This window comes from Paramisgurnus dabryanus, chromosome 4 (assembly GCF_030506205.2).
Source record: "Paramisgurnus dabryanus chromosome 4, PD_genome_1.1, whole genome shotgun sequence".
Lineage (NCBI taxonomy): Eukaryota > Metazoa > Chordata > Actinopteri > Cypriniformes > Cobitidae > Paramisgurnus > Paramisgurnus dabryanus.
In genome coordinates, this window is record NC_133340.1 from 34,109,717 (window position 1) to 34,253,895 (window position 144,179).

The 144,179-nt window shown below is 37.0% G+C and overlaps 4 protein-coding genes and 1 long non-coding RNA gene across 7 annotated transcripts; 3 read left to right on the top strand and 2 right to left on the bottom strand.

Annotated features, from left to right (window-relative positions):
• Positions 1-7,360: 7,360 nt before the first annotated feature.
• Positions 7,361-8,117, bottom strand: LOC135735567 (uncharacterized). Its single transcript, XR_010527653.1, has 3 exons — positions 8,041-8,117; positions 7,836-7,944; positions 7,361-7,620 (listed from the first exon to the last, which is right to left on the bottom strand). It is a non-coding gene; the product is annotated as an uncharacterized lncRNA (long non-coding RNA).
• A 15,947-nt stretch (positions 8,118-24,064) lies between these two features.
• grapb (GRB2 related adaptor protein b) lies at positions 24,065-41,689 on the top strand. Its single transcript, XM_065254312.1, has 5 exons — positions 24,065-24,378; positions 29,385-29,482; positions 30,844-30,963; positions 37,345-37,513; positions 39,340-41,689. The coding sequence occupies exons 1-5, from the start codon at positions 24,301-24,303 to the stop codon at positions 39,517-39,519; spliced, it is 645 nt and encodes a 214-aa protein (XP_065110384.1). The 5' UTR covers positions 24,065-24,300; the 3' UTR covers positions 39,520-41,689.
• Positions 41,690-43,240: 1,551 nt separating this feature from the next.
• Positions 43,241-91,119, bottom strand: slc5a10 (solute carrier family 5 member 10). Its single transcript, XM_065254303.1, has 15 exons — positions 89,797-91,119; positions 89,452-89,523; positions 87,528-87,632; positions 86,641-86,700; positions 86,345-86,449; positions 81,026-81,131; positions 79,034-79,114; positions 76,029-76,234; positions 71,650-71,785; positions 56,945-57,052; positions 56,681-56,831; positions 55,069-55,237; positions 49,045-49,260; positions 48,730-48,820; positions 43,241-45,831 (listed from the first exon to the last, which is right to left on the bottom strand). Exons 1-15 carry the CDS (start codon positions 89,905-89,907, stop codon positions 45,635-45,637), a joined length of 1,914 nt encoding a protein of 637 aa, XP_065110375.1. The 5' UTR covers positions 89,908-91,119; the 3' UTR covers positions 43,241-45,634.
• Positions 57,827-73,788, top strand: fam83gb (family with sequence similarity 83 member Gb). Of its 2 annotated transcripts, none has more exons than XM_065254300.2 (5): positions 57,827-58,990; positions 63,658-63,825; positions 63,910-64,034; positions 67,862-69,146; positions 71,997-73,788. In XM_065254300.2, exons 1-5 carry the CDS (start codon positions 58,532-58,534, stop codon positions 72,468-72,470), a joined length of 2,511 nt encoding a protein of 836 aa, XP_065110372.1. In that variant the 5' UTR covers positions 57,827-58,531; the 3' UTR covers positions 72,471-73,788. The 2 variants fall into 2 exon arrangements, with proteins under 2 accessions (XP_065110372.1, XP_065110373.1); XM_065254301.1 differs by lacking the exon at positions 71,997-73,788 and adding an exon at positions 71,612-71,749 and having other exon boundaries at positions 57,828-58,990.
• A 2,957-nt stretch (positions 91,120-94,076) lies between the features above and the next one.
• Positions 94,077-142,778, top strand: LOC135735770 (caskin-1). Of its 2 annotated transcripts, XM_065254298.2 has the most exons (22): positions 94,077-94,766; positions 115,499-115,550; positions 116,710-116,807; positions 117,347-117,492; positions 117,571-117,666; positions 118,026-118,147; positions 121,081-121,189; positions 121,546-121,654; positions 121,748-121,842; positions 123,778-123,892; positions 128,055-128,294; positions 130,988-131,089; positions 131,399-131,598; positions 131,705-131,786; positions 133,463-133,572; positions 134,037-134,147; positions 135,412-135,513; positions 135,635-135,773; positions 136,008-136,957; positions 137,172-137,799; positions 140,098-140,824; positions 142,643-142,778. In XM_065254298.2, the coding sequence occupies exons 1-22, from the start codon at positions 94,673-94,675 to the stop codon at positions 142,737-142,739; spliced, it is 4,524 nt and encodes a 1,507-aa protein (XP_065110370.1). In that variant the 5' UTR covers positions 94,077-94,672; the 3' UTR covers positions 142,740-142,778. The 2 variants fall into 2 exon arrangements, with proteins under 2 accessions (XP_065110370.1, XP_065110371.1); XM_065254299.2 differs by lacking the exon at positions 128,055-128,294 and having other exon boundaries at positions 94,084-94,766.
• The last annotated feature ends 1,401 nt before the right edge of the window (positions 142,779-144,179 follow it).

The following is a 144,179-nucleotide window of genomic DNA, read 5'->3' on the forward strand; positions in this document are numbered from 1 at the left end:
TCTAAAAAAATTCTGGGATAATTTAACTCAATGGCTGGGTTTGTCGCTTTTTGACCCACTGCTAGGTTAAAAATAATCTAGCATTTTTGGATTGTATACATAATAATATACTTAAACAATACAATTAAAACATAAAAATGTAAAAGGTGCAATGTGGGAGCTTTAGAAGGATCTCTTGACAGAAATGCAATGTAATAAACATAACTTTATTATCGGTGGTGTATAATAAGCTGTATTGTTTTTATGACCTCCACAAACAAAACTGCACAAAAGGATCGATTTAGAGACGTACAGTGTGCACAAGCTTTTAAATTTAGTCACAAACAAACCCAGGCACATAAAAAAAGATAATCAGATGCAAAACGTGCACTGCTTGTAAGTTTATTGATGTGGTTAAGAATATAAGTACTTGCATTCAAAACCTCATCTGCCAAAAGGACATTAACTGCAGGTGAGTTGCTAAGCAACCTTTGGCCTTGATGAGAGCAAATTGTAGTCACCGCTAAATGATCACAGAAACACACAAGCAAACGCACCCATGCTGAGGTATACAGTATGAGCTAAAACAAACGCTCCCTAGATGAATTAAGCGTTTGTTAACATTTATTTTATAACTACAAGATTAATATGAATGGAGAAAGTGGGCGCCGTAGGTAGAAGAATCTGATAAGTTGTTTTATGGCAAACACACAGTGCAGAATCAGCACTTCCTATTGTGTTAACAGAGAATTCAAAGGGGAGATGGACGCGAGAGATATATTATACTGTACACTTACTAATACACATGCAAAGATCTTCCCTAGTGTGTACATGCAGTTTCTTTTTATATTGGTAATATATTGCACATGTTTACACTCCTCTATGTGCAATTTAGTAAGGTGTTTGTTCAGATAGACAATGAGTACACACACGCAGATGCACACAAACATGGAGTGACAGGTCAATTACTCTCGAAGTGCTGAGCCAGCATCTAACAAATAATATTTTTATTAGGTGTTTTATATATCCATCTGCCTGTATAGGTAAAAAAAAGTGTCTTGATTCTCTTATATTTTCTTGATTCTCAAAGTAGTGTCCGGCAACCCAATCTCAGGGCATTTTGTGGTACTGCATATTTACGAAATATTTGATTTAGTTATTCATGTTCATGGACACAATATTCCTCTTTTTCATGTCATTAATCACGAATGTCTTTTTCGTTCGACTCAGCACAAATTTCTACATATTGCTTTCCTGTCCTCGAGCACGTTTTTATTGTTTGTGTCATTTTATATATATTGGTTTCTCTATTTTTTGCAATTTTTTTTACCATTGTCACTTGTTGGGGTTAGAATGACATACATTTTAGACATCCTAACCCCAATTTTAAACCCAAGCGTCAACAGTTTAAAAATTGGAAGAAAAATCTTTTAAAAACCAATACATAAAATGACATCCTAACCCAAACCCCAAATCTAACCCCAACCCGAAGCGACAATGGTTTAAAAATATATACAAAAATGCAAAAACCAATACACTGAAAAAAATGATTAATTCAATTTACTCAATTTTTAACGTAAGTGGTTGCAACCAATTTATTTAAGCTACATTTAAACAAAACAAAAAAGATAAAGATAAAATAAAAAATTATAATAAAAATAAATTAATTGCAACCACTTACCTTAAAAAATTGAGTAAATTGAATGAAAAAAATGTTCAGTGTACATAAAATGACACGAAAAAGAAAGTCGTGCCTGGGGACACAAAAAAACTATTAATAGTTTATAAAAGTTTGCGCCTAGTGACATGAAAAAGACATTCGTACTCAATAAAACAAAATAAATAAATAAATCTAATATTTCTTGACTATACCATGAAATCCCTCAAGGAAGGGTTGGGTCCGGGGACCCCTGGTGGTCCGCAATTTATAGGGCATATTTACCATTTACCAAGGGCCATCTAAAGACAATACACTTGATAAAAAGTAGCCTACTTTTTAATAGTTCCTAATACCATTTATGTATACATGTGGTACCATTATGTAGCCGGGAGGTACTAATATGCACTCTTGAAGTACAAAATTGTACCTTTTAAAAGGATGTTGGACGTTAAAGGGGACATTTCACAAAACTTTTTTAAGATGCCAAATAAATCGTTGATATCTCCAGAGTACATATGTGATGTTCAAGCTCAAAATACCATATAGATAATTTATTATAGCATGTTAAAATTGACACTTTGCAGGTGTGAGCAAAAATGTGCCGTTTTTAGGTGTCTCCTTTTAAATGCAAATGAGTTGATCCCTGCACTAAATGGCAGTGCCGTGGTTGGATAGTGCAGATTAAGTGGCGGTATTATCCCTTTCTGACATCACAAGGGGAGACAAATTTCAACGACCTATTTTTTCACATGCTTGCAGAGAATGGTTTACCAAAACTAAGTTACTGGGTTGATCTTTTCCACATTTTCTAGGTTGATAGAACATTGGGGACCCAATTATAGCACTTAAACATGGAAAGAGTCAGATTTTCATGATATGTCCCCTTTAAAGGTTCCTTATTGTACTATGCAGCCAAAATGTCAATCTACTACAGCATTGTGAAGCACCTTTATTTTAAGAGTGTAAAAATAGTCAATAAATTGATAAAAGTGAGTGCTTTATAACTTTCATAATTATAAGTGGGTCCTTTGAAATTTTCCTCTATTTGTAAGAGGTCCCTGTGGTCCCAAAAGGTTTGAGAACCCCTTTTTTAGATCAATACGTAGCGAAAATATTAGATTTTAACGGTAACACTTTACAAAAAGGTTGTATTTGTTAATACATTAGCTAATATGAATTAACAATAAACAATGCATCTACAGCATTTACAGTATTACCCTTAGTTCGTGTTCATTTCAATATTTACTAATACATTTTTTAAATCAAAAGTTGGATCTACTTTCAAAAATTCATAATAACATGTTTACAGTGTATAATAACCTGAATGTTAGTGTGCAGTTATTCCTTATCTTTTCCTAATTCAATTTACCCCATCCCTATAAAAACACACAGCATACCATCAATTTATTAGGAACAATTTATACCCACAATAAACTAGAACAGAATACTACAAAGGTCGTTTCCCAGACAGGGTTTATATAAAGACATGACTAGGCCTTAGTTGTATAGGACATTTAAGTAGTTTTTTCAAACATTCCTTACATACATCTGTGCCCTTTTCTAGCCCTGATTAATTTCTGATACCAGTTTGTAATTCTCTATCATTTCTCCTCATTGCAGTGCTGCCACCTAGAGCTCAACATTGTAAAACTAAATCAGATATTCATTCATTTTAATACAGAAGCATTCTAACAAGGCAATCATCACTATTGCTCATGCTTATCTTTAGGGCTATCTGTCATTTTAGACAGCACGCAAAAAAACTGTAGTGTCTTGTATGAGATTTTCAGACTCCAAACCCCTTGGGGCCCGAGCCGTATCCATGCAGCAGAATTAGACATGAGGGTGGGCTCTTTTGACTTATTTGGTGCTGTGTATGGACCCACAAAAGAACAAGATACGAAAAGCTTAGATGCAAAACCCTCTGCGTCTGACATGTTTTCTTTTACAATAAATGAGCATTTTTTATCAGACTCTTAATGGATTCTGCTAACATAGCACTATTTCTGAATTGCCTGAAACCAGTATTAGGCGGATTTGAAGGGAAAATTTTCAATGGACTATATTCAAACTGTATTCATGAAAAATATTATGTGCAGAGAGGATTTGGTTGATATCATTGTTATTTATGAAGGAGGTGGCGTTTGGTGACTTTTGCATATGAGCTCTTAAAATGCATCCTTCATATTTTAAATGCATTCTTGTTATATACAGTACACATAGATTGTATATAAAAGGGTGTGTATGAGTGTGACTTTTACCAGTCCAGATAGATTTGTCAAAAAGGGGAATTCATGCCAAGTTTGGTGCCAAATTGCAGCTTTTGACGTATTTGGTATCTCACTCGCATCCTGCAGCAAACCGACATTGACACAAACGTATTCTTTTTAAATTACGCATTAAAGCAACACTATGTAGTTTCCATGTAAAAATGACTCACAGCTCCCCCATGTGGTTGAAAAGCGCAACAGTGCCTGGTATCAGACACTCTTCTGCAGGCAGGGGGAGGGGCGGGGCTGTGTGCTCTACCCTCCACCGCCACTTTCAGAGTGTGCTTGTAGCAGCTAGGAGGCTGCTCAGGTTGCAGCAACAGTCCAATTTGTCCAGTTAAAAGTTGTTCTATCACTGAAATAATTTTAATGACATTATTTAAAGGTAAAAAAACTACATAGTGTTGCTTTAATATAAAGTCAGAATATATATGCATTTTAAGTATGTAAATCCAAATATAAAATTACAAATGGAAAAACTGACACCAAAACCACATGAATTCTGCTAACGCAAGCTTTTTACACAAGTAGCTTTAAAGTTGCACAGAAAAATATGAGTATGGTAAGATGATGACATTATCTACCATCCATCATTTATATTCATCGCACACAAACACACACTTGAGCAGTGCTGCTGGATGACAAAGGTCTTCATCTTGGTGGTTTATCTTCAAGCAGAAGCTGTGTAGGAGAACACCAAAACGTGAGGTGGGTGCAAGCCGCTAAAGAAGCGCAACGTCTGCAGAGCAATGTGCAAAAAAAACCCCAAATATATCAAATTGTGCATTCCTTACAAACAAAACAACTGACAGAGTTTGCTGGTTTAAACTGGTCTTTTATCCTGGCCAGCTGAAAAGTACCCAAAACTCCTTTAAAACTAAATCTATCCAACTGAGAAGTTGGCCAGGCTGTGAGACCTGCGAATCATCTCAGGAAGATTTAAGCTGTTTTTTTAGAAGGGCAATGAAGGATGCATTAACATATCTAGAAGATACACAACATGCACATTTTTAAGGCCTTTATTTAGCTGCTTCCCCTCTCTTTACCTTTTTTGGTAGGAATCTAAGTATTTACCCAGTTCCATGATGGAATTGTCAGATGGTTTTCCAAGAAGGGACACACTTGAGGGAGAAAGGTCAAAGGATGGTACTAAAATAAAGTTCATAAACAACTATAACTCAAAAACTCAATATTTCTTACAATACATGATTACATGACTTACTAGGTAAATGTGTGGATGTATGTGTGATTGCGAATTTGGAGGATTTTCAAAATTGAAAGCACTGGAAGCACAATAACAATGTGTTATTGTTGGTTTATTTGTTTGCACCTCAGTAGAGGGAAAATAAAAACAGGAGAGAAAGAGAACATCGCAGGTGCCCAGTGGAGGAGGAAGCTGACAAACACAAGACAGAATCTGTGGAAATATAACACATGATGAGACACAAGCTAAAGATGTTAATCATGAGATTATTACACAACACTATTGACAGAAAAAGAGCAAAAAAACTGACAGCATATGTCACAGAGCAAGAGAGTGTAACGCTATTGAATAGATGTAGTGAATTAAATTCCCCCTAGTAATCTAAAGCGTGAAATGCAATGCTTCGCATTTGGTGTGTATGCAGTATAAAGCTGCATTCAGACTAGCAGCAACTAGCAGTAGCAGATCTCATTGATTTCAATGGAAGCTTGGCGACTTCCGGCAACACGAGTGACAGGGACCGTTGGCGACTGGATGGGGCGTGTCCAGTCATGTGACAAAGTTGAGAAATGTTTAACTTTATGCAAATTATGAGCAACTTTCAGGAGCAACTACCAATGAGAACGAAGCAGTGGAGTTCGTTCATCCGTCTCTCATCAGTTACTGGAGTGGACTTACTCATTTGTTTATGACAACCTGATGTAGAAACGCCCTTTTTTGAAAGAGACAAGTGACACACAGCGACAAAATCGCTTATAATGTGAATGTACCTTAAGAATTAATTTGACTCCTAAGGGGGCTTGCACACTAAAGCGTTTAAAGTTCCCATGAAACTGAAATAGCGATTGTCTTATTTTCCCCGTGGTGACGTATATCCGAATGAAACGGCTTCGGATAAATTAAAAAAGGTAGGGTGGGATTTGAATTTGTTCATCGAAAACTGATTGGATCGTTAAACGTTGGGTTATGTTGCTATTTGCTACCCCGCCCACCTGCCATAACATATGACCGGAAGTAAAGAGAGATCGCTTTGAGGAGGGGAGGAGATTTGCGTTTTTGATGTAAGATTATGACGAACCATTCATTTTATTTAAATAATGAAGCTCACAAATAAGTAATTTGTAAAAAATACCCACATATTCCAAAACACATTTATGTTAAAAACTGTTTTTCATTTCAATTTCATTGCGACTTTAAACATGGCTGAAAACGTCAGGCAGACGTCAACTGTGAGCGCCTGTCAGTGTTTCTTCAGCTTAATGCTTTGGTTGCTATTTCTGTTTATCAGCCGTTGTATGATGCGTCATTTGGTTGTTAGTCCTTCGCCCTTTTTACTGTGATTGGACAGCTGAGGGAAAAGTGACATTGACGAGCTGAGCGCGCTTCATCCAAAGTTGATAATTTTTTAACTCTGGGCCGGTGCTCAGACAAAACCTGCCATCTGCTGCCATATCAGAAAAGCGTGGCGCTTTCATTGGAAACAATAATAATTTTTTATAATATTATATATTATAAAAATATAATATATAATAAATCACTCTGGCCACGGGTGAAAAATGCTTATTTAATTTAATTTAATTTAGTTTAGTTTAGTTTAGTTTAGTTTAGTTTAGTTTAGTTTAGTTTAGTTTAGTTTAGTTTAGTTTAGTTTAGTTTAGTTTAGTTTAGTTTAGTTTAGTTTTGTTTTGTTTTGTTTTGTTTTGTTTTATTTATGTCTTCTGAAGTGAAACAATATGTTTGTGAGAGAAAACAATTCATATTTTGAACTAATTTAGTGATTGCTATGTCATAGATCAGCGTGATAATTTACTTGATATCCAGAAAGCATGACTCTGGGCCGGATCTGCACTGGATCCACACCGGAGCTGCTGACATTGGCGCAGATCCGTCCGAGAGTCGTCTGCTATAATAATGAATCTTATTGGCTCTCCTGACTAGTTTTCAAGGTTTGTCATGTTGACTCCCATAATATAAAAAGATAACTTGAAAGCCATTTAATAAATTATTTGTTTGTGTTTAAATGAAGAAAGCAAGTCATATACATCTGGAATGGCATAAGGGTTAGTAAATTATGAGAAAATTTTCATATTTGTATTAAATATTTCTTTAATGTTAACACATTGCTGTACCAATGTCAGCTTGTAATTTTATACTTATAAAACAGATTCCTTTTTAAAGCAACACATGGATGAGCATGAGGAACAGCAGGCATTGAAGCAGAAACAGAAAACACTTTCTGATGCCTGCTGTCGTGTGTCGTGCCTGAAGATGACAACATATTGTAAAGCATGTCTATCACACTGACTTATATAAAACACATCCGTGTGGGAGTCTGACCTGCTTGACAAGCCTTATGACCTTGTTATTGTCTTGTGATTTAAGCTGTACTGCACAGATCAGCCCACAGATGGCACTAGAGAGCTGAATCAGGCTCACAGAGAGATCCGGTCCAAGACCCGTCAGAACTGGACCAACAACAGGTGGGAACCAGATGATCTAATGCAATACTGTCAATAAACAAAGTCAACAGATTATGCATGCCATTCCTTCATGATAAAATGTAACCAAGAGCTAGGTTTGACAATCCAGGCATGTTTGTGCAACACAGAGCTTGCATTACAATAAAATAGGATTAGGGTGTTTTTTTAGTCCGCTAATATTTTTAGCTCTTGACAGGTGGTGAAGAAATGAGAAAAGGTTAGTGGCAGGGTGAAGAAATCACCTGATGTTGCTTTGCAAGAAGATTTTGTTGTTGCTGATGTTCTGACTGCTCACGAGACAACACACAACCTCTACATACTCCTGCACAATGGACACCATCTCGCATTCAGCTACACAGACACACAAACACGACAAATACAGGTCAGCAATGGTGATGATGGTTTGATCAAATCTGACGGGTATGCCGAATAATCTGTGCATCTCACTTTGTGATGTGAACTCGGTGTCATGATCCTGTCAGCCTTGTATGTCTTTTAACTTGTTTTGTGTAACAGGGTCATGGCAGCCCTCGCTGGCTTGTGTTTTTGTGTGCCTCGTGCTCTCCTGTCCCCAGTCTAGCCCCGCCCCTGTGTCCCTGTTAATTATTTTTTATTAGTTTACGCCCTTAACCTGTGTGTCCTCGTTCCCTAGTTTAGTTTTTCCCCATTTAAAGCCATTGTTTTTGATGTCTTGCATCAGATCATTGTGTGTGTCATGTTTGACACCGGCATGGGTCCTGTCTTGTTTTGCCCCGTCTCATTATATGTTATCAGCTGTTTTCTTGTCTTGTTTACCCCCTCGAGGGTGTTTTGGTTATATAATAAAAGTATTTTTGGTTAAGAGCTGTTCTGTCCTTTCCACTCATGTCAGTCGTTAAATAAAGGAGCCAGTAGTGGAACATTATCAATGTTCTCCAGGTGTGGCCTCATGTTCTCAATACCTTTCGGAAGTTTGTCCTGAAAATGAGAATCAAATTGTTCATTCCTATTAAATGATAAGTGCGGAAATCATCTTCATGAACCTCACCTAATATGGCAATTTTGTAATATTGTAAAGATGTAATATTGGATTGGCGGTAGCGTTTTGGGATAAAATCTGCATTTTTGGCGGGTACATCTGCTAACCACACTGCAAAAAATGATTTTTCAAGAAAACAAATTCTTAGTATTTTTGTCCTGTTTTCAGTAAAAATATCTAAAAATTCTTAAATTAAGATGCTTTTTTTCTTTATGAGCAAAACGACCCAAGAAAATAAGTCTAGTTTTTAGACCAAAAATATCAAATTTAAGTGATTTTGTGCATAAAACAAGCAAAAAAATCTGCCAATGGGGTAGGCAAACAATTCTTTAATTTTTCTTGAATTTAGTGTTTAAGAAAAATGTTCGAGGTTTTTTTTGCTTACCCCATTGGCAGATTTTTTTTTTTTTGTTTGTTTGTTTTATGCACAAAATCACTTAAATTTGATATTTTTGACTTATTTTCTTCGGTTATGTTGCTCATTAAGAAAAAGCATCTTAATTTAAGAATTTTTTTTAAATTTTTACTTAAAACAATAAAAAAATACTAAGAAATTTTTTCTTGAAAATATTTTTTTGCAGTGTACCAAGAAAGTGACTTTAGGTTATAATAACATTAAAAATTCAAATCCATAATTTGATTTTCAAAGATTTATTATAAAAACTGATTGTTTTTTCCACAAAATGCAATAAATCCATGACAAGGTTTTTTTTCAAAATGCTATAAATCTATTGAATTAATATATAAATGTGCATTCCTCTTTGCCATGTTATATTCATTTAGTTGACTAGTGGTATACACCGATTAAACATTAATGACATTAATCAAAAACCCTTACTTTGTCATATTAAGAAAACTGTCATTGCTGCTGTCATCCTTGGGATGTCGTCGCTGAACTTTTTTTGACACCAATCAGCTGTAAAATGTTTTGGTCCTGCTCGATTTTCATTGACTTCGACTAAAATAATGGAAAGTTTTTCATAAGATCCGCTGGGGTCAATCTGTAAACATGACAGAAGCTTGATGCTGTCGGGAGAACAAGCAACTGGCAATTTTCCGTCTCCCGAGTGCCTGTCGCGTAAATGATTAGATGTTGATGGTTTACGTTTCTTTCCCGCCACAGAAAAACCACCACAGGTTTATGAATGCCATCAAAAGTATTTTGATTTTTGTTTTTGTTTGTTTGTTGATTACGAAGTACAAGGTGACGAAAACTGGGATTGATGTGTATTCAACATGGCACCATTTTTGTTTACAGTGCGTGAAATGGTGCGCTGTGATTGGTTAAGCGGATTTATTGCATTCTGCAGAAAAGGAGGAGTGGCGTTTATTGCGTTTTGGGAAAAAAGGGAGAAAATTATCAAAGTTATATTTACTGAATGCATATACTGTACTATGTAGGGTACGTGTAAAGTATGCAAAATGCATGCATGGATAACTTGGTACATTTGAAAAAAAGTCCAGTAAAGAGTACAGTACACTGTGACTAATAATATATCAAATATTGTAATACGATCAGGTTTACGGTCTATTTTGTGATATTGTATCGTCAATTTGCATTTAAAATACAAAATGATCTTGCAATTAAAACATGAGTACATGTGATATCGTAGTGATACTGTACAAAAATAGCATACTTTCGTTTGAAATGTTTTTCATTTTTTGAACATAGTCAAGTAACCTAATGGCCATTGTCACATACTTTCCATCTATGTAGATGCATGTGTGTGTGTGTGTGTGTGTGTGTGTGTGTGTGTGTGTGTGTATATGTGTATAAGCTCACTAGTGTGTGTGTGTGTGTGTGTGTGTGTGTGTGTGTGTGTGTGTGTGTGTGTGTGTGTGTGTGTGTGTGTGTGTGTGTGTGTGTGTGTGTGTGTGTGTGTGTGTGTGTGTGAGGGTATGTGTGTGTGGTGCACAAGCAGTGCGATGGCATGTGAGAAAAGGAGGCGCCTCATAGACACTTAAGGTGGAGATATCGCCCCTGGGTCTCTGAAGGAAGAGGGCAGGGTGTACGCAGCAACACCCATCATCTGTTCAAAAGCTTCTTTCCCTGAGGTGGAGGAGCCTATAGATAGATGATCACAGAGATTGGTTATGCATTTTCATCCAGTGCATTTAAGGTAAACATTTTATCAGGGTGTGGTTCCTATAATTTGAACATCCAACTTTGCACTGATAATGCAATGCTCTAGCAATTGAGCTTTAGAAACATTTTAATATTGTGGTTCTGCTTAGTCACTGCTGTAAAACATGCTGAAAACAGTAAGCACCAGCTGCAGGCCCAGAGGTCGCAGTGAGGGGGCGTGGCACTGCCAGCACGTGTCATCAAACTGCACCTTTGTATCATCACTCTGCGGCTGACCCATCGGCACACTCAGCATTTATGAATCAAGAGATTATTCGGTTATCATTCAAAACTAAAAGGTACATTTCTATATTTAATTGATTCGTTTTTGTAATTCTTGTCGGCCCAATCAAATAGTATATTTGCATCTGATTTGCATACATTAAAAAGGGTGTTCAAGTCGAGTGTATTGCATTGGGGGATACAATATTATACATAGTGTTGTGTACCACAAATTTGGGCTAATCCAGCAGGTCATGTATCATGCATAATAATAGCGTTTTGAGAAAATGGTACAGCACAGTTACCTGAATCGGGTCCTTAAAGCTAAACTCTTCCACCTCGTTTTTTCTCTTTATCTCTTTTTGTCTCTGTTTGACCATCTTTTGTGATTATGTGAATTTGCAAAAGAACAAAATATTTTCGGGCTTTGGACTGGGTCAAGAAATAAAACCCTGCTTATCAACACAACATAATACCTGCAACATAAACACACATAAACATACAAGTGAAGTTATTAAATGAAGGCACTACTTTCACATTTATGCTTTTGGCAGACGGTCTTATCTGAAGCATCTTAAAGGAATAGTCTACTCATTTTCAATATTAAAATATGTTATTACCTTAACTAAGAACTGTTGAATTATCCCTCTATCATCTGTGTGTGTGCACGTAAGCGCTGGAGCGCGCTGCGACGCTACGATAGCATTTAGCTTAGCCCCATTCATTCAATGCTGCCATTTAGAGATAAAGTTAGAAGTGACCAAACACATCAACGTTTTTCCTATTTAAGACGAGTAGCTATACGAGCAAGTTTGGTGGTACAAAATAAAACGTAGCGCTTTTCTAAGCGGATTTAAAAGAGGAACTATATTTTATGGCGTAATAGCACTTTTGGGAGTACTTCGACTCGCCTGAAAAATCCGCTCCCCTTCTCCCTCTCATAATGGGAGAGGGAGGGTGTTACTGCGCCAAGTCGAAGTACTTCCAAAAGTGCTATTACGCCATAAAATATAGTTCCTCTTTTAAATCCGCTTAGAAAAGCGCTATGTTTTATTTTGTACCACCAAACTTGCTCGTATAACTACTCGTCTTAAATAGGAAAAACGTTGATGTGTTTGGTCACTTCTAACTTTATCTCTAAATGGCAGCATTGAATGAATGGGGCTAAGCTAAATGCTATCGTAGCGTCGCAGCGCGCTCCAGCGCTTACGTGCACACACACAGATGATAGAGGGATGATTCAACAGTTCTTAGTTAAGGTAATAACATATTTTAATATTGAAAATGAGTAGACTATTCCTTTAAAGTAGGTATGATGGAAAAAAAACCAAAGCTCACAATTTATCACATTCAGACATTCCAATTTACAAATATACCTGTATGGTAAAAATCCGTTGAGGATTGAGAAAGTTATTATATTTTTAATATTAGAAATCAGGGAAAAGTTATATATCGATGTCCATGGAAGGTGTGTGACCGAAAATGCTGCTTATTCACATGTTTTTGCTTGTAACTTACTCAGATATTTGCATAAAATTTTAAGTAAATTTAAGTAAAATTTTAAGAAATTTTAAGATCTTAAGTAACAAGCCGGATGAAACCCAGAAGTTTGACCCAGAAATCAACGTGGTGTGCGCGCAATGTCCGCATTGCTACTTAAAGTATACATTTTATCAGTATGTGTGTGACCCCTAGGTATCGAACCCATGATCTTTGCATTGCGAACACAATGCGCTACCAGTTGAGCTAGAGGAACACTAACCCGTAATCCTATACTATCATACAGTACATTGCAAATAATCTAATATAAGTTATACAAATGCAGTACAATGGTATATGTGGCATTATATTTTTTAAAGTGCTATGCCATCACTGTAAGCCTATAAACACATTTTTGTATATTTGGTATGATTTTAATAATGTGATAGTTCACCCAAAAATGAAATTTGTGTCATCATCTGTCATTATTTTCTCATCCTTTCATTTTTGGGTGAACTATCCCTTTAAGATTCTATTAGTTCACAGGTATTCTCACATACTGATACTGTGACTAAGTGCATTCTGGTACACGCTCAAAGCTCTTCTTACAGTATTGCATTACTGTAAGACAGATAGATTAACATTCAGTCCCACAACAACCGCACCCGAGTGTGAGATGTTATCGGTGTAACACAGGAGTATGTAAGGGAGTTTGACAGCAGGTAGACCGTGACTCCTCTTTCGGTAATAAAGAAAAAAACCCAAAAGTATGAGGACACCAAAGCCACACTTAAAAAGCATTGCATTATCATTGTATACAAGCCGACTTAACAAGCCAATAATGTTCCTCTAGCTCAATTGGGTAAAGCAGTACTCTACTGTGCATGTGGATATCTTGGTTGTATTTTAAGGCATTTACTACGATAATACTGTGTTTTTTGACATGATGATATTATCACGCTCTACTTTGAAGAGCCATGTAGTGCCATTTTAAATATCATCCATAAATCAATATCTTTGCATTACTATCGGTTACCATCACTATACATTATCATACAGGGTCAGTATTAAAGGGACACTTAAAAATTAAGCACTCGATTTGACCATTTTGGAATCCATTCAGCCGATCTCCGGGTCTGGCGGTACCACTTTTAGCATAGCTTAGCATAATCCATTGAATCTGATTAGACCATTAGCATCGCACTCAAAAATGACCAAAGAGTTTCAATATTTTTCCTATTTAAAACTAGGACCGACGGACAATTAAAGTTGCGATTTTCTAAACTGATATGGCTAGGAACTATACTTTCATTCTGGCGTAATAATCAAGGACTTTGGTGCCATACCATGGCTGCAGCAGGCGCAATGATATTATGCACCGCCTGAAAATAGTCCCTTTTAATATCAGCGGACTATTTTCAGGCACTGCATAATAGCATTAATAAAATATCAGAATTCTTTGGTCATTTTTGAGTGCGATGCTAATGGTCTAATCGGATTCAATGGATTATGCTAAGCTATGCTAAAAGTGGTACCGCCAGACCCGGAGATCAGCTGAATGGATTCCAAAAACGGTAAAAATCAAATGTTTAACTCTAGGGGAGCTGGAAAATGAGCCTATTTTCAAAAGAAGTGTAGTGTCCTTTTAAAGATATCAAGGTTATTTTTCACCAAATGCTCTTTTCTTTTTTAAGGATACGTACAAATCACGTAAATCACTAAAATGTCTTTAAAGGCCCTGTATTTTGCAAAATCTACCTTTACAAGGTGTTTGGATATAAATGTGTTGAAAGTGTGTAAATGCAACAATCCTACAATGAATAAAACCCACCCCTCCTTTTGTAATCCCCATTAAACCAGAGCAGTTTCATTACACATGCTTTTTTGATTCTCTTGTTAATGTGACATCACACTGATAAAACCCCGCCCACGGCTACTGAATGACTGTTTAATTTTACCCAACAGCTTTTCTAAATTTGTTTGTTAGCACGTTGAAGCCCTAATGTAGCTATGATGCTATTGTCCCAGACTGTATTTACAGGAATCAGGATTTTTTTACGGAAAGCAATTGCTTATTTGTATTTAACTCTTTCGCCGCCATTGACGAGATATCTCGTCAATCAAGAGAAAACGCTTCCCTGCCAATGACGAGATTTTCCGTCTTTCCGCAATACCGCTATTATCCACCAGGTCCGCTTCCGCAACTTTTTAAACCCGGAAGTATTGCCCTATGGCAAGCGGCTGCATGTCCGTGTCTGTTTTAAAGATCGCTCTGAATGGGATCTCTATGAAAAGTCCGTCACAAAAATGGAATTATCTCTGCTTTTTGCTCAAAATGTGGTGTTTTTGCAGAAACCTACTCATATTCAAATGCTGATTACAAAAGAACCACTGAAGGTAGGATGAAACGTTTTTTTTTTTTTGAAAGCAGAGGGTCTGTTCTTTCATTTGGTATATTGTATGTTTATATATTTAAAGAAGAACATTTTCTGGAAGGCATTAAACTTTGGTGAAAATCATGAAAAACCCTGGCGCTGGCTGGCAACTTTTTAAAAAAACGCTGGCGGTGAAATTAAAGGTACACATATGAAAATAACGCTTTTTTTGTTCCCGACGAAATAGGGGCATTTGGACTGCTGTAACAAATGTGGGGTATTTTGAGTTTAAACTTTAGAGGCATACCTTAAACTTATATTACTCATTGTTAAAATAGGTTCAATATTGGCTCGTTCACTGGGTTTTCACAGACTGGATCACAAATTAGTCCAAAAATTAGTCTTACTTGGCGCAGGTCCTCTCTCAAGTAAACTCTGCATGGTGAAACTTTCATTATCGAGGACAGACGCGGGTCTCCGCTGAGAAAGTTCCAAAAAAATAAAGATCCATATACGTAACACAACAAATTTCTGTCAACCCTCTATAAATCCAGCTCTTGTGCATAACCTAAGGCTGTGGTTACAAAGTGCATATTAGAGTGTATATTGGTGTTCAAGTGCTTAGGATATAATTTGCCATTGTCTATGATGATGTAGCCATGCTATTACAAGATGATTTAGTGACAGAAGAGCTGCGATTCAAAATTTAGTACTTAACTGGATTACTGGTCTATGACATGATAGATAGCCAGAATTCACGAAGACTTCTATACAATGAGTACTTGTACATTACTGAAAGACAATAGCACTGTCAGCAACAGGAAAACCTGTTCTCTTTCACATTAGTGATAAACAAGAGCACAGTCATGAAAAATTGAATTAAAAATCTGTTTATTCTGTGCAACAATGACATTGCTTAACAATCAAAACAACCTGCTTAAAGGGATAGTTTGGCCAAAAATGATATTAAACCCATGATTTACTCACCCCCAAGCTGTCCGAGTTGCATATGTCCATCGTTTTTCAGACAAACACATTTTCGGATATTTTAGAAAATGTTTTAGATCTTTCAGTTGATAAATGTAATGTTACAGGGTTCACGACCTTCAAGTCCAAAAAAAGTGCCTCCATCCTTCACAAAATAAATCCAAACGGCTCCAGGATGATAAACAAAGGTCTTCTGAGGGTAATCCGTGCGGTGTTGTTGTAGAAATATCCATATTTAAAACTTTATTAACTAAAATAAATACCTTCCGGTAGCGCCGCCATCTTAGTCGAGTCCGCATTCAGGATGAGAGCTTATGCAGCCTACGGAGGCTACTCTGCTGCTGCTCTGTGCCCCCGCCCTCCGAATTTGTCATACGTCACTAAGAAAAGTGCGTACACTACGCTAATACTCTCTCCTGAATACAGAGGAGTCTAAGATGGAGCCGTATGGATTTATTTTGTGAAGGATGGACGCACTTTTTTTGGACTTGAAGGTCGTGGACTATGGGTGGACCCTGTAACATTACATTTAATCAACTGAAAGATCTAAAACATTTTCTAAAATATCCGAAAATGTGTTTGTCTGAAAAATGATGGACATATGCAACTCGGACAGCTTGGGGGTGAGTAAATCATGGGTTTAATATCATTTTTGACCGAACTATCGCTTTAAGACTACATATTTGTCTCCTTAGAGATTGAGACTCTCGTAATCTCACATCAGGTTTGTCTCTCTAAAAGTTTCAGAAAAATGTTAAAATGTTTTAAACTGTGTTCAGCAAGTCTTCCAACTAAAGGTCTGATATCTCAATTTGAATTAAATAATTTCTCATCAAGCCAGGGATTTTCAAACTTTTTTGTCATCCGAACCCGCTTAACCTAAATTATTTACTTGGAAAAAACAGTGACGGCAAAAATCTCGTGAAATCTTGCTGGATTGGCGCTGCTTTTACCCCCAAACCTAAACCCAACATTTCACGGCATTTAGGCCGTAGCTGTATCTAGCCAAATCTGTTGTTTTCATCCTAATCTTACCCTTAAACCTAAACCCAGCATCTCATGAGATTTAGGCCATATCCCAACTAGCCAAACTACTGAAGGTCTGGGAACATGCAAGGACCGCCCAAGAGGCCATTTAACTGAAATGAAAAGCTACCAATAACATTTTGCTTTATTCTACATCATGTTTAGGGGCGTGGAGATTTCGCCACAATAACAGACCGGTGTGCAACCATCATTCAGGAACGTTTTAAAATATCTTGCATACTTTAAAAAAACAGTGTTTATTCGATCTTGATAAAGTATACTGTCACCGATGTAAAAATACAGCTTTCGTCTTAGATCAGACGGCTTTGTGTTGTTTCCGAAGGGAACGCTAATGATTGTGACAATTTGTGACCGTGAAATCCCTGATCTAAGCTATGCCATTCACATTAATTTTGTATCTCTATTTTATTCCTATAAAACAATTTTACATCTGCAATATTTGTACTTAATTATATATTTAATGATGCGAAACTGAGTCTGATGTCATCTACGTTCACGTTACAAGTCTCAGAATCAGAATTTCAGAATTGGCCTCCATTCAATTCATGAATTGGAATTTGAATTGAATTGACTCCGCCCTACAGGAAGTTAAATTGGAATTGGAATGACAGTAAGTGGAATTAAATTCATGGCAATTAAAAGACATTCCACAGACACACAACAGAAATAATCTCACATACATTCAGTGTTAGGAAAGTTACCTTGGAAAATTGTTTGGCAACCATTTTAAATACTTGGTTAAAGTAAAGCATTCTGGGAAATGAAGTCATGTTCCATCATGTTCCATAAAATTACAATCACAAAAACAAATCTAACTTAATTATTTGTTATGTGACTAGAGTTTTGAACATGAATTGCTGGGGGAAAACATTTCCTGTTAATGTAATCTGTACAAGTAGTTCAAACTAATATATGTAATGCAATCATATATGACATATACTGTAAATCTTCATTTTTAACACTTCACTTACTGTATAATATGTATATGAATTTTTTTGAATTTCTAATTGTAATTCTAGATCCTGTGGTGATGGAGGGGAGGAGAGATGACTGAACACACCAATGTGAGACGGGACGACGTGTTCCTCTTCCTGTCCCCATCAATCAGAGACCAAAGTAAAATTAGCATGCATTAATAGGTGTTCTCGTTATCACTTTCAGAGGAAATCAATCTATCTGGTAAAATTGACATATAATAGAAACAAAATGATAAAGGTGGAATGTGTAAATTTTAGGAAGATCTACTGACAGAAATGCAATACATTATTTATAACTTTGTTTTCAGTGGTCTTTATCTACATACACTGTGGGTCCCCTTAAAGGCGCCGCCATGTTTCTACAGTAGCCCTAAACGGACAAACTGATAAAACGTGTTTTGTCACTACACTGTTTAGAAAACTATAAACACATGGTATTGGTAAAAACAACATTATCTGAGAACTTTTTTTCTCAAAATGTCACATCCATAACATTGAAACTGTTTAAATCTCATCCAAGCTAGTGTTCGAATTTGACATCTTTCAACGCGTCAGAGCATTTGTAAGGTCACTGGCGCCAAGCTGGCATTGATGCATGTCTCTTACCCAAGGTGTCGAGAAAAATACAAGAGACCAGACTTCCGTTTTGGTCTGTTTCTCTACAAAGCTGCTGAATAACTTTAGAAGAATAACAAAAAAAGTACTTTTACGGTTTTGATATGCCAAGTTGTTGCATTTAAAATTTTGTCGCTTGTCTGACACCGGTTCCTGTTCAGTTGAATTATAATAAAAGCATACTTCAAAACATCTCCTTTGTGTTTTACAGAAGAAAACAACATCTTTAAAAATACAACTACACTGATTTAGATTGTGACAGTATTTTTTGGCCAGGGCGTAAGGAGATGATGTCACCCTCCACCAGCAGACTGACAGGTAGATTAACCAGTTTGCCATCTTGAAAGGTCCACTGTCGTGAGATGGCGATAGAGGGCGGGGCAAACAGCTCCTCTGTTTCTCTTAGCCAATCAGAGGAAGGATGGTTCCATTGAAGCTGCAATCTCTAACATTTTTGTGTAAAACAAAAATCAGTTGAGTAAAACGCATAAAAATCTGTGATGAAAACCCACCTGCACTCGGTTTGCAAGATTATAATAAAGTTGGGACAGGTATGGGTACATTTCTAAGTTATGATTTTGAAAGTATGATTACATTCACATAAAATGTTAGTTGGACGCAATTTGACTTTACCCCTTGCAAAGAGAAGTACGTAAAGTAACCTGCAATTTTATGTTTCAAACAGAGATGGCGATAGAGAGACAACATTTACAGATTGCAGCTTTAGGTCTCCGAAGCTGTAAAAATGTAACCACTGCACTGATCAAATAAAAAAGTTCCCCTGGGCAAGAAGATAGATGTCTAGTAGCAAGATTAAACATGCCTGGTATTAACACAGTGTTGAAGTTTTTATAACCCTGTCACAATAGAACAAGAGAGGATAAACATATGAATGATGCAAGAGGAATGTGTTCTCTGTAGGGTGCATGTGAGTAACAAACCTTTAGAGTATTGAGTAAAATCTCCACTCTTTCTTCAGCCATTGCAGGGTTGTCATGGTAACCAGTCCTACCAGAAGCAGCAGCAAAATTGTGCATCCGCCAATCAAAGCTGTGCACTATGACAGCCATACAATAATACCCTACATTATCAACCAGACTTTATGCAAATAATAATTTTACAAAACATTCGATATTAAAGGTGCAATAAGCAAATTTCATATTATTATGTAACTTATAATATTTTTTCATACATGTATTAATTGAGTATTAAAAGACCCATTGAAGCGTCATGAAATACACAGCTTTGCTTGCTTATGTAATTTCATCTGAAACAGAACATTAGGGTGGGACATCCCATTTGAAAATAGTCAATAGCGTTTACTTTACCCCACAACCTAATCTGGGGTGCGTTTCCCAAACAACGACCAAGTAACTCGTTGCTGAACGACCATAGTACGATGCATCGTTGAAGAAACGAGCTACCTTGTCATGACTGTTTCCCGAAAGCATAGTAACTTTGTCGCACATTCGTCGTTTGAACCATGTTGGTTTAATAACATAGTTGATGATGTAACGTGGGAGGTGAAGTACTAATTAATCTGTGCAAATCAATTTAATGTCAGATTATTGCTGTAAATAACATATATTGCATTGGAAGACTGATTTAGTTATTGTGATTTAGTTATCTAATGTTTATTTTCAAGATATTTAATTCACGCGCAAGTTCCCTCTTACGTCACTTCTCCCAGGGATTCCCCAGGGTCTTAAAGCTCGTAGGGCTCTGCACATGCGCAGTTTTCAAATGCAGCGCTTTCATTCTGTTTACAAATTTAAAGACGTAAAATAAAATAGTAATATATTTCGAATGATGGATATAGACTGTACTACATGTTTATTGCTTATTTTGTTCAAAAGCATGATCAACATAATGATAATAACAAGGAACGATGCTTCTAACGACAGGTCAAGAGCTGTCGTTCCAGAGACACAAGTTAGCGATGCAGTTTGCGAATGTTCATTTGAACGATGGTTTCGGGAAACACCAAATCGTGGAACGATGTTAGTAACGATGGAACTTACGAAGTTCGTTGGCTAACAATGATTTTGGGAAACGCACCCCTGATGAGAAGCAGAATGATGTCATAAAAATAAATTACTGCTAAGTTTTGTACACTTATGATTTAGTCTGTTTTTGGAGCACACTAGTTTAGATATCTATAACATATTCATACTAACATATTCAAAGCCCAAAACTTCCATTTTGATTGATCTGTGCATTTACTTTGCGCTATAAAAAAGATTTGTTGGTTCAACTAAAAAAAGTAAGTTACCTGCCTGCCTTAAAATTTTAAGTTAATTCAATTTTAAAGCTGCCGTCGGCAACTCTGGAGGATTGAGCAATTTCCAAATGTTTACAATTTAAAATCTCGTAGATACCTCCTCATTTCAAATGCTGGTCCAATATTGATCCTTCTAGTTTTATTACGGCACGGTCACGTTCTATCTTTGTTTCCGTTTTTCATTGGTTGTGCTCTGGTTGTTAACCGAGGAGACAAATAAATATGAAGCTTAGATAGAGCTTCCACCGTTGACAGCCCTAATAGTCTGTAATGAGAAAGAGCACACATTAGAATAATATATTCACATGCCTTACACAAACTCTTAATAATGAGTCAACCCTTTTGGATCATTACATCATACATATAGCATAGTTTATGTATAACAACCATTTGACTAGGTACTTGCATTAAAACTATAGCAACCATAGGAAACCATGAATGGCTCATTTTTATTGTCAGATCAAAGTAACTATGGGGCCTATAAAACAAACCTTGGCATGCAGTTTGAAGAAGCCTTTAAGCACATAGATAATATAGTCCTTAATTTCATTTTTTAGAGAAACAAACTTTGTGATACACACTCTAAAAATGCAGTTTTTTTCAAGCCATTATTCTTATTGTATCTAACCATGACTGGAAACAACCCAGCATTTTCAGCTACCATAGCATTGATTTTAAATAAATTTCTGCACTCACCTGCTCATGGCTATGTTCCAAAACAACTCTCATTGTGCTCTCACTCATTTGCACCATGAGACATTCTTGCATCAGTCTTTCTGTGTTTACATAAGTAGTATGTGTATGTGGGATTTGATGCCACAACACATGTTGTCAAAGATGTCGCAATCAAATACAGACACACATGGCATATATGGTTTACGGAGGCCATATACGGGGGCCATTTAAATGAGAGCGTGTGTGATACTGAATGTACATATTGAATTTAAAAATTAATTTAATTACAAAAGAATTTATACACATATAGGGTTAATGTGAACAAGATCTATGATTTTTTTTCACAAAAGAGCACTCCCTTAATCTTTATACTTCCATTACTGTATATTTTTTAAATGCTACATGTATCAAGGGTTTAGATACACTTGTAGTATTACTAATTACTAGTTACCACAGTTTACAATAAAGGAAAACCACAGCGAGGGACATTGCTCTTTCAAAAGTCATTTTTTAGGGTCAGACACCATAAAAATGTGTATAAAGGTGCTAAAAAGGCACTTTTAAACTTTTTTTGCACATTTTCTGGCTTCTGACATCGCTAAATAAAGTTTTTTTTTAATGTTTTTTAAGGCAGTGACATGAATATAAAGTCAAAATTGCTGTAAGTAGCAGTTAAGTTAGTAATAAGACATGCAAAAGACACTCTAAGTCAAAATCCCTGACTAAAAAGCTGAATTTCCATGACCTATGTCCGGGAAGGTGTGAGCCTTGATAATATAGTGTACACGTAAGTTTAAAAATTTTGGCTTAAATGTGTGAAATAATTAAACAGTGCCAATTTAAATTGTAGTCAGAGGAAACTCGGAAATGGTATTCCTTCCTTCCTTAAAGAGTAACTAAACCCTAAACCAACTTTTTTTAGTTAATGATCTGTAAAAATGATGCTTTATTAGTGCTGTTCATTGATTTAAGTAACTTTTTTGACATTTGGATATAAAGTGTTTCAATACTACAATATATGGTGTAAAAACGTCTGAGTGCTGCCCTCTTTAGGTTGAACGGTGGCTACTGCAGTTGAATTTTCCTATTGGATGTTGGGTCCAAAAAATGACTCGTGACGTAAGCAGGTTCAAGCTCACCACGCCCTTGTTAAGATCTCACCACATACTTGATACGAGCTTAGTTCGTCCCCTAAATCTCCGTTGGAATCTTCCCACTTTTCTTGCATTTTTCAAATATTGCCAGTGGGCGGAGTCAGGCTCTGACCAGGGGTTTAGTTACTCTTTAAAGGGACATTCCAGCTCCCCTAGAGTTAAACATTTGATTCTAACCATTTTGGAATCCATTCAGCTAATTTCCGGATCTGGCGCTAGCACTTTTAGCATAGCTTAGCACAATCCATTGAATCTGATTAGACCATTAGCATCGGGCAAAAAATAACCAAAGAGTTTCAATATTTTTCCTATTTAAAACTTGACTCTTCTGTTGTTACATCGTGTACTAAGACCGATAGAAATAAAAAGTTGAGATTCTAGGCAGAAATGGTTAGGAACTATACTCTCATTCTGGCATAATAATCAAGGACTTTGCTGATGTAACATGGCTGCAGCATACTCAGGCCCTGTCCCAAATGGCACACTCCGGACTTGTGGTCCTCCTCAGAGTCCACACTTTGATGACATCACGTAGTCCAGACTTTAGGGACCCTTGATGCGAGTCCACGGGGGTGCACCGAAGTCGTATTTTGGGACAGACTCGAGCATCACACCGGAAATAGGTAGAGAAGTTGCCCGTCAGTGTGAACTCCTCCCTTCCATCGTCTGATTGGTCTGATTGCCCTTTCGCAAGGACTTCTGGGTCGGTAAAGTGCGCGAAGCCTGCTGCAGTGCAGGCTTCGCTGAAGACCGCATCAAGGGGGCAAAGGAGGCGCTGATGAGCACACTTCAAAGCGTAAAAATTACAGATGGGACACCCTACGGACTCGTAGACTAAGCGAGAACGCGCAATTTAAGGCCACGAGACCGAAGGTCCACATGAAGTGCGCCATTTGGGACAGGACCATAGTGATATTACGTATTGATAGGAAAAATATTTAAACACTTTGGTTACTTTTAGCGCGATGCTAATGGTCTAATCAGATTCAATGGATTGTGCTAAGCTATGCTAAAAGTGCTAGCGCCAGACCCGGTGATCAGCTGAATGGATTCCACAATGGTAAGAATCAAATGTTTAACTCTAGGGGAGCTTGAAAATGAAAATGAAACTTTCAAAAAAAGTGGAGTGTCCCTTTAAGTTAACAAGCGTATTACATTTTCATAAATGGAAACTTACATTTAAAGCAACAAACAAAAATACCTGATATTCCATGACTTGGACAAAAAAATATAAAATTCCCTGACTTTTAATGTCTGGAAAAGACCTTTAAAAATTCCATGATATTCCAGAAATTCCATGAACCCTGTATATGGACATGGGCATAGATACAAAGCGAAGGGTTAGTTATAAATACAAAGAGTAAACTGCAGTTAAACACATAAGCTTTTAGATCAAAAAGGTTTTTACTACCACCAGAAACATAGTCAAATAAATCCAGACATATGACTGGTCATTTATCTCTCTCTCTCTCTCTCTCTTTTTTTCTCTCTCTCTCCCATTCTCACTATGCACAGCTGTACTACAGCAGACACACTTATATTCTCATATTCAAAGTGTTTATGCTCTAGTTTGTCTGCGCTGAAGGCTTCTCGTTATCGCTCTTTAATTTATTCTCTTCATTCACCTTCCCCAATCTCCATGTTATATCATCTTTGATCATTTCCCTCATTCCATCCTTCTTCATCCTTCTATCTCTTCACACTTTCATATTTTCACTGGTTGTCTATTTGTTTTCTTTATTGGTTTTTACAATGGAGGCTGAAGCAGTTTATAACTACAGAGCGACAGAATGCGATGAGCTTAGTTTTCAGAAGGGGAACATCCTAAAGGTGAGTGTAAGCATGTATGTTTACACACGATAGTACAGTAATACTATAGGGATGCTTGATCAAACATTGTGTGTGTGCAGATACAGTGAGCCGAAATATGTGTCCTAAAACCGCTGTCTTTTATAGAAATACATTAAATTTCAGTTTCTCTATCATCAGGATACCCAGAGGAATTTTTTATTGCTCAGAGGTTTTATATTTTTAGCTCTGCACAGTTCTCTGGTAAATTTGATTAAAGCATCAATTTTGTCTCAGACATTTGTATGGAAAAAGAATCAAATGAGATCATTGTTAAAAAACATTAGGCGTACATTATCATTCAATTAATGTGGAAAGCATTGCATGCATAATCTGGTCGTAAAATGACTTTAAAATTAACAATGTTTTATTATCATTGAAAAAATGTTTGTATTATCATATAGTCCTGTTACAAATACTAGGGTTAAATTATGAATTATGTAAATTATAATTTTCCTACAAAATACCATAGTTATGCTACACCATTGTGACATTAGTAACAATGTTCATTTGGATAATGGTTCGACCAGTTAAATAGATTTGAAGGAAAATATCACAAAAAGAGATACAATAATGGGTGACATTTGAAATTTTAGCAGTGAAACAAATGTTATAAGGAAAACATGGCCTTGGTAATGTTTTTCTAAACAAAATGCTTTGAGGTTGTGGCTAGGTAGGATACAGCTACGATTAAAATCTCGCCGAAACGAGCATTGTTTTAATCCCAGTCCGACCCCCAAAACCTTACACGATTTTACCGTACCTGATCCTATATAACCAGAACCTTTTAAGGGGCTGTCGGTCAATCTGTTTGCCCGTTCGTATGGCTGTCCATATGGGAACGGAAAGCGGAGGGAGATTGTTTTTTAATTACTAGCTTGTCAGGGGAAAACGCTATATTCCAACGTTGATTTGCCAATTACAGTCATAGTACATTACATATACAAGGTAAGTGTAAATATGAGGTCAGTACTGGGTTGTATTGGTTTCTTTTCTTACCTGCTCCAAGGGGGGGGGCTGAGTGGGCCTGGCCCACCCTGGCCCCACACCACATTACAGTCTATCTTTTGGCCAAAAATCTGTAATGTTAACAGACATAATAATTATTAAAGGCACACCATGGAACTTTTTGGCCACTAGGGGGTGCTAGACATGTATTTTTCACGTCTAGCGCCCCTAGAAGGAAAGGAAAAGAAGACAACTCTTTAGGTCACAAAATGTGCCTTCCAGCATATCATGTGTCATATAATATAATTTCATGGGTTACATTTTTTCAAACACCAAAAGATCGCGTAGCTCATGTTTACAAGTAAGTCGTAACGGTGATAGCTTGGTTAAAGTTGATATTCAAAAATATTGCCTTAAAGGGGAATCAAACCCTGCTCACCCGTGTCCTAGGTCCATGACGCCACCACGGCGCCACAATGTCACATGATGTAAGTCTCTCTCTAAACTCTCCAAGTGGCCTCCAGTAAAATTCATGTAAAAAATTGTCCGGGCGCCAAACAGGACTTATATATGCAAGCAATATAAAATCACTTACTAGTATAAAAGCATGACGGCCAAGTCAGCATCAGTCAGAAACCCTCCCCAATATAATTGATCCTTGTCCTTCTTTTTATTCTGTCACTCTCCCCTTTTCTCTTTCTGGTCTCCTCCGACAAAACCTTGGGTTTCTTTTTCTAACACAGTCTCACCCCATGGCGTCAATATTTGACGACACTTGACCATGCGTCAATATGTTGACGCGGAGGGTATACCTTTCGCGTCATTTTTTGACGAACTGGGGACTTCAATACTATTACGTCCGTTGCATTCTCTTTCCTATTTTCTTACCATTTTCGCGTCGGTTTAGGGTTAGATTACGCAAAATTAAACAGTGTACGCGAAATTAAACAGTTGTCACCTGGCGTTGGGGTTAGAGTTAGGTACGCGAAATTAAACAGTTGTCACCTGGCGTTGGGGTTAGAGTTAGGTTTGGGTAGGGATGTCATTATGTAAATCTAACCCTAAACCGACGAGAAAATGGTAAGAAAATAGGAAAGAGAATGCAACGGACTTAATAGTATTGAAGTCCCCAGTTCGTCAAAAAATGACGCGAAAGGTATACCCTCCGCGTCAACATATTGACTAGGGATGTCCCGATCAGGTTTTTTTGCCCTCGAGTCTGAGTCCGAGTCATTTGATTTTGAGTATCTGCCGATACAGAGTCCCGATCCGATACTTCTATAATACATAAAAAAAAGAATAAAGAAGAGCGAAAAAACAGAACCAGGATGTTCCTTATGTCATGCCGCACGCATTGCTGTTTCTGTGTGGAGTCAAAAGAGTCTAACTCTGTGCCAGCGCATAACTACAGATGTGTTAAAAAATAATGAATATATAGTATATATGTTCAGGGGTTAAATTGGGGTTTGTTTTGTGGGGAGGCTCTGTTGGGAGGGAGGGTTCGAGGGGTAACATGTTTAATCCTGATGACAGCAAAGCACTGGGTGTGTTTCAATGACATTTTGTATCTCTGATAGGATTTTATAAGTTTCAGTTTTAAAGCTGTGCCACATGTTGACCCAAACTTTAAAACCTGAACTTTAAATTATGCAAATCTATGAGTCTGACACCCTATATGCATTTGGTGCACATGTCATTATGCACAATTGATCAAACTTTGAATGAAGTTATAAGACTTAACCTCCTTGACTCATTCTAGGCATAAGATAGGCTACCCCAAAAGACTCAATTAACAAGAAAAACAACATACTGATTCAGCAATATATCTTGTAAATTAGCCATAGAGATTCCCTAAGCTGCTCAGCAGTTAGTTATAAAATACCTATAGTTAGGTCGTGATTCATTTGTATAATCAAAATACATTATTTTATTAAACTATACAATCAGTTGTATCCAGTTATCTAGTGTAATGAGATGAGTGACATGGCTATACATACTTTAATACTTTGTTTCTAGACTTCTATTAGGTTTTTTCGACATGGGCACCATTCTTACCTCTCTTTCTCTCTCTCTCGCTCATCTCTACAGTAATGTCAAATGATCCTGCGCGAATGCGCGTTCTTGAGGTTCTGAGTGAGACGCGGAACTGCGTCTGAGCACATGTTGACAATAACGATCAACGCGTCTGTTTAAATGAGCGGTAAAAACGCGGTTTTGTCGTGGGTTCCTTGCACGCACGAGTGTGAAGCCTATGAATGAAAGCACGTCAATAGGCTTGTTCGACTTCATGCGGCGCCGCAACAATCGACAGCCTGGTGACGTCAAACTACCGCGAGAGTGATCCGCGAAATCATACGGAGGAGTTTGCTTTTAAATCGTCTCGCGGAACTTTGACGTCATGCAGCACCACAAGAACCAGCAGCCGGATGAAGTCGAACAAGCCTATTCTCTTCAGTTCACACGCATCAGCGCAGCGCGTACACTGGCGCGGAGCAGAGCGAGAACTTAATGGATTTTAAACCCTGCATATGTATCCGAGTCCTGATCGGGAGGTAACGTCCGATTCCGATCGAGTCTGAAACCACGTGATCGGGGCCGATTTCCGATCACGTGATCGGATCGGGACATCCCTAATATTGACGCATGGTCAAGTGTCGTCAAATATTGACGCCATGGGGTGAGACTGCTGCTTCGGCCATGTCAAAAACATCAGGAAAATAAATAGTTGCGCTCTCACGTCCGAATTTGAGGAAGTGGATGAAGTGACTTATGCCGTAAAGCAGATTTTTGTAGTTTTTTGTTTTGTGCTCTGGTAACTACCCGAAACCCGATACAGAGCCCTTCAGGCTATGGTAGACATGTCATTCAACCTATTTTAAGTTGATGTACCATCACAACAGGTCTTGAAATATATTTTCAAGACCCGTTGTGATGGTACATCAACTTAAAATAGGTTGACTCACGTGACTGTATTTTTCCTACAGTACGATAATGAAAGCACTTGAACACAACACATTTGTAAATACCAGTTTACAAATGGAAAATATCATCTTTTCTATAGCACGTGAAGGCAGCATGAGTCTGAGGAGGTTTTGAGAGGAAGGAGCGTGACTGAAGCTTCGTTCCAGGCAACCTGTAACCCGTAAGTCACGACTTCAAAACCACGACTCACGACTCTGGGAGTACATTGATCTAGTATGAGTTCAAAGGTGGGAAGTCATTGGTTTGACTGCCGTTCCAGTACACCTTCACGGGTAGAAGGTTGGAAAAACAAGGGTTACAGGTTGCCTGGAACGCACGCGTACTCCCAGTTCAGAGTCGTGAGTCGTGGTTTTGAAGTCGTGATTTACGGGCTCAAAAACCTGCCTGCGATGCATAAATGTTTTGCTAATGCTAACTCGTGAGCTAACATCTCTCCAACCTAAGTACAAACCTTTTATTGTTTTAATCATTTTTTAAAATTAGTTTTACCATTAGTACATTGTGCTGTCTGTTACTGATACACAAAATTTTGATTTAAAGTTGACTTTAAAATTGTTTAATATATTTAAATGCACTTAAACTACACCGCTTTAAAAAAACGATATACTTTCTAATGGTTACCATTATGTACCATCACCCATTAGTATTAAAATAGGGTGACCATACGTGCCATTCTTTCCAGACACTGGCAAGGATTTTGGGTGTGTCTTCCAGAAGTCGTATTTGTTGACCGCATACATCATTAAGGTTCTAACATTTCAGTTAAAAACATAAGACATACAATCTTTAGTTTCATGCTTACCTTTAAATGTAACGGTTGCTTTTCTGAAATAAAACCTGAAATAATAAACCTCGATGACCTTTGCGGTCGACAAATACGACCATGAAATCTTGGCCAGGATGGGTCCAGGAAGAATGGCACGTATGGTCACCCTAATTAAAACCATTATGATTTTTTTATGTAGTGTGTTTTAAGCTTTTTTCCAGTGTGATATGGTGAACTGTGATGTTTCTAGGTTTTTCCAACAGGGTGAGCATTGATCTTTTCTTTTCTTTAGGTGTTAAACATGGATGATGATCCAAACTGGTACTTAGCTGAGGTGCAGGGCAGACGAGGATATGTGCCCAAGAACTATATCAATGTAAGACCTCACGCGTAAGTATCACATACCTAAATGTGACCGTAACTTAGCGTTTTAATGTGCCTTGTCATCACCAGTCAATAACAAGGTCATATGTTTTGGACAAAAGATCTTCAAAATCACTTTTAAAGGGGACAAGAATTTTTTAAGATGTCAAATAAATCTTTGGTGTCCCCAGAGTACATATTTAAAGTTCTAGCCCCAAATACCATATAGATAATTCATATAACATGTTAAAATTTCCACTTTGTAGGTGTGAGCAAGAATGTGCTGTTTTTGGGCATGTCCTTTTAAATTCATATAAGAGCTGATCTCTGCACTAAATAGCAGTGCCGTGGTTGGATAGTGCAGATTAAGGGGCAGTATTATCCCCTTCTGACATCACAAGGGGAGCCAGATTTCAATTACCTATTTTTCTACATGCTTGCGGAGAATGGTTCACCAAACTAAGTTACTTGGCTGATCTTTTTCACATTTTCTAGGTTGATAGAAGCACTGGGGACCCAATTAAAGCCCTTAAACATGAAAAAAGTCAGATTTTCATAATATGTCCCCTTTAAGGAACGATTCCAAAATGCTCAGACTCACAATCCCGGCCTTTATCTATATGTTATACTATCATTTACAAGTAACACATGCTACACTCTAAAAAACTGCTAGGTTATTTTTAACCCATTGTTGGGTAAAAAAGAGTCGAGCCCAGCCCGTTGGGTTGTAATTGAACCTATGCTGGGTTGTTTCATATCAAAATGCTGGGCCAAATATGAACATTTACAACAGTGGGGCTTGTCCCTTTTTGACCCAACTCTGGGTTAAAAATAACCCTGCATTTTTTTGAGTGTACATTTGCCTTGTGAAATTAATCCGTGTCATCCTGTGTTTAACCGCACCATGACTCGTAAATTGCTGTGGGTTTGGCCTTCCGGTACGACTTGAAATGAGCTATGAAAGGAAATCTTTAAAATCCCTTATCACGCAGTTCTTCAAACGGAATGACTAAGACTCTCGCCAGACATTCAAGTTTAGTCAAAATCAAAACCCAGACCAAATCTCAGCAGACATGCTGTGTCTTGACCTCTTTCCTTTCACAATAAAATAAGACAATCTGTTGAATTATAAAAAACTTTATGTGAAAATTTAATGTGGAGAAAATAGGAAAATAATAAGTGCTGATTTGATGAAAATGTAAAACTATATGTAGTTCATGTTTTGTGTCTTGCAATATTATATATCTGAATGAAAATGAGAAACATAATGCATGTGCACCTGAACTCCATTCTGAACCATTTTGTCTATATAAAATGTGCAGCAGTAGACCCTTTTTATTTCATAAATCTACAATATAATGCCAAAGTGAATATCTTGTAATTCGCAGGTGGTTCGTGGGAGGAATTTCACGACTGGATGCGGAAAACCGTCTGAGACCTTTGGAGTGTGGAACGTTTCTTATCAGGGAGAGCGAAAGCACACCGGGAGAATTTTCTGTGTCTGTCAGGTCAGATACACCCCTTTAAAACGAAACCTACTTACAGTAGATTAAACAAGAGACCTAACAAATGTCTGTAAAATGCTTGTACTCGTATGTGTGTGGGTGTGTGCGTCAGTGTGGGTCCTTGTTACCCTATATCTGTTTCTTCATTAACACACTTTAATTGGAGTGGATGTGATGTAATCGCTTTGCTCCCAGCTCTCTGAAACCTATTTAAACAGTTCAGTACTAGATGTGCCAAGAAATTAAGAGGTTTCAGTAATACGTTCTTTGAAGCGTCTAATGGATGAAATGTTATCGTATGGGCTATGAGGTTTTGATTAAAATGTCCACTCACACAGATGTGCGATAGTAGGCGATTTATAGGTTGGTTTCACACCCAAAAATCCAATAATAATAGTATATTTGCGCAGCCACAATTATAATCCATTACTGCTTACGTGTCTATGGTTGCACTTTTTAAAGATATAATAACTGTAATTACAATTATGTATTAAATACATAACAACCGTAATCGTAAAGCAATTATAATATGAATAATACACATTATGACAGCTTAATATCATAATGATTTATATATACATGATTCATTGAAATTGTAAAGGTTTTTATTTTTCACAGACAGGGTCACATATTAGTGTTTATTTTCTCTTTATTCTGTAAAGAGAAATTCTAGAGATGGCTTACAATACAGGCTTGGATTGGTTTCATTGCACAGGGTTTACGTTTTAATTTCTCTCTCCTTCGATTTTTTTTCAGCCACTATCTTTCTGTCTCAGAAGAATTAGTCGTTTTAGGTCAGATCTCTGGTGGGCTAAAGTAATTTAAAAAATAAGATCATGTCCAAATTTTATCTGCATTGAGTTAGGATCTATGAATGAAAGGTGTTAGACAATTATGCAGAGATTATATACAAAAACGTGTCATAATGCACAAATAATGCCATGAGTCATGACTTTAAAGTATTCTTTAAAGTCCCCATGAAATCAAAACTGACAATATTAATTTTTTAATTAAATATTGCAGTGTTTATTAAAGGAGTAGTCCACTTTAAAGATGGGGTCTATTGACTTTTCATAGTAGGAAAAAAAATACCATGGTAAGTCAATGGGCCCCATCTTTAAAGTGGACTACTCCTTTAAATACAATTTATCCATGTAAGTCACTTATTTAAAAATCATGTGCCCTCATAAACTTTCATTAAAATGTACTTTCACTTGTGGTGATCTTTCTGTGATGATGTCAGCTAGACGGTTTGGGGCGGGAGCATCTGTTAACTCCGCCCCTCAAAGTGTCAGTATGCTGCAAGTTCCATTTTTATTTAAATTATTATTTCTGAATGAAATGCATACTTTTCTATATTCAGTCAATTTAAGTCACCCCTGCTATTTTCCCAGAGTGAAATTTACACAACAAGTAAACTCGATCGCAACTTCTGATTCACGGGGACTTTAACTCATTCCCCGCCAGCCTTTTTTTTAAAAGTTGCCCGCCAGCATATTTGTGATTTTCTCGAAATGCCTTCCAGGAAAGTTTTCTTCTTTAAATATATAAACATACAAATATATCAAATGAAAGAACAGGCCCTCTTCTTTCAAACAAACAAAACGGGAAAAAAACATTTCATGCTATCTTCATTTGTTCTCTTTTTATAACCTCTTAAATATGGATAGGTTTCTTCAAAAATACCACATTTTGAGCAAAAAGCTAAAATAATTGCAGGTTTATAAAGGAATTTTGTTCAGAACAATGGTCAAAACATACACAGAGTTTAAAATGTTGTTAAATTAGTTTTTGCTTCAGTTTTTTATAAATTGGGTAAGATCGCTACCTTGTGGATAATAGCGGAATTACAGATTACCATAAAAACTCGTCAGGAAAGCGTCATTGGCAGGAAAATGTTTTCTCTTAATTGACAAGATAACTAGTCAATGGCAAGAAAAAGAGTTAAATATTTAACAGTGCCAATTATTGTATAGAAATATTGCACAAGCACGCCAAAATGTAATTTTTTCACATTTGGTCGACATTTTTATCCAAAATGATTTACAGTGCATTGAATTTATATATCATTTTATCAGTATGTGTGTTTCCTGAGGAAACTCAAAATCCAAAAATTTATTTGATGATGTTGATATCAGGTCTTATGTTTAACCTGTCATGAAAGATAATCATTTATGACTTATCTATTCATGACCCATGAATGGTTGAGTTAAATATGGACAAACCCAGCAGTTGGGTTATAAATAAACCTATGGATTGTTTCAACTCATGGCTAGAATAGGTTTATTTATAACACAACAGTTGGGCTTGTCCATATTTACCTCAACCATGGGTTGAAAAACCCAGCATTTATTTGAGTGTACTTATGTTTTTGCGAATATTGCATGATGCTGCATATAAAGACTTAACATTTGTAATCAAATAAGAACACAATGTGATTGCTTTCCAAAATATGTGTCATCTAAGGAAACTGTAATGAAATGATTTATGATCAAGGAAAGAAATGCATAATTCCCATTGTAAGGTAGGCTATGTGACATATTTCAGTTATTTCAACATAAAAAATTGAGACAATTTGAATCCTATTCTATTTGGGCTGTCAGATTGAAGTTTAATACAAATTCAGTTGACAGTTGTGAGCGAATTTGAACTGGTATATTGTATTACGATCAATGACCCAGCCTGCTCTTCCTAAATCTGTCCTTTGTTTTGTAACAACAAACACAAAAATGGATCCACATACTTTAGGCAATTCCTCATTCTGTTAACATTGCAATGTTTCTGTCTGAACAAGAAAAGTGCGGTGCAGCAATGTGTGGGCCGCTGGATGTGTGAGTGTTTGTGTGTCATATTAAAAGCAGGTGTGGTAGGGCGGAGTCCTCAGGTGATTGAAGACATATGCCACAGGCGTTTTGTTTTTTATTTTTTTGTATAATGATTTACGTCAGTCTTTAATTTAATGATGAACAAATCTAGGCAACAAATCGATACTAAAATGTTAAAGGTGACTTTTTTCATGTTTAAGTGCTATAAATGGGTCCCAGTGCTTGTATAAACTTAGAATGTGAAAAAGATCAACCCAGTAACTTAGTTTTGGTAAACCGTTCTCTGCAAGCATGTGAAAAAATACAGTAGTTCATTGAAATCTGGCTCCCCTTGTGATGTCAGAAGGGGATCATACCGTCCCTTAATCTGCACAATCCAACCACAGCACTGCCATTTAGTGCAGACATTACCTCATTTGCATTTAAAAGGACCCCAAAACGGCACATTTCTGCTCACACATACAAAGTGGCAATTTTAACATGCAATTATCTATATGGTTTTATGAGCTAAACGTCACAAATACGTACTCTGGGGACACCAAAAGTTGTTATTTGTTAACATTAGTAAATGCATTAGCTAACATATACAGACAATAAGCAATACAGTTTAGCATTTGTTAATTTAAGTTAATGTCAATACAATTGTTTTGGTTCATTGTGCATTACCTAATGTTATCAGTTACAACGCTTGATAAATGTGTAGGTAAATGCCGAAATGAACATGGATTAACAAAGTTTAATAAATGCTGTTGAAATATCTTTCATTGTTAGTTCATGTTACCTAATGCATTAATTAATGTTAACAAGTACAACCTTATTGTAAAGTGTTACCACATCGTGACTTCAATGCCATATTGATTAAAATATGAATGACATGCATAGTTCATTTGTGGTTTTAAATAGTTTACTCGGGTAATATTAGTGTATTTTTGTATGTGAACGTTTCTGTGTTTGGTACCGGTCCATGTTATCCTCAGAAGTGGACAGTAACAAAGTACATTTACTTGAGTACTTAATTACACAAAATTTTAAGAGCTATTTTTTTCTGGAAACTTGCTGCTTTAACTTTACTTTATTTGAAAGAAAAATATTTTACTTTTTACTCCAGTAAAGTTAAAAGTCGTTAATACGTAGCTTAAATTGAAAGTCAGTGAATGATTTTTCTTCTCTAAAGCGTGATTGTTTTTTTTTTTAAGACAGCCGTTTTCTTGTATCCAAAGATATAGCCTAGGCCTACGATAGTTTTCTGACAGTGTCAGAAATTCAGCATGATCAAAGCACAGTGTGTTTGCTGCTTGGTATTTGTCGAGCTACGCGTCATCATCATACAGTCTACATTCATGTCATACCCAAGTTTAAAGGGGACATTTCATGAAAATCAGACTTTTTCCATGTTTAAAGAGATAGTTCACTTTAAAATGAAAATTCTGTCATCATTTACTCATCCTCATGTTGTTCTAAACCGGTATGAATTTTTTTATTCCGATGAACACAAAAGAAGATATTTTGAGAAATGATGGTAAACAGCAGATAGTGACCATTGACTTCCATAGTAGGAAAAAAATAATTTGAAAGTATTGTGATAAATGATATTTTGATAAATGATGGTAAAAACACCCAATACCCAATAAATTCCATAATTTTTTATTCCTACTATGGAAGTCAATGGTGAAATTGTGAAAATTGTGAAAGCTTATTGCTTTAATGTAAACTTTAAATTTCTAGTGAAAGTTTTTATAAGGGGGTTGTTCGCAGGAACGCAAACTTGTCGGCAAACTTCACTCTTTTGGTTCCAAAATGTAATTATTGTCTATATCATGTACAGAATGCTACCATTGTAAGCGTTATTTCTGCAGGATCAAATGTTAGATAGCATCATTTTCAATGAACAACTTTTACTGTCGTGACCTAAAGTGTATTCTGTTATTCTGTAAGTTGCTTCAGAGACATAAGTTATTTAAAGTATTACATACAACAATGCAACAGTAATAAAATACTATACATTTTTAGAATGAAAAGTTGTATATTTTAACATTAGTTAAAGGGATAGTTCGGCCAAAAACGATATTAAACCCATGATTTACTCACCCCCAAGCTGTCCGAGTTGCATATGTCCATCGTTTTTCAGACAAACACATTTTCGGATATTTTAGAAAATATTTTAGATCTTTCAGTTGATTAAATGTAATGTTACGGGGTCCACCAATAGTCCACGACCTTCAAGTCCAAAAAAAGTGCGTCCATCCTTCACAAATTAAATCCAAACGGCTCCAGGATGATAAACAAAGGTCTTCTGAGGGTAATCCGCCCGGTGTTGTTGTAGAAATATCCATATTTAAAACTTTATTAACGTAAATAACTACCTTCCGGTAGCGCCGCCATCTTAGACTCCTCTGTATTCAGGAGAGAGTATTAGCGTAGTGTACGCACTTTTCTTAGTGACGTATGACAAATTCGGAGGGCGGGGGCACAGAGCAGCAGCAGAGAAACCTCCGTAGGCTGCGTAAGCTCTCATCCTGAATGCGGACGTGACTAAGATGGCGGCGCTACCGGAAGGTATTTATTTTCGTTAATAAAGTTTTAAATATGGATATTTCTACAACAACACCGGGCGGATTACCCTCAGAAGACCTTTGTTTATCATGCTGGAGCCGTTTGGATTTAATTTGTGAAGGATGGACGCACTTTTTTTGGACTTGAAGGTCGTGGACCCCGTAACATTACATTTAATCAACTGAAAGATCTAAAAAATATTCTAAAATATCAGAAAATGTGTTTGTCTGAAAAACGATGGACATGCAACTCGGACAGCTTGGGGGTGAGTAAATCATGGGTTTTTGGCCAAACTATCCCTTTAATGCAAATTGAACTACGCGAACATCAACTAACAAAGATTAATAAATGCTGAAATTCAAGTTAGCTATGCATTAACAAATGTTAACAAACACAACTTTTTTTGTAAAGTAAATTTACTTAAGTACTACCGAAAACAAGACTTCTGCATTTTTACTCGAGTAAAAATCTGTCTTTAACACTTTTACTTGTAAAGGAGCCATATTTGAGCTGTATTATCTTTACTTTTACTCAAGTAATGGCGTTGTGTACTTTGTCCACTTCTCTGGGTTGCTATGTGTGATTGCATTATTATTGCTAAAGTGTTCAAGCAATGAAATTGTTTATATATTAAACTCTTTTAATTCTTCTGCAAACAACTGTTACTTGCCACAACAATTGCTTGATTATATTAAAACATAATGTGATGCTTTTAGTATCGATATCTTTTTCACAGCTCACAAGCATAGACTTGTTTATTGACTCAGACTTGCTGAGTGTTATCTGATAATTCAAAGTTATTAACACCGTGTTCGGGTGACTTGAGATCATTCTGGGAACTGACTGACTGTCAAACTATGATTAATCCGTCCAAACCTTTGATCACAACTTTCTAACGTTATAACATTCTTATCTTCAGATTCACTCAACTGGTAAGTCGTGCCAAGATCTGCACCCTTATCTTCACGGTAAACAACTCTCATACTTTCTTTTTCTTTATGACTAGTTATGGGGACCACGTGCAGCACTTCAAAGTGTTGAAAGATGGATTGGGTCAGTACTTTATATGGGATGAAGGATTTAGCTCCCTTAACCAACTGGTGGATTTCTACAAAATCAACAGTATTGCCAGGGAGAGGACTATCTTCCTGCAAGAGCCCAAGAACACACTTGCTGTAAGAAATACTTACATAACCACACAGTACTGTACATAACCGCATGGTAATTGTGATTTCATCTAGCAGAACGTGTTACTAGATTACAGATTTTGGGGTTAGGTTAGGGTTAAGGTCAAATTTAAAGCATCCTATGAGATTACACTCCAGGACTTTTTTTGAAAATATGCTCATTTTTCAGATCCCAGAGTTAAAAATTTGATGCTTACCATTTTGGAATCCATTCAGCTGATCTCCGGGTCTGGCGGAACCATTTTTAGCATAGCTTAGCATAATCCATTGAATCTGATTAGACCACTAGCATCGCGCTAAAAAATAACCAAAGAGTTTCAATATTTTTCCAATTTAAAACTCGACTCTACTGTAGTTACATCGTGTACTAAGACCGATGAAAAATTAAAAGTTGCGATTTTCTAGGCAGATTGGCAAAGAACTATACTTTCATTTTGGCGTAATAATCAAGGACTTTGCTGCTGTAACATGGCTGCAGCAGGTGTAGTGATATTATGGAGTGCCCGAAAATAGTCCCCTTGTTACTTTCAATAAAAGTGGATTATTTTTAGGCACTGCGAAATAAAATTGCGCTTGCTGCAGCCATGTTTCAGCAGCAAAGTCCTTGATCATTACGCCAGAATGAGAGTAGTTTTAAATCGGAAAAATGTCTCTGGTTATTTTTTAGCGTGATGTGGTTTAATCAGATTCAATGGATTATGCTAAGCTGTGGTAAAAGTGGTACCGCCAGACCCGGAGATCGGCTGAATGAATTCCAAAACGGTAAAAATTACATAATTAACTCTAGGGGAGCTGGAAAATGAGCATATTTAAAAAAAGTGGTGTCCCTTTAAAATCTCAATTATTTCTCCTAGTCATCAAAAAGATTAAATTGAGATGCAAGTTACCTGCCTCAGATATTTATCCCCAAAAAGACAAAATCTCACAAATAACTCCATTAAAGTTTCAATATAAATCTCTAAAATGTCTGAGCTCGGCAACCAAGAGTAGATATTATTGAAAATCTCAAACATTTCTTATCAAATATACCCTTTCAAAAAGTACCCCTTCGCACCTAAAGAGTTCATATGGGTACATATTGCCATAGATATGTATAAAGGCTAGATGTCTCGTCTGCGCTGCTTGCCAATTGAGTGAAACGTCCGCATTTTGGCGGCCATCTTACCACAGGGCGCTCGCTCACTCGTAGCATTGAGTTTTAATGATGCAGGTACTTTTAAATGACCATAACTTGCTTAATTTTTTACCGATTTTCAAACGGTTTGGTTTGTTATAAACGTCAAAAATGTACCTATGACACTGCATACCTATACTAAAAATAAATAAAAAACATGTTACAGTATCCAGAATTATAGCCACGTTAATAACGTTTGTAAAAAACCAAACCGTTTGAAAATCGGTAGAAACTTGAGCAAGTTATGGTCATTTAAAAGTACCTGCACCATTAAACTCAATGCTACGAGTGAGCGAGCGCCCTGTGGTAAGATGGCCGCCAGGTGATGCCGTTAGGGACTAGCCTTTATACATATCTATGCATATTGCTACCAGATGTATGAACTTTTTAAAGGGTACTGCACCAGTTACAGCTTGGGACCATTTTTGATTTACAGCTCCTAATGAATTTGAACAATATCTTTTTTTTAATTATCCTATGCAATTTTAGGACAAACTATAAGGAAACTTAAATCTCTGGAGCTATGATGGCGTTGATGGCATGTTAATGGTTTGGGTTATAATATAGTAATAGATTTAGGGACAGGGTTCATTTGGCACAAACAGAAAGCTGAAGTTCTTATCATGTGCTTCTGTCTCAGAGGCCACGTCATGCACAGGCACTCTTCGACTTCACACCTCATCATGCGACTCACCTGCGGTTTCTGCGAGGTGATGTCATCGACCTGCTTGACTGTTCAGATGCCCAGTGCTGGAGGGGGCGATGCCGCGGCAGAGTGGGTGTGTTCCCGCCGGAGTATGTGCAGCCGATTTACCACTGAGACTTCAGAGCGTGACCGACCAATGAGTCACTTTTGTTAATTACTATTAATTATGCATATTATATACATTATGCATCAGGTCTTGATTAAGGTGTGTGTGGTATGTTCCTGTAGCTCAATTGGTGCTGACAAAATGTGTACCACTGTAAGTCGCTTTGGATAAAAGCATCTGCCAAATGCATAAATGTATTTACATAAATGTACTTTTTGACTAATTATAAAGCAACGGTATTTTAAAATGACGGTGTGAGATTGAAAACATCTAGGTTCTAATTGTGATCCTGTCACCCAGCGCAAGAGTCATAATTTAACATCATCTCTTCAAAAACTGCCGTGCATCTCGTGTGCATGACCAAAACATCCTTAATGTCCTAAAAGGACTGTACTGCTTTACAGCGCCCGGCCTTTATTTCATTATGAGAGATGGGAAAAGTGCAATCTGGATATCCAAACCCTTTTTCATTTGTATTTAATGGCACTGTTTAATCACCCTCATGTCACTCCAAACCTGTTTAACTTCTTCCTTGGAACATGAAAGCAACATTTCTCAGGAATTGGACTGGTAACTGTTTTCCATCATATTAAGAAAACTGCTATAAACTAAAACAAAGCCTTTAAAACACAAAGTATTATTATTGTTAGCTCAAATTGTGCTCTCTTTTATAAGTCACTGTGGATAAAAGCATCTAAATGATTACATGTAAATCTAAGTACAAACTTGAGAATTTTGTGAAAGATAGAAACAGTCTGTAAATTTACTGCTGTGAATTAAGAAACAAAAAAAATGGTCAGGTTGACGATTAACCTGCTTTACAGTGCAAATTTATATTGCCGGTAAACATCTATGGCTTCTTATCTTATCTGGTATTTATCTTAATAATTTATTTGTTATTATATTGCTTGATGTGTACGATTAAACACAATAAGGAATTTAGTGATGCATGTCTTTTCTGTGGTTTATTGCGACATGTTAGTTAACATAAACATCTGTGTTTTGAACAATACAATTATTACGCAATAATATATCAAAATTCCTACACTTAAACCTGCTGACTCACCCATGAACTCAGAAAATATGCTATTACTGTTTAAGTTATTAAATAAGAGACAAGCGTGAACCTGTCCTTATAAACTGTAAACATTTCTTGTTGCACTTAAATTTTTAATCAAGTTTAATCAACTTGAAATAACTTAATTGTAACTTTCTTGACTAGTGAGAAGTTGCAATAAATTATAAAAATAAAGTTGAAATTACTTTAGCTAATTCGACTTTATTTTTTATAATTTATAGCAACTCCTCACTAAGTTGAAAAAGTGCATTTATGTTTTTTAAGCGTCTGTTTATAGTGATTATACACTATAGCTGTGTCCCAATTCGAAGGCTGCGACCTTTGAAGGACGTATTCTTGGGCAGCGGGACTGAAGGCCACTGTAGTAAAGCCGTCCCAATTGGACGGCTGCTTAAAATGAAGGCTGTGTCTGAAAGCTTAGGCAGCTGACTTGTTGCCTCGCTCCCTTATGTGCTTAATCAGCAGGTGACGCAAATTATAGATTCTCGGAAGGCTAGACGTCTCATTTCAGTTATTTTCGTGGACTTTACAGCCTTGGAATTTGGACACAGCTTGTAAAAAATGATGTGGTCATGAGTCATGACAGCATGTGCATGTAGACCTGATACAGTCTGGCTAAGAGTAACCCACTTCGAGCCAAAATAAACTTGAATTTGTTTACATGTGTTGGCGAGATGTGTGATATTCCATCATATAAGCAAAGTCAATAGTGATTACGAGGTGTTATTTTTGAGCCATGGTTAAACGTCTATTATATTTTCACTGAAAGCCCAAATTTTGCTTTGCTTTAGCCAGGGCGTCTGGGCTGTGTTTAGACAGCTTACTTTACCTCATCAAAATAAGTTTAGCAGTTTTAACATTGCTTATATGTTACAGCTGCTCATCAGAAGTCATTATTTAAAATTGTAGGTTAGAATGACTTAAACAGCGAATTTGATTATATTTAAACATTGTGGTCTGTAAGCAGGAAGACCACTGACGGATGATCTCATGTAAATTTATGTTGGATCCACCCATGTGAAAACATTTGTTCTCTATATTGTTTTTCTTTTTTTTGTTAAACGACTGTATGAGCAATAATATGCTATAAAACAAATTAAGTAATTACTTATAAACGTTCTCACTAATAAATTTGAGAATATCAAGCAATTTCCATGAAATGTCTGATGTGTGCTTAATGATGTTTTCCCTTTAAATTACACCTGATGCTTAGTTATTTATATATCTGAACAGGTAAAAGCTGTGCAATTGAAATGTGCAGGCATATTATGCAATTAAAAAAGACAGACAGAGCTAAACCTTTTAATAAATGTACAGCATGTGCACCAGAGAGTAAAGAGACAGTTCACATTTAAAATATCAGTGGCGGCCGGTGACTTCTTTTTTCGAGGGCGCTCGATGCAAAGTTCGTCACAACATGTATGTAGCCCGTCATCTGTGTGGTTCCTTTTATCAAAATATGTGTTTTGCGCATTGAGAGATCCTGTGTGCATCATCTTGTCAATATAAGTGCCTGTTGCAGATGCATCTAAAGGGTTTTTGATAAAAGAGATGCTCGCGATTGCCAGATACTGGCATAATCTCATGCGTAATCCGAGTTTAATGTTAAGGGAGTGTCTTGCGTGTATTTTGTGAACGTGAGCGTCTCTTTTATCATAAACGGTTTTGACGCGTGTGCAGGAGGCACTTATTTTGACAAAACACGTGATGCACATGGTTCACATGACGCAACAAACACATATTTTGAAAACGCAAGCAACACATGACACTCCGAACACTTATTTTGAATTAGCACCCCTCGGATGAGCAGTCACGAGCCGCCACTGCAAAATATGACATTTGTATTGCCTGAAAAAATTTCAGTTAGATTTCCCTCTTTTCCCCAAAAAATATTTCAAATTATTATATTACATAAAAAATTGGTTATTTTCGAACCCAGCATTAGGTCAAAAAAAGAATGAGCCCAGCCGCCGGGTTAAATTATGCCAGAAAATGTTTATACAGTATTTGACCCAACAATGGGTTAAAACAACACAGCATTTTGGGTTGAAACAACCCAGCATAGGTTAAATTACAACCCAGTGGGTTGGGTTTGTCCCTTTCTGAAAATAACCCAGCATTTACTTGGTAAAAAGTGAAAAGTTGGATCAACTTAAAAATTACTTCAATTGTTAACACCTAAAAAAGTTACAATTTTTAACTTAAATTAACTTAAAAAAGTATTTTTTACTTAAACATACAAATTGGAAAAACTATTTTTTTTTTTTAAAGCGTAACTAAACCCCTGATCAGAGCCTGACTCCACCCACTGCAATATTTGAAAAATGCAAGAAAAGTGGGCAGATCCCAACGGAGATAGAGGGGATGAACTAAGTGTGTAATGACATCGTAACAAGGGCGTGGTGAGCTTGAACCTGCTTACGTCACGAGTCATTTCTTGGACCCAACATCCAATAGGAAAATTAAACTGCAGTAGCCACCGTTCAACCTCAAGAGGGCAGCACTCAGACAATTTTACACCATATATTGTAGTATTGAAACACTTTATATCCAAATGTCAAAAAACTTACTAAAATCAATGAACAGCACTAATAAAGCATCATTCTTACAGATCATTAACTAAAAAAAGTTGGTTTGGGGTTTAGTTACTCTTTAAGTTTTACCAGTTGAAGTAACTTTTCACTTTCTACAGTGGTAAAGCATAAACATATTAACTTAAATGTTTTTTTTTAATTAATTTGTCTTTTAAACTTTTTTTATGCTTCATGCCATTACCAATAAATTAGCAATACAATGTTATCAAACCCCCACATCACTTGCATTAATCAATAGTAACATTTTCGTTAACAGTTTACATTAATGTCGTATTAGTAAACCTTAGTAAATGTATTAACTAACATGAACAAACAATAAACAATGTAAACAGTTACAACCAGGGGCAGAGGGAGGGGGGCTCTTCTGGGGCTCAAGCACCGAATGTTTTGTCAAAAGCCCCGAATCTTTTCAGATCTGTAAAAATGAATTCATCCAGTACGCTAGGTGGCGACATTCAGATTAAAACACCCCGGTCCACTCAAGTTAAAACGAATAAGAGATTCAAGTTAAAGGCAAATTAATATGCTGATTCTCCCCACAGTAAACGCATTTTCATAGTGTTTATTATTACAGTGCCTTCGTTATTACTGTAAAAGTGTATATTAATAGTTTTGTGATGTAAATACTGTTAAATAGCGTCAACTGATATATTATCTGCATGCCTAACGTCTGCTGATGCGCTCTGGTCTAGTCTGCCTCCTCTGCTGCACACTGTCGTTGGTAATGTGATATTTAAAGTACATTTAATCACAGTGAATTAAAACTTTGAAAAAATAAACTCATTGCACATATCATTTATCTCTTTTTTTATAGATGGATGTACGATTTTTTTAAAGACGTCAGAAGTAAGAAGGTGAGAAAGTATATAGTTACAGTACTTAGGCAGCTTATGTTTTGCCCTTATGCATTTCACTGAAATTCACAATGATTTTACCTCAGAAATTCATTGATGGACAGTTATAAAATGTGAATCCTCAATCTCTTACATTACATATGCTTATGTGTGATAATTGTTAGTGCAAAGAGGGAGAGAGAGAGAGAGGGAGAGAGAGAGAGAGAGAGAGAGAGAGAGAGAGAGAGAGAGAGAGAGAGAGAGAGAGAGAGAGAGAGAGAGAGAGATTCCATTAAGCAGAAATTGTTCTGCTGAAGTCAGTTGTTATTCTTTCTTATGTAGCATCATAGTTACTGGATTACAGCAAACATATTTTGCCTATTTTTGAATAAGAGAAGTAAAAGTATCATTGTCAAAACATGTTACAGTTTCAAAATGATAATACAGAGAACACTTAGATTAAAAAAGTTTATAAAGCTGCCATAAATGGAGAAACATTATTAGCAGGAGACCATGCTTTGGAACCCCTAGATTTGGCTAAGCCCCCAAAGTCTACAATGTCTGGCTCCGCCCCTGGTTACAACGCTTGATAAATGCATTAGTAAATGCCGAAATTAACATGAACAAAGATTAATAAATGCTGTAGAAGTATTTTTCATTGTCAGTTTATGTTAGCTAATGCATTAACTAGTTTGTTTACACACATACAATCTTATTGTAAAGTGTTACCACATTTTCTTGTGTTTCCAACATCTGATGTGTTTATATACCTCATAAATTATTTGCATGTACATTTCAGTTTTCATTGTAAAACACACACAAACACAAGCTCAAATATTCTTTTTATAACCTTGTTAGTAAAATGTAACGCCCTTACAATCATTTACAAGCTGTCTTTACTCCCAAGATATTCTCACGCTATTATAGATATAATTATTATTAAGGCACATTACATAGTGATTTATCAACAGTACAGTACATTACATTATTACATTACATCTTATAATCACTTTTTATTTATTTCGACTGCCTGGAGTTTAAACTTATACCCACCCATTTGGGAGTGTCGGATAATGTTAAGTTTTTAAACGTGACAGACACTTAAACTAATACCAAAATCTAATGCATATGACTTGATCAACTTTAATCTCCAAGAATCAGATTAATGTTTTGAAAGCTCAAGTATCAGTTTTCGGGAAACTCAATAGGTTACTTATATTTGTCTGGATATTAAGCTCAGATAGAAAAAAAATGAGAAACATCAGCTTTAAGCTTATTCATATCAAAAGCTAAATTAAAAACACATTAACATTATACATATTAGACATTCCCCCTAGTTGTAAATAAGCTTATTTAATTAAGGTAAGGTCTTTTCACACTGAACTGCATATGGAATTTTGGAAAGGATTTTGGATCACTATTTTACACCTATGTATTTTTAAAAAGGGATAACTCAACCGTTATATCCGTCATATGTCATACTGTATCATGATTTAACCACTGCAATGAATGCATTATCCAATCATGCTGGCATCAGATTTACTGTAATCACTCGTGGAAGAGCAAAATGATGCATGTATGGACAAAAACAGATGCGTCTGACATTTGCATGTGCGCATTACGCGTAGTAAGCATACAGGAAGATGTTAATGCTCACAAGAATGATGGCATTGACGCAGCAGAAGCGAGACCAGAAGGGATCCTCTCTGATGGTTGGGATTCTGGGAGGCGGAGTCCCAGGCGCAAGTCGCCCTGGTCGGGGACTACAGAACCCGGCAGTGCGAACACATTTACCCCTGCTTACAGACTCGCAGCCTGTTTGCAAACATTTAGATGAAGAAGCATAACATGAGAAACATATATGAACAAGAGGACAACTGCATAGCACAAATGGCAGAACCTACACAAAATAGGGGGTTATCATGCTTTAATATTCAGAGTATCTCCAATATGTATTCAAACAATTAAGCCACATGTTGTGTAGATAATAAAAGATCAAACATAGTGACAATAAATGATTCCAATACAAACTTCACTTTTCTAAGTGCAATTATTAACCAACCACTCCTAGGTCAAATCATTCAGCAGTCTGAGTCTGATAGCCTTAAAGGCGGGGTGCATGATCTCTGGAAGCCAATGTCAATATTTGAAATCACCTAAACAAACACGCCCCTACCCCAATAGGATCTGGACCCCGCACATACACAACCCAGGCAACGATGTCGGTGAGTAGACACGCCCCGTACTGCTGATTAGCTACAAGTGTTTTTTGGTTCTCGGCCCGACTCCATTTTCCAAAGTGTTTTACAAAAATCATGCACCCCACCTTTAAAGTGTCTAAATACTTTTTATCTGTATTTTTTATCAGTTTATTTTATTCTAAACAAATATATCTGTCTGCCCGCCTGTCCGACTTTCTAGAGTATTTGTCTGTCTGTCTTCCAAGAGTATTATCTATCAATCTGTTTGTCTATATATCTGCCTGTATGTCTGCCTGTCTCTCTATTTGTCTACCTGTCCATCTTTCTAGAGTATCTATCAATTTGTCTGACTGTCTATTTGTCTGACTTTCTGTCTATTTTCTGTCTTTCTACCTGTCTGTCTTTCCAGAGTATTTATCAGTCAATCAATCAAACAATCAAACAATGGGCCCTATCTTGCACCCAGCGCAATTGACTTTGTCAGTGACGCATGTATCATTCGTATTTTGCGCCGGCGCACAGCGGGGTTTTTCCCTCCACAGATGCACGTCAGCAAACTAGGGAATGAACTTGCGCTCCCTGGGCGGTTCAGCGCAAAAAGGAGGCGTGTTGCGGCGCAAACCATCTCTTATGCTATTTTGCAGTTTCAAAAAACAATTGCGCTACTAACCAAAAAAAACTAGTCTTAAGTCAGTGGCGCGTTGCGCGTGGTTCATTATGCTATTTTAAGGGCGCATGCTTGACCATAATGTATAGCGTGCACAACGCGCATACACTTTGCTTATCTAATCTACACAGATGCAACAGTTATTTTTGCAAATCATAAATTGTTACACTTAAAAATATTAATACACGAGATAAGGGGAATCATAGTGGTGAGCATTGTGGTGATAGTTTTTATTTATTCTCATGCAAATAACGATTAAAATATTTTCATAACTTTGTTGTGTGGCTGTATTACGTTTATTTTATGTAAATAATAGTTAAAATGTTTTCATAAGAAACCTTAATGTATATGAACTTGATTTGTAAGAGTACTTTGGGGTTGGACCACCCTTTCAGCGGTGAGGGTGGACGCAGCGATGTCCTCTGCTGGCGTCAAGTCCTGAGGCAGATCCACCTCCCGTTACACGGCGTGCCCGATTTATGCTGGCAAGCGTGGGATTCCCCCGTACAAGGACGTCGGTCTCCTCGGCTGTGAACCGCTCCTGGCGTGCGCTTGGTAAATCCGTCATAATAATAGCAACCCGCCATAGAACTTGCGCCCTTGCGTTTAAAGGGAATGTTGGCTAGCGTTCTGATTGGTTTATTTGACGTTACGCCCAAACCACACCTATGAATAATGAACCTACTTCAGACCAACCCCTTATTGATTTGCGCCTGGCGCAAGAGTTATTTCTCACGCCGGGAAAATAGCAACAGCGCCCAAGATCCGCCCACAAACTCACTTGCGCGTTGCGCTTCGCACTTGCGTTTCAGATCGTTAAAATAGAGCCCAATATGTCTGTCTGTTTACCTAGCTGTCCATCTAGCTGCCTGTCTGTCTGTTTTTCTAGAGTATTTATCCATCAATCTGTCTGCCTGTCTACCTAGCTGTCCACCTGTCTTTCTAGAGTATGTATCAGTCTGTCTGTATCTGTCTACCTACCCACCTATCTATTTGTTGTTTAGAGTGTCTGTCTATCAATCTATCTGTCTGTCTGTCTGTCTGTCTAACTGACTGTCTTTCTAGAGTTTGTCTGTCTATTTATCTGTCTGTATACCTGTCTACCTACCCACTTATCTATCTGTCTGTCTGTCTGTCTGACTGTCTTTCTAGAGTTTGTCTGTCTATTTATCTGTCTGTATACCTGTCTACCTACCCACTTATCTATCTGTCTGTCTGTCTGTCTGACTGACTGACTGTCTTTATAGAGTCTGTCTGTCTATTTATCTGTCTGTATATCTGTCTACCTACCCACTTATCTATCTGTCTTTCTGTCTGTCTGACTGACGGTTTGTCCATATTTCTAGGGTGTATATCTAGCTGTCTGTCTATCTAGCTGTCTATCTGTCTACCTAGCTGTCTACCTAGCTGTCTATCTAGCTGTCTACCTAGCTGTCTACCTAGCTATCTATCTATTTGTTTTTCTAGAGTGTCTGTCTGTCTATCTATCTGAACAAACTTTTTATATGTCCTGTATGAGATGGCATACTGCATAAAAACAATTATTAAAGCAAAGAAAACTACTACAGCATATACAATATTATGCCGCAATCTTTCATGCTTGCAAAATGATCACAACATATAACAGGTATTTTTGCAATTCCTTGTGTGTGTTCTCACGCATATAAATCTGTTTTGTTTTGTATTGTCAGTTGATACATAGATGTAGAACATGACCACACCCAGATAAATAGGCCACAGAAATCCTCCTGAGATCTATCATCGGGCTATCTACAGTAAACTCCTCTCACACATCCATGCTCATACAGGAAACAGGATTAGCTTGTGTTTGTGTGCACTACATACCTTCTGTCCTGCGGCTTAGCGTGGATACTTTCTGTAGAGCGATTTCTCTTTCACTGGTGTGGTTCAGAGTCCACCACGTCAGATTATGCATCTGAAATGAAATTAAACACAAGTCATGCTCACACCATTGTCTCCAGATTTAAGAAAATTGAAAATGGAGATATTTTCCAGATTTTTCAGGAAGAAAATTCTCATTCATATTCTTAACGAATAGTTCCAACATGAGTCCTATAGACACATTCCTGTGTGATTTGTTTGACCAGGCTGAAAAGATGTGTTAACAAAAGCTTTGTATGTTGGAGAAAGTGAGCATACCTGTTCTTCAGTGGGTGGTGGAGTAAGCAGACTAATCACAACAACGACAATAGCAGTAAGGCCGCAGAGAATAATGGCAAAGTGCAGGTAGTGTACTCTTCTTAGGACGGCAGGTGCAGGGTCAAACACACCGCAGCGGGGGGGAGGGAATGCAAATTCTAGGATCATCCGTGTCAGTCCCACCGTTAAACCCACCATCAGGCCCCAGAATGCTCCCTATATGTAGACGACAACCAACCAAGACACATGAGAACACCTCCCTTACACAACCAATACACCAACACACATGAAGTCACATTGACTAAAAGCATCTGCCAACTGCATAAATGTTAGGTACATGTAACACTTCAAGCCAAATGCACTGATCTCTCTTAAGGTTACGACTTTTTCTTTGTTGAACAGTCACAAAAGTCCCATGAAATCAAAACTGACATTTCTCAATTTTCAATTTTTTTGAATATTGCAGTGTTTATTATAAACAATTCATTCATGTTTGTGATTATTATTATTTTTTAATTCATGTGCCTTCATAAACTTTAATCAAAATCAGACACCTCATGATTTCTCGCATTGCTCTCGCAAATACTTTTTTATGCAATCCGCCTGTCAGTTCTTGAGGTGCCGCATAAAGTCAAACAAGCCTATTCTGTTTCAATCAGAAATACGATCATGACTTCATGTTCACAGGGACTTCAAGAGGCATAATCTCACCTGGTGGACTCTTAACAACACCAATAGTTGCGTTTCCATTACCCTTCAAATTGCACAAATTGAAATTGCGTCCAATGAAAACACGACAATTTCGCATAAACTCCCATGTATCGTAAAAAAGTTTTAACGCTTGGGTAAGGTGGTTTTACAGGCAATTCAAAAAAGGTATATATCGCAAAACTGCAATGGAAACAGTTTTTACGCATTTACAGGTCAAATGAATTGCGTAAAAGTCATATGATCATTCTTTAAATATGGTGTGGTATGTTTGGTTGGAGGACAAGACAGAAAAGGTGTGTTTAGGTGTGTTCGACTTCATGCGGCGCTGCGCAGACCGATCGGCGGCTGACTTGAAGCAGTGCATTCTGGTTAGTAACCTTGTCCGACTGGTGCTGCCGGCACGTGACTGTGTCATGAGGTTTTTAAGTACCGCGAGAACGGTTCGAGATCAGCCGACTGAGTTAGCCAGCGCAGTTCGCAAAGAGGAGCTGCACGGGCTGTAATGACGACACAGCTGTTTCAAGATTGGTTGGATTTACCACATGACGACAATCACGTGTGTATTTTCACGCCCTCAGTTCCACAAATGCCCACAAATCTGTATTTTTATAACAGTTAAAGCTCTTTTAATGTAGTCGCGATGTTATATTGTGTCATCTTCATCAAAATAAAATGGATAAAAAACGTAGACCCCACAACATTGGTATTTATATATGCTTATGTTGAACTTTATTCTTGTAAAAACAGATGCTGTAAGCCTCTTCAGTTCCACTCATGCTCATACACGGACATTCAAAACAGTATAATTCACTTTATGTAGTTTACATCTTACAAATCATGTTTAATGCGATTAAGCAAGAAAACGACACGTGATCAGCCATGCTTGACGTAAATGCCGCAAAGTACGGGAAGCACAGCGCGTCCGACTTCACTGCTGAGTCCCAATTCGCATACTATCCATCCTAAATAGTATTCGAAACTAGAATTAGTACGTCCCAAATCGTAGTATGAGAAAAAAAATGTGAATAGTAAATAAAATTATATTGGACATAAGTTATAAGAATGAATGAAACATTGTTAACAGTCGTGGTGTGCGTAACTAGGCAACCACGTTTTCGTTCACGTTGCATGACGTCATCAAAGTACGTCCCAGAACTTGCATACTCTTTTGCTACACACTCAAAAGTATGTACGTTTTCCTCACAAAAACAGTACATACTTTTAGGTCGTAGGCGAATTGGGACTCAGCACACGTCTCCGTTTTCAGCTCCTCCCCCCGGCTAATCTCGCCGATCGGTTACATCCAGCCGCAGCCGATGTCAAACACACCTTTTGACTTCATCGTCGCATTACAAGGGCATGACATCAAAATACATACGATTCGGGAGTCGACTGCTCTGTATGCTTTCAAGTCGCTTACGTTGTATTTTGATGTCATCCGCATGTCGGTCTGCGCAGCAGAAGTTGAACACACCTGTTGCCATAATTTTGGAATGACTTCGTGGGACAACAAAATTAAGTTTTACGCATAATATCATTACAGAAACAACGTCATTTTCAATAGTTTTTTGTCGACATTTAAAAAATAAGGCTAAAGTTTTGTGCAAATCTTTAATGGAAACACAACTAATGACTTCAACATTACTACAGAAAGCAAATCTTAAATGCAATGTTTCTGAAGAAACAATAGTGGCTTTCAAAATCTCTTTTGTGAGCATGTTGACAGATTTTGATCTCTTGTGTATTTTCAAACATGCATGTGCCAATCAGGAAAAGTATTTGTCTACAAAATAACTCTTGTGGCACAGAAAGGTTTTATGAAACCATGCAGCTTGATATAGAACCTATTGGGAACTATTATTTTTAAGAGAGTAGCACTTAAATCGAACAATCGCACATTTAAATACTTGTCGTACTGCACTAAGTTTGATGGCAATGACACCAAGCACCATTGGTTTTAGTTTGCATTTTAAATGCATCAAATTTGACATTTTTTCTTTTCCTTTTGGGGTGAACTATTTCTTCCACTATAGCTTAATCCACTACGCTCCCTTATTCAATTATACACTAAGATCAGTGTTCCTTTTTAGAAGCATGCTTTGTTTCTTGTGAATTGATGTTGTAATTGTTTATTCTGTAAATGCTACATTCAGTTTGGCATCTAAGGACACATCTGAATGAGTTTCTAAGCTGAACTCCACCACAAACATTCTTGGTATGATATGCTTTCTATTAAGGTGCTTTAGGGAGGAGCACATGTTAAAAATCCCATGAAAAGCAAAGAATACTTTTAAAATGTCATGGTGTCATTTGGGGTGCTTGACGTATGATCAGACAAAAAAGACATAAAAGAAAGCAGGTTGATAATTAGATGTTAAAAAGTTATGTAACTTCGCAACTTTGGTTCCATTTTTGTTCATAAACTCATTCACCCACACGCATTCACTTTAATGATTTATTTCTTCCCATGAAAATGTCCCCCAAGCATTTGAGGTTTGTTTCAGGGAGCTTCCTTTACTCAAGGCAATATTAGCTTTCACAACATCATACCCACTTGAGTCAGTTCGCACAATTTTTACATAGTAACCAAAAAATATATAGTAATTACGCTTATCTGAGATCAAACTGGCAAAATAGAGTATTTCCTTTATGCTACGGGCAATGGGGGTAGTTTTCCTGTAAAGTATCCTTCAGGGTAAAATTCCTTAAACCAGCACAGGAATTCCAAGAGCCCTCCCTTTAATTTAGAGGCTTTGTTTTGTTTAACAGGTTTTTTTATCGTTTTTTTTTTTTAAGTACCAGTTTAACAGCTTACTCATGATGACAGTCGATCATATTGAGAACACTGTAAGATTTTACTTAGTCAACTAATAATGTGTAAGGTCATGTAAATGCATAAAACCATTTTCTTTTATTGTAGAAAGGTCTTAAAATTAAATTTCGGCCCATTACCACGATTTTGCATTGCATGTAAAACGCCTTAACTCCCTACTAAAAAAATCTAGCTAAGACCAGCATAAGGTTTTAGCTGATCCCCCAGCTTGGATTTAGCTGGTTTTGTTAGTGTGGCAAGCTGGTCTAGCAATGTTTTGGTTACTTTTTAAGCTAATCTAGCTGGACTTAGCTGGTCAGGTTGGAAAACCAGCTGACCCACCAGCTTTGCCAGGCTGGGAGGACCACCTTAAACCAGCTACTGCCACCTTAAACCAGCTAAAACTAGCTACCAGCTTATGCTGGTCTTAGCTGTATTCTATATGGCTGACTTTTTTGCAGTTTTGTTCATGTGAGCATGTCTCTGTGTGTAAAAGTTAAATGTCAAACGGGAAAAATTGTAAAGTAACGCATAAAAGTCAGCTCGCGGACTACAGGCGGTGAGGTTACTGCCTGCAAGAAACCAGATAAAAACTCCAAATCCTGTGTGTAAATGCAGTTTTCTGCATAGCCCATTAATCAGTTTGCATGTAAATGGAATTAATTATAATTAATATAATAAGCTGATTTTTATAGCTATCAAAAGAGTTGGATTCCTCATGTTAAACATAGGCAGTGTCAAAAAAAGCAGCTGGAAGTATGACCGAGTATTTCTGTGTCGAATGCACTTCGCCAGGGTTCGTACAAGTTTCGAAAAAGTTTTTTCGAACATGAAAGATTTCTATGTAACAATCTTGTTTTATTTCGTGCAGGAAGTGCAGTGGAAGTCCTTATTTGGGCACTTTAACAAGAATTGCGCACACACACACAAACAAACCAAAAGCTGACACGAAATCATCGTCACCAAAGAAGTGGGGTGTTGTTTGTGAGGAAAATTGAAGCTTGTTCAGGTTCCCAAAAAAACAGCATTATGGAAACAATTGATATTGTTTGTTTAACGCTGGATTTCATTGAAATGGGTCAAGGTTAAAAGTTTTTAGAACCATACAGATTAACAAAAACATTTTAAGAACCCTTATTTAAAAGAATGTAGCACAAAAAAAACACATTAAATATTTGATATTTAATTTAAAACCACCAGATACAATAATCATCATTATTTTTCCTTTCCCTCACTCTCTCATTTACAAACATGCATCTATGTATATATTTCTGTTAAATATCTCAATGAAATACACACTGGTTTGTCCACAATATCAATGCTGTAACAGCAAATAAACGTTTTCAAAATAGACAATAGACAAAACAATAATGCAATAAAAGACCAGATGCGACTAGTTTTTCTGGGTAATTATCCCACTGCAACAGAAAATCCGTATTGAGCTTAACAGCTTAGTCGTTTGTGAACACCAAAGCGAATTTTAAAAAGGCTGGCAGCTGTTAAACGCTAAGCGTTTTTCTAATTTTTTTACCAGTTGCAGAGAGTTGAAAATGTTTAACTTTGGTTAAAACGCTTCCCTTGCCGATGTCAATTTTTACTCACCCGTCCAATCATGTTGGAGAAGGGGTGGGATAAATACAAGTCCAACCAAACAAAACAGAAATATCATAGCAACTAAAGCGCCTCAGTTGAAGAAATGCTGCCAAGCCACAGTCAGCATTTTTAGAAGAACACTTGGCATTTTAGCCAAGATTAAATGCTTATAGGCCTAGATTAATTTAGATCTATGTATTATGCTAATGCAACAGTTTTGACATTTTAAGAACGTACAAAATCTAAATGGTCAAGTTAGTACAAAATGTGCACCAAAAAAACTTTACAAAATTAGAAGTTCTGGAATTTTATATGGCATCTGGGCATCATGCCTTAACCTATAATAGCAAATTCATAAATTACAGGCACGGGCGACACATAACACTGAAGCAATGTTACAATTAAACAGTTGCTGACATGCTCTGACATGGATCTCAAATCACCTGTAATTTTCTCTGTCATGCGGTCCCACCCACAGTGGGTGACATGTCAATCAGTACACGTTTTGTATCGATGGTACACGTGAATCATTAATCACCTTATAAGTTTAAATACAATTTTAAAAACGCTTTAGATAGACAAATTTAACTGTTTTATATAATCGGACGATTATACTGTAAGGTGTCCCCCGAAGCCATTCTCTCTGTCTGTTTGTCACCTAAAAGTGAAAGTTATGCTGTCTTTTAGACACCTACTCACGCACTTTGTCTCTTTGACAAGAAATATTTGCACACTCTCACTTAACCGAAGCATTAAAATACCTGGGGCCATTCCAACATACCAGGCTAAAGGAAGTTTCTTTGAATACATGTGACTGTAAATGTCTGTATTCAAATAAGTACACAGTCTCTGTTAGGCCTTAGAGTTATGTGCGCTTTTTGTGAGAAGTGAAAGGTATTTTGTATTACCGCCTCGTTGGTTCTTTTCCAGAAAACAGCCAATACAAATATGGCCGTCACAGGAGGGGCCAGATAGCTGGTCACTGACTGGATGTAGACGTAAAGTTGACCGCTGTTGGCGCTCTGAAGAATTGGGATCCAAACCACACTTATCACCACCAGAATTACAGTCACTATCCTAAAAGAAATAAATCATCATTCACTTTATCATCTGAGCTTTTACCAACATGCCACACCCAACAATACTGTAATATTTGCAGCCTAATTTCCATGACCCACTATACTTTGACTACGCTTCACAAATCATAGACTTAAAACAAAATCAATTTACATGAGAGGCAAAGTGGCACGGCATATTAAAATTAACCGGAAAGTTTATTCAAATTAAAGTGCAAGAGATTTTTGTGAGAGTACTTGTGTAAGTGTGTAAGCATAAATACCAAGCAATCTATTATTAGATTTCTTATTTTCTAAATAATATTTTTGTCTATTTACGCCATTGTCTAACAGCTAAAATAAGTTTACAATGCTGTGCTGGGTTATTTTCAACCCAGCGTTGGATCAAAAAGGGATGAGCCTAGCCCCTTGGGTTGTAATTTGACCTATGCTGGGTTGATTTAAAGGGACACGCCACTTTTTTTTAAAATATGCTCATTTTCCAGCTCCCCTAGAGTTAAACATTTGATTTTTATTGTTTTGGAATCCATTCAGCCGATCTCCTGGTCTGGCGGTGCCACTTTTAGCATAGCTTAGCATAATCCATTGAATCTGATTAGACCATTAGCATCAGGCTAAAAATAACCAAAGAGTTTCTATATTTTTTCTATTTAAAGCTTGATATTACGCACTGCCCGAAAATAGTCCCCTTTTTTTAATAGCACAGGACTATTGTCAGGTGCTGCATAATATCATTGCGCCTGCTGCAGCGATGTTACGGCAGCAAAGTCCTTGATTATTACGCCAGAATGAGAGTATAGTTCCTAGACATATATGTCTAGAAAATCGCAACTTTTAATTTTCTGTCAGTCTTAGTACATGATGTAACTACAAGTTTTAAATAAGAAAAATATCGAAACTTTTTGGTTATTTTTTAGTGCAATGGTAATGGTCTAATCAGATTCAATGGATTTAAGCTATGCTAAAAGTGCTAGCGCCAGACCCGGACATCGGCTGAATGGATTTCAAAACAGTAAGCATCAAATGTTCAACTCTAGGGGGGCTGGAAAATGAGCATATTTTCAAAAAAAGTGGAGAGTCCCTTTAAGCTATATTCTAAAATGTGGAAAAAAATGTAATAAAGAAAATAAGTGACCCTAAACTTCCGAATGGTAGTGTGTTAAGGTGGGTGGTGATGACGCAGTGGATAAGACACATGCCTTTGGTGTGAGAGACCCGGTTTGAATCCAATGTAACACACTGTTGTGTCCCTGAGCAAAACACTTAACCCCTAGTTGCTCCAGAGGCGTGCGACCTCTGACATATATAGCAATTGTAAGTCGCTTTGGATAAAAGCTAAATGAATAAATGTAAATGTGTTATATGCATTGTCATAATGATTGATGGTTTCTAATAGATGACCTAATTTAACAGCAAACACACAGACATATTCACACATACACACCTGCCAACCAGCAGCAGTTCCTTCTCACTGGCACCTCTACGATATTTCTTCCAAATGTCCATTGTGAAGAGTGTGCTACTGCTGTTAAAGATGGAGGTCAGTGATGACATCAGGGCAGCCATCATTACAGCTATCATTAAACCCCGGAGACCTGGAACAAAGATTTACAATTATATAAAACGTGCCTTTTAAAATATATTGATTAACATTAAATATTTACATCGACAATAAATACATATCAGCACAGATAACGATCCACATTACCGCTTGGCATGAGTTCGATGACCAGTTTTGGAAAAGCGATGTTGGAACAGCCCACCTCTGCACCACACACCTTTAGACACTCCTCAGGGTCAACACAGGCCACTGTGTCTGAATACAAAGATGTGCAAAAGTTAACAAAGAGGAAGAACTCCGGTTGATATAATTAGGCTGAATATGCATGTTGATGTACCGTTGTATTTACATACTAAAGAATACAAAATAATTCTAAAGATTCCAATCATAGTCACAAAACAAAGATGTAGCATTGTATTTTTTTTATAAGATACCGTAAAAAAAGTATTGTAAGTAGTGTAGTATCAAAGTATTGTCAATGAAACACTGTAAGTAAATATTGTCAGTTTAGTTTCAAATAACTGCAGGTGGTCAAGTAGGCCTATCAAATTTTTGCCAGTTGTAAAATACATTGTGTACTATATTAAAATACTTTAAGTAGTGACGTATTGTAAGTAGTGTACTATTGAAGTATTGTAAATAGTGAGGTGTCAGAATATTGCTGGTAGTAAAGTATTGCTTTCCATATCGAAGGTATGCGACTTGTTTTTTAAATTCTCCTGCAACAGTAGATAACACACTGCAAACATTATTTTCCAGTCATAAAACCAGGAGGGAAATAGGAAGCTGTCTGCCTTTCACTTTCCCAACACTTTTTTCCCGGACACCACGCCCCAAACCATCCGGAGCATACGTAACCGTTTAACTTCATGTGAAACTGCTCAAACCGATCGGCGTATGACGTCAAGTTCTGCGAGAGCATACATTACATATCGCTCTCGCGTTACTTTGACGTCATACGCCGATCAAACTGCGCAGCACCGGATGAAGTCCAACACACCCGTTGAGTCAACAGCAGTCTGGCGTGCCGCGTCACGCAACCCGTCGTCTGACCGCTTCCTCTTTCTAAACAGCTCTGTCTGGAGCTTCACCGAAGTGGGTCAAAGTAACACAAAAGCTCCACGGGGACTTAAAGCTCGGTTTATTTCAAACACAAGACGGACAAATGGAAGAAACTGTGAAAGTTTGGTCAGCGCCGCGTCGGTCTGAAGATTATCCGTCAACTTTTGCGAAATCAGACAGCGTGGACCTGTTGAGCTGAAGCTCTCGTATTTTGGATCCAGTGAGGTGTGTTGGTGCTCCTCCCGGTCAGGTGACTAAGGTGTGTCGGATCGTAGGAGATGCTTTGTTCTCGTTTACCTGTCGGTGAATTGATACGCGTCTCCCGCGCGGCTTTAGTACTGAACCAGGACGCCGGGGGGAAATGATCAAATAACTTCGGATGAATTGTTCACATCTTTGGGTAACAATATCGCCTTTATTTATGCATGTAAGTTAACCAAGCTTTTTCATGCCTACGTTATCGGTGAATCCAAACAAAACAGATCAATCGTCTCACTTTTACCATGGAAACGATTTACCACAACCGCACGAGGAGTTATTCTAGCACCCTTTAACTGTGGAAATAAACTTTTCTTCTACCTTTATTTGGGTAAAATGATTGTCTAAACTAACAACACGACACAGGACTGGGCGTTTTATCGGTTTTATTGGATTATAAAGTAACGTTACACAATGGCTCTTTCTCAAGTCCAGTGTCTTGATGACAATCACGTGAATTGGCGTCTTAACGAATCCAAACCGGAGTTTTTTTACAGCGAGGATCAGCGGCTCGCGCTCGAGGCGCTCATCACCAAAGGACGCGACGCGTTTGACAGCTATGTGAAAGAGCACGAGCTGCGTCCGTTCCTCTCGGACCCTGAACTCGAACAGCTCCGACGGAGTATTGAGGATTACGAACCCGGTTCCGAGCATCAAAAAACGGATGGCTTGACGGAGGGAGATGACAGTGCTGTGTCTTTGCAGTACTGGCCGGACCGCTCGGACATCGCCATACCGAATTTGGACCTCGGATGGCCCGACTGCAATTCGTATCGTGGAGTCACGCGCGTCAACGTGTACACGCAGCCGCCGACGGACGGACAGACTCATATAAAAGAGGTGGTGAGAAAGGCCATCGCGCAAGCACAGAAGGTCAGTCTGCTTTCAGAAAACTAGAAGAGAGACATGGAATGCAAATAGATGCCCACTTTACAAATAACATCAAATGTTTAACTTTAAAACCATTACAAAATATCCCAAATTTAGTGTATTACGTGTCTTATACAACACCAGTAGGATTTAATGGTGTTCTATGGTTCCCATCTGACAGATAACATCACACAGAGCCCAACACATTACCAGTTACAGTAGAGACCCACAGAGACCGTTATAGTTTACATTAAAACCAATACCATTCACATTATAACGCAATGGTTTCTGTTTTTGTTTAACAGGGAGGTCACTCCTCCCCTTTACACTGTTAACAAAATCAGCACAAATGGTGGGTAACAATAACCCAGCTTAAGTTTATTTTGGTTAGTTCTGTCCAAAATGTACCCAACAACGGGTTAAATCAACCAGTTTTTTATATTGGTGTCTGGGTTCTTTAAATAAAGCCTCTGTACCTGGAAGGCTTCCAAAAGAAGTAGAGAATAAAAGCTTCTTTGTGCGATTTAACAAATGTTCCCCAATGGATAACGGGGTCATGAAAAATCTAAACTTCTGTGTGCCTTGGAATTCTGCTAAGGTCCCCTTGTGCCAGGCCCCTTGGTTGAGATGCACTGCTTTGGACGTGTTTCTAAAACTTTATCTTCAAATACAATAGTTTAAGAACCAAGCACTGAAACGCCCAAACTGGTCAGGTGCTTATCTTAAATATTGATCAGCCTCAACATCTACTCTGCTTACACAGCAGACACTGACAATTGGCTAAAGAAACAAAGATGATATAGGCGTATTAGTGTATTTTAACACGCCTCTTGAACCATGAGTTGTTTCTTATCTCAGTCAGAAATAAATTTAGAGCAAAAGAAAATAGACGGAAAGATGTGGAAATTCCAAAACCTTTCCGTCTTCATCTGTCCATCATCTGTACCCGTCACATTTCACAATCCTTGTTGGTTTTCAACCGGCTCATTTGTCTTGTCAGAACATGCAAAAGTTCATCTCTCTGGCCCATGACACATACCATCGTAAATGCTCTACCACCCCCTCTCTTTAACCCACATACATACTCAGTCAATCAAAAGAGATGATCCTTTTTATCGGAAATACTTCACACAATGAGTGCTTGTAATGTGATGTAGGTCATAATGGGAGCAGTACAAGAGGGTTAGGGTGTGCAAGTTATTTTTTGGCTGCATCATAATGATTTCTATTTAATAAAGGGATCATATACAAAGAGTAATAGAGCAGCAAATACTGTTAATTGTATTAGGGCTTCATGATAAATCGCATGTGATTGGCATGTGCATCTTGTCAGTAAAGTCGGTTGAACCAGGGTTCCCACGCGTCCTTGAAATCCTTGAAAGTTTGTGAATCTGGGGGAAAAAATTCAAGGCCCTGGGAAGTTTTTGAAAATATACATAGATACAGGTCTCTGAAAGTGTCTTGAATCTATTTTATGCAGGAAGTTTTCTGGAAAAAATCCATATTCCCTGTGTAGTCTAGGATAATATCATAAAAATTCTAGACTTTTTGAGCACACATGCTAAACTGTTCGCTTTAAATGCTAAAATCTTTTGTATGCGAATGTTGATTCATACCAAAATGCTTTTTTGCATAGTTGACAAATGAAAACGTCCCGGGTTACTAGGGGTGCACGATTCAGAAAATTTCACGATCCGATTCCGATTTTTAGGCTCAAGATTCGATTCAAAATCGATTTTCGATTAAAAAACGATTCTTGATTTTAAAAAACGATTCACAGTATGTAAATGTAGTTTACTTCTTCCTATGTGACTGATTGTAGGAGATATACAATTTTAAAGAAAAGAAACACAACAAATTAAATGTAGTTTGATATTACTTTATGTCTTTATGCAAAAATAAAAACTGATATGAAGCAATTAGATGACCCCTTTTATCAAATTCTATTAAATACAATAATATAGTATATGAATGATAGACAGTGCAGGTCTATAGATTATAAATGTGACTGGTGTTATAATGGTTTTTATTTCTATTAGATAGAGCAGAAGCAAGGAAAGTGCCTCTCTTTCTATTTCTCTCTTGCCAATTAAAAAAAAGCTAAATCCACTCATTATTTCAGATTCAAAAGTCTACTTGCTGTCCCAGTGACAGGGGACTTTACATTACAGCTTTGCGTTTTGTAAATCTTGAGTCAGCTTGAGCTTTGCTCGTTCAGTGCAATAGATTTTGGAAAAGATATGGTTTATTAATAATGTTAGAAAAGAGCCAGTTTTTATCGCCATAGAAACCGCACGCTGAAACTGCACGCGAGCTATAGCACGGTAGCGCCCACGGTCATTCTCCGATCGACTCGGGTTTTACTCACTAATCAGACTCGGGACCCGAAGTAATTTAACTTTGACTGACCCGGACCTGACTGACCATTTCAAATACAAACCCGGAACCATACGGTCTGCGGGTGCTCCGTGAAGTCCTCTAATGTTAAAACTCTGCTCAAGTTCAGAAACATGAAGGATACAATGTGACACAAGCTTGTTCGCGTCGCATCCCAATTCATTGCGAAACAGAGAGCACGTGAACGGACACCGAGCTCATCATGTAAACTCATCATATCACTTGTTAATATAACTAGGCACAGCACCCAAGTAAAGTCAATGTGTGGGAAACACTGTGACAAGAGTGTGCAGGCGTCAGAGTGAATACGACGCAGCGTCATCTATGGGAATACTGAGATAAACTCATTTCAGGATAATAGTAAAACGGCATTACAAAAAAATGTATGAATCGATTTTTGGAATTCTATGAATCGATTCAGAATCGGCAAAGCTTGAATCGCGATTCAAATGTGAATCGATTTTTTTGCACACCCCTACGGGTTACGCATTTAACTGTTGTTCCCTGAGAAGGGAATGAGATGCCATTTCGTCCCAGGTTATGTATTTGGAACGAGACGCTGTGTCTCCCTTGCCATACTTACTGCCTCCCTGTAATGCCGCCTTTGGCAATATTTCAGATAGCGGTATACTTCCTGGCTCCCGCGTCACCCTGTTTTTTTAGTTAAGCCTCACCATTGGTTGAATTTGATATACATGTTCAGACACACTTACCCCTGGACGCATCCCCAAAGTGTCACCGCAGTGACGCAGCGCAAGTTCCCTCAAAAGGGAACTTTAACAATGTATCTTAAAAAGGTAACATGATGTAACCTTGCTCTCACTTGAATTATGTCCCCACATTTAGTCCTTGAATTTGAGGGTATTGGACCTGAAAAGTCCTTGAAAGGTCCTTGAATTTGAAGTTAACTAAGGTGTGGGAACCCTGCAGTTCATTGATTAGTAGTAAATCGACATCACCTGCTTTTAGATGGAACAGCATTTACTACACAAAGGCGTAGTTCACTGATAATCGAGACAATTTCGCATTAATTATCGCGGACGACCGGACGTATATCCTTCAATTTGTATGCGATATGGCCAAATTTACTACTAATCAAGAAACCAGCTTTACTGACAAGATGCACATGACTATCGCATGTGATTTATCGTGCTGCCCTAAATGTATTTTAAATAAATAAAAAAATAGTATTTTACTGTTAACTTTTTTTGTCATCAGAAAAGTGCACGTGTACTGTACGTGCAACATGGGATTTATGAAATTCAGCGTACATTGTTCACGTATGTCGCGCATGTGCCTACAGGTAAACGTAGTTATGTAGCCCAAAAGATGCATTGCATTTTGTCGCAAATCGCATACGTCGAACGTCTGTGTACATGTACGTGTCAAATAAACTATACTTTGCAAAGCTGTACGTTCAACCAGGGCTTTACAGTACATTTAAGACCCTGTCAACACGTACACGGGTATCTTCAAAACCGTACCCTTTTGTATGCGGTTTGGCTGTTTGTCCACACGCAGATGCGGTATCAGTTAACTGAAACCAAACATTTATTGAAACTCCTGCCAGGGTGAAGATGTTAAAAACTCGGGTTGCAACGTTTTTGGCTTGTGACGTCATTGTTCGTGCAGAGGCAGACTCTCCAATGGCTTGGATTGGCCAACATGGCTTTACGGTTAGGGATATATTGCCATCTGTTGGTTTGGCTACTCTCGGTTTGGAATATAATTTTATAAAATAAAGGGTTTATAAAAATACCCAAACGTGTGGACTAGGCCTAAGGTAAACATTTTTATCAGTATTTGTGTTTCCTAGGAATCGAACCCACAAACTTTTGCGCTGCTTACACAATGCTTAACCAGTTGAGCTACGGCAACTGTATAGCTACAGGAATTGTATAACTTCATAGTTTTTACTATCAAACGGCATGCAATTTTATTGTGTTTTACTTTTAAATTGAATAGTTTTACAAGTTTCACGGCATATTTATGGGTTATTTACAGTTAATGCCCGTTCACGCCGAAGACGAACGATAACTATTAAAATAACGTTTTAAATTTCGGAGAGTAACAAGAGTGTGGACGCCAATATAGTTATCCTTATAGCCTTAAGCCATAACTTGTTTTTAAGTTTATACTGTAATTTTTCTTTTTATTAATCTGTTAAATTTGATAATTTTTAGGTAAATACCTTGTTTGTACATAGTACCTTGCATGTTGTTTATATTCAATTGTATTTAATGTCATATGTATTTGTCTGTTTTTTTTTCCAGATGATAGCTGTGGTAATGGATGTCTTCACAGATGTTGACATTTTTAAAGACCTAATAGAGGTTGGATTCAAAAAGAAAGTGGCTGTTTACATAATCATAGATTACGCGGCTGTACAGGACTTCCTATTTATGTGCGAGAGAGCAAATATGCACAGAGGACATCTCAACGTGAGTTAAACGCATGCGCACATGCATGTCTGTTTTGTAGCGTTTCTGAATATTTGATTGGATGTGGTTTGCATGTGTTTTCAGCATCTGCGGGTACGATGCATCGGAGGTGCGGAATTTTACACCCGCTCGGCTCAAAAGGTGCAAGGGTCGTTGGGTTCGAGATTCATGTTTGTGGATGGAGACCGTGCTGTGTCTGGATCATACAGGTTTGTTTGAGTACAGCATACTTTGCTTTGTGTACCTTTACAGTTGTGGACAAAAAATATTGGAACCCTTGGTAAATATGAGCAAAGAAAGTTGGGAAAGTAAATCTGCTTTTATATGTGATCCTTGAAGAGTCTGTCGCCACTTAAATTATTCTGCTGAGCATTAATACTATTTAGACACACATTCTCTTTTTGGGAGATCTGCAACATTAGTCGATTAAAATATCTTAAATTTTTGCCCTGCTTGTAGAATGATATTTTTATGGTTTTAACTATTTCCTTAAAACTACTTTCTATTTTGTGAAGCTTGAAAATCTTTTGCTGAACTATAGTTTTTGGCTTTACTCATTGTGATAAATGATTGAAGGGAGAGTTAATCTGTTGTTACAGACCTATATAAAGTTATTTGTTCTGCTGAACACAAAGAAAGATATTTTGGGTAATGTTTGTAACAAAAGCGTTTATAAGCACCATTGACTTCCATAGTATTTGTTTTCCCTACTATGAAAGTCAATGGTGTTCCTGTTTTGTTTTCTGCTTGCTTACAAATATCTTTCTTTGTGTTTAGCAGAACAAAGATTGTATACAGGTTTGGATCAAGAATTTTCATTTTTAAGTGAACCATTCTTTTAAGGCAGGGGTGCACAAACTCGGTCCTAGAGGCCAGTGTCCTACAGAGTTTAGCGCCGAGCCTAATCAAAAACACCTGAAACAGCCAATTAAGGTCTTACTAAGCATACTAGAGTATAATACTTTGAGGCAGGTGTGCTTAGGCAAGTTGGAACTAAACTTTGCAGGACATCGGCCCTCCAGGACAGAGTCTGGGCACCCCTGCTTAATATTTATTCTCCTGAAAGTGATGACTGGACAACATCATGTTTCTAGTCCCCTTGGTGTGCAAAAAGGGATAATGAATTGGAATGTATCATCGCAGAAATAAGTCCTGACAGTGTGATCAGGACCTGATGTGAAGCTGAAGGTCTTGTATCACATTGAAGGGGCTTATTTAACAATAACAACTGGCTGCCTGCACATTATCCTGCTTATCACATGGCTGTTTAACTCATAAGTAAGGAACATTAAATATTGATTTGAAATATTTAATTTGCTCTTTTTTTAAACAAATTCAACAAATTTGCTTCATTAAAAGTAAAACTATTTATTAAAGCTTAATTGCAGAAACAATGTGGATTTATTTTCACATCTCTCATATTTACCAATATTTTTGTCCACACCTGTAGCGTGATTCTCCTCAAAGAATACACGCACACATAAACACACACGTCATCTACCTGGAACCTCCCCAGTACTACCAGTTCGGATGTCTACTTTTTTGGCACACCCAGTTGAGGTCATAAAGTAAACTACTAATGACCTGATGAGTCACATAAATAGTTGACCCAGAAAATAAATTTTCCCATCATTCACTGTCATGTTAACATTTTTATTTTTCAACATATATTTAAAACCACCTGGTTAGGGGTGGGTGATACAGCCCCAAAAATATATAATGATATTTTAAGAATATTTGCGGTAATGATATTTATGACCCAATAAAAATATGGTAAAGGAAGGGCATTTTCCATCCAATGAGCTATCATTGATGAAAGACTACCTCATTCAAAGTGTAAATCCATTGTCATAAGGTGGCAGAAGCAGCATTAAAGTGCCGTGGTGATGCCGCGATCACACGACATGAGTCAAATGTAAACAAAGTAAAAACTAGAGATGAAATGGTATGAATATTTTACATCACTATGACACGATGCTATCACGGAAGAAACAAGCAGAGTAAAAGGAGCTTTAAACTCATCAGATCACGGCATTTAATGGAAAATGAATAGAAAAGATGGATCTGTCTGCTTAAATATTAAAGCAACACTATGTAGTTTTTTACCTTTAAATAATGTCTCTAAAATTATTTCAGTGATAGAACAACTTTTAACTGGACAAATTGTACTGTTGCTGCAACCTGAGCAGCCTCCTAGCTGCTACAAGCACACTCTGAAAGTGGCGGTGGAGGGTAGAGCACACAGCCCCGCCCCTCCCCATGCCTGCAGAGGAGTGTCTGATACCAGGCACTGTTGCGCTTTTCAACCACATGGGGGAGCTGTAAGTCATTTTTACACGGAAACTACATAGTGTTGCTTTAAGTAAACATGCGTCAGAACAACTAAATTTCATCACAGTGGTACGATTAGGAAGTGTTTTCCCTATATTAGGGCTGTCACGGTTATAAAATTTGGCTGATGGTTAATTGCCTTATAAATTGTGCCGATAATGACGATTAATTGCCTGTGTTAAGGCTTTGACGGTTATGACGATTAATTGTCTGTTTTATTGCTTTGACATTTAATTATTATTCTTTGTTTGTTTATAAAATAATTTTTAATACACATAATACACATTTAAAAGTAATTATTTAATGAATATATCTTTCAAAAGCTGAAAATTCTTAATAAGAAATAAACATAATACAGTGTCTGAAAATAATGCAATCAAAATAAACTGACTTATATAAAGGCCAATCCTACTAAGGTCATATAAGTACAGGGTTTCCTGCAGAAAATGTGTTAGTTAAGGTGGTAGGGTTGTGCCGGTGGGCGGACCAGGGGCGTGGCAATCAAAGGGGCGTACACGTCATGATGAAAATATTTTTATTTAAAACACCCAAATTAAACCAAATTTTGAAGAAACTATGACAGAAAATGAACACATACTAGATTATTAATTAATTAAATGTTTTATCAACAGGCTAGTTATCCTCCAGACAGTGACGGACCATGTCTTTGTTTCTCTCATTTCGGCCATGTGGCGCGTGCCCGCTATTCTCCGAGATGCACTTGACAGCCATTTGTGCAGCAAATTTTTTTTTTTGGACGACCTAGTTAAGGTGGTAGGGTATCCCAGCTTAGGTGGGCCGCCCAAACTGAAAAGTGCTGCGGGAAACCCTGAAGTACTGGACCACATGTTTGTAGTGGCTGCAAAAAAATCTATTCCTTAGCGATCTGTAAGAATAGCATCCTTCACTTCCCTAAATTTGGAATTGCTGATTTGGAAATGTGTGTGTTACCTGACCTTATCTTATCAAAGTTTTGCAGCATTTCTTTAAATGCTGTTTTTTCCACTGCTTTGCAATGTATCGCGTTACACTGTCAGTTAAGGAACGCCATCTGATACGGTCTCATTTATACAGGAGCTGCAGCTCCCTTTGTGTTTTTTAGAGAGATGTGCAATCATTGCGGTGATCTGAAATCATTGCGACGAGGACAAACAATCGTGATGAGACGATATTTAATCGTTGAGAGAGCCCTACCCTGTATAACACAACTCCTTAACACTTCAGGTTAACAGTAATTAAAATAGTTTGCACAGTGATGCTCGGTTGAGTCATTTGTTTACATTTGGGCGGCATATGACATCACCAGCTGCTAGTATCTCCTCATCGTGTACCTTCACAGCTTGGTTGTTCTTGTGTTGCATCATTGCTGACATGCTGTGCTTGCTCTCAGGTGTTGTTGCTGTGCGTAAATACGCCATAAGTCATCGTGTCGCTATATAATTTATATTGCGAATTATACAGGCATTATCATGGACTGTATGATATGGCACACCCCTACTTCTGGTTAAGGTGCATTAAATTGACATTCAAATTGTGCAGTGCTGGGTATCAACCGTCCTTTATTAGGTTTTATTACGACTATTTACGTTTACATTTATGCATTTGGCAGATGCTTTTATTCAAAGCAACTTACAGTGGATTTAAGCTATTTTTAAAGCAACTTTCTGTGTGATTTTATTCTGAATTGTTGTTTTATTTGTTTCAGTTTTACATGGACAGCTTCTCGTATGGATCGTAACGTCATTACAGTCCTGACAGGACAAGCTGTTGAAACCTTTGACAAGCTATTCCGTGAGCTGTACTTGAACTCCCGTGGAGTCAACCTATCCAAGGTTCCACTGATAGATCTTCCGGAGCCCGAGCCCACCATTGTTACCGCCCCTCCCCCTGTATCTGCGACTGTTGCAAGAAAGCTAATTAATCCTAAATATGCACTGGTAAATGTTGACACATCTAGCAAAACGTCTTCAGGCAAGGCTAGTGCCAAGAACGGTAGCTCCCAGAATCCTGCGGGCCCTGTTCCTAAGACTCAACGCGAGTTAGCTGAAGAACCACAAAAGCACCCAGGACTTGTAGGTTTGGGAAAGGCAGATCTCATTTCCTACTTGCCTATCTGGCCTGAGCCGGACCCACCCAGTGATGTAATAGGGTTTATTAATATACGAGACACGAGCAAGCCTGCACCGGTGCATTTAATGCGCTCGCAGATGTTTGGAACATCGCAAGCGATCCGCTTCAAAGACCCTTTCGTTGCCCCACCCGAGGATCCGCTACCAGAAAAGGCCCAACTTAGGTCAGAACAGCGGAAAAAAGATACTGTAGATGCGAAAGTTCCATCAAGCAACCAGCCCCCAAAAGATGACCAGCCAAATAACCAGCTCGCAATTAATGCTCAACCGGAGATGAACTCCGTCAGCAATCATCAAGATGCTTCAGCGTCTCCATTCCATTTTCCAAGCACCCAGACGGAGCACAATGACCCCAACCCCGCTCCTCCACATGAGCAACAGCCCAACCCTAAACCGATGCATTCCTCTTCAGAAAACCTGCAGGCTACAGAACACCCTGTGCCCAAGCCACGCACCTTACGCGTGGTAGTGAAGTCGCCGGAGGGATCTGAAGATACAGATATCAGTTTGGTCAAAAGCGAGGAGAACCACAAGGTTACGCACAAGGATGCCCGTGAAAACGATGCTGATAGCACCGTTGCGATTTGTGAAAATTCATTTAAGGATAAAGATGAGACTTCCATAACATCGGATGAGTACTTTGAGTGTCCCGACACAGACAGTGCAAGTCCTATTGACAAGCTCCCTAACGGAACGTTGACGGGCTCCAGTCGAATTGGAGACCACCCCCATGACACAGTTAACATGATGGCCCGGTTCTCTCAATCCATGCTGGACTTGCGATCAGATGATGTCGAACCAGGCCTACAAGGTGCTGTTGAGAAAAATCTACTGAACGCACAGAACGGAGACAAAGCAAAGGTAGGATTTTGATTCATTATGTCTGTGTGTGTGTTTGTGATAGGTGAAAGTGTGTTTTATCAGATTTGGCTCCACTGTACCAGTCAGTAAACCTGGGCGTGTTTCATATAGATAAAAGAAGTCAGGCGTGTGTTATGGAACGCAAAAGGGTGTGTTATTACTGTTGACATATTCAGCAGGCCTGAACCTGCTGTGAGAGCTGAACGTATGGGGGTGGCAGGAGGTTGCCGGCCAAAATGTAAATAAGGCTACGTAGCAAACAATAATAGGGTAGCGTGTTTTGGGGGTTTGTCAGCTGGCTCGTTGTAGTGGAATTTTTCCATGGAAGCAGCCAGACAAATGTGACGGCAACAGAAATTTTTGAGTTTAGGTTCTCAGGAATTTATTGCACAGCCCTCTTATGGTCTATTGTTAATGTGGAGGTCTCTGCCTACTGCTAATTGTTTAGTTTAATTATGTTTCTTGTTTAATGCTGTACTAACCTAAAGGAATAGTTCACCCAAATATAAAAATTCTTTGCTCGCCTTCATACCGTCCCAGGTGTATATGAGAAGATGTATATGACTTCCTTTCTTCAAATTAACACAAACATATAATTGTATATTAAAATGATATAGCATTATCTTCTCACGTGGGGTGAACATGGTGAAGCTCCAAAAAGCATACAGGTACATCCTCCATCGTGTATTCATGGCAACATGCAGATCAGTTTTGGTAAGTTCATATAGCGGCAAGTTGATCCCATTGGTTCTCACATCTTGTGACTAGTTCTCATATGTGACCCTGGACCACAAAACCGTCGTAAGTCGTACGGGTATATTTGTGCCAACTTTTTTGTTGTTTGAAATTTGTAGCAACAACCAACAATACATTGTACAAGGTCAAAATTATCAGTTTTTTTATACAAAAATTCATTATGATATTAAGTTAAAGGGACACTCCACTTCTTTTGAAAATATGCTCATTTTCCAGCTCCCCTAGATGTGAACATCTGATTTTTACAGTTTTGGAATATATTCAACTGTTCTCCGGGTCTGGCTGTACCATTTTTAGCATAGCTTAGCATAATCCATTGAATCTGATTAGACCATTAGCATTGTGCTAAAAATAACCAAAGAGTTTCAATATTTTTTCTATTTAAAACTTGACTCTTTTACAGCAAAGTCCTTGATTATTACGCCAGAATGAGAGTTAGGCTCCTAGCCATATTGGCATAGAAAATCACAACTTGCATTTTCCATCTGTCTTAGTACACAATGTAACTACAGAAGAGTCAAGTTTTAAATAGGAAAAATATCCAAACTCTCATTTTTGAGCATGATGCTAATGGTCCAATCAGATTCAATGAATTATGCTAAGCTATGCTAAAAGTGCTAGCGCCAGACCCGGAGATCACCTGAATAGATACCAAAAAAGTAAAAATAAAATTTTTAACTCTAGGGGAGCTGGAAAATGAGCATTTTTTTTTTTAAAGTGGAGTGTACCTTTAAGATCAAGTTTTTATGAATATAAATTTCCTATCGTAATTATATATCAAAATAAAATTTTTGTGAGTTGATGCAGTTGCTAAAGACTTAATTTGGACAACTTTAAAGGCGATTTTCTCAATATTTAGATTTTTTTTGCACACTTAGATTCAAGATTTTCAAATAGTTGTACCAAATATTGCCTTATCATAACAATCCATACATCAATGGAAAGTTTTATCATATATATCTATAAATCTCATACCAATAAAAAATACCTTGAATGTACTATGACTGGTTTTGTGGTCCAGGGTCACATATGCATGTTTTGTCATGTGACATGCAATGACCAATGAGATTTGAGGTTATCGATGTGCCGCCATATTTGAACTTACAGCTTTGATCTGTATTTTTCCATACATGCGCAGTGTATCAATCACTAAATAAGCTCAAAACATTCATCATTTTTTTATTACAAATATTTTGTTTTGCTTCAGAAGATGTTTATTAACTAATGGAGTCATTTGGATTATTTTCATGATGCATGTATGTGCTTTGGGAAGCTTTGCCATGTCAACCCTCAACCACGGAGATAACATGACAAAATTTTTATATACAATTATTTTTTTGTGTCAGCTGAAGAAAGGACGTTGTGATGGCATTTTTCATATTTCTGGGAACTACTCCTTTAAAAAATCCTACTAACCAAGCATTGTAACGTGGTGGAAAACCCAGCTAAAATCAGCTTAAGGTTGTGGCTGATGGTTGCTGATCCAAGCTGGTCCAGCATGATTTTAGGCTATGACCGACCACTCTAAGCAGGTAGACCATCTTGGTCTATCTGATTAGATCTGATAGAGACCACCTTGGACCAGCGGCAAACCAGCTATCAGGTATCAAAATTCACCTTAATCTGAAATTATCTGGTTTTTCTGTCATCAAAAATCTTAAAACGTACAAAAAAAGTAAAATGACATAGAATGGCATGGGTTTTTGCAGCACTAGAGGATACAGGAGCTGAGGCGTGTGTGTAATACCTGGGTAGAGGGCCCTGCTGATCATGCCAGGTAGGATGATGAAGATCATGGGAAGCATCTTGAGGTAGCTGGCAAAGATGGACGCTCCTTTGGCGTGACTCAGATTCTTGGCTGACAGAGACCTCTGCACGATTACCTGTCGAGTCACATGAGCCACCAAACATTATTATCAATGGTGGACCTTTCCTGTTTAAGCATTACTACTGAAAAGAAAAACAGTCCAATTATAGCTTGAAGGATCAGCACGACTGCATTGACGTTATTTGGTTGATTCATAAGTAACGTCTTAGAAATGTTAAAGTCTGAAAACGATTTGTTATGCTTTCTGTTTCCACATGTACTTTCAGCTTAATCGAACTGTCTCCAGGTCACCTGTTCGAGACCCCTATGGCCGAGCCAAAATGGTGAATGCTAAACCAGGAGCGTTTAATGCACCCCATCAAAACAGCGGGCATGTGATGGGGGGTCATAGGTACTGGTCGGGGAAGGTTTATGACCATGAACTCCCCTCAAGTGGATTAATACAGCAAAATTTGAACCGTACTGGCCGGTCCCCTCAAAGACTCAGCACTGCCTATAGAATAGATGGACTGCAAAGCAACCATTCGCCTGCTCATCGGCTCACACACTCCTCTAAATCCCCACCCGCTCATCGGGCATCTCAAATGAACTCTTCTTTGCCTCGGGGACACGTTGACACGCCATTAGGAATCTCTTTTTCTAAACTTGCCAGCTTCAAAAACCTTCAAAAGAAGGTTTCTGTCAACCCGACTGGTTTTCCCTTGGGGGATCCATTGTCACGGGGACGCAATGACAATTAACTGACATAACAACTTTGTATTGAGTACAAAGGCATGAATGTGCAATAATGTAGCCACCAATCTGCATTAATATAGACTGGATTCAAACTGGATTTTTAAACTAACACAGTGTTATAGGATAAAAACACTGTATTTAATAGCTGGACGATGGTGAATTTTGGTAGGGCAGTGAGTAATGCACAATTATCTATTACAAACAGCCTGATTTTGTTGATGTGCCTGTAGAGTCTGGACTGCTTGTTTAGGTGTGGACTGGAATTTGGTGGTGGATTACTGGATTTGTGACCACGGTGATGGCAATTTCACATTTGACCTCTATTATTTGCTAACAGTATCTTCCATTGAGAGAAAAGGAGTGAGCTAAATATCATGTGTTGGCTAGGGGTTGCACGGACTGATCGATTACTTTCGCCATTGGCCAAATATGTTCGGAAAAATATAATGTAACCTAGAGGTGGTTTAAATCCTCAAAATATGTTATGAAGAACCACAGTGAATGAATGTGCTGCCAATGTCGGGCCTGATATGTTGTCCGAGTTCATTTAAAGCTGTTCACATACATTTTTGTGAAACCCATCTTGTGAGTTGGACATTACTGTTTTCTGCATTGTTTCGTCAATGACTGCACTGTTAAAAAAAAAATGCAACAAAGTTAAAACAATTTGATTTTGCAAGTCAATTCAAACTACACTTTTAAGTTTGTACTGAGGGGCAATCGTTCGATCTCTCTGATGAAATCAATACGGAAGTGACTTAAACTGCAATTAATTGACTGGCCACTAGAGGCTGGCTCCAAAAGGGAATCAATTCCCATAGACCCCCTTGTTAAAATGCACAACTTTACAGCAGAAAAAAATGTTTACAGCCTGGTACAAAGTGTTTTTGGTCTATATAGCTAATTTTTAAATGCAACTTATTAAAACAATTTGAAATTGTTTTACTTATATTTTATGTTACTTTAACTTAAAAAAATTTGATTTGACAAAATGCTGCATTTTTTTATTTTACAGTTTGCAAATGTTACATCACCTAATTTGAACGTGTATGGCGACTAGTAAAAACAAGTAGTCGTGCAAGCCTTAGTGTCTTCCTGTCAATTTAAAGTGGATTAAGTTGAACAGCTAGCTAGATTTTTTATCTGAGTATTTTTAAAGATTTGCAATTATTTTCTTTACCTGCCGAGGAGGTATTGGGAAAAAAAGGTTTTAAGGGTGTAAACTAAAGAAAGTGTTACAACTTATTTTCACAAATACAGTTTTCAAAGAGACATCTCACATGTTTGCTTTTAAGTTTGTATTAAAAGTTTTTTCTAACATAATCTTAAAATCTTTCAGAAATTTTTAGATGCTAATTTGCTCCACACTTATTCCTACAGTCTTTGTAGGGGATATACTTGAATCATCTGGTGAACTTTTAAATAGACGCAAGGCTTCATTTGCTTTTTCAATATAGGCCTCATAAGGTGGCCGCAGTATTTAATTTGATGTGAAATAAAACAAGGCTGTGAGGGATCGATATTAGGCATGGGCCAGTGACCGGTTTCAAGGTATACCAAGGTTTTAAACAGTCAAGGTTTCAAAACCACTCAAATATTCTGTGATACTGTCTCTAAAGTAAGACCTGTGTTTATACAAAATTCATTACATCATTAAGTCATGTGATTGATTTGATGTTCATATTAAATATACATCAGAAAATATTATATATTTTTTGAAAGCATATTATAATTTATTTGAAAATAACACATTTTAGTGTTGCAATGTCAATACCACAACACTGTGAAACTGTGGTAAGGTTATCATACCGCCAGAATCTTATACCGGCTCATGCATAATAGACAATTTAGTACAAACAAAAAAAAATCTAAAATGGCTTATAAAAATAAATTAAACATGCAGTCCTTTAATTTTGCCTTTATCACCATCTCTGTTTGAAACATAACATTGCAAGTACTTGTTTACATGTACAGAAAAACGATTAACGTTTACTACGAAATCTGATCTGGTAGTTCAAATTGAAGAGCTCCGATGCAAAACCCTCTAAGTGTGCATTTCTTGTAAATTAGCATTTCTTATCAGACTGTATGCTTATTCCAACAAACCAGTATTTCTTAATGGCTTGAGGCCAGGATTAAGCAGATTTGAAGCGAAAGTATTTGGGTGATTCTCACGAAAACTTGGTCAAGCATGAAAATGTAAAAATTGCTTAAATTTACTTTTTTCCCACCAGACATTGAAAAACAAAGTCTGGAGTAAATGGGAACATTAATTTAAACAATTTTACTTATCATTTAACACTTTTTGTAACATAATTTAAAAAATTTGTCCTAAAAAATCTCATTACCGCAACAGTCAGAAAACATCAACACTGACATATTTTCAAAATGACATGACAAACCTGAAAGAACATAATTTGGAGATTGTGCACATGCATTTAAAATCAAAGTATTATGCTTCTATTAATTAAATTAAATTAAACATTTAATAAGCATCTGTTGCGGTAATGATAATCAAAATGTCGTGTAAGCATTCTGACAAGACAATATTTCAAATTAACTGTAAAAAAATGATCTTACCTGGTAGCCATCTTGAAGTAACTGGTCCATGTGCTTGGTCACTCAAAATCAAACTTTATTAAAATTCTGTATGTGTGCTTAAACTGTTCTCAAAAAGTGTTGCGGAGGATGAGAACATCAGGCATGGACACATAATTTTCATAATTTTTCTTCATTATTATTATACATGAATATTCAGTAAATATTTTTTCTGTCATCTAAAGTAGTCTAGCAAAACATCCATTTATTTTTTTTCGAAATATTTTTGTGTTGATTTGATTAAATTACAACATAACACATGTTCAAACACAGCCGGACACATTGCGGTAATGAGAATTTCAGCAGAAAATGAGATAAAATTGACAAATTATAAATTCTTATGTTGAAATCACACATTGTGCAAGGTAGAACACAGTATTGTTTTAATTCTGATGCTTTTTAATATTACTATATTACACATTTTATAGCTAAAATCATTAGTGCCGTGGTGTTTCAATGGTTTCGTGAGAATCACCGATTTGATGAACGCATAATACATGCAAAGATCATTCGGTTAAGATCATCTCATTTTTGACAAAGGCACCGTTTAGCGTTTTTTGGATCTGAGCTCATGAATTGTAAATCTTTATTATAAGCTTACCTTTTTTAATCATTTTGTTTTTGTTTATTTTTAATCATAAAAGTTACAAATTGCAGCTTTAAGATTCTACTAATGAACTTGACGTATATCCCTCACAGCCCTGTTTTTGTTCATTTCAACTTACAAAAGTCAACACTGCCTATATGGTCCATTGGTAGAAAGAAATGATGGCTTTGTAGATTTTTCTGCAAAAGCCTCTACCTCTGTCTTTAAACCTGCGGTCTTTGTGGCAAACAAGCTATACAACATATTGCTTTGTGTGAATGCAACTCGCAACGCAAGGCATGTCTTGTACGTGAAACTCTTTACAACGTGTCAAACCCAGGATCAGTTAATATTTTTGAAAGTGTGTGTGTAAGCCTACCTGATCTGTGCACCAGTACCATGTTGCAAGAATAGTTAAGCCCAGTGTCATGCCTGGCCAGGGTAAGTCTCCATGAACAGGGTCTCTGAACAGGTGCATGGCATCAGCTCTGGGCAGGTGACATGTAGTGTTTGGGATGATCTTCGATGGTATGGCTTTCAAATACACACTCTCCAGGTTATTGTAGCCTCCGATCTTATTAAATGCTGCAACATGTACAGAGAAACATATCAGATACATCTGCTCTTGTGATGGGTAAAATGTTGAGGCGTAGCATAAATGTTTCTTTTTTATAGTAGCTGTAAAATAATGTGGTTTACTTGGATTACAAAGAATGGAATGTATGTTTTGAGTTTAACAATTTAAAAATAAATATTTAAATCCTTCACTTCTTTGAACTATTTACTTTGTGTGTCACAGTGTTTATATTTTTTTTGTCTGTTGTCTACCTGTATGTGTACAGGTTATTATCAAGAAGGTTAAGATTCTGTAAATGGCATTAAAGGGATAGTTCACCCAAAATTTAAAAGTCTGTCTTATTTACTTACTCTCATGTTGTTACAAACCCGCATACATTTTTTTTGTACTTCTAAACACAAAAGAAGATTTTTTGAGAAATGTTCGTGGACCCCATTCACTTCCATTGTAGGAGAAAAGAATACCATTGAAGTAAATAGGGTCCACGAATTTGGTTTAGTTAGAAACATTTCTCAAAATATCTTCCTTTGTGTTCATCAGAACAAAGACATTTATACAGGTTTGTAACAACATGAGAGTAAGTAAATGATGACAGAGTTTTCAGTTTTGGTTGAACTATCCCTTTAAGGGGTTTTCTACATGGGTCAGTGAAATGCCATGCATATTTTTGTGTCTGTACTATAAAAATAACTTGATACATTATGACTTATCACATTTTGTTCTATAAAGTCTATTTAGTTTACATGCATTTTTAGTATTTTTTTTTTAATAATAAATACAAATTTTTGTTTTTATATCTCAGGCGCAACTTTCTGCATAAATTAGCAGTTTAGGACAACTGTTTAAAATGGTGTTTAAATTATTAAAAATTCAAAATACTTTTTATATTTGAAAAGTTTTCAATAAACAAATTTCCCAAATATCAGTAGTTGTTGGAATGTTAGGATAAATAAAACTATTGTCCAACAATTTGGATGTTCTCAAATGTCAAGGTAGTACAACCGCAATCATGGGCCTTTTATTAAGAAGTTAACAAGTATAAACAGTAAACATGATATCACATCATCCAGTAAACCCCAAGTGGTATTTTTGACTGAATGAAATGTTTGTAGATTCCTCGCAAATACTGATAAAATAGCCAATCTACAGTTTATGTGTCAGGTGGTACAACCAATAATAAAAAAATGCTATTTTATCAAACACATTTTATTGTATTTAAAAAGTATATTTATGAATTTGATATGAAAGACAAAAGTTATACTAGCTTCCAAGTAGAATTCTGTTAAATGTTAATTCATTGCTGATGTCAGGTGGTCCAACCAAATAGTTAAAGGGAACAACTGCTATGAATGCCTCTAAGAAATAAAAAAATAATAATAATTTGAATGGCTTATAATTTTAGTTCTAACAAATGCAAGCTAAGGTTGTCTCCTGTTCTGAAATGTATTGTTCTCAAATGTTAGTTTTTATAGTAAAGTTGTTTTAGACTTTTAAAATATTTTCACGATTATAATTTAAATGTTACATAAAATAAACCAGCAATAACAGGGATCGCATTAAAACTTATCGGGCAAATAGACAACCATTGGTTGTACCACCTGACTTGTTTGAATGGGGATATTAAAAATATTGGGAAAAAAGTCTGAAATGTACTGAAATATTGTTCAATAAACTTTTAAACCTTTTAAACACATTGTTCCCAACTGAAAAATATGCATTACATAAATTTGTAAGATTTTTTATATATACGTTTTTATGAGCTTGTTTTGTTATTGACTTAAAAACGAGTATTACTATGCAGATGTGAATAGCTCTATAGTAGGGGTGCATAACGATTAATCGTGACGAATCTATAGCAGAATAAATCTATAATATAAATTATACATAAATATACAAATGTATATACACATGTTAACATTTTTTAAATATATATATACATGCATGCATTTATCAATAAAAAGTTATTATACACAGTTCACACAATATGATGTAAACAAAAACTTTTATTCTGCTATAGATTAATCACGATTAATCTTTATGCATCCATACTCCATAGATAAATGCAGTGTTTCTATGCAAAATTTCCATCAGGCCTAGACCTATGTTATTCAGTAATATAGTTTATCAGGAAAAATCTTTGAGCTGATAATTTATTCTTAATGCAATCAATAAATAAAACAATAGATGGCGAGAGCTGCATTTGCATAAAATGGCAATGCTATTGATGTCAGGTAATGTATTAAATCCCGCTTTTGACAAATCAAGTAAATTATTATGAACTTCCACCTAATAAAAAAAAAACATACTGTTGTTAAACAATGATCATGCGTAATTTTTAAGATTGTTATTATTCCCCTATTCATAAAACTTCATTTATATTTTATCAGTAAATGTTCTGTTATAAAATACAAAACTAATTTTTTAAATTAAATAGTTAGATTTTTTAAAGTTTTTTAATAATTTAAATATAAAACATATTTTTTTATTAATTTAAATGTTCATTTTTTTTTTCATTTTTAAAAAAGTATCTAAAACATAATTAAGAACAACAATAAAGATCTTTAAATAACAATCAAGTTTATCTGTAATCCAATACTGTGATAAAACCGCATAAAAATCCTTAACATAAAAATGAATGCAGTCACATGCCCAGTCACAAGTAATAAATATAAGTTAACAAAGGTAATTTTATTGTAAAGTGTTTTATTGAATAAACTGTGTACATTTAACTGTGTGCCTGTCAAAGATCTCATTCAACAGTTAATGGCTGACTGTAGATGTGCCAGTAAGAGAAGACTTATTCTGACCTGTGATGGTGAGGATGACTGCTCCAATGATCATGACGAAGGTCTGAAGAGTATCGGTGTAGATTACAGCAGCCAAGCCGCCTAGAAAAACACAGGACTTAAAGAGGTATTGCTCAACTTTCTATTGAAGTTTAATAAGAAACGAGTCAAAGAGGATTGAATACGGTAAGATCAAAGTCAAATTAAGTAATTATGTGATTTTCCTACTATCAATCATTGTAGATCATAATTATTACTGCAGAAATTATCTGCTACCGAACCACCATTCTTCAATGAGAAAGTTTCCAAAAAGCAATGTAATGAAAGCTTTAATTCAATGCTTGAGGGTATGATGAAATCTTGACGCTTGTTTTCTGCGGTTTCCCGCTACCATCTGATCTTTTGTTTAGAATTGTTGCCAAATGTTGCTGCTCAATGTTAAAAAATGGGCTTTTGTTTAAAGTGAGTAATAAAGGAGACGACAATATAGGCAGTGTTGAAGTTTGGTGAAAATATTAAAAGTTACTTTCTTTCTCTAAATATTTAAATTATAGAAATAGCCCAAAATGAATGCATTTGTATCAAATACTGGTTTGTAAGGGCCAGTTCATCCTAAAATGTACATTTTCACTTACACAACTTCATATTATGCCCAAATCTGTGTGAAAGTCTTATGATTATATTTATGACCCTGGACCAAATTATCTATAAAAGGATTTTCTTGAATGCCAAAACTTTCCAAATATTTTGTAAATTGACTGCCTAAACTAAGAGGCTGTTTACACTTGGCATTAACATGCGTTTTCGTCGATCGAATCAGAAGTGGACGACGTTAATGCCAGGTGTAAACGGTGTTCAAACCGTTTTGAGCTCGTCCACTTTCGACCACTTTCAACCACATCCAGAGGTAGTCGAAACCACTTTCGATCGGATCGCTTTGGAGTTGCGGAACGCAAATGTGGTTGAATGTGTTCGAACAGCCACACGCGACCACCTTCTCTCCGCCCATTTATCTAATCTGAGGTATTAAACACAAGTTTTACGTCTTTTTTTACTTCTGGCGTGAACATACGGTGAACAGCGCTATTTTTAGCCTTTCATTGATAAAACTAAAGCGTCTGATCTCCGTAGTTTCATTTTGAAAGCGTGTGAAAGTTGCGCGATCCTATTTCATCAATTGCGCTGAAAATTCAGAGAAAGCTCTAACATGTACTCGTAAAAAACAATGTGCAGCATGTTTACTTGCTAAACAAGCAGTGGACTCCGACATAATATTAGTTTGCTTCCATATAAACTCATAATTACTCCCGCTCGGGTTTGAATGACAGCAGAGAGACTCGCCCACCGTCTCACAGACCACCCCCTCACAGTATTCAGGACAGAAGCTGTCAAAAGTGGACAAAAGAGACGGATTTAAATACCAGGTGTAAACGTAATGTGTCTCTCTCGTCCACTTGTGATCCGATCGATGAAAACACATCTTAATACCAAGTGTAAACACCCCCTAAATATCCAAACTTTTTTGTGAGTGGATGCAGTTGCTAAGGACTTTATTTAGACAAATTTAAACGTGATTTCTCTCAGTATTAAGATTTATTTGCACCCTCAGATTCCCGATTTACAAATAGTTGCATCTTGGCCAAATATTGTCATATCCTAGCAAACCGAACATCAATGAAAAGCTTATTAATCAGCTTTCAGATGATGTATAAATCTCAATTTTTAGAAAATGAACTCTTATTTTGTTGTCCAGCAGGTTGTATTACAACCTGATCTCATGGAAATTCATATGTATTTTACGAGAATTTGTTCGAATTGAATCTTCAGAAAACGTACACTTACTAGAAAAACCGTAATGATACCCCAACTCTTACCCCCCCCCCCCAAATCCAACAAATGAATTTTGTCTTATTCGTACAAATTAACCAATGCATAAAATATGTATGAATTGCTATGATATTGTGTTGTATATTACAGTGAATGAAAACATGATGCAGACGCACAAATACAAACCTGCAATCGTGTAGAGTGCCGTTACCACTAACATGAGTACAGTGGAGAGGTAAAGATTCCAACCCAAACAAACCTGGACAAACAGAGCTCCTGAATACAGGTCTGTCTGCAAACAGACAAACACATACACATTACCCACAGAATAAAATGTTATGCTCAGTGTTTGCCCTTTCATTGCTCAGCGGACCAAATCGAGTTATATTTCAGTCATGTATACTCTTAAAGGGGTCATTTTTCATGTTTAACTCTTTTAATTGGGTCCCCAGTGCTTCTATCAACCTAGAAAATGTGTAGAAGATCAACCCAGTAACTTTTGGTAAACCATTCTCTGCAAGCATGTGAAAAATAGGTCATTGAATTGTGGCTCCCTTGTGATGTCAGAAGGGGATAATACCACCCCATAATCTGCACTATCCAACCACGCACTGCCCTTTAGTGCAGACTGCAGAGATCAGCTCATTTGCATGTTAAAGAACACACCCAAAACAGCACATTTTTGCTCACACCTACAAAGTGGCAATTTTAACATGTTACAATAAATGATCTATATTGTATTTTGAGCTAAACCTTCACATTTGTACTTTGGGTACACAAAAGATTTATTTGACATCTTAAAAAGTCTTGTGAAATGTCCCCTTTGAGTCTCAGTTTTTTTTTTTTTTTTCTTAACAAATGCAATGCAATTACAGGACTAAAAGGTATTGTGGCAAACATACAATTATTTAAGGTAATAAAGCTGCTAAATGAGGTTCTTTGCAATGATGCCTACAATAACTTTTTGGTTCTTTTTTGGGCATGATGAAGATTAAATCAATGTGAAATAAATCAAACTTTGGTGCTGCTTATCTCATAATTAGATCATGAGACCTTTGGATTTCACAGACAGAGTCACATTTTGTTCTGCTACAAAATGTTATGTGTAGGTTTTCTGATTTAAAGGTCCCGTGTTAAAGGATCTCTACGAAATCAAGCATTGCCGGGTTTCCCAAAAGCATCGTAAGGTTAAGTAGATCGTAACGAATCATCTTAGATTTACGGGCCGTTTCCCAAAAGCTTCGTAACTTAAGTAGCACTTGAAAATCATCGTAGATCTACGAGTGCTCTGGAGTAATCGTTCAATCATAAGTGCATCGTAAGACAGCAGAGTTACAAGGACACCTGCAGGACAACCAGCAAATTGCACTCCTGCAATAACGATAATGTTTTAAATGTAGGCTATATTTATTTATTGGGGTTTTCTTTGTTTATTTGTTTAAATTACTTTAATATAATATATTTCAAATTCAAACGAGAAATCAAATTTAAATGACTAAACATAAATTAATAAAGAAGGAAAACGTATTTGGTACAATTTTGCTAAAAGTTGGTACTTGCAGATTGATAAATGGTTCCTATAATTGCTGCTATAATTCATCTAGGCTACAGTTAAAAAAAATGTTTTGAAGGGTATGGCATCTGATTAAAGAAACCAATTAAATATTTAGGGTACAATGCAATAATCCATAATAATAAATAAACATAGATAATAAACAACTAATAATAATAATCTAAACTATAATATAAAATGCAGAAGGCATTTTGCAGTGGGACGAGTCTTAACTAAATAAGGATTGAAAAGTCATTGAACAATAATAAAAAATATTATAAAAAATATTAGTGCACATCGGCCAAAGATCATTAGCCTAAACAAGCTTCTGCTACAAATTCGAGTCATTCTATTGGTTTCAGCACTTGACAAACGGATATCGACTCGTAAAGGGCTCGTTATAGTCGTGCGTAGGTCCTGTGGCGTAGCCGCGACGGCGTAGGTTCCGCGTCGGTTTTCATTTATACTTTTGCGTCGTCCTCCGCGTCGACGTGCAAACACACCCGCAAACCGCTGGTAGGCAGTATCCACGTGTGTAACCACAGTAGCAGCGAGACCATCAGAGAAGAAGAAGCTTGGCAAGTTAACCCACAAACGAAGAAGAAATAGCGTCTTGTTGTGTATAATTTGAGAAGACCAGCAATGATGAATGTAAATAAACAGCGACTTTTGTTGTAGTTTGAGTTAAATCACTCCTCAACTTGGGTCATCATTGTTTTCACCGTCACAAACAGAAATACCTATGAGGCAGTTTTTTTTACCTGACGGGAGGGGTTCTGGTGGACCAATCACAGCGCTTGCGGTCCGCGTAGATACATAGCCACGGCAAAGAACCTATGCACGACTATAAAGCGCGCTTAAGTAGCACTTAATACCGAGCTGCAAGTGATCGCTGTACGTGCATCTTTGGGAAACGCACGTTAATGAACAACGAATGTTCGTTAAGTAGCTCGTAGAAAGCGCTCTTAAGTTTAATCGTTATCGGTAAACCCAGCCCAGACCATCAGAGATCCTTTTTAGGAACCTTCAAGAGTGTTGCTCATTTTGGTATTGGACACATTACAGGGAGAAATGTTTGTTCCTATTAAAAATGAGATTTTTTGAATGCAGATTTTGGTATCGTCAAATCTGAGCGCAGTTTGCAAAGTTAATGGCGCTTTTCCATTGCATAGTACCCCACGGTTTTCTTGTGCGTTTTGTTAAAAAACTACTATTTTTTTTACAAGATATGAGTTGCTACAACTTAATAAAATAAAGTTGACATCTTTCAACTATATTTTATGTTACAACATCTTCAGTAAAGATAAATAATAGTATGTAAAATAATTTTTTTTACAGTTCATGTGTGCAGGTGCGTTGTTTTGCTTTACAAAGTTGCATCGCCATCTACTGGCCTGGCACGCATAATACAGCACCTTTAGTCATCTTCGTAAAATCATCCGCGTAAACTCAGATCTTTGTGACAGCATTGTCATGATATGTTGATTAAACAAAAAGTAAGGCAGCAAAGAATTTTTTACTGTGTACACATGCCGCATAAATTGTTTCCTGTTTATGATTGAAAACGTTGACATGTAAACGGACGCTCAAGGCTGTTCACTTTACGTGTACACGAGTGTCAGCTTACAATGTGCGTCATGCATATTTTGTCATCTGAATAGTATGCACATATACCCGCATCGCTGGATTTTTGACACAATTTCATCTTCTTCCCGTAATTACTTTACTGCAATTGGGGGTAAATTTACAAGGTAGTCTATGAAAAAATGCATAAACAAAATGGACCGGAAAGTGAGCACGCTATTGATGATCGATCACCCCTTTAGATGTACTAAATTGCTCCTTAGAACGAACCCCTGTAGGCCAGGAGAGGTTTTGTGGTGCGTTCGACTGTAAAAAAAAAAATTCTTGGTTGCTGGGGCGCTTCCATACGATTGCTAGGGTGGTTTTGGCTGGTTTTTCGTGCATTGCTATTTGGTTGCCAGGCATTCGGGTGGTTGCTAAGGTGTTCTGGAAGACGTCACTATAAATAAAACAAATTCCTATGTCTCTATCATATTCAAGTCCCTTAATATGACTCAGATCCCCTCTTTAATTTAAGAATAGTAGTAACAGACTAGAGATCGACCGATATATCTGTTTTCCAATATTTTCCCCGATATTTGAGCATTTTCCGATGATCGGATATCTGTTTTGTAATATCGGATTGACCGATAAACAAGAAAATTGCGCGCTGGACGCATCTGAGGAGAGGAGCTCACAGCAGCAGCAGCAGCGTGCACAGCAAATATGACAGCGGAGTGACGCGACTTTATTAAAAGGACTTTCAGTATACTTACTTTGCATATGAGGCATTTATAGCACAGCTTATTTGTGCATTAATGTATGTTATACAGCTTATTTGTGCATTAATGTATGTTATGTTAAATAAGTTGATATATTAAAAGCAATGTATGCAGCTTGTCCAAGAATAGAGACGAACTCACAGAGTCCACTGGCTGATCCATAAAATCCGGTCCCAATAACGACGTAGCTTTGCATGAATAAAACAGCCATGAATTAATGCTTTGTGGAATTAAAAACGCTAAATTAAATTCGTTTTTCTGTTATTTATGCTTATCATTAGCATCGTAAAATCACGTTCATATTGCTGATCACTTACCGGAGGCTAAAGCACATCTACCACTTTTAACAAGATTTACCCTATTAACATTTACCAGATAAACATTATTTTGCTAAAATATCTAAATAAATGTCTGTGGATATTAATTAATTATTTATTACCTCCGCAAGCGGTCACAGTTAAATACAGTTAATGCGGGAGTAAATGCATAGATAAACAGCGCTGTCTACAGCCTCTTCATAAGCTAAAACAACTAAATATTAATTATTCTGAAATCAAATAATGTTACCAGTTAAGAAATTTGATGATATATAAGCCGTTTTGTTTGTTACTTTCCTGAATGTAGTATTCCAGTCAGTGATATTATTTGTAAAATCTCTTTGCTAACTACTGGTTGGACTGCTGAAGGCTACAGGTTGCTGGTCAAAACAACGATATTATATCCCAAAAAAGGTACTTAATCCACCTGTTTTACTCTATAAACTATGTATAACAAGCAGCCAACTCCGCTATACTTTTCTCTCTCTCCCGCTCTGTTACCTGAAAACCGCTGCGCGAACTTTGGATCAGTCCATTTCTGACAAAATGATAGGGGTGTTTGGAATAGTCCATGTATTGGGAATATATTTTCTACATTATTCATTAAATTAATATTATTCTTCACTCTTTCAGACCCTTCTATTTAGGACTTTGTATGCAAAGAGGGAGTGATTGTGATGATGATTATTATTATAAGGGTTTGTTCAGTTCAGTAGTGTAGTAATTATTATGTCAAAAACAGAAGTATAACAGTAAATAAAAATCGGTTCAGCATATCGGTTATCGGGCACATAAGCCTCCAAATATTTGTTATCGGCATCGGTTTGAAAAAATGAGTATCGGTCGATCTCTATAACAGACCTCTTTTTAACATGCAAGCTGCAAGTAGAGTTTGTTCAACGTGAGTTACCTCTCAAAGTTTTGTACTTATAATTGATCAATCGTCTAACTTCAAATAAAATTGATTCTTGTCCTAGCATGCCGCACTAACAAGGGTGTGTGAGCTCCGGTCATAAATGGACGCGTGTCTGTGTGTGTGTTTTTTCAGTGAGAAACAGATGTTGAAACTGAGCTAAACACTTTCTTTCACAACTTGGCATTCCTTGGAAACAGAAACATGCAAGCTATGTGAAAAGACATGTTGAGTGAAGCCTTAAATCAGATTTATGCTTTATAGTTTTTGGTTTCTCTGTATGAATGATAAAATAAGCATCATACGTGTAATGTGTGTGTGTGTGTGTGTGTGTGTGTGTGTGTGTGTGTGTGTGTGTGTGTGTGTTTACATGCTTACTGAAATCTTAGTAAACACCGACAACATCAAACTAAGAGCTGACAAGTACATGCGAATCCTTTCTCCTCCAAACCTCCGACCCAAATATTCTGGCATGGTGACAATCTGAAAGATAGGGAGAGAGGAACTGCAGAGGGAATGCCACGATCTATGCAAATTATTAGGCAAATGGGAGAAAGTGGGGCATGCGATGTGTTTGTGTAAGTTTATGTTATACGGAGGGCAGGATTAAACAAATAACGCATAAGTATGGTGGTAAGAATTATGACTATGTGGTTTATATGCATAAGACTCACCCCAGAAGAGACATAAACTGGGACAAAGATCCAGGCAAGAGCCAAGAGGACATAAGTTGCCTAATGGTCAGAGAGATACACATCCATTTGTTAATCAGTATCTTTCTTTTGATTTCCAGTAAAAAAATCCAGTGATTCCAGTTATGTGCACGAGAAGCAGATTTGGATGTACAAAGTGCAGTGTAAGTGAGCCTTTAAATTTTTTGAATGCCATTGCATTAGATAGCAAAATGTAAAACAATCTGCTAACAAATAATGCTAGATGTTTCGAGATCTTTGTAGTTGTAGTGAACATATGGAATAAACACAGGTGTAGTTTATTACATTAACTTTAGATATGTTAAATTAAAAAATCTGACAAACGGGTGTCTAAATAATTTGTCTTTATCTAAATATGCTATCTTTAAAATAAATGTGACTTGGTTGGATATTTTGTCATCTCATGCAATAACATAAAGTAAGTGTGACCTTTGTGTCCCAATTCTTTTTGCAGATTTTTTTTTATCAAATTTTTGTCTGAATTTATTAAAGTGTATGCAAGTAAAAAGTGCATTTTTGTTATATTTGCATTTTTTGTTTTACTTGCATACATCTCACTAAATTCCAAATAAAGGTGAAACAATCTGGCAATAGTACCAGACAAAATTTCCTCCATTTTAAAGATTATTTTCAAATGCAATTCGTTTTTCATGTGAATCTCTTCTTGTTTTATGATTTGCACTGGAAACAAGACAAAGATACGCTGCACATATTTAAGGTCCTCTGGCGCCCCCTAGTGCTCATACTGATGACTAACTTTACAAGTAGTGACACACAAGTATTTCAAGTATTTTTTGCACCTAATAAAAATTGCAAAGTTAAAGAAGAAGCTTAATGATAAGACTCACATTCCATTCAAACCCGGCCACAGCGATTCCCCCCGCAGCTCCTGTACCAGCCAGACCAATGAATAATCCTGAACCTTCACTGCTGGCAAACAGAGATGCCCCGATCTGCACCCATTCACATTAGACATTAGTGCAATCCTCAATATAGACTCTCACAAGATATAACTAAAATAACTATAACATTAACAACTCCAATTACAAGTGTTTTATGCATTACCAATAGCTAAAACACCTGATTAAAGCCAGCAGTCTGGTTTGTCTAAATCTGACCCTCTGGTTGAAAAAACCTAGCATTTTAAAGTGAAACAGAAAATGCAAAAGGCTTTGTGATCATTTTTGCATTTTTTCAGATAATATACATATTTAACATACTCGCATACATTCATACCTAAAATATATAATTTTTTAATATATTTATGCTAGGAAATTGATAAGAAATCTTCACATTTATACATTGATTGAATAGATTCATAGAATTTTGAAAAAAAAACTGTCATGGAATTATTGCATTTTGTAGAAAAAAATATTCGTTTTTATAATAAATCTTTGAAAATCAAGTTATGGATTATAATTTTTTATGTTTTTATAACCTAAAGATGTGAAAGTTTGTAACAGAAAATAGTGGTTTTCATCTTGTCACTTTCTTGGTATAGAAAACACGTTTTTACAAAAATTTGTCAAAATGGATTTATTCCGTTTTGGAACCAAACTCTTCATATATACATATATATATATATATATATATATATATATATATATGGCTGAGATACATTTATTTGAAATTCTGGAATCTGAGGGTGCAAAAAAAATCTAAATATTGAGAACATCATCTTTAAAGTTGACCAAATGAAGTCCTTAACAACACACATTACTAATAGTATATACATTTTTTATATATTTACGCTAGGAAATTGATAAGAAATCTTCATGGAACATAATCTTTACTTAATATTGATGTTTTTGGCATTAAAAATTTATAATTTTGACCTAATGTATTATTAGCCATTACTACAAATATTCTTGTGTGATTTATGACTTATGTGATCCAGGGTCACATATTAAGTTCATGTTTAGTTACTTTATATCACTTGGCTAAATGTGTCTGTTAGGTTCCCGCCAAAGCACATTCTATTAAAATTCTCAATTGTAAATATTTATTTATTGCATTTTTTTATATTACACTCCTAGAAAGGATGTGTTAAATTTTACACACCTTTTTGTGTTAAGCTTTAAAACACATTATGTGTTATTTGTGTTAATTTTGTGTTAAAATAAAACACAGTTGTGTTAAAAGTAACATAAAATGTGTTGTTTCAATAATAACACAGAGCTGGGTGGATTCTGGGGCCACGCATTTAGTGTGTTGTCCCAGAATCAACACTAATGTGTTGTTTTTAACACATCCGTTCAAAGAATGTAGCTTGGCTTCTATTATCAACATTTTAAATAATGATAAATATATCAACAAGTGAAATAAAATAGAATCAACAAGTAAAACAAAAACATTTTTGGTTTTATACATTGTGGTATCCCTTGCTAACAAAAAGCTTGGAGACCCCTGGTTTAAAAAATGCTGGCTTGTTTCAACTCATGGTTAGGTCAAATATGGGCCTGCTGGATAAAACGAACTTAAACAGTTTAGTTTATCTGACCTAACCTAGCATTTTTAGAGTGCAGTATTTTATAAGTACACTATATAAATACACTAAGTGCACATATTGTAAAAAAAAAAGAGTGTAACCAAAACAGTGATTTTTAACATAAAAGTAGTATTTAGATCACTATTAAAACAGATTAGTATAAAAATAAATACAATTCTAGTAAGTTCAGGAACATTTACTTAGTCAATTAACCAGTGTTTACTAGGTCAGTGAGCATTCATTACCGTAAGTGCTGTTCAAATGTTTGTCTGATTTGCACTTACCGGCCACCAAGCCATGTCCCTGCCAGCCAGGAAATATCCGCTCAGTGTATTTCTGCTAACTCTGCAAGATGACTAAAACACACACGGCATATCATCCAAAACTCTTAGTTTTACTAACAACTTAGTATAGAGTGAAATGGTACATAATACTTCTCATTTCCTTTACCAATCATTATATGATTCTTACATGTTAAAATAAATATTTAAAGTTGTACTATGTTTTAAAAAAAAATAAAAGTTAAAACTATTACAATAATTTCTTTTTTTTAAAGATTAACATAGATAATCAATACCCCCCCCACACACACACTCACTTATACACACACACACACACACAGGCCTCACCCATATCCCAACTCCAATGTTCAATAAGAAATACGCCCCGATCACGATGATATCAGATACGCTGAACGACTGGGAAATTGCGAAAAATTTGGTGGTGGAGTTGGACGCCATGTCCTGCCTTCACGTACGCTACACGCAGACTAAGACAACAGGACAGGGAGGGATGAGAAGACACAGAGCGTTCTGGTCAGTCAGCTCGGTGTGTGAATTGATGATTAAACACATCAGTTTAATGAAGCAAACTTGCACCTACGTAAAAACAACAGGGCAGATGAGAGACTTCCCTTGCTTGTAGTTTCAAACACTTACAAACACACACACACACCTGCCTGCACAACCGAACACACGACTGAACACACACACTTATAATCAGAGAGCGCACAGATGTGTTAGCTGACAAACCTAATGCGACTAAGGGAGTCTAAAAAACATCCATGGACACACTTAAAGTGAATCATTTACTTAAACACACACTGGTGCTACCTATTAACACGCACACACACACGCACTAACCATTAGCATCAATCTTACACATGGACATAAGTATACTCACTACCTATAACTTAAGTGTTAACTAAGGTCACTGTCGCATCAGCTGTACCTTATTTGATCAAAGTATGAAAGATGTGGTTGCAACTTCATTTCATTGGATTTCGAAATAAGCCCAAGTAGTTAATTAGTAAATGAAACGGTTTACAGTTTATTTATTTTAATGTATATTGTAAAAAAAACAAGTGTAGTTCTAATGCTTATCATGCTACTATTAACTAAGTTTTAAGAATTCCATGATTGAATGAATAAATGAATGAATAATTGATTCTGCTGATCCAATCTTTCTCACATACTTTCTACTTTATTACTGTATCATTAAGCCCTGGGAGTCTTAAACCAATACATTACTGTTAAAAAGTTTAAGGTTAGTTCATTGAAATGTTTCTTCAAAATCTTTTGAAGTATGACTGTGAGCCAGAAAGCAGACGACTCCGGTCCGAATCCACGCCGAAGTCAGCAGCTCCGGTGCAGATTCGGCCCAGAGTCGTCTGGTGTAAACATAGGAACGTTTTTTTATGGCACTAAGTAACATAATTTTGTAAAGTTAGGGCTCTTACAGTGTAATATATCAAAAAATATGCTTTCCTTGCAAAATTTCAACAAGAACAGTTCACGTGGCAGGAGTGATTTCTTTCTCTCTGACATTCATCCATGAAGATGTGTTGTGACATGCTGTTGATTGACACACTGACATCTAGTGGATTTTTTTGGCATAACATAGCTCAACCAAATAGTACAGTGGTTCCTAAACTTTTTCAGCGTGCGGCCCCCCTTGTGTACGGTGCATTCCTTCGCGCCCCCCCCCCAAAGAAAATGTGTGACAAAAAAACTGTTCTAAAAGTCAACATTTTAATAAAAAAACATTAAATTGTACAAAAAAGAAGTGCTTTTGGTTAGTAGCCTTATTTTTTAGGTTTAATTACACAGAATTCATGATAAATGAATGTAATTCATAAAATGTCATAAAACTGGGGCCCCCTGGCACCATCTCGCGGCCCCAAGTTTGAAAACCACTGAAATAGTAGAGATGGCTCAATCAGAGTTAAGTTAGGTACTCTTCTCAATAAAATATAGGGACCACTGATGCGCACGGGTCAATAAACAACCCGCACCCGACCAACGTTTTCAACTAACCGGCCCGCAACTCGGACAGCAAAAAAATTAAATTATGTTAATAAATTTTTTCCGAGGAGCAAGCTTCCGATCTCTCTGATGAAGCCAATACGGAAGTGACTTAAACTGCAATTCATCGACTGGCCACTAGAGGCTGGTTCCAAAATTGAGTCAACCCCCATAAACCCCTATGTTAAAATGGCCAACTTTACAGTAGAAAATTATATGTTTACAGCCTGCACAAAAAGTGTTTTTGGTCTATATATATCCATTTACCCCTCATAACAACTGTGAGGGGGTGAATTTTTTTTTGTAACTCATCCGTTTCAATTATATTAAGCCTTAAAGTTCTAATTAAGGGCATGGTCATTTGAGTGAGGGGTGAACTGCCGCTGCTGTCACAACCTTCAAGCTAGGTGGGCATGCAACCCACGTCCCGCCTCTTTACCCACTTTCGGTTGTCCGTGAGTGATGTGCGGTGATGCGCGGCCAAAATGGCAACAGCAGGCTCCGCCAACTATTAGCTTCAAAAAAGCTCTTCACAAACCTATGGATGACGTCACGGTCCATATTTTTATAGTCTATGTTTTTTTCTTGTGATAATAATTTATTTTGCTTTAATGTAACTCTACACCCTTGCCTCATTTAATATACGCAGATCTATAAATATGCAAATTAGTCCCCGCCTCTGCTTAATCACGCTAGTGTGGACCATAGATATAAATATGCAAATTTGTTCCTGGCTCCACATAATCGCACATAGATGTATATGTAAATATGTCACATTTGGCAGTTCTAGACACATGTATTTTTATCGGTGCTGATTAACAGGTTTTTGCTTTCCTAGTTTTTAAATCCTGATATTTTTCCTTTGCATATATTCTGTTGCCAGGCTGACTATTTTAACATGGAAAAATGTTAGGTCGCAAAATTTCAACAGCATTAGTCTTAACATAATGTAGGTGCATTTATAGGCTATATTAATTATATATATTTTTCATACATACACATTGTCAAGCTTTAAAGCTATTAACAATTGAGAAATGAGTTGGTAAATTTAGAACTGTTTTATTTTTACCTGATTGAAAGACGATGTTTAATGACTGTGTGTTGTTAACAGTGCCACCTGCAGGCTGGAACAGATACTGTTCTGTCTAACAACTCAACACAAGCTTTAATATCACTTTACAGCTGGTTTTAATGGAATAAATCATGCGTAAAATATGCGCTGATCAGCCACAAACAGATGGAATTTGTGGAAAACAAAACAAAAAAATAAAATAAATGAAATTTTTGAACTAAAACGTTTTCAATCCTCAAGAGATCCGGCTTTGAAAAAACATGTGGTCCCCCTCACAATGCTTTTGGTGTTAAATGATGAATTTGCATATGGTTTGTCTTAAAGCATATTAAAACCACAACAAAGATATAAACAACAATTAAAACGTGATTTTTACCACATGGGGTCTTTAAAATATGCAGAAACATAAGGAATGAGTTAAATTTGTTTTTTTATGTTTTACATTTTTGCCATATTAGTGACCTCATTTTCCTCACAGTAACATTTATTCAGATAATGCAAATGTTGTCATTGGAGCAGTGGAAAATAAATAAAGAACGGCCAATTATCCACCGACTGATGTGGGTTACAATAGAGCTGAAATTAGACATCTGTTCTGGTTTTACTGACACCCTTAGGGAGTAATGTATCATATCACAGATTTTAAATTGTAAGAAAGTCACAAAAAATATATCTAATGGAAAACCTGATCTGAAACGAAAATAATAATCAGAGAGGTTTTGCTTACAACCTAAGTGCCACCATTAAGATTCAAGAAAGCTCACAAAAGTGACAGCAGTGCCATCATATTATCCTTATGTTGTTATAAACTTGTATATTTTTTAAGACATCTGGGTAGATCGCCTCAGTGTTTGTTTGGATTAAAAAAAAAAAAATGACTTGTTAAATACTTTTACAAGCTAGGCTCACTAATTGTGTATGGGGCCGGGCACACCCTTATAATTATGAATACATGATTGGTTTAGCATGGATTCATAGAGGGAGTTTTATTGACATTTTCAATATGAAAGAAAATAATAATAATAATAATAATTAACAAGTGATTAACAACAATATTATTATTATAATAATGTTAACAACAATAATACTTAGTTATAACAAGCTGTCTCCCTTATTCAAATTGGCCCACTCATATTCATGCTTTCCCTAGAGGGGTTTGTATTTGTCTTTCTTGATTTAGTCATCTGTAAAAAGTCTGATAAACTTGGCTGAATAAACATGGTCAGCAGTAGCCTATCTATGCAACTGAAATCTGATCTCTCTCCTCATACACAACATGCACTACTTCCTTTTAATCTGTCATGCCCATGGGAAAATGGGTCTGAGGCACGACCCCTGATTGATACTGCACCATCAACTTAACCAGCAATCTCTTTCTCTCTCTCTCCCTCTCTGTCTCTTTCTCTCACACACGCGCGCACGCACAGGGTCTCTCTCTCTCTCTTTTCCTCTCTTTCAGGCACACAGGCTCTCTCCATCTCTCTCTCTCCCTCTCTGTCTCTTTCTCTCGTACACACAGGCGCGCGCACGCACGCACAGGGTCTCTCTCTCTCTATCTATCTCTCTCAGGAACACAGGATCTCTCCATCCCTCTCTCTCTCTCTCTCTCTCTCTCTCTCTCTCTCTCTCTCTCTCTCTCTCACTCTCACACACACACACACACACACACACATGTGCACATGATAAGCAACAGCGGATTACAACCTCCAGCGGCCGCGCGCGCATCTGCCTGGATGTTTATGTAATTTAGTCTTTCTTCCATCTCCAGCTTCGGGTCAAAGAGACGACTTCCGTTTTTCCCGCACATCTGCTATTTTTGTAGCACTGGCTTGGCTAAAGTCGCCGTGCCTTAATATGCGCCAGGTTCCCGCGCCGTCCCTTTAACCCGAAAACGAATGGGCTCTGTCACCCCGGCTCGTCACATCAATACAGAATAAACCCGTGTGTTGTCGACAGGACGCCGCCGGTCACTCCACCGCGCGTCTCTGCGCGCTCGACCTTTAACGATGACTGGCGAGGACGCGCTGGCGTTCACGGCACCGTTGCGGTCGCCTGGCCCTGTGAAGATCCGCTGGATATGAAAGTGCAGCCACGAATGCGTGTGTGAGAGAGGGTGTGTGATCGAACAGGATGGGTAAAGAACAGGAGCTCTTACAGGCGGTTAAAACGGAGGACCTGGTTACTGTCCAGCGCCTCCTGCAGAGACCCAAACATGGCAAAGCGAGTGAGTATCACACCCACCGATGTTTTAAATGCTCGCATCACAGCATCCTCCATACCTCTCCATACAGCCATGCGCATGAGATGGATTCGGGTGTAAACTGAACTTGTTAGGCATCTTTAATGGGCGCAGTGCGTTATTAGGCAATTCGTATTTAAAAAAGAATCATTGCATAAACAAATTCGTGTCAAAATGACTTTGAGGGCCTCGTGCATGTTGTTTATGTCGTATTGATGTGCACTTTTTTATTACAGCGGTCACTTGCATTTCGTGCTAATACTGTCAAATATTTTTGGCAGCTGTTTTAACCAAGGCTTTATCCAATTCGAAGTTTGCACCTCCATACAGACAAGGCAAGCTGCCAGTGAACCCATGTTGACAGCACTATTGATAAATCTCACGCCCCATTATCGACGCAACGCCACGCGACCAAACTCGCACGCTTCCATTATAATTAACGAAGTACAGTGCACGCGAGCGTGCGAAAAGCCAATTGTTTCCGATACAAATATCAATATGAACCATCAGCTGTTTACTATAAAACATTACACAATTCCTATATTTGGGCCTTTTCGATACAGTTTAATGGTTTTCTATTCACTAGTAGAACCAAACACACCTCGAGACCTACAAAGACCATAATAGTTTATATTAAAACACATATTTCCAATAGTAACCATTACATCTATTAAAATGTATGTGATTATTTCTGTTTTATTATATGTGTGTCGGACGCTCGCTGCGCATCATTGCATACAAGCGACCTCTCGCGCCAAATCCGCTTTGATGTCGAGAGGAGCGCGCGCGGATGTGGCAGGTGGCTCAAGATCGCCAAAGATTAAAGAGATTGAGGATTGAAGTACACATGCGCAAATAATGATGTCTGCTCTGGTTAAAACCTCGATTTTATTTTATATTCACATAACTGTACTCAATGTTAAGATGCCACGTTGGCATTACAGGGTAGGAGGGATTATACTACTGAAAAGCGGCAGATGTCAGAATAATAAAGTGTGTGCGCGTGCATACTACGGTGAGACCACTCAGCTGTTTGGGCGTGCCCGTAAAAATGACGTAAAAAGGGGCGTTCACACATAAAGGAAAACTGATGGATGGGGCAATACGCGGGAGTCTCAAGAGCTGTTTTAATCCCTACTGAAAAACTACAGAAACCAAAACAGTAATATGATGAATGTAATTGTTATAATGGAAATTGTAATGGAAACACAGACTACATAGTGGTTTTAATTGTAAACAGCTGATATGGTATTTTATCAGCAGGGATTTTTACGCACCCCATAAAACAGACTGTCTACTATCTAAAACCAGAATGAGGACGTGTCACACGAAGACAGTATGTGATTGGTCGAAAGGTCAAATGTCATGCTAGGCTTGGATGGTGTATCAAAAATTGTTATTTACTCAGTTGTACAGCTTCTGAACAGACTAGCACTGTATTATCCAGATGGCCTTTACTTAAAACATCATGAAATGGTTGCTGAAGGCAAGCTCACACACAAGCATACACATGCACATGTCTATAATTGAAATGCAATTACCACTTCCAGCCGGGTAACATCCCTGGTGGTAAGAGGAGCATTTCTTGCTATGGTAGGAGGGGCAGCCCGAAATGGAAGCAGGGCAATGTGTGTGTGAGCATTATAATAATAGATGCTTAAAATGCCCTTCTTTTCCATGTTTTGTTCAAGATTTCTGGTGCAGTCTTGGCTTCCTCAATATTTATAAAACAGCAATTTGATGCATACATTTTTATTCGAATAAAAAGAACATTTGCACATCCATTTATCATTTATTATATATCAGTGGCCACACAAGAAGAACGAATTTGGGTGGCACCTGTCTCAGATAGCTTTCCTGACATTATCTGTCAAGAGACTTTGTTTTACTTTGTCAAGAGTAAATCTCGGTTTGCATTAAGTTACATTGCTTTTACAGGCACATTTTTTACACAAATTATTCGTTTGTGTCCATAGGCCTCCTTAAAAGATTAAATGGGTGTTAAGCTCAAGCGTGTTTATTTGGCAATTGTAGGGGCACTTTATATGGTTTGTGTCTGGTTGTAGATAAATGTACTATTGACAGGTAACACCAAACCCCTTAAAGCACTTGGTAACCATAGAGTAAGTAGAAATTCAGTTCAATTATAGCTTTAAAGAGCAACTATCGTCCAGTTCACGTTTTTACATTCCCTTTGGTGTGTAAGTGTGTATTAGTACATGTTAATGATAAGCAAAAGGTACAAACCCCAAAGTAAACGTAAAAACCCCAAAGTCTCCAACGTAAATCTCTTTTCTTGGACTACAACAAACGTTGACGTAGACCGACAGTTAACGCCTGTATAAGTTAACTCCTATCAGCATTGCATTGTGGCCGAATCTTTTAGACATGGTAAGGAGCATCACATTTCTGGCCAACATCAGTGGTATTCAGGCCAGTCGTAACGTACAGATTAGCTGGCCAATCAGGGATACAGCGCTTTTCAGATCGATAAGGTTTGTACAAAATCAAAGCGTTTTAAGGAAGGCAGGATATCTGGAGCTACAAAAATGTACGGTATGTGGAAAATAATGTGTTTTTTAACCATAAACAACGGGAACACATTGTATTATACCAAATACACAAAATTACCGTACAGTAAATACAGCTTTACAGAAGACAGTAAACGTTTTTTTCTGTTAAAGGGATAGTTCGGCCAAAAATGATATTAAACCCATGATTTACTCACCCTCAAGCTGGCTGAGTTGCATATGTCCATCGTTTTTCAGACAAACACATTTTCGGATATTTTAGAAAATGTTTTAGATCTTTCAGTTATTAAATGTAATGTTACGGGGTCCACGACCTTCAAGTCCAAAAAAGTGCGTCCATCCTTCACAAATTAAATCCAAACGGCTCCAGGATGATAAACAAAGGTCTTCTGAGGGTGTTGTTGTAGAAATATCCATATTTAAAACTTTATTAACGAAAATAACTACCTTCCGGTAGCGTCGCCATCTTAGTCGCGTCCGCATTCAGGATGAGAGCTTACGCAGCCTACGGAGGCTAATCTGCTGCTGCTCTGTGCCCCCGCCCTCCGAATTTGTCATACATCACTAAGAAAAGTGCGTACACTACGCTAATACTCTCTCCTGAATACAGTGGAGTCTAAGATGGCGGCGCTACCGGAAGGTATTTATTTTAGTTAATAAAGTTTTAAATATGGATATTTCTACATAAACACTGCACGGATTACCCTCAGAAGACCTTTGTTTATCATCCTGGAGCCGTTTGGATTTAATTTGTGAAGGATGGACGCACTTTTTTTGGACTTGAAGGTCATGGACCCCGTAACATTACATTTAATCAACTGAAAGATCTAAAACATTTTCTAAAATATTCGAAAATGTGTTTGTCTGAAAAACGATGGACATATGCAACTCGGACAGCTTGAGGGTGAGTAAATCATGGGTTTAATATCATTTTTGGCCGAACTATCCCTTTAAATCAACGCTAAATCAACCTCATTATGGCAATTTCCAGATCACATACAGATAATCGCTGAATGATTTCATCGTTGAATGTTTGAGAGAGAGAAATAATTAATTGGCTCTCATGTTACTCCAAATCTTTTATGAATGACGTGACAGCCAGAGATTCATTCAGGTGAATTACAAAAAGATGGAAGAGCTCCAGAAATGGTTGTTCATAGCATTAATGATTCTCGAATATCTGTGACTAAAACAGTTTTGCAAAACTTGAAACATGTGACCTATTTTTAGTGTATATATATATGACACTAATTGCATTAAGGTCCCAAAGGCCTTAAAAGATAAAAAATGTCTGCCAGATGTTTGACTGTTTTTGTATTAAAAAGGTTGGGATCATTTGACATGGTCATTAAAAATCTAGATTGCATGCATGGTTGCATCTACGGTGCAGTATGCAGTTGTACTACTGTAAGTACAGCCATAACATTGTGTGGCAGAAAACGTGACAGTAGAAGAGTGGATTAGCTTGAGGCTGACTTTCCCTGGCTGACTATTAACAGTGGAAATGTATATTCGAAGAGTTCAAATGGAATAGCCGCTAAACGCCACCTCTTTCCAAAATGATATAATGATATTATCCCACTGTAATGACCAAAATGACATTTGTGAAGACATATCAATTACTGACTAATAACCTTTTAATTGCGATTAAAGGGCACATATTATGCAAAATCCACTTTTACGAGGACATATATGTGTGTTGGCAGTGTTTGACAACAGCAATACTACAATGGAAAAAAACTCTAATTTTAATCTCCATTAAACCAAAGCGGTCTTATTAGACATGCTGTCTCAATGTGACATCACACTGATAAAGCCATGCCCCATGCCACTGAATAAATGCCCTACACTACCATTTCTGCCCTTAGTGAAAGCGCTCACTGTCTTTTGATAAGGGAGTGAGAAGCTCTGGCTCATTTGCATTTAAAGGTACACATTTGGAAAACAGCACTTTTTGGTCTCACCCAAAATAGGATCAGTTTAGACATGCTATAATAAATCAGTGGCTTATTTTGAGCTGATACTTCACAGACACATTCTGGGCACACCTAAGAGTTATATGTCTGGCATATAATCTGGGAAAACCCATCACATGGTGAAATGTGACAAATTTTATGTTTTGATACCATATGAAAGCTGAGTTCAAGCCCTTTACAAATCTGTTTTTGTTTCATAGCTTGTCAAAAACAAAAGTTATTGCTGTCTGAAGTTGGTTGATCGATGTGATTTTCAGAATTGGAATTTTGAGAAAAACTGGTTTAAAGAGAGGCAATAAAAGCACAACAATCAAGTATAACAATTAAGTAAAACTCACTTTACTTTGGTAAAAACTTACTTTAGTCACTATACATGTTGTTAAAGATACAAAATGGTCACTTTGACCCCAAGGAACACAACATTTACAAACATTTGAACATGATGTTATCCGAGCCGCATCTATTCACTTTGTTACGGTTACTTTTCGTGAAGTTTTATGTTGTTTATCATGGGTATAGTCTCTGAACTTTTGATCATCCCTTGTATTTCTAGATGGAACGGCTTTTTTACTCTGTAGCTTACATTTAGAGTAGCTAGCACAGCGCAGGTTGCCCCAATAGCAGCGTTACAATAGCATGATTAGGGTACCTTCATCAAGACCCCTTCTCTTCAGTAGCATCTTTATCATCTGATCCTTCAACTCTGGATGTGAAATAGTCCATTATAACATCATTTAAGACACTAACATCACCAAGATTGATCAGATTGAAGCAATCATGTTTATCATTGAAGTAAGCAGCTACTTGTTTGCTCTCATGTGCTCCGGGATCTTTGCATGCCAGTCTACACAGGACTGGTGTCCATTGATACACCTTCAACCTACATGTTATGTGGTTTATTTTGATAGGTAAGCTGACTTTGTAGTGTTAAGAGAGGAAAAGCTATAGGCGATGTGTTGCACCTATGTGGTCTTTTTTTAGCTTGGCACTATAAATAGCTTTTTTGCACTTAACCAGTGAATTTTGCATAGATATTTTCAAAGATAATTAAACAGATGTTATAGAATAATAATTTAATTAAAATACAATTTTGACTAAATATGACAATTGACTTATTTATTTTTTCCTGGAAATGTCCCAGCGCGACATCCGCCGGATATTCCCAGAACGCATAATACATTGCAAAAATGGGCATATAGGTCCTCTTTAAAGTGAAATGACTGAACCTTAACAGTAGAGTCTGATAAAAAAATGCTCATTTTCAGTAAAACAGATAGCGGGTTTTGCATCTGAGCTCCTCATATGCTTCCCTATTTGTTAAAGTGCACCTATTTCATTGCTAAAAAACAATGTTATTTTGTGTATTTGGTATAATACAGTGTGTACGCCTGGTTTATGGTTAAAAAAACACATTATTTTCCACATACCGTACATTTTTGTAGCTCCAGATTTCACTCTCTTCCTAAAACCCACAGATTTTTAAAAAGCTCTGTGTCCCTGATTGGCCAGATAATCTGTACGTTGTGATTGGCCTGAATACCTCTGACGTTAGCCGGAAATGTGACGCCCCTTTCCATGTTTGAAATATTCGCTCACAATGCAATGTTGACAGGAGTTATCTTACAGGCTGTGAAGGAATAATGATAATGTCGGTCTTGTCTACATCACCAATCCAATAGCTCTGTACAATAGGTGCTCTTTAAATGTTATTATGCTGCTTTAACAAATAGCATTGTGTAAAAGGTTGCAAACATGTGTTTTTGGGCCACAGTCACAATTCTTTAACTTATTTCATACGTGAACCTACATTTGTCTCTCGTTGTGCGTCCTCTTAGGGTTTTATCTTTGTTTAATGTGTGAGTTTGTGTGTGTGCGTGTGTTTATTCTCTTGCCACTGTGTATAGTGTTAGCAGGACATCCCAGACCAGCGAAGAGAAAATGCCAGAACATATCAGTTCAGCCGGCCATGAACATCAATGCAATCGCAGAAAAAGGGAAAGAGAGACATCACTTAGCTCACCCTGAAGGAAAATGAATGGGATCACTTTTAGATGTTTTGTAACCGTATTCGAAGTGTGTGGGATATATTGAATTGCGGTAACACTATATAATACGGTTGTATTTGTTAAAGTTAGTTAAAGCAACACTATGTAGTTTTTTTACCTTTAAATAATGTCTCTAAAATTATTTCAGTGATAGAACAACTTATAACTGGACAAATTGTACTGTTGCTGCAACCTGAGCAGCCTCCTAGCTGCTACAAGCACACTCTGAAAGTGGCGGTGGAGGGCAGGAAACACAGCCCCGCCCCTCTCCCTGCCTGCAGAAGAGTGTCTGATACCAGGCACTGTTGCGCTTTTCAACCACGTGGGGGAGCTGTAAGTCATTTTTACATGGAAACTACATAGTGTTGCTTTAATGCATTAGCTGACAGGAACAATACTTCTGAAGCAATTATTAATCTTAGATGATGGTAATTTCGGCATTTACAAAAAAGGACACACCCAAAAATGTTTTTGCTCACACCTACAAAGTGTCAATTTTAACATGTTATAATAAATGATCTGTGGGATATTTTAAGCTGTGGACACCAAAGATTTATTTGACATCTTAAAAAAGGCATAGAGCTTATTAGTTTATTTAAATAATTATTATGAGTTTCGTCATTTAGCTCTTTGAATGCATTTTGATGTGTCTCAATTGAGGCAGACACAAGGATTATTTAGCTACTATTAAGATTCTTGCAGCCAAAGTTGCATTTCTTTTCATGGGTTTTTTATCTTTAGGTCTTTAAAACCCAGAGCTAAGGTGCGTTACATAAAAGCTTCCTCAGATTTGGTTTTGTAGCTGTCAGCGTGTCACAGTGTAAACACGAGTTGATCCGTCACTGACACTGATTGACTGAGCCGTAATTTTCTCAGACAGGGAGCTTTCATTGGACCTGAAGCCAAATGTGGAGCAGAGGAACCTAAACTCAAGCAAGATTCATCTGTGTGAGGTGTAGAGCGCTACAGATTCCTGAACACAGCCCTTACTTTGACCAGAGCTGTTTTTCTCATATTACTCATATTCTTTATATTTAAATCAATATTGCAAAACCTAGTGTGCACTGGTTAAGTGATTGATGGTTGAGAGCGCATAGCTAGTGAATTTAGGTCTGGAGGTCTCATTGGAATTGTCGGCTCAATGGGGTCAGGGTCGTGGTCATGGTGTGACATTTGCTGTAAAGTCTGCTAGTAGGATGATAATGAGTTGAGCCAAGATTGAGGTATAACTGAATTGTATCGACCGTCACAATGCCACACTGTTCAATTACTTAGCTGTGATGTTAAAGTCCCCATGAAACGGAAGTAGCGATTGTCTTTTTCCCGCGTGGTGACGCATATCCGAGTGAAGCCGGCTTCTGAAATGGAATAAGGCAGGGCTGGATTTGAATCCGTCCATCGAGAACTGATTGGATCGTTTGAAGTTGGGTCGTGTTGCCAATTGCTAATCGCTCTTTTCCCAGACCCTGCCCACGTGCCATACGTTTTTGATTACAGATTATGAGGGCACATACATTTTTTTAAAACAATGAAGTCATTTGTAAAAAAAAAAAAAACACCACGATATTCCAAAACAAATGCCATTTTTTTTTTCATGGAGACTTTAAACTTGAAAAAAAAACTGAATCTCTTATATGATATTTTATGAGTCAAATGCTTTAATCCAAAGCGATTTGCAGGGCATTCAGGTTACAGTATACATGTTATCAATATGTGTGTTCACTGGGACTCAAACCCATGACCTTGGTGTAACCGGCAGCATAATCTACTAGATGAGTTAAATGAAAGCTGGACACAGCACTTGCACTTTTGCACTTTTTATGAGCATTCATCCTAAGCATGGCTTAGTTAAATGTATCTTCACATTCAGCTGGGGTATGAGATATTTTATTACCGAAAAAATGTCATCACATCTGCATCATTTATTGGATGTACGAAATAGCAACTGTGGACAGCACAGCACAATGATAGCACAGTGCAGGCGTATGCAGGCACAACATGAAGCAACAATATTGTCCAGCATGTATCCATTCACCTGTATTTAGACATTCTGAGGGTTTTTTTCATGTCAGTTAAAGTCTGGTCTTTGCAAGATTTTGCGGTAATGGTTGTAACATGGTCATGTCCTGCGGGCAAAACAGAGAAGCTTTTATTAAGATGACTTGTGTGGTTTTCGCCTGTGTCATTTTATACAGCTGTTGGGATTTTTTTCAAATAGATTTCATTACCACTGGTTGTATGTATGATCCATTATAGATCTACTGTGATCCATTGTGCCATCTAAAAACAAAATGTAAACATGTATGTAGTTTCATGTTTTCCTAAAACGTTCCAGCATTTCTTTCAGTATGATTTAATTCATATGTTGTGATATTGCTTAATAATATTTAAAGGCCAATGAAAATTGGGAAACTTTTAACTGTGTTGCTTAATAACTGTTTGTTGCTCACTCCATTAATGGGCAAAGCGGATGCCTGGTGCATGTTTGTATAGAGACAGTGTTGATGCTTATACTATGAAAAGTTGAGTATGAGAACAACTAGTTACCATGGCAATAGTGAACATCTGTATTGTCTGACCAGCTCTGAATGTATCTATAGAGGTATCGAAACAATGTTGGTTATCTACACCTAAAGAACCCTGGGAATGTTTATAGAGCTATAGAACCATGGCAACATCTATAGAGCTTTAGAACCTTGTGAATATCTACAGAGCTATAGAAGCCTGAGAATACCTAGAGCTATAGAACCCTGAGGATATCTATAGAGCTGTGAAACCCTGAAAATATCTAGAGCTATAAAACCATTTGAATATCTATAGAGCTATAGAACCATGGTTATATTTATAGAGCTGTGAAACCCTGAAAAATCTATAGAGCTATAGAACCCTAAGAATATCAATAGAGCTATAAAAGCCTGAGAATATCTATAGAGCTATAAAAGCCTGAGAATATCTATAGAGCTGTGAAACCCTGAAAAATCTATAGAGCTATAAAACCATTTGAATATCTATAGAGTTATAGAACCATGGTAATATCTATAGATAGAGCTATAGAACCCTTGAAATATCTATAAAGCTATAGAATCCTGGGAATATCTATAGATCTACAGAACTCTATGAATATCTGTAGAGATATAAAATCCTGGGAGTATCAGTAAAGCTATAGAACCCTGAAAATATCTAAAGATCTATAGAACCCTAGGAATATCTGTAGATCTATAGAACCCTGGGCATATATGCAGGGCTATGGAACCCTGGGAATTTCTATAAAGGTATAGAACCCTTAAAATATCTATAGAGCTATAAAACCCTGGGGATATCTATAGAGCTAAAAAAAAACCTGTGGAAATCTATAGAGCTATAGAACCTTGAGAATATCTACAGAGCTATCGTACCCTGAAAATATCTATAAAGCTATAGAACCCTAAGAATATATATATAGAGCTATAGAACTCTGAGAATATATATAGCACTATCGAACCCTGAGAATATCTATAGAGCTATAGAACCCTGGAAATATCTATAGAGCTATAGAACCCTGGAAATATATATAAAGGTATAGAACCCTAGAAATATCTATCAAGCTATAGAACCCTGGAAATATCTGTAGAGCTATAGAACCCTAAAACTATCTATGGAGCTATAAAACCCTGAGAATATCTATAGAGCTGTAGAACCCTGGAAATATCTATAGAGCTGTAGAACCCTGGAAATATCTATAGAGCTATAGAACCTTGGAAAATCTATAGAGCTATAGAACTCTGGAAATATCTATAGAGCTATAGAACCCTGAGAATATCTACAGAGCTATCGTACCCTGAAAATATCTATAAAGCTATAGAACCCTAAGAATATATATATAGAGCTATAGAACTCTGAGAATATATATAGCGCTATCGAACCCTGAGAATATCTATAGAGCTATAGAACCCTGGAAATATCTATAGAGCTATAGAACCCTGGAAATATCTATAAAGCCATAGAACCCTGTGAATATATATATAGAGCGGTAGAACCCTAGAAATATCTATAGAGCTATAGAAACCTGGAAATATCTATCAAGCTATAGAACCCTAGAAATATCTATAGAGCTATAGAACACTGGAAAATCCATAAAGCTATAGAACCCTGGAAATATCTATAGAGCTATAGAACCCTGAGGATATCTATAGAGCTGTGAAACCCTGAAAATATCTAGAGCTATAAAACCATTTGGATATCTATAGAGCTATAGAACCATGGTTATATTTATAGAGCTGTGAAACCCTGAAAAATCTATAGAGCTATAGAACCCTAAGAATATCAATAGAGCTATAAAAGCCTGAGAATATCTATAGAGCTATAAAAGCCTGAGAATATCTATAGAGCTGTGAAACCCTGAAAAATCTATAGAGCTATAAAACCATTTGAATATCTATAGAGTTATAGAACCATGGTAATATCTATAGATAGAGCTATAGAACCCTTGAAATATCTATAAAGCTATAGAATCCTGGGAATATCTATAGATCTACAGAACTCTATGAATATCTGTAGAGATATAAAATCCTGGGAATATCAGTAAAGCTATAGAACCCTGAAAATATCTAAAGATCTATAGAACCCTAGGAATATCTGTAGATCTATAGAACCCTGGGCATATATGCAGGGCTATGGAACCCTGGGAATTTCTATAAAGGTATAGAACCCTTAAAATATCTATAGAGCTATAAAACCCTGGGGATATCTATAGAGCTAAAAAAACCCTGTGGAAATCTATAGAGCTATAGAACCCTGAGAATATCTACAGAGCTATCGTACCCTGAAAATATCTATAAAGCTATAGAACCCTAAGAATATATATATAGAGCTATAGAACTCTGAGAATATATATAGCGCTATCGAACCCTGAGAATATCTATAGAGCTATAGAACCCTGGAAATATCTATAGAGCTATAGAACCCTGGAAATATATATAAAGGTATAGAACCCTAGAAATATCTATCAAGCTATAGAACCCTGGAAATATCTATAGAGCTATAGAACCCTAAAACTATCTATGGAGCTATAAAACCCTGAGAATATCTATAGAGCTGTAGAACCCTGGAAATATCTATAGAGCTGTAGAACCCTGGAAATATCTATAGAGCTATAGAACCTTGGAAAATCTATAGAGCTATAGAACTCTGGAAATATCTATAGAGCTATAGAACCCTGAGAATATCTACAGAGCTATCGTACCCTGAAAATATCTATAAAGCTATAGAACCCTAAGAATATATATATAGAGCTATAGAACTCTGAGAATATATATAGCGCTATCGAACCCTGAGAATATCTATAGAGCTATAGAACCCTGGAAATATCTATAGAGCTATAGAACCCTGGAAATATCTATAAAGCCATAGAACCCTGTGAATATATATATAGAGCGGTAGAACCCTAGAAATATCTATAGAGCTATAGAAACCTGGAAATATCTATCAAGCTATAGAACCCTAGAAATATCTATAGAGCTATAGAACACTGGAAAATCCATAAAGCTATAGAACCCTGGAAATATCTATAGAGCTATAGAACCCTGAAAATATATATAGAGCTATAGAACCCTGGAAATGTCTATAGAGCTATAGAACCTTGGAAAATCTATAGAGCTATAGAACCCTGGAAATATCTATAGAGCTATAGAACCCTGAGAATATCTATAGAGCTATTGTACCCTGAAAATATACATAAAGCTATAAACCCTAAGAATATATATATAGAGCTATAAAACCCTGGTAAATCTATAGAGCTATAGAACTCTGAGAATATATATAGAACTATTGGACCCTGGATATATCCATAGAGCTATAGAACCCTGGAAAATCTATAGAGCTATAGTACCCTGGGAATATCTTTAGATCTATAGAACCCTGGGGATGTCAATGACGCTATAGAATGCTGTGAATAACTTTGGTATCTTGGCAAATCTAAGCACTGTTTGAAATTTTGATGGCATCTCCGCTGAAAAGCTGGAGTACACAGTAGTCATATTGAAATTTGAAGCTTTGCCTGGGAGAAAAATCTCAGCCACATGAGACTCCATTTAAACAAATAACTGTCAATGAGAAACAAGATATTAAAGAGATTTCATTTATTATTCCCCTTGCTGTGGGTTCCTTCAAGCATATTTTCTACAGTCTAGTGTGAAAACGTATTGTCACGTGTGTGGCATGTGAGGCCAAAGTAGTGGAAGCAAATTCTCTCTCTCTCTCTCTCTCTTTCTCTCTCTGCTCAAGCTCCAGGCCATAGCCTCTTTAAACGGCACACAGTTAGATGATGCTGAGGGTTTGTGTGTGCGTTTGTGTTTAAATTGCAGTGCACACTACCTCTTTTTTTCGGTGGTGCTGAAGAGATTGTGGTTCATTTACTTTGACACAGTGAACATAAAATAATACAGAATTCAGAGCGCAGTGGTAAACGCGTTAGTATTTCTTTAGTGTTACTTTAACAAATTTAAGCATGTATAGTGCTTATGCTTTCAGGCCATCATAAAATGATATTAAATACCTATAATTATGGCTGCGGGTTAGGGCCTAATGGGGGAGGAGGATGATTCATGTGTGTCTGTGTGTTGTTCAGATTATTGTGTTTGTCCCAGATTCCCAGCAGAGAGATTAAAGTTTTTTTTTTTTTTTAGGCATGGGGAAATGTCATTATTATTTGTGTGCTGCTTGAATTTGTGTGGTTATTCAGTGTACAGTACTTACTCAAGTATGACATTTGGCGACCTTTGAACCTATGTTACGTGGTGGCCTATACAATGCTGTAAATGTTTTTCCCTCTTTGTATATAATGTTTGTAAAAGTAAATCTTACAAAAACTCAAACAAAGAAAGGTGTCCAAGTCACCGTTCCCCCTAAAATCAAAAGGAAAAAATATATTGCATAATGAAAACAAATAATTTTCTATTAGGCTAATTATATTTTATAATTTTATTTTTATTTTATCATGTAATTTATTTTGATTATTAAACACATTCTTTAATTGCTTTAATAATTAAATGCCTTCATTATTTTATTAATATTTGTATGACTATTTAATTTTATTGCATTTTGCTAATGAAAAATGGAATGTGGCTATTGAATTGAATTTGAATTGAATGGTATTTATGGAAAATATAATCTCAACTTCATTTCTTTTAATTTCGGGACAAGTTCTTGTCAGATCTAGTGAGAGTCACCCGTAAAGCATATCAGTTCTTTAGAGCGAACCTTATCCGCTGCTATAAATTATACTCAACAGCCTTTCTACAGCATGTCCTCTTGGGGCAGCACACTTGAGTAACCTTAATCTCATTCCTGCACTCGGGATGTTAACTTCAATGTAATATAAGCTCTTTGGCTCAGCAGAGATGTGACGAATGGCCTTCAGATATATGCTGTATCTTTCATATCTTCTCAGCCAATGGTAAGACTGGATAGGGATTTGAAGCCCAGTAAGTCATGTCGTGTGCTTGCTTCATTCAGTGCTCTCACATCAATATCAGAGAGCTTGACAGATTGATGTGGCACCTCACCAGAATGTTTGAGCTTTGAGCATTTTTAGTTATTAGTTGTTTTAGACACATTATAAACACAGCTATCGATGTGTTTATATTGATAAAAAATCTACAGGTTGATAATGTCTTAGGTGAAAATTAGTTATAGTTCAAAGATGATCATGAGTCAATGAACTTTCGTTCATTATTAATAATATAAGAAATAAGATAATGTTATTTATTTAGTTAAAATGTTCACCTTAATTAATCAAAATTAAATATCTGTGTTTTTATGTGTGAAATATATATACTTAAGTATTTATATGTGAAAGAGGAGGATCCAATACTGCTCTGTAGCAATACAAATTGTTGCAGACTCAAAAAAAAAAAATGTAGCAACAAAATTTAAACGCAAATTCAATCCATCATAAGTAAATCATGCCTGTTTAAAGGGACAATCCACTTGTTTTGAAAATAGGCTAATTTTCCAGCTCCCCTAGAGTTAAACATTTGATTTTTACCGTTTTGGAATCCATTCAGCTGATCTCCGGGTCTGGCGGCACCACTTTTAGCATAGCTTAGCATAATCCATTGAATCTGATTAGACCATTAGCATCTCGCTCAAAAATGACCAATGAGTTCCGATATATTTCCCATTTAAAACGTGACTCTTCTGTAGTTACATCGTGTACGAAGACCAACAGAAAATTATACGCAATGCCCAAAATAGTCCCCAGCTATTGAAAGTTACCAAGGGGACTATTTTCAGGCACTGCGTAATATCATTGCGCCTGCTGCAGCCATGTTACAGCAGCAAAGTCCTTGATTATTACGCCAGAATGAGAATATAGTTCCTAGCTATATCGGCCTAGAAATCGCAACTTAATTTTTCATCAGTCTTAGTACACGATGTAACTACAGAAGAGTCAAGTTTTAAATAGGAAAAATATCGGAACTCTTTGGTCATTTTTGAGCGTGATGCTAATGGTCTAATCTGATTCAATGGATTATGCTAAGCTATGCTAAATGTGGTAGCGCCAGACTCCGAGATCAGCTGAATGGATTCCAAAACAGTTAAAATCAAATGTTTAACTCTAGGGGAACTGGAAAATGAGCCTATTTTCAGTGGAGCGTCCCTTTAACATTTGTTCCTTTAAGGCCAAAGTATGGTCCACTTTTTAAAAAACGTGAGGGTCCACGTACAGTGTGCGTGACGCAATTTTTGTCATCAGAAGAATGCACTGCCGCATTTTAAAAGCCCTGCACTACATCGTATATGTAGGTTGCGCATGTGCGTACAGGAGAATGTAGTGTGTAGCCCAGGAGATGCGTCGAACATCTGTGTACATGTATGGGTCAAATAAAATATACTTTGCAAGGCTGTGCATTCGACCATGCACGTACATTCGCATAAACATAAAAAACAGACTATACTCTGGCTTTACAGTTTGTGTTGTGGATGAGCCTGTATAGCCCTATAGGGGTAAACTAGTGCAGTATTGATACTGATATATCATTGTCATTTGGATGTAGTTGTTTGGATCTAACCGCCTGGCCTGCAGAGTTGTATATCTGCTTCAGTATTGATCTTTTGATTCCTGAGCTGATGTCAGTCACATGCCCCGCTAAAATTTGTGTCGTGTGCTGTCAGTGAATCGATTACTTAATTACTAAAAGAATGAGGTACAATACAGGGGCTTTAAAACTGAAACTTACTCTTAAAGGGACAGTTCACTTTAAAATTAAAATTCTGTCATCATTTACTCATCCTGCTGTTGTTCTAAATCAGTATGAGTTTCTTTTTTTTGATGAACACAAAGGAAGATATTTTGAGAAATGATGGTAAACACACAGCAGATAGTGACCGTTGACTTCCATAGTAGGAATAAAAAACATGATGAAATTTAATGGGTACCGTGTGTGCTATCCATCATTTATAAAAATATTTTCTTCATCATTTATCACAATACTTCCATAATATTTTTTCCTACTATGGAATTCAATGGTCACTATCTGCTGTGTATTTACCATTATTTCTCAAAATATCTTCTTTTGTGTTCATCAGAAAAAAGAAATTCATACAGGTTTAGAACAACATGAGGATTAGAAAATGATGACAGAATTTTCATTTTAAAGTGAACTGAAATATGTACTGTTTTAAACAGAAGATTTTGATATGATTTTGCTTTATCCAAAGTGACTACAAGTGCTTTTGAGTTATACACTTTATCACTCCATGTTATCCCTGGGAATCAAACCAATAATTATGTTGTTTCTAGTGCCATGCTTATCATTTGAGCTACGGGAAAATACTCTCTAACATCAGCGCTATCTCTTAAACTCTATTTTCAAAAAAAAACAGCACTTTGTCATGCCAGATGATGGATTACATCATCTTAACCTTTAACCTTCCCATTGCTGGGACCTTTGCAGCTTTTCTAAATAGTTAATGCAGTTATTGTAAAATAAGAGAATATATATGAGTTTTATATCATTTAAAACAGTTGTGTGAGCAGAGACGGGGTACCACTGATTGTTATTACCATGGTTAAGGTCAAGGTTTCCATAGCAACAGGCATCAGTGAGGTTGCAGTGATAATGGCATGAATAATTTAATAAATGAGGGGATTATGACCGTTGTGCATCTCAAACCAAGTGACCGCATCGTACACCTGGGGATGTATAGACATCCTTATGTGTCTACTGTAAACCTCTTCAATTGCAGTTACTAAGAAGACATACCATAGCAACACTAGGTGAGGCGTTGCCATGGTATTTTTGTCACATTCTCCAATTAGCATCATAGTGATGGAAATACTCATTTGCATTTCGTTCCTATTTCTTTACGTAGTAGTTTTGAAGGTGACTCGCCTGAATGCTCGGGAGTCTGCTTAAAGAAATACTGTAGCTCTGCATGTGTGCATGTTAAAATGAGATGCTTAATTCATTGTTGTATATAAATGTGTATTACTTGGAAAGCTTAATTGAACACTTTTAAGAAATATAGTAAAAAAAGACATGAATTTAGTAATTTATCATCATCACCCCGGCATAAGAATAATGGATTAGGCTGTGATCAGTGAGTATGAATGATATCGTAATTCATGCATACTGAATAGCTTCTTAGTCATGCCGAGACTGCTATTAAGATTAAATGAAAAGCGCACACACTTTCTCAGTGTCCCCTCACCCTGGCAGGATGCTACCATCTGGACCGCTTTCATTTAACGCACACACACAAACACACCACACACACACAGTTTGTGCATCTAAAGCCATAGACACTTAATGGGAATATAACCACTAAAATACAGAAAGTTCTGTGATGTTTTTGATGAGGATTATAAGGATTGTCAGTATCTAACCAGATGTGATGAAAGGGTTTTGCTTGTGTTTAATAAATGTAAACCTTACCTGCTGCTTTTGGCTGGATGGCGTGCCCACAGTGTCTGATCCAGTTCTCTGTCTGACCTTAGTCCTGATTATAAACATATTTGTTTGATCCTGGTCCAAAGTAAGTAAGCTGCGTGGAAAAAAGGCCAGAAAGATGACATTGTTCTCAGTTCAGAATTTCATTGAAAGTGCTTTCGTAGATTCTTTGATCTTTGATTCAAGCATTTCGATTAAATTTAAGTGTAGATATTAAACAGGATTTAGAATTTGAATGTCACTGTACAGACAATCTTGAAAATTCTTTCTCTAAACACATTATAAATGTTAGAAATGTATTAATGAAACACGCCACAAAGACTGTAAACTATGTAAGTTTTTCACCATTTCTGAGTCCAGTTTTTTTTAGGCGGACCTAAAACAGTGGTTCGATGACGCACTTGAGCCTCCACGCATGGCCCCGCCCCTAACACAATCGCTAGCATCCATTCTGGTTGTAGCTGTATTTGAATGTTGGGAGAGACAGCAGTTTTCTAATGAGTGGGCGTGGTTTTAGTGCAGACAGCGGACACGCCCCCATCGCTTAAAGCTATGGTCTACGATTTCAAAGATTGTTCATTATTAATTAATAACCTCGTTTAGATGCTGGTTATGGTTCTACAGTAAAATCCTAACAATATGAAGAGAAAAAAGATTTTAAAAAATCCATTCAGTCTATTGGGTGTACGGCGGCAGAGAAGTTGACCAATGTAAGCTGTCCGGCCGGACAGCTTACATTGGTTAACTGCTCTCATCCAATCCCCGCTCCACTTGAAACTCCACCTCGCGCTCGCGTCTCCACCCCATCGCACCCCACCCGCCCCTCTCCTGCGACATGAAATTTGTGTCAGTGTATGGTAGCTAGCGAAGTATCAACAGCTCACAAATGGAAAAAACTAATCCTGCTCTTTTTTTTCAAGATTTTGACAACTTATTTTATATACTTGCCACTTTTTTCCATTATTCAAATTTGGTTGGGTGCTTAATAACAATTTTCTGTGGTGTGAACACATTAAATATCTGACTTTAAAAAGAAGTTAAATAAATACAAATTATTTTATTTGCTGTAAGGGAAATTTTGCATTGTCCTTTGAAAGCGTTTGAAAAATAAAAGATATTGGTAAGAAATGTTTGAAACAGCACCTATGGAAATGTGTTTAAAGGGGTCATACAGGGGTTACATTTTGTGTAATACAACGTGTTTGCATGGTTTAAGATTTAAAAATCACACTTTTTTACAAGGCATGCATTATTTTGTCTTTGTAAAAATTATTTTGAAAAGTGCACTGTGCTTTGATTGGCCATATGACCCAGTGCGGGTCATATGGCCAATAAGGGCACAGTGCATTTTTCAATGGTCGAATATGGTCGAATACCTCAGGCATGTGTCAAATTTCTTTCTCTCTCTCACAATAATTAAATGAAATAAATGTTATAATTCATTCAAATAGGATATTATGTAAACATAAAACCATCTCTGCCCGCTAACTGCATGCATTAAGGGGCGGTCATGCAAATATTTTTCGGATATTGCTGCGAATATGGGCACGGAGCAAATCGTCCATATTTGCTTTTCAGTAAAGAGAATGGTCAAGACGTGAGGTAGCGGATTTCTACTGATCACGTCTCCACGTGATACGAATTAAGTCAAAGTTCAAAACTTTGGTAGGCAGCGAAATATCTTCGCATGAGCTTGCGTTTTTGGTTTATCGCATGGAAAGTCAATGGAACGAAAAATTTTGTGTGATCACCCGATTTACTCCACACTTCTCCGAGCGGCATTTTGAACAGTCAATATCAAATATTTTAATCAAATAATTAAAACACACTTACAGACTGTGAATCAGAAGCATGAGTACTAGCAAAGTTGGAATTGATTTTAGAAACAGCCAGAAACTTTTCGAAAACAGTATTGTAAATAAAACAGAACCACATATTTTAATTGTGCTCTCTTTCTGAAGGCCAAATAAAGTACTTTTGTTTTTTACAAAGAAACACGGACATGGCAGAAGTGGCAACACTACGTTAATCACTTAAGTCACTTTTTCTTTGCGTATACATTTGTGTATCATTATGCGAATAGTCTCTTGTTCATGTTGGGGGCGTGTTTCTCCAGCTGTTTTAGGTGTGTTCTGGACATAGGTGTCATTTACACTGGGGACGCTGGGGACATGTCCCCACCACTTTTTGAAATGGCTGATTTTGTCCCCACCACTTTTTGAAAGCATTTGGTTAAAATGTTCTGAAAAATCAAGCAATACCTGTGCGACTTTCACTGCTATTTTTGTCTTGCTTTCAGTAGAAATATCTAAAAATTCTTAAATTAAGATGCTTTTTCTTGAAGAGCAAAATGACCTAAGGAAATAAGCCTGTTTTTAGACATAAAAAAAATGTATAATTTAAGTAAATTTGTGATTAAAACAAGCAAAAATGTCTGCAAATGGGGTGAGAAATTTTTTTACTTTTTATAAGATTTCTTTTTTCTTAAACACTTAATTTAAGCAAAAACTTCTCACTCCATTGGCAGATGAATTTTGCTTGTTTTAACTAGACTTATTTTCTTACGTCATTTTGCTCATCAAGAAAATATATCTTGATTTAAGAATTTTTAGATATTTCTACTGAAAACAAGACAAAAATATTGAGTTAGAAAGTAATTTTTTGCAGTGTACACTGCAAAAAAATATTTTCAAGAAAAAAAATTCTTAGTACTTTTGTCTTGTTTTCAGTAAAAATATCTAAAACATTCTTAAATTAAAATAAATTAAGCCGTTTTTAGACCAAAAATATCCAATTTAAGTGATCTTGAGCATAAAACAAGCAAAAAAATCTGAAAATCTGAATTTTTCTTGAATTTAGTTTTAAAGATTTTTACCTCATTGGAAGATATTTTTTCTTGTTTTATGCACAAAATCACTTAAATTGGATATTTTTGGTCTAAAAACTAGACTTATTTTATTGGGTAATTTTGCTCATGAAGACAAAGCATTTTAATTTAAAATATTTTTTGATATTTCTACTGAAAACAAGACAAAAATACTAAGAAATGTAATGTTTGTTCATCTGATCTTTTGTCCCCACCACTTCTCAACACAAACTGACGCCCCTGGTTCTGGATCAGTAATCTCTATAACTTTTTAGATACATGCACAAACAGCTACATAACACACTAAAGAAAAACCTAAAATCACATCATATGACCCCTTTAAGGTTTTATTCTGTTTTCTTTTGCAGAGCTCCTGGGGGCTGCTAAGAAGGTGAATGTGAACTTCCAGGATCCAGACGGGTGGGTTCACCGACATACTCGCGTATTGACATATTGATTTTATATTGAAGTATTGATATTAATTCAATATGCAACATAACTTGCAACACATCTTCTTTAGCAGGAGATAAAACATATAAAAAGTATGCTTTAAATTATTAACATGAAAAGTGAGTGTTACCAGAATAGTCAGTTGCTCAAAATCATGCATTAGGTTTCTGTCTTAAATTTGTATTTCTGCAGTAAAATGTTCAAACCCAACTGATCTATTGGACAGACAGTTATGATGTTTCACACAGCATATAAATTCCTCAGCTCTGCTTTGAATATTCAAAACGTTTGTTGTAAAAAGTCAATGTACATAGGTGTGTTGATGTTAGACTGCTGCCGTATAGAAAATGGAGAGAGAAATAAAGTAAGAGAGAGGGACAGTAAGAGTGTCTATGTGTATGTGAATGTATATGTGTCTACACACACGTGGCTTGCGGCTCTAACAGAGAAAAAGCTTTTACTTATAGTAAGTAGGTCATCATAGCCTCAGCTCAGTTAAACTGTAAGGGACCGGAGCAAAATGACAGATTTAAGCTGAAATGAGGACCGATTAGGGACTCTCTGCTAAGTTAGGCTTCAAGCTGAAAGCTCATAGCTATGGAGACATTAGGATTAGGGTATGAAAAATATATTAGGACATTAAAAAAATAGAACCATGTCGGCTCAGATTTCCGGAAAATTAAAAAACTCGTCGTTCACTTTCATTTTCATTTCTTAATTTAAAGGTCCACTGTGTAGATTTTTAGTGCCATCTAGCGTTGAGATTGCACTTCACCCCTCAATTTCGAAACGCATAGAGAAGCTACGGTAGCCACGGCTGAACAAACACGTCATCGTCTGAGACAGACAACGTAGTGTAAAAAAGCACTTTATAGAGCAGTTTGTCCGTTTAGAGTTACTGTAGAAACATGGGTACAAAATGGTGACTTCCAAGGGGACCTGTGGTGTATGTATAGATAAAACGGCTAATAAAAACAACACAGTTAATTTTGTAAGATACTTATACACCACTGATAATAGAGTTATATACTGTATATTATATAGCATTTCTGTCAAGACGTTAGACTATGCACCTTTAATTTATTTGCATTTTACAAGTTACTCATAAATGTACACTTGTGCTTTACAGGTTATCCGCCCTTCATCATGCTGCTCTTAATGGTAACGTGGAGGTGATCGCATTGCTGCTGGAGTCTCAGTCCATTGTTGACATCAAAGATCAGAAAGGTGCAAACACGCCCATGCATGCATACATACAGTATGCACAAGTGTGTACACGGGCACAGAGTTACTGGTTAATACACAGACAAGTTAACCATATAATCATGATCTTTATGTCAGCAGAAACTTCTTGACCAAGCTCGGGTTAAAACTAAATCTTTCACATAGAACAGTAAGGAGCTGCTTCATTGTTCATGTGCATTTTTAAGCAGCCTACTTGCATTGTGTAATAATTTGCATTTCTGAATAAAATACTGCATATTACTTTTATTGCCTTTTTCTCATATGGAAGGGTAAACCTTTATAGGTTAAAATATTCGTCTGTTACAAAAACAACAAACATAATGGTGGCACTTTGGCCCAGTACTGTTAAACTTTGTGAAATCTTAAATTTAGTTTATTATTGCTATCTAGTGGTATTATGTTTGATAAATGCAGGTTGTAAAGAGGTCACATTTTGTAATAAACATATAAATAGCACTACTCCAACATTTAGCACTTTATTATGTTTTAAACTTTCCTTTTTTGTTCATCTTCCTCTAAAGGGATGCGGCCGCTCCACTACGCTGCTTGGCAGGGCAAGTGCGAGCCAATGAAAATGCTGCTCAAGGCGGGCTCATCGGTGAACAGCCAATCAGATGAGGGACAGATCCCTTTACACCTCTCTTCACAACACGGACATTATGAAGGAGTGAGTATTAATATGCATACATACCGTATGCACACGCACATGCTTACTGTACTTTACTGTATGTTTGGTTGGTTGTAGAGTGAGATGCTGCTTCAACATCAGTCGAACCCGTGCCTCAGAGACAACGCAGGGAAAACTCCTCTAGACTTGGCCTGCGAATTCGGAAGAGTCACGGTCAGTTACACACACACCCACACAGGGTATTTGTGTGTGTTTTGATAGATGGTTAGGAAGTGATGCTTGCCTGATGGATTGTGGACTTTTAACTTTGACACACATGCACTCACTTTCCTCAAGCATTAGAGATAACATAATTTATACAAACTGTTTTCAACTATGCATGTTTTGTTTAGACTCATTTTACAGATAGTTTTAACAAGTTACACAATCAAAATTACTTTTTGAACAAATTTGGATTATTTCAGATATATAATGAATTTACTTACTGACAAATACAGTTGAAAGAAATGATAGAGATTGCTTTGACCATTTATCATTTTGCATTCCCTGCCTTCTGTCCCCCTTTAATATAGTTGGTCCAGTTGCTTCTGAACAGTAACATGTGTGCTGGTATGTTAGAACCCAAACCCTCCGATCCCAATGGCATCAGTCCGCTCCACCTGGCTGCCAAGAACGGGCATATTGAGATTATAAAGTAAGTATCGACTTTACATTGCATCTACACTCAAAAAAATTGTGAATCCAACCCGCTGACTTGGAATTTAACCTATATGCTAGGTTGTTTCAACTCAAAATACTGGGTTGTAAAATCAACTTTTACAAGGTGTTGGACATAAATGTGTGTTGGCAGTGTATGAACACAACCATTCTACAATGACAAATCCATCCATTTTTATACTAATTAAACCAAAGCAGTATTATTAGACATGCTGTTTTGATTCTTGTGTTAATGTGATGTCACACTGATAAAGCCCCGCCCACAGCCAGTCTTCCATTACCATTGATGGGGTTGAAAATAACACAGCATTTTTAGTGTATTGAATCGTTAAGAAAAGGACCTGTATCAGTATTTTCTCATTCTTGCATACAGTAATAAAGGGCTAAATGTTGGAGTAGCGCTATTGGCATAAATAAAAAAAACTTTTGATATCTATTTAATACATGTATTACAAAATTTGACGTTTATGCTTACATTTGAACAAATCTCACAAACACATTTTATTGAAATTTATATAAAATTTTACCAAAGATAAAATGAAGAATATCTTTATACCTAGTTTTACAGTCAGTTACTCTTATGGATCTTATTTTATTAACTTATTATTTAACTTATTTTATTTATTTGGGTTGTTAACTCTTTGACTCTTTGAGAAAACATTGCATAAAAAAGTGTTCCTGATAATTGTTTTTTGTTAATCTGCAATACTGCGATTTTTCACTAGATGGCGAACTTACCCAATTTATGAAAAAACTGAAGCCAAAACTTTATTTACTATTTTTAAACTTGTGTATTTTTTGATAATCGTTCTGAATCTGATCTTTAACAAAATTCCTTCACAAAAAATGCATTTATTTCAGCTTTTTGCTAATATATATATATATATATATATATATATATATATATATATATATATATATATATATATATATATATATATATATATATATATATATATATATATATATGTATGTTTATATATTTTTAGAAAAAAAATTACTGGAAGGCATTTTGTGAAACTTTTGTTAAAATCTATATCACAAAAGTACTTTAAAGAGACTTTAAACGAATGCTCAGGGCACATACTATATGTTCATCAAATTATTTCACTTCAAATTTGCTTAATCCCACCCTGAGGCCATTCACAAATAGTGCTTTGTTGACAGTTTCTAATAAAAAATGCTAATAAAAAAAAACAAAACACTGAGAACTCATACGCATATAGAGGGTTTTGCATCTGAGCTCTTTAAATCTACCATATCTGACCTCGGACCACAAAACCAGTTTTAAGTCACATGCGTATATGTGTAGCAATAGCCAACAATACATTTGTATGGGTCAAAACTATTTATTTTTATGCCAAAAATCATTAGGATATCATGTAAACTATTTTGTAAATTTCATACCGTAAATATATCAAAACTTTATTTTTGTTGAGTGAATGCATTTGCTAAGGACTTCATTTGTACAACTTTACAGGTGATTTTCTCAATATTTAGATTTTTTATGCACCCTTGCATTCCAGATTTTCTATAGTTGTATCTTGGCCAAATATTGTCCTATCCTAACAAACCATAAATCAATGTATAAATCTTAATTTAAAAAAAAAATGGTCCCTTGTGACTGATTTTGTGGTCTAGGGTCACATATTTGAATTTTATTTTATTACATTCTTAATTGCTTTCATTTAGGAGTAATAAACTCTGCACAAGCAGGCAGACATTGATGCTTTAAAATCCTGACACAGCATTTAGCTCCCTGACACAAAACTGTCTCTTTCATATGACTGATGTGTTAAGACAGGTCAGGATTAAAGAGATCAGGACTGATGGGAGAAAATAGCCCTATGTAAGAAAAAAACCCACCATGAGCAATCCCATCAGCCAATGCAGGCTTTATTTATTAGATTCATACACACATTTAAACCAAGTGTCCTGAATAGTTTTAAAGCTATTGATGCATATTATTAATATGTATTTTCTTCACTCGTAGCACATTTGTGTGTGAGTGCAAATGTGTGTTTGGGTGGATATGAGTGAAGGACACTTCCTCACATGTCCCAGGTCAGTAGTCCAGCCCACTACAACTAATAAGTCCAGGTCGTTCATCATTTTTACAGTATATGACCCTGATGAAAATGCTGCTGTCTCTGTGCAAACCTTCCGATGGGCTTGGAAAGAATTCAGGCCGAGCACTTTTAAACCTTTTTTGGACAAAGTTCAGCAAGCATAGTTTTCCAAAGCTTCATTTTACATCCTTATTGCATCAGGAGTATTACTGCAAGTAACTTAAAGACAAATTTTCACACATGCATTAAAGACAAGTGACCAGTTGTGCATTAAAAACATATGACTAGTCGCAAGGTGCACACCAGTATTGTTTTGTTCCAAGATGCACACAATCTTTTTTGTAAGATTTGTTTGTTTGTAAAAACTACTTAAATGTCCTAATATAACTAAGGCCTAGTCCTGGTTAAATCTAAACCCTGTCTGGGAAACCGCCCCTTAGTGTATTTTATGTGGATTTTACTACAGTAAAATATTAAAGCTGTACAAAAAATACCTTGTCCTTTTTTTTTACAAATTACAGTAATATGATTTTTTTTTGCATTGCAGTAATAATTTGGTGGGGGTGGGTGTAATCGTGCAAAAAATCATTATGCAAAATATAATAAAAACTAAGCCTCGCTTTTGACATGCATATTTGAGTCCCTTAATTTATTATTAATTTTTTAAACGAATATCATTAGTTTTTTTTAAATGAGGAGCTCAAATGCAAAAGCCGCTAATGCCACCTCTGTCGGAAGTATTACTGCAAATAACTTAAAGACAAATGTTCAGACATGCAAGTGACCAATCGCAAGGTGCATTGTAAAACGAAAGTGTTTGTTTTTGTGTGATTGTATTCAGGTTACTAATCCAGGCTGGTATAGATATAAACAGACAGACTAAATCGGGCACAGCGCTGCATGAAGCCGCTCTCTGTGGGAAAACCGAGGCAGTGCGGCTGCTGTTGGATGTGAGTATTTTATTTGACTTTAAACTCGATGTGTGTGCATAAAGCTGAATTTTGTTGACTGGTACATCAAGGGTGTTTCCTCATCTAATTATCTTTCCAAGTTCACATTCTCTTTGCGTTCACATTTTGTCTGACTTTAAAAGTAGGCTTAGATCTCATTTTGCACCACTTTACATGAGATGGGGTGTTAGATTATTTCCACTGTATTTTTTATTAAACACAGTGGTCAAAGTTTTACCCTTTTTGATGGATTTAGTCCATTTCAAAGTTACTTTAGAGCTTTTGTGGACTCTAGATGATGTGAAACCAATCTGTGTACACGAGTCATGTCAGTGTGATCCCTTTTCTTTCTTCAGAGCGGCATAAGTGCGGGTGTGAGGAACACATTTTGTCAAACCGCACTGGACATCGTTAACCAGTTTACCACAACCCAAGCCAGCAAAGAAATCAAACAGATGCTCAGAGGTACGATGGATGAATGTATAAAAACACAAATTCACATAGAAATGTTAAAAACTTTCTAAACTCTGTTTGGTATCTGTGTTTGTCCGCATACAGATGCATCAGCTGCCATGCAAGTGAGAGCGTTGAAGGATTACTGCAACAATTACGATCTTACAAGTCTCAACATTAAAACAGGCGACATCATCACGGTAACGTAATAATTCTCTTGTTGTACTGTATACCGAAATGTATAAACGCAGCTGAAAGCAGCAGGCAGACGCCAACTGTGGGCGCTACCAGTGTATTTTTAGCTAAGCGTTTGGTTCCTGCTGCTTTGTCGTTGTATGATGCGCAGGTTGGTTGTTGTGGTATTTGTCCCGCCCCTCCTCCTCTGTGATTGGACGGCTGAGTGAAAAGTGATATTAAAGAACTGAGCGTTTCACCCAAAGTTGAACAGTTTTCAGTTCTGGGAGCTCATTATGGACAAACTCGCCAGAAGCAAGATGCTTCCATTAAAAACAACTGAAGATTTGTGCCGATCACAGGCGTAAACCCTTGGTGTACACATCCCCTTACTGTCATAATATAGAAATGTCACCATACTGTGTGCAAATAATTTCTTTTTAGCAAGGGAACCCAAACTTTTTCTTACCAAGGGCCAAAAATCAAACCTGACTTAGAAGCGTGGACCAAAAGTAAACGTGCCGTATTTGCCCTGATTATCCTAATTTATCATTTTCTAAGCAAACATAATTTGTGTTTAACTAATGCAGGTTTATTTTCAGAGGTGATTTTGCCAATCATTTTTACATTTTCTTTTGTCTGTTTCCCAATGCCATGACCTCTCCATTATTAGCCTATATTACCAGAGTTCATTGAGTTTTGAGATGCACCTTTAAGTGTGCATGTACATTAAACAAAATTACTCACTTTAATTGCTTTCGTTTCATTTTTATTTACAATTTTGTAATGTACAAATAAAACAAAAGTAAAAAAAAATTAATTAGAAATATGAACAATGACATTTATCCTTTTTCCTTATCTCATGTGGCATGACGGGCCAAATAAAAGGTCAGTGTGTGCCAACTTTGGGCACCTCTGCTTTAAGGCTTAAAGGGATAGTTCGGCCAAAAATGATATTAAACCCATGATTTACTCACCCCCAAGCTGTCCGAGTTGCATATGTCCATCGTTTTTCAGACAAACACATTTTCTGATATTTTAGAAAATGTTTTAGATCTTTCAGTTGATTAAATGTAATGTTACGGGGTTCACGACCTTCAAGTCCAAAAAAAGTGTGTCCATCCTTCACAAAATAAATCCAAACGGCTCCAGGATGATAAACAAAGGTCTTCTGAGGGTAATCCGCGCGGAGTTGTTGTAGAAATATCCATATTTAAAACTTTATTAACGTAAATAACTACCTTCCGGTAGCGCCGCCATCTTAGACTCCTCTGTATTCAGGAGAGAGTATTAGCGTAGTGTACGCACTTTTCTTAGTGACGTATGACAAATTCCGTAGGCTGCGTAAGCTCTCATCCTGAATGCGGACGTGACTAAGATGGCGGCACTACCAAAGGTATTCATTTTCGTTAATAAAGTTTTAAATATGGATATTTCTACAACAACACCGCGCGGATTACCCTCAGAAGACCTTTGTTTATCATCCTGGAGCCGTTTGGATTTAATTTGTGAAGGATGGACGCACGTTTTTTGGACTTTAAGGTCGTGGACTATGGCTGGACCCCGTAACATTACATTTAATCAACTGAAAGATCTAAAACATTTTCTAAAATATCCAAAAATGTGTTTGTCTGAAAAACGATGGACATATGCAACTCAGACAGCTTGGGGGTGAGTAAATCATGGGTTTAATATCATTTTTGGCCGAACTATCCCTTTAACCAAATCTAACTTTTAGTTCTGGCCAACTCATAAGAATATGTTAATGGCTTAATGACTTAGTAAACATAACTATGTATGTGATTTTTATGTAATCTTTTGAGTTGGGTGGACTTTAGTCTTTGTTAAGTGCTTGTGATGGGTTGACTTATTTCTTTTTTTTAAGTTGACTCAACTATCTTTTACACTGCATAGTAAAACATTGCTTGTTTTCCTTCTAAATGTTTCTGTTTCATGTGCAGGTCTTGGAGCAGCATTCAGATGGACGATGGAAGGGCTGTATCCATGACAACCGTACAGGAAATGACCGCGTGGGATACTTTCCATCCAACATAGGAGAAGTCATCAAAAGAGCAGGTGTGCCATCACATCATCACATGATCCCACCGGGATGTCATGTGACACATATGTACCTCTGCACATTTTAACATATTTACATAAAAGATCAATTTGAAACTCATTTAATTGGCATATTAAATAAACTGTGTGAGTTTGTATATAGTGCATGCATTTCAGAATACATATAAGTGTTAGTGTGTGTAAACTTAGGGATGGGTATTTTTGGTCAATCTAAAGGTTGTGGGGCGTGCATATTTCCTTTTCAGTTTTCAACATCTGATTTTTAAAAGATTTTCCAAATTAAAGAATAGTTGCATTTTGTTTTGCCTTTTAAATTTGAAGGAACGTGATGTGTGGACGCCCCCTGAGTAATGCAATGTATACAGTACTGACACTGTAATCTCTTGTCTAATGATTCAGATTGAATCAGACCAATTACAAATCTAAAAAAGCCATAATTTCTGACTCATTTGTGAATCTTTCTAAGTTGAAAAACCATGTCAAGCTATTTCTGAGTACTTGAATATTTATGCTCATCCCTAGTGTGTGTGCGTTGTTTATGTGCTCTGTATCCGACTGTCTTGCCCTTTCTCATCAGTCGTGTGATATTAATGTCAGCTTGAATGAAAGAAAGGGCAGCAGATTAGACTGATCTGGTACTCTTTACTCATCTCTACATCTACCTGTCTGAAGTGTTGCTTCTAAAACTATTACTCAACAGTAACTTACTTAAAGTTGTAGTTCTCGAAACCACTTTTTAAAGGTCTTGGTCTCGTCTCGGTCTCAGACAAAGAGGACTCTGAATTTTATTTCAAGACCGGTCATGACCACAACAGATGGCACATCACAAATGTATTTTTTATCATAAATTTTTATGCAGTTCATTCAGGGTTGGCATATGATGTTGGCATTGTTTAAGCATTGTTTAAGTTTCTCCCAATGACAATTTTTAATGGTGAAGTTGATTTCAGCTATTTAGTGTTTGTAAACTTTTATTTGCTTATAGACAAAGATAAATTCCCACATATCTGCAATGCCTTTGATTTTTTTATTAACTTCTCTGATGGCTCACGCACACACACACGCACGCACGCACGCACACACACAGACAAGAAGTGCCTAATCATATGCATATTCAACATTTTATCATAAGTGTTATAATGCAGTGATTTGCAATGGTCTTGGTCTTGAGTTGGTCTCGGCCTGTATTGGTCTTGACTTGGTCTCGACCCTTTAAAGTCTTAGCCTTGTCTCGGTCTCGGCCTGTTTTGGTATTGGTCATGACTTGGTCTCGGTTTAGGTGGTCTTGACTACAACAACACACAATATACAACATACAATATATGCTATATGTATATAACTTTGGTGTTATTTTCTAAATGTCAACAAAGGATTGACAAAGAATGTATGTTTGTCCAATGAAGGCAGTTCACAGCTGTTCAGCCAGTGCTACAGACTGCTTGTGTCACATCGCTCCAAAAACTTAATTCGGCGCAGCAGACCGACTGGTGAATGACATCAAATTAATGCGAGAATCACTCTGTGCAGCAGTGCGTCACGTAAAGCAGATTTTACTTAAATTTGCTTTGGCCAACCTTAAATCAGGGGTGGCACTGGCCTAGCTATGCCTACGATCCAAACATTAATGCCAAGGAAAAGCCCTTTATACTTAGAAGCGGCAATGTATAGGTGTTTCTTGGAGGTTATGGTACTCATTATTTTAAATCAAAATATATGTAGAAGTGTTATCCAAAAATTATTGACAAGGAAAGCCTCTTATACTTGGGAGTTTTAGTACCACGTCATCTTCAAACAATGATTGTGACTTATTGCATCAGGTAACCTAAAAATGCGAATAAACTGTTTCCATTGCAATTTTGCGAAATACACCTTTTCTGAATTGCTTGAAAAACCACCTCATGCTGGCATTAAAATGGATGTTTTTGCCGATGTATGAGAGTTGACATTGGCCGTATTTTCAACTCGCAATGTCAATTTGCGCAATTTGAATGGTAATGGAAATGCAGCTACTGGCTACTTTTACATGCAACCAAATAATGAGTTTGTAATCACATTGAAAAGCCTTCATGTAAACACCTTAATCAATACGATTGTAGTCCAATCTGTGATCTGATCATCAGGAGAAAAGTATGCATGTAAACGCTCGAATCGTAGTATTTTATCAATCGGATGTAAAATAACCTTGTGCACATCCGCAGAACAATTGTGCTTACCGAATTTACTGGACTATAGGTCGCTCCGGAGTATAAATCGCATTAGTCAAAAATGCATTTTGAAGAGGAAAAAACATATTTAAGTCGCACTGGACTACACGTTGCGTTTAGTTAGAAAATGATTTCACAAAATCCAAGCCGAAGAACAGAAATTTAATCTGGAAAGGCATGTTATTTAACTAAACAATAGCACACAGACCAGCAGGCTGAATAGGTGTCTGTGCATGTTAACGTAACATAAACAGTTATTTACACGATACACAATAGTATACAGAATATACCTGGGAGGCTGAATTGGCGAAATTAACACGACAAGCCAAATCAAGTTCAAAAAGGTCCCGAAGTCATTCCGCATCACTGAATCCATTTACTCTTTCACCGCCAGCGTTTTTTTTAAAAAGTTGCCAGCCAGCGCCAAAGTTTTTCATGATTTTCACCAAAGTTTAATGCCTTCCAGAAAATGTTCTTCTTTAAATATATAAACATACAATATACCAAATGAAAGAACAGTCCCTCTGCTTTCAAAAAAAAAAAAAAAAAACGTTTCATCCTACCTTTAGTGGTTCTTTTGCAATCAGCTTTTGAATATGGGTAGGTTTCTGCAAAAACACAACATTTTGAGCAAAAAGCAGAGATACTTCAATTTTTGTGACGGACTTTTCATAGAGATCCCATTCAGAGCGATCTTTAAAACAGACACGTACATGCAGCCGCTTGCCATAGGGCAATACTTCCGGGTTTAAAAAGTTGCGGAAGGGCGCCACCTGGTGGATAATAGCGGTATTGCGGAAAGACGGAAAATCTCGTCATTGTCAGGGAAGCGTTTTCTCTTAATTGACGAGATATCTCGTCAATGGCGGAGAAAGAGTTAAATTACATAAATACAGGAGTATCATAGAGCGGACTCTCACGGCTGTAGACGGTAATGGTTTCTCTTGGTTCATATGAAATCATATAAGTCGCACCTGAATATAGGTTCCAGGACCCGCCAAACTATGAAAAAAGTGTGATTTATAGTCCGGAAAATATGGTACGTTTACATCTTATATTTACATATCACAGAAACATGCAATAGCGAGGTAATGGCAACATGCATTATTAAGGTAATGTGATCACGCACTGTACATTCTGCAGGGTTCGTGTACTTTTATAAAATTACATTAAACAATAAAATAGTGTCATTTTCATTTCCTATATCTGGAAACTTCTCCAACTCCACATTGACTTTGTACATTTATCCAGAGATAAACCGTGAACTCAATGAGAGATAATATGTGCAGCGTTGTCAAGTCATCTGCTCTTTGGCTGAGTTCAGATTTGGGCTACTTTTAAACTGTTTCTGCGAGTTAATTTTTTTCTGTGGGTTACAGATGAAAGGATTGTGTTCATTATTTATTGGTATTTCGACTGTAAATAGTCATTGGGATGCTTTTGGGCTAGTTTTGAATGTCAATCGGGGTGGTTTTGATACGCAAATTTGGCAACCCTGGACAGACTTTGGTTCGGATTATATAGAATGTACATGTAAACGAGCATTTGAATCAGGTTGCAATGTTTAGGGTACTGTACTGTCGTATTCAGTCAGATTGACAAAATGTTCATGTTAACACAGCTACTGTAAACCACTATCTGCTTTATCTGCGTTTCATGCATGAATGTATAGTCTGCATGCATAGCACGTAACCAATTGATGTTTATGGGTGTTTAAGTTTATGCTTTGTAGAATAGTATGCATGACAATTTTTTTATTTGGTACATACAGTAGCCGTTCAAAAACTGTACATATGTTTATTCTTATCATGCATGTTAACTTACAGCGTTCTGTAAAGTTAAGCTCACAAATAGAGTGAGTGATTTTTGCTTGAACATCTTTTGTTTTGTGTTTTCCTTCCTGTTTTTTGTTGGTGTTGTTGTTGTTTTTGGTGTTGCCGTTCTGTCGTACCCAGGTCCCTCGACCCAACAGTATCTTAAGATACAGATCCGTCCGCCAGCAATTGGTTCAGTTGTCATGGTGAACGGTGACTCCTCCCACATTTTTTCTCTCCCCCTCACCCCTCCTCCTCAACCCACCCTGCCCTCTTCCCATCAACCCCTGTTCACCTCATTTGGCTATAATATGCCCACCTGCAGCACATTTGGGTATGAACCAGCCTCCTCCTGCTCTGAGGAGCCACAAAAAGAGACAGGTATAAACACACACACACACACACAATGTCACAAAAACACACAATCAATCTGGCATCATACACCGATCGTAACATGTGCTTGCATTTATTTACTTTAAGACCACTGTGATTTAATGAATGATCACAGTGAGTGAATGTGATTTAAAGAAAGAAAGTAAGGGGTATTAACTCTTTCACCGCCAGCGTTTTTAAAAAAAGTTGCCAGCCAGCGCCAGCGTTTTTCATGTTTTTCACCAAAGTTTGATGCCTTCCAGAAAATGTTCTTCTTTAAATATATAAACATACAATATACCAAATGAAAGAACAGACCCTCTGCTTTCAAACAAAAAAAACCGTTTCATCCTACCTTTAGTGGTTCTTTTGCCATCAGCTTTTGAATATGGGTAGGTTTTTGCAAAAACACCATATTTTGAGCAAAAAGCAGACATAATTCCATTTTTATGACGGACTTTTCATAGAGATCCTATTCAGAGCGATCTTTAAAACAGACACGGACATGCAGCAGCTTGCCATAGGGCAATACTTCCGGTTTCAAAAAGTTGCAGAAGGGCGCCACCTGGTGGATAATAGCGGTATTGCGGAAAGACGGAAAATCTCGTCATTGGCGGGGAAGCGTTTTCTCTTAATTGACGAGATATCTCGTCAATGGCGGGGAAAGAGTTAAAGGGGACATTTCACAAGACTTTTTACGATGTAAAATAAATCTTTGATATCCCCAGAGTACGTATGTAAAGTTTTAGCTCAAAATACCAAATAGATCATTTATTATAACATGATAAAATTGCTACTTTGTATGTGTGAGCAAAAATGTGCCGTTTTGGGTGTGTCCTTTAAAATGCAAATCAGCTGATGATATGCAAACACTGATCACCATAACCGGATGGTTTGTTGAAATTGAAACCCAATTGTGCTGTCAATTTTTCACTCTCTCTCTTTCTCTCTGCACTAAATCGCAGTGCCATGGTTGGATAGTTGCAGATTAAGGAGTGGTATTATTATAATAAGATCCCCTTCTGACATCACAAGGGGAGCCAAAATGTTTATGACGTTATTTTTCACGTGCTTGCAGAGAATGGTTTACCAAAACCAAGTTACTGGGTTGTTCATTTTCATATTTTCTAGGATGATTGAAGCACTGGGAACACAATTATAGCACTCATGGAAAAAACAGATTTTCATGATATGTCCCCTTTAAAATGAGGTTTTATTTATATTATAAAAATAATTGATTATAAGATTTACTGATTATATCATCATTGCGCCTTTAAGCTAAATATTAAAATCATTTTTTAGTATATATTGTATATTATCTGTTGTGAAGTAGTTGTATAGTCACTGCTAAATATCAAGTAAGCCATCTGTGTTGATAGTTTTCTCCTAAATTCCTGATTTCTAAAACAAACTTTTATATTAGCATCAGCAGTCCTTTTAAAATACCACCAATAACTTAGAAAGTTTTGCATCTGAGCTTCTCATATATTATTTAAAAAATGTTGTTTACAGTGATTTGTGACTTTTTACGTCAGTCAATAAAGAATTACAATTTATAAATGTTAATGTTATATGTTAATACAGCATTTACCATAAACATAAGTACAGTAAGTTAATTAGACAAACTTACTAAATTGCTTACAATTGCCAAGCATGTAAGATTTGAGTGCATTAATAACATGAAATTCAATAATGTGCTGTCACAGGTGTGTGTATAACAGCTTTGTTCATGACTCATCCAATCAGAATAAAGAGTGGGAATAATTTGTTTTATTAATATGCATTTAACACAAGTGTAAATGTTGACATCACTCTTATGAATATTAGATTGATGAAACATTGTTCTCCTAATTTTGTTTGTAGTTAATGCAGTTTGCTCTCACAAAAACCTACAATCAATCATGTACTTAAGAAACATTAGGATGAAGATTTTAGTGAAGTATTTCCTCTTTGTAATTAGCAAGATATTTCAATGGTTGTTGCTATACTGTAGCAGTGCCTAGTCTCAGAATTATAAGCTTGTGTTGATCTGTCTAAATCTGAACATTGTATTTCTATATGTTTATATTTCTATTTAACCTTAGTATCTTTGTATTACCAGATACCAAAATTTACCAAAACTGTTTCTATAGCTCAACTGCATTGCAATAGCAGTGCAAAAGATGGTGGGTTCGATCCCAGGGAACACACATACCACTAAAATGTATACCTTGTAATGCACATACTCCAATTTGAATAAAGCATCTGCCAAATGCACATATTGAATATAAAAAATATTTTCCCTATTTTGTAGACTTTTTGGGTACAAAACATTTTATAATAACTACATGGTGACCAACCAAGTTTACTCTAAACACTGAACGACAGTGGTCTATAAATGAAAAATACCAGTTATGTTGTTTGTGAAGTTTATTTGTATTTTATGACCTTCTCTGTCTCTCTGTACTTTGGAAAGATGTTTTGGTGTAAGTGTGTGCTCTATATTTGGTGATTTTGAAAGGATGATGGTCACAGTTAGTGAACCAGATGTTGACATATTGGACCTTGCGTACAAACAGGTAGAGGACGTGAGGCAACTATGTCCTTGATAGGGCAGCTGTTTCCAATTTGTGTGTATTTAAAACCTTTTTAAATGCATAAATGGCACCCTTGAAGGCACCCATTTTCAGCTTTTATCACTGTTTGTGTGTGTCGTCTTTCAGGCTCAAGAGGATCTGTGTCCAGTCCTCATGGTTCTCCAACCCTCAGCGGTCAGCAGAGCAGCGCCAATGAAGATATTTGGGTGCTGAGGAAACCTTTAGCAGGTACAAAACACGTTAGCATTTTGTTCTTTTAGTTCTGGCATTTTTTCTCACCCCTAAAAACTTTTAAGTGAATATTAAATGTTCCCTGGTCCATTTTCAAATATTTTATGTCAGACCTCTCTGGCTGACTGCAATGCATTTAAATGTGCAAATGTTTTATTTACTTTGTATGTACTTGCATACTACAGTAAGTTATTTTTGTTTGTATTTAATCAAGACAAGTAACAAATTGCATTGCTTTAAAGTTTAAACACAATCGTTTTCTGGTTCAACTGCATGTTTATCTTGCATGATATCTGTGTTCACCAGCGGGGGGCAGTGTTGGAAGTATGGGCAGCACAGGCAGTCTAACCAGTGGACGTTCATCTACAAGCGTGCAAAGCAGTAACGCCAATGCTCACCTCACCAACTCACCTGTCCCTGTGCCGACCACACCCACACATTCACCTGCTGTTAACACACACGGCCTCAATGTCCCGGGACTACACGCCCAAGCCGAAGGTGTAAAGGTGCGGCACAAACCAAACCCATATACGTACAAATGTGTAAAGTCATATTTTCTTTGTCTGTCTTTCTCTCCATTGCTCACATTATTAATATATGTGTGTGTTTTAGCTGTTGGCCACGGTGCTGTCGCAGTCAGCCAAAGCAAAAGAACATCTTATGGACCAATCACAATCTTTAGATCCAAATGCAGGTACTGCAGTGTATAAATTGTACTAATATAACCTCGTATAATCCTGGAGTTCATATGGTAGAGCAATGTAAAGGTCACAAATACTCAGTGTTGGGGGTAACGCATTACAAATAACGTGTGTTACGTAATATTACTTTTCTGAAGTAATGAGTAAAGTAACACATTACATTTTAAATGTACACATTAATATTTGAGTTACTTTAAAAAAAAGCAATGTGAGTTACTTTTCAGTTTAATTCATGAATTGAACTGAACGTAGTCATGAAGAATTACACAAACTCTATGCATGCGCGCCTGAGCGGAAACAGTTTGAGTCAGAAACAGAGATGGCAGGCCAGAGCTCAACATTTTTGCGATGGAAATATGCGATTTCTGAATGCAGAACTTCTCAGTCATATAAAACACATGCAAGGCCTGAAAGAGATCAAGCCTCAGCCAAGTAAGAAAAAGTAACTTAAAAGTAACGTAAGTATTACTTTTCATGAAAAGTAACTAAGTAACGCAATTAGTTACTTTTTTGGGGAGTAACTTAATATTGTAATGCATTACTTTTAAAAGTAACTTTCCCCAACACTGCACATACTAATGTAATGTAATGCTGCATTCAGACCAGCCTCGGTAGAGGTGTCAAGCGCGAGTGATTTAGTTCACGCGAATTGAGCGTTGCCGTGGCAAACGCGCGAGTTGAAAAATGTGAACTTTGGCGGAAAAAAGCGCCCCATTAACCAATCAGGAGCTTGCTCTAGTAGTGACATGATTACAGGAAGCGAGCGGTGTCGCAGATGCCCATCCCATGACCCGAATTTCCGCGTGAATATCTCAATGACTAGAATTTCACATGCGGCTTTCACACGCGAATGAAGCGAGTAAACTCAAAATGTTCAAGCGGCAAAGTAGACGTGGTAGACGCAAATTTGACGCCTCAAACACAACTGGTGTGAACCCACGGTAAGTCTCTTTGGATAAAAGCGTCTGCCAATGCATACGTGTAAATATCTTCTTGTAACTTAATGTAACTTAACAATTCAATTATTATTCTTCATTTAATGGTTATGATACAAGAATGTGTTAAATAAAATAATTTTTTCAAATAAAAAATATAAGACTTATATTAGAAAATATCCGTACAGTTCTTATACGTGGTTTGTATTAATTGTATACAACCTTACATGTTTATGTGCAGTGTTAAATTATATACACTTAAATTAATCAAATTATTAATGATTTATCAAATTAATTGCAATTAATAGACCTCTACAATGTTTTTATAATATTGTAGCAGACAATTCAAGTATTGAATATACATCAAAAATATTGACTTTGGCTGTTTTGTCTTTTCATCAACCATAAACCTACAGTATCACTGGCCTACAGTCCCAGTCATCCATGTTGCGATCGAGTTTATCAATCTGTCTGAAGTAAATTTAATGATCGTAAGCCACTACACGATGTTGTAATTGTACATCCACAAACAAATGTCATATTTCGCTGTTTTACTGCATCTGATACCGTTACGAACTCCCAAGACAAAAAACGAAATGACACACATGCTAATGTGCTATTCGTTACAGCATTGTACGGGTCACAAGACATGATTAATTATTTTTATTTCATTAGTAGCTTCATTAGTAACAGCGTATCTTTGGGTATTACATTTGATTTACTTTTTGCCGTAGCCTCTTCTCAGCAGACTCAAAGCACATCTGGTCTCCCGCGGCAACCCAAGAAGAAACCCTTTGTGGATCCGTTGCTACAAAGGAAAGATGAAGCCTCGGCTGAGAGCAAGGCAAGTGTGTGTGTGTGTGTGTGTGTGTGTGTGTGTGTGTGTGTGTGTGTGTGTGTGTGTGTGTGTGTGTGTGTGTGTGTGTGTGTGTGTTTGTGTGTTTGTGTGTCTGGTGGCCCAGATTTGTAAATGTGTCCATGTGTCTGTCTATATCTGTCTATATTTATCTCATAAATGCCCTATATACTATTGTATGAAACACTATTATCTATTATGCTATTATCACAGTGCATTATTCAATACTGTGGTAATACCATAGTACATATCTTTTGATGATGTGTTTTGGACATTTTTATTAACATGATGTGACATTCATGGGTTTTAAAAATGTTATTTGCTGCCACACAGTGGCTGTAGTTGATATTGCATGACACACTTTTATACCAGGACTACATGTAGGATATCGTAAAAAAAATGTTTTAATTTTCATTGTTTTCTTTCTCTGTGTCCTTCTCTGTATCTGGTAGAGCTCGGAGGCTGTTGTTGAATGGCTCACTAGTGCTCAGTTGCAGTTTTACACAACCAACTTTCTCACTGCTGGTTATGACCTGCAAACCATTAGCAGGATGACACCAGAGGTGAAGCACACAACGACTTGTTAGGCTACATGTGAAAACTGCAAACATCATGTAAAGACATTACACAAATGTGAAATACACAAAGCTGTTATCAACCATGATAATGAAATTGTAATTCTAATTTGATTTAATTTTCATAGTGTTCATAATGTTGACATTTTTTATTCTCAACAATTTAAGTTTGTACTGTCAGGTTGCTTTTTAAATATTTGATAAAACTGAAATTTAACATCAAAACGTAATTTTTTGCAATGATAAACGACAAAATATGTTTGCAATTACATATAAACAAGGTCATAGTCATGTATATTTACTAAAAATAAGTGTAGTACAAAAATAAATCTTGTTCTGTTGTGTTACTTTTGACCCACCCGTGTGTTACTTTCATCCTAGCTGACAGGGTTGAAAGTAACAACACGCTACTGATGTTCAAAGTGAAATTATACGAAGTGGTTTTACCTTTGTTCAAAATTCCACGTTAAAATTAAGTTTTTCTGAAAATTTTTACTTTCGCCCCTGCTCTCTCCTATCTTTAGCTGCATTAACACTACAATATGCACATTTAGGAAAGATTTTGGGTAAAATTTACCACTCAGTCAGTGGCCATGGGCGGAGCTTTGTTTGTGTGACGTCACATTAACTAGAGAAACAAAACTGCTTAAGACTGCTGTGAGACTGCTTTGATTTAATGAGGATTAAAAAAGAAATAGAGGGGGATTTTTTTTTTATTGTAGGATTGTTGTGTTCGCACACTGCCAACACACATTTATGTCCAAACACAAGTAGTTTTTACATAATATGTGCCCTTAAAAAAACACACAAAAAAAGGTATTTTATTAATAAATGTATGCAATATTAAAATTATATAAATATATCTAGCCATAATAGATGTCCTTTAACCTGAATTATACTTACAACCAAGGTCTATTTTCTGTAGCTCAACTGTGTTAGCATCCTAAAGTCATGGGTTCGATCCCAGGGAGCATGCATACTGATTAAACATAGATTATAGATTGAATAAAAGGAGATAAAAGCATTTAAATTAAACCATTTTTTAAAATTAATAAAAGCAAATGTCTGTTTATTTTTTAAAGCACAAATAAAATACATCAGACTATTCACCAATGTGCTGTACAATACTGAAGCATAATAGGATATAAAAAGAAAAAACCACAGAAAAGCAAATACAAAAAGTCCTATATTCATGTTAACTTACTCACTTTATTAGTTCTGACAGTTCTTGAGCTGTGCGTTGCCCTTTCAGGACCTCACTGCAATCGGAGTGACAAAACCAGGACACAAGAAGAAGATGCTGTCAGAGATCAGCAAGATGAACATCCCGGATTGGATACCTCAAGAGAAACCGGTAAGAAACAAGCACATAATGCACACCGTTTTTACACACAATGCACAAAACATTTATATGCATGCACAATACCATTACAGTCACATGACTCACATGATTTAAATGTCTGTGTATCTTACAGTCCAGTCTGGCGGAGTGGCTTTCGGCGATTGGCCTAAATCAACATTACCAGACTTTGGTCCAGAACGGATATGAAAATATGGACTTTATTAGTGATATAACCTTGGAGGACCTGAAAGAGATTGGCATCACTAAACTAGGCATGTATATTACATATACAGCATAATTGTGATATTTGTTATATCTGTGCCAGTATTTTGTTACAAAAACATAAAACGATGGAAAATGACTACATTGTATTGACCATGATAAGTCTTAAACTAAAAGTATTGCTTGTATTCTTAGATAAACTAAAACAAAAAATTTTGTGTGACAAATTATGTTAAACCTTCATGGACAAAATAAATAACTTTCCACATCTTATTTCCAACAAGGGCACCAGAAGAAGTTGATGTTAGCTGTCAAACGTCTGAGCGAACCACAATCAGAAACAGAGACAATTAAGGAGAGCCAGTTAGAAGAAAGCACAGACTCGAAGGAAAGCACTACAGAAACCCCTACAAGCACAACAGAACCGGATGTGAACTCTGCCCCCGCTGTTCGAGTACGCAAAAGATCAGAGGGGCGTAGCTCTCCCCGACACAGCGCTCAAGGGCGTGTCTTACAAAGAGCAAATGCCCCTCCCCCTTTAAGGAGGCCTGGTTCAATCGATAGTCCCACCCCAACACCTCCACACACACCAACTAAAGGCAAAACCACCTCTTCTAATTCAAGTTCTCCCTCGCACACCCCTTCCCCTCTGCAGAAAACGCAAGCCAGGACCAGAGGACCCTGCGACTCTCCACGTTCGCAGGCCCGTGCCGTTCCAGTTCTTTGCCTCCCACCTGAAGGAGAAATCGAAGGGGGTCAAGCTTCGCCCCAGCCGAGGCACGTACAATCCTCGAGTACAGATTCAGAGCACGACATGCCCTTGCCAGATGCTTTCGTAAAATATGCAACGCTGGGTGGACATAGGGCCGGCCCCAGTGGCTCTCCGAGAAGCCCTGGTGGTGATACCCTCGACATCAATAACGTCAATCGCAGTCAGTCGTTCGCTACGGCAAGGCCTCGAAGAAGGACTCGACCCCCGACTCCGCCTAAACGATCCTGCTCTTCCATCTCGACCGGTAACCTAGCCGACAACGCAGCGGTGAATGACGGATCCAGCGAAAATCGGGCTAACAATTTGCTGCTTAATGTGACGTACAGAGAGCGCCGGCGTAGCGACTGCGGCATTGCCTCCGAGAAAACCTCATCCGGTGGCAGCGTCAGGGATATTGCAGCCATGCTTGAAATGTCAAATCTTGGAAGCAGTGGTAAAGGAAGTGCCAGTGGTTATTTACAGGTAATTCAACAGCGACACGATTACACGATTTTTACATTACACCACTTAATGAAACTGATTTTGATTATTTAGATTAATGTCTGTACATATCCGATTCGATTACTGGAACTGACTATGGTCCAATGCATTTACATTTCTGTGTATTGACTTTAGTAGTTTGTGTCTGGTTTTGGTTGCCAATTATTACTGTTTTGCATTTTTACCTGTTGCTCAGGTGAGCCATAACCTCTTGCGGCAAAACCGTGACGTTCTAAATTCCGATCTGGACAGTCGCCGGCGCACCATCGGCGGATTAGCAGATCTAGCCGAGACTAAAAAGCAAACATATGATGATGTCTCATCACAGATGAATCGAGCCACGCAGGACAGCACACATCATAGATCAACACTCCCAATGGAACAGGCCCCCGAGCCACGCCCACGTTCTATGATTACTCATCTGGAAGAAAGCGTTACCTTGCTGCCCCAAGAGGAGTGGTCGCGGATGGATGCCACGGCAACATTAAGAAGACCGCGCTCACCGCATCACTCACATGGTGAAAGTTTTATCCTAACAGAAAGCAGCACAATAAGGAGACGGCCCAAAGCATTGGCTTCACCGCAGAGTAATGGAATGAATGGAGGTCGGATGGAAGATGCTAGAAGAAGGCCTGCATCAGAAGCTTGCGTTGGCGATGGTAGTAGAGAGGAAGAGCTACAATCTGATGGCTTTGGATCTCTTCCTAGACAAATACTGAAACCTCCAGTTTCACCTAAACCAGCAATGGCTATTCGAAAATCAGATCCACCAACTCCTACAAGAAGGGTCCCTATACCTGGACCTGAAGGTCAAGAAAGCCCAGGTAATGCTGAATATAACTTTATAAGAACATTACATAATTTTTTATCTACTTATTTCCTGTGATTTACCTGAAGGAAGTATCATACATGTTTTTTGTAGAAAAGACCACTCAAAGAATTACTGATCACCAGCATATGATCTGTTTTTAAAGCTGGTGATGTTGTCTCCCTCTAGTCAAGAATTGTATCAGTTAAAACTCATCTGTGAGCATCATAATAGCATGGGCGGAAATCCCGGGGGGGTCGGGGGGGACAGGACCCCCCTATCTGAGGGTTGTCCCCCCTAAATTATCATTAGAATATGTGTATTGAAAATAATTTAATGATTTATAATACTTAAACTAGTTGTGTAAGAAGTGAAACAATACAAATGCAAACGGAGCAACAACAAAAAAACGTTTTAAATATTTGGATTCCCCCTCCCTTGCCTCACAGTGGTTTGGTCCACTGCCCACGCCCCTTTTACCTCACCACCACACATTCCGGTGGTAGAGAAGTGTACGGAGCCGACGCGTTAATAAGCTATATACAATACAACGTTTCCCATCACTTATCAGTTTATCCTCATATGTTTTAAAACTGGACTATTTTGACATATAAACATGAACATATTTCGTTTTCTGAGAACAGAAGCAGATAAACGATCAAGAAAACATTTTTATGCATTCATGCAGAGGTGAGGCAGAGCTGAAAGTAACAAATTACATTTACTCACCTTGCTGTAACTGAGTTTTTTGTGTACTTTTACTTTGAGTAGTTTTTAAAATCTGTACTTTACTTTTACTTAAGTATGTTTAAAGTATTGTTGGTTACTTCGCTACATGTTAAATCATATCCGTTACTGAGTAAAAATAAATAAAAAAGTAAGGTGATAAAGACGCGCCACGGTCGGATGATTGATTGATGGGCGGGGGAACGCGCAAAAAGAACCATGGAGAGGGACGAGACAGGCGCAGGCTAATGCAGACCCTCAATTCAATTCTTACGAAAGAAACCCCTGGCCATTGACGCAAAGCGATTGTTTCATTCAGGTAGGGTTCATGCTCTTGAGTACGGAGTTTGAGAATTGCCGACCGTGTTTAACCGCTAATTTGCACGATGCATTTTTAATACATGCGCATTATCTTCCGAGGTCTAGCAGCTTCGCGTCAAGTCAAACAACTTGAGAACGTCCTCGAGAATGCGCAGATCATTAGACATTGCAGAGAGAGAGAGAGCGCGAGAGAGATAGATTGAAAGACATCAGGTACACAGGTCTGGGAGCTAATAAACGTGTAAAGGATGTATAGTGTATAGCCATGGCACTCATCTCATTATATGTTCATTTATGTATATAGTTTAATAACAATGTATGTTACCAGCAATACATCAATTACAACCTTCATATAATGATTGTATTTACTAGCTGCTGACCTCATATTATTTTTGCTTCAAAAGTGCATAACTCACCTGTAAAAATCATTAAATAATTCCATAAATGTTTCTTAGTTATAAAAAGCTTTTTATTTTATTAACATTTGTTATTGCACTTTAATTGTAGAGATGTTTACAATTAAAAACATAGTTTGAGATGTATATATCCTTCCTTTGTGAACTATACTAGAAACCTCTCCCCGCTGTAAAAAAGTAACTCTTAAAATTAAAATGACTTTTTACTTGAGTAGATTTTTAGACCAGTAACTTTACTTTTACTTAAGTAAAATATTATTAAAGTAACTTTACTATTACTTAAGTAGAAAATTGTATTACTCTTTTCACCTCTGCATTCATATGTATTAAAATTAAATTTGCGTCCGTTCATAGAGAAAGAGAAACGTTTTCTATCTGTACCCATTTCCTTGCAAGTACAATTTTGCCTGTATTATTGGTGTCCCCTTCAAAAATTGTTCTTGAAAAATTTTATGTTTATTGTCCCCCCCAACATTTAGATGAGATTTTCGCCCCTGCATAATAGCATATATAAAAGTTTTACCTGGTACAGTCATTTCTTTGTGCTTTAAAAAAAGCTTGAATGTATTCATCTACACCCTTGCCTCATTTAGTATACGCCGATCTATGAATATGCAAATGAGTCCCCGCCTCTGCTCAATCGTAGAGCTCGGACCTTAGAATTTAATATGTGAATGAGTCCCACCTCCACTCTTTTCCACCACCTCAGACCATATATGTTAATAGATGCTACATTCGGCAGTTTCAGACAAGTTCAGTTTTACACTTTGTAGTATGATGTAGGAAAAATTTTTCTCAGACAAATTGTCAATTCAAATTGTAAAATGAAGATATTTTTTCTCTGTTTATAGTTGAAATTAAGAAAGTTCCACCTCCAGTATCTCCCAAGCCAAGCCCGCCTCCCACACTGCCCAAACCAGTGAAAATCAAGTCGGTCCATAACATCGGAACCTCCGGTTCCCCTCAGGCAGATGTTCTCAGCCCATCCAGTGCCTCTACCGCAGCTGAACAAGCCACTTATCTATCACAGATTTCCAGTCCTGTAACCCCAAAACCAACAGACACACTTTTCCCACGAGCGACCTCTTCTCCGGCTCAAAGCCCACAGACGCCCCAGACCCCCCAAACCCCACAAACACCCTCGACACCTGGGTCAGGCTCAGCTCCGGTGAAGCCCCCAAGATCATCTATGGCTGGTCTGTCAGTGGACATCCCCAGCCCTTTGGAAGTAGACCTGCCCGGGTTGGAGATTGCGCAGAAGCGCATTAAAGAAGTTGAAAAACATGAAGATGACCAAACTGTGAATTTATGTTCCTCAGAAGAAAGCCACTTCATGGAGATGGTAGAAGGGGTGGGGCCGGTGGTTATGAGGAGGCGGAAGGTGGGCGTGGCCAGACAGACACAGGTGGAGAGTGAACCACAAGATGCAGATGCAGAGGAAAGCCAAGGGTTATTGAAGATTGCTGAACCGGGTATCTGTGCCTCAGGAGACATGGTACATCTCAGACTGGAGGAGACCAGCGCTTCCCTGGCTGCTGCTCTGGAGGTGGTGGAGGAAAAGATTAAAAAGGATGACAGGTAAGTTGGAAAGAAAATTATAAATGTATACTATAAATAAGACACTCATTTTCTTTCCCCGCAAATGACAAGTTATCGAGTTATTGACAAGTTATCTCGTCTATTAAGAGAAACCGCTTCCCTGCCAATGAGGAGATTTTACGGCAATCCAAATTTCCACTATTATCCACTAGGTGGCGCTCTTACTCAACTTATAAAACTCTGGAGCATACACTGATCCAAAAACTGTAAAAACTCTGTGTATTTTTTGATCAATGCTCTAAATCTGATCTCTAACAAAAGTCCTTTACAAAAATGCCATTATCTCGGCTTTTTGCTCAAAAGAAAAAGAAACCTACCCATATTTGAGAGCTGATAAAAAAGAAAACAAAAGAAGATAGGATGAAACTTTTTGTTTTGTTTTTATTTGATTCATTGTATGTTTATATATTTAAAGAAAAAAAATCTGCAAGGCATTAAACTTTAATAATTAAAATGCTGCCGCTGTCTGGCAACCTTTTTTAACCTTAAAGCCCTTTTTCACACACAGATTATGGAAAATACACAGACAGTGTGTCCCAGACTGGCAATGATTTTCTGAAAAAATTGCACAATGGCACGCTGAATTTTCTGGGATCAACGTGCTGTGTGAAAAAGGGTTTAAAGAACCTTTGTCATAATAGTAATGTTTATTTAAAGGATTAGTTAATTTTCTTAAAAAAAAAATCCAGATAATTTACTCACCACCATGTCATCCAAAATGTTGATGTCTTTCTTTGTTCAGTCAAGAGTAAATTATGTTTTTTGAGGAAAACATTTCAGGATTTTTCTAATTTTAATGGACTTTAATGGACCCCAACACTTAATACTTAACTCAACACTTAACAGTTTTTTTCAACTGAGTTTCAAAGGACTCTAAACGATTTCGAACGAGGCATAAGGGTCTTATCTAGCTAAATGATTGTCATTTTTGACACGAAAAAAAAAGCACTTTTAAACCTATATCTGGTCCTGTGATGCGCCAGCGCGACCTCATGCAAAACGTCATCACGTCAAGAGGTCACGGATGATGTATGCAAAACTACGCTCCAGTGTTTACAAGTGTAGAAAAAGAGGACCGTTCCGATGTTGTTGTATATTGAATGATACTAATTAATGTCTTTGTGTCAGTTTATTGTTTAAAATGGTCTGCAAATGTGCGTTTCATATATGTAACATGTGACCTCTCTACGTCACTACGCATTTACGTTAGGTCGCGCTGGACCGGACCTAGACGAAAAGTTGTGGTTTAAAAGTGTATATTTGTTATTTTTATTGTCAAAAATGACAATCGTTTCGCTAGATAAGACCCTTATGCCTCGTTTGGGATCGTTTAGAGTCCTTTGAAACTCTAAAAAAACTGTGTTGGGGTCCATTAAAATGAGAAAAATCCTGCAATGTTTTCCTCAAAAAACATAATTTCTTCACGACTCAACAAAGAAAGACATCAACATTTTGGATGACATTGTGGTGAGTAAATTATCTGGATTTTTTTTAAGAAAATGGACTACTCTTTTAATAAATCTTCGAAAGAATGAGTCTGTTGGGATTACTTTAAAAGAGATATTTCCAACTAATGAACGCTACAACACTGACAGCCAAATACAAATTCATTCCAATTTCAGGGCTCATGCATTTAAAATGTAAAACTGCAGCAAGTGAGCTGCAAAATAAACATAACTTTATCGTTTGTTGGTTCAAGCACTTAATATAGTTATCTTTATAGTTATCGTTATTGCTATAAACAGATTATTATTCCGTCTGTTCTATTTTCTCTTTGTATTCTGTCTTCCGCTTTAGCTCCATCGTGGACAAAAAAAGCACAGTGAATATCCTGGATGACATCGGCAGCATGTTTGATGACCTGGCTGACCAGTTGGAGGCCATGTTAGATTAAAAAATGTTTTCCGAAACAATTTGCCGTCGAAAACCAGCACTAACCATTGACCGGATGATCACGGCACCGCAGTGAACCGAAGTGAGGTCAGAACATTGGCAGTGGAATCAACAGAGAAATCTGGGATTGGTCAGTAAAGCGAGCGCATCTGGATGCAGAAGTTGTGAATTCAGAGATTTAAATGTTGGGATGTCAGTAGCCCTTATTCATCTCCACCAGCCTTTCGTCCAACCCATGAATCGGTTCTGCCGGTGTAAACCCCGACCCACAGAAACGTCCTGCTGTTATGCTGCTCCCTGAGAAAAGCACAATTTTAAAAGAGTCTATATGATGAGCTTTCTAAATGTCATATTATAATGTGTGAATGTGTGTATGTACCATATTTGAGGTGAGGTTGATCTTTCATCTGGAAGCCCAGATTTATCTCTGCTATGGTTCACTTTGGAGCTAAGGGGAACTTTGAATTTCACCTTACGGTCTTCAGCAGGCCAAGCTACCGATTTAAACTCAATATGGACTGAATAAATACGTAAATAAGCACAGCCCTGAATTTATGGCCCTGGAAATATTCGAACTTTTCAGATTGTTTTGTCCATCGTCAAGATTTCTTAGTTCCCTTCAAGTGTATAATGAAGAAATGCTTTGGACTTTAAAAGGTATATTGTAATCTATATGTATGTTATTGTTGTAATTGTTGTTGTCAGTTTGTGTGAATGTTTGACTGTGTCGTGTAGTTCTTGCACCGACAAATCTCACCCTGCAAAAGGTGTAGTACATAGATATAGACAAAATAAGATGCTGGAAAGAGTAGTGTATATATAATATATAAGTTATAGTTATCATTAATAGAGTAGTAAAGTATGGAATGATAGACACACACACACACACACCAGCTCATTCCCAAACAATGTGTTTTAATAACAGTGTTTGTGTTTTTGTATGCGTGTGTTTCAGAGTGTGTCGTTACCATGGTAATACCACATTTCTTTGGACATTACCATAGTGGTAATACCATGGTATTCTTTAAAGTACCATACATGACCCGGTACATTGAGAAGTATTTGAAAATGGTAATCATCAAAATACCATGGTATTACCATCTGACATTGAGTGTTTTGTATGGGGCTGAGTGTGCGTTGACCTGTTGGACAGTGCAGTTATCCCCGTTTTGTCATTGCAGAAATAAAGCCGGTATAATTATATAATTTAAGAAGATTATATCATTGCAAGATGTATAAGACTACAGAGCAATATTTTTATTCATGCACCATGTTATTAATTTAGCTTTATGAGTGAAACTTCAAAACCAGCCATCTGGGATACGACAGAACTGAACATTACCGACAATCATGACTATGTTGTCCTTGATTTATGACCCTGCACAGTTAATGGTATTGATGTTGGATTATAAAATCTTTTACGGTATAAAAACTGTGTATT

Coding starts and splice junctions, on each gene's coding strand:
- grapb (XM_065254312.1), top strand. CDS start 24,301: ATGGAGGCTGAAGCAGTTTATAACTACAGAGCGACAGAATGCGATGAG. Junction 24,379..29,384: donor AGAAGGGGAACATCCTAAAG/GTGAGTGTAAGC, acceptor TCTTTTCTTTAG/GTGTTAAACATGGATGATGA. Junction 37,514..39,339: donor AGCCCAAGAACACACTTGCT/GTAAGAAATACT, acceptor CTTCTGTCTCAG/AGGCCACGTCATGCACAGGC.
- fam83gb (XM_065254300.2), top strand. CDS start 58,532: ATGGCTCTTTCTCAAGTCCAGTGTCTTGATGACAATCACGTGAATTGG. Junction 58,991..63,657: donor CCATCGCGCAAGCACAGAAG/GTCAGTCTGCTT, acceptor TTTTTTTTCCAG/ATGATAGCTGTGGTAATGGA. Junction 64,035..67,861: donor GCTGTGTCTGGATCATACAG/GTTTGTTTGAGT, acceptor TATTTGTTTCAG/TTTTACATGGACAGCTTCTC.
- slc5a10 (XM_065254303.1), bottom strand. CDS start 89,907: ATGGCGTCCAACTCCACCACCAAATTTTTCGCAATTTCCCAGTCGTTC. Junction 79,115..81,025: donor GGCACTCTACACGATTGCAG/GTTTGTATTTGT, acceptor GTGTTTTTCTAG/GCGGCTTGGCTGCTGTAATC. Junction 76,235..79,033: donor AGTCATCCTCACCATCACAG/GTCAGAATAAGT, acceptor TACATGTTGCAG/CATTTAATAAGATCGGAGGC.
- LOC135735770 (XM_065254298.2), top strand. CDS start 94,673: ATGGGTAAAGAACAGGAGCTCTTACAGGCGGTTAAAACGGAGGACCTG. Junction 118,148..121,080: donor GGGCATATTGAGATTATAAA/GTAAGTATCGAC, acceptor GATTGTATTCAG/GTTACTAATCCAGGCTGGTA. Junction 121,655..121,747: donor AATCAAACAGATGCTCAGAG/GTACGATGGATG, acceptor GTCCGCATACAG/ATGCATCAGCTGCCATGCAA.